Source organism: Bos taurus, chromosome 18, assembly GCF_002263795.3.
Source record: "Bos taurus isolate L1 Dominette 01449 registration number 42190680 breed Hereford chromosome 18, ARS-UCD2.0, whole genome shotgun sequence".
NCBI lineage: Eukaryota > Metazoa > Chordata > Mammalia > Artiodactyla > Bovidae > Bos > Bos taurus.
In genome coordinates, this window is record NC_037345.1 from 58,118,693 (window position 1) to 58,262,871 (window position 144,179).

The 144,179-nt window shown below is 40.6% G+C and overlaps 8 protein-coding genes and 2 pseudogenes across 8 annotated transcripts; all 10 read left to right on the forward strand.

Moving 5' to 3' along the window:
* The first annotated feature begins 5,598 nt into the window (after window positions 1-5,598).
* On the forward strand, window positions 5,599-75,860 carry BOSTAUV1R417 (vomeronasal 1 receptor bosTauV1R417). Its single transcript, XM_015458319.3, has 2 exons — window positions 5,599-8,031; window positions 72,805-75,860. Exons 1-2 carry the CDS (start codon window positions 7,947-7,949, stop codon window positions 73,956-73,958), a joined length of 1,239 nt encoding a protein of 412 aa, XP_015313805.1. The 5' UTR covers window positions 5,599-7,946; the 3' UTR covers window positions 73,959-75,860.
* Window positions 8,025-12,394, forward strand: BOSTAUV1R414 (vomeronasal 1 receptor bosTauV1R414). Its single transcript, XM_010815328.4, is given in 2 exon segments — window positions 8,025-12,270; window positions 12,272-12,394. Coding segments are annotated over 2 exon segments (816 nt in total). The 5' UTR covers window positions 8,025-11,490; the 3' UTR covers window positions 12,308-12,394.
* Window positions 17,652-33,652, forward strand: LOC104974928 (vomeronasal type-1 receptor 4-like). Its single transcript, XM_059877148.1, is given in 2 exon segments — window positions 17,652-29,224; window positions 29,227-33,652. Coding segments are annotated over 2 exon segments (927 nt in total). The 5' UTR covers window positions 17,652-28,461; the 3' UTR covers window positions 29,391-33,652.
* Window positions 37,290-38,889, forward strand: BOSTAUV1R416 (vomeronasal 1 receptor bosTauV1R416). The gene has a single exon (XM_002695271.5). It carries the CDS (start codon window positions 37,462-37,464, stop codon window positions 38,401-38,403), a length of 942 nt encoding a protein of 313 aa, XP_002695317.1. The 5' UTR covers window positions 37,290-37,461; the 3' UTR covers window positions 38,404-38,889.
* Window positions 40,423-52,450, forward strand: LOC132342721 (vomeronasal type-1 receptor 4-like; annotated as a pseudogene).
* Window positions 61,903-63,795, forward strand: LOC132342723 (vomeronasal type-1 receptor 4-like; annotated as a pseudogene).
* A 19,363-nt stretch (window positions 75,861-95,223) lies between the features above and the next one.
* BOSTAUV1R418 (vomeronasal 1 receptor bosTauV1R418) lies at window positions 95,224-96,255 on the forward strand. The gene has a single exon (XM_010815329.1). It carries the CDS (start codon window positions 95,224-95,226, stop codon window positions 96,253-96,255), a length of 1,032 nt encoding a protein of 343 aa, XP_010813631.1.
* Window positions 96,256-99,073: 2,818 nt separating this feature from the next.
* Window positions 99,074-100,136, forward strand: LOC132342722 (uncharacterized; the record flags this gene model as incomplete). Its single annotated transcript, XM_059877147.1, has 1 exon — window positions 99,074-100,136. A coding segment is annotated over exon 1 (972 nt), but the record flags the coding sequence as incomplete, so codon positions are not given.
* A 15,313-nt stretch (window positions 100,137-115,449) lies between these two features.
* BOSTAUV1R419 (vomeronasal 1 receptor bosTauV1R419) lies at window positions 115,450-116,481 on the forward strand. Its single transcript, XM_010815376.2, has one exon. The coding sequence runs from the start codon at window positions 115,450-115,452 to the stop codon at window positions 116,479-116,481; it is 1,032 nt and encodes a 343-aa protein (XP_010813678.2).
* A 16,245-nt stretch (window positions 116,482-132,726) lies between these two features.
* On the forward strand, window positions 132,727-134,523 carry LOC112442216 (vomeronasal type-1 receptor 4-like). The gene has a single exon (XM_024978795.2). It carries the CDS (start codon window positions 132,783-132,785, stop codon window positions 133,812-133,814), a length of 1,032 nt encoding a protein of 343 aa, XP_024834563.1. The 5' UTR covers window positions 132,727-132,782; the 3' UTR covers window positions 133,815-134,523.
* The last annotated feature ends 9,656 nt before the right edge of the window (window positions 134,524-144,179 follow it).

A 144,179-nucleotide genomic window follows, 5' to 3' on the forward strand; every position in this document is an offset into this window, starting at 1 on the left:
CTGGAAATCTTAGTTTTTATTGAAATATATAAGATATAAAAGTATCACAAGTAGATTATATGTTAGTTATACATTCCATATATCAGGAAGGCATATACAACACCTATAATAATTCCAGGATGACTAACAAATTTACAGATAGTCTACTGAATATAGCTCAACATTTTCTTTATGGCTCATTTTTTGGAAGAAATTTCCCACTTAATGTGACCTGAGGTTGGTCACATGGCCCTTCTCATCCACCCACTCACACTTGAGAAGTGCTTCAGCCATGGGGTGCATGGAAAAGGTCACTGGCCATGGGGGCCCATCCTCCCAGTTCTCCAGTCCTATCTTCTCCACGTGGAGAGTGACTTGGCTTCTGTGAACTTCACATTGGGAGAATAAAATGATGAATGCGTGGTGATGAATGTATTGCTATGAGCAGCACCCCAGTCCACAGGCTCTGCTTGCTGTGCAAGCCTGAGCCTTTCTTTAAAAGCTGCAGTTTGCCGCTCCAGGTCCTTGATCCCGTTAGAGTGAAGAGACCAGGGTGGAGCCGGGATGAGCTTCGTGGCCCTAATTCCTCGTTCCCTGCAGGCCCAAACCAACAGTGGTGCGTCACTCATCTCTTCCATGACACTGTTCATGAGAACCGCCACACTAACGTTGTCTCCCTATTTATGACTCCACTTTGGCTGGAATTTTTTTTTTTTTTTTTAACGCCAGCTTCTCCATTCAGCCCTCCAACTGCTTCAACCTAGATGACCTCAAAGTGGATGAGTTTGGGGAGCCATTTGGTACCTTTGGCTGCTTTAACTTAAATGGTCAGGGTAGAGGTTCTAGCAGAGCCCTAGAATCACTGTGCTCTCAGGAGGTCTGCCTGTGGTACATGAGATGCGGGTGTCTTGGGTGGCTCGGATCCCATGGAGAAGGGCATGGCAAGCCACTCCAGTATTCTTGCCTGGAGAACCCCATGGACAGAGGAGCCTGACGGGCTACACTCCATGGTATCTCAGTCGGACATGACTGAAGCCACTGAGCCCACCAGCGCTGGAGAATTACTATGGCTGCCCAAGCAGATAAGGGCCACACGAGGGCACTTTGTTCCTGATGTGCAAACTGTCCAGGTGAAGGACAAGATCTTGCTTACTATCATCAAGTATGGATGGAAGGCACCAGGTTCATCTTTCCAAATGAGTGGTGACAGGCCTGAAGACATCTTTCACATCTTTGTGCTCAAAGACAAGTTCCACACCCACTTCGGCAGGGATGCATCAGTGTGGTCTGGAGTTTATCATGGAGCCACAGGGACACGGCACCTGGATCCTTTAGTGTGTGTGAGTAGATGGTGAAGGTGAAGATGATGGGGATGTTTTCATTCATTACCACCAGGCTGGCTGTTCTTTGTCCCCCTTTATTCATTTCCTAGGCATTCTACCTCAGCCTCTTTCTCACTGTCTGCCTCATTTCCCCCTAAGGCAGCATGTGCTTCCCTCATGAACACTCCCACCACTACTGGAGGATTTCTTTACCCCACAATGAAATCATCATGACAGGCATGTAGTCTGCATAGGGAGGGTCTCCTCTTTCCCATGGTGCCACCAAGGGGGAGATGTCAGGGTCAAGTTCATATTGTTTCCAGATGGGGTAACATCAGAAGACAGATCCTGACATATATTTAGGCTTTACTTGCTCTTCCTGGGATCCACATTAAAAAAAAAAATTATATATATATATATATATATATATATATACACACACACACACATACATATACATACACATACATACACACATATATGTATCTCCGGATCATACCTCCATCTAGTACCCTTCCAGAATTACTTCTCCTTGACACTGATGACATTTTCTAAACTGCAGCAACAACAGTGCCTCTGATTCTGGGGAAAACACCCCTGAACCTGAACCTCTTAGGAGTTGCGCTGCCTTGTAGAGAGAGGGCATGGGGAGAACTTGCCCATGTCAGGGTTCAACTTCGATGTCCCTAGCTTGGAAGCCACTTCTATCCAGTGGCTGGAGAGAGACCTGGATGCTACTCAGACATAGGAAAAGATTTCTTGTCCAAGCCTGCAAATAGCACGTCTTCTTTCCCCTCCAGTTTTTAAAGGCCTGCCCTGTGCTCCTTCTGGCCGGGGTCCAGCAGTCAAATAGCCGGGGTACTACAGACTTGTTCATGCATCATTACCCTTCTCACAGAATTGTTTGCCCAGACTCTAGGTTGAGACAGGAAGGAAGGGCAGTAACCTCTCAACACTTTTCATCTGGGACAAGGAGCTGAACAAGGCCCACGGTGGGGTTCTTAATAGCTCTCCGGCTTCCCCACACTTGGAGCTGGAAGGTCTATTTTCCCTAATACTCTAGGTTATATGCACACAGGGTAAGGGAACAGCAGAATGGGAACTGCTCTTAATTTCCATTAAGGCTAAGCTCTAGGGTGGGGAGCAGATTCCAGTCTTCAGCCTCCACTGAGGCAGGGGGCAGCTACTTGCCGTGAAGAATATCAGGGCCACAGGTTTCCCTCCACCCTTCTAAAGTCATAGTCTAGGCAACTCAAACTTCTAGTTCTAATTTTGCAACACATGGAGCTACTTTTCTTTTACTCTTCTGGAGGCTGGGGTGGGGCGGGGGGAAACCCAGCTCTACAAAGCCTGTAACCCCACTCACCCACAAATACGTAATGTTTAAAATCTTGAAGGAGAAGAGGGAAGGCCTTCTGGAGCCAGGTCCTGGGGTGGGTCTTTACTGTTGTTCAGTTTCTCAGTCATTCTCTTTGCGACCCCATGGACTTCAGCACGCCAGGCTTCCCTGTCCTTCACTGTCTCCCGGAGTTTGCTCCAATTCATGTCTTAACTAGATTTTTTTTTTTTTTGACAAGACCCTGTATATTTTTTTTGAGATTTGAAAAATCATAGTAAAAATACTCATAAAATTTACTATCTTAACCATTTAAAATTGTACAGATCAGTGGTATTAAATATATCCAGAATGTTATGCAAACATCACCATATCCAGCTCCATAATTCATTTCATCTTGTAAAACTGAAACTCTATGCCCATTAAACAACAATTCATTAGCTTCTCATTTTCCCCTTCCCCCAGTCCCCGGAAACTACTGCTCTACTTTCTGTCTCATGATTTTGACTACGGTTAAGTATATCACATCCATGGAATCATACAGTATTTGTCCTTTTGTGACTGGTCTATTTCTCCTAGCATAATGCCCTTGTTAACTGAAAACAACAAAACAGCATTTTACCAGACAAGTGGGTTTATGCAGGAGCAACAGAGAATTGCAATTTGGGACAAGCAAACTCCGGCGAAACATACAGAAGTCCAGTAAAGCAAGTAAGAGGAAACTTTTATAGAAGAGAAGAGGCAGTTGGCAGGGGCTGTAATAAACAAAAAGTCCATTGGAGGAAACCGGGAGTTCAAAGTGCAGTGGCTTTTCGTTGAGTTGTAACAGTCTCTCATTGGCTGAGCTGTTGTCTGGCTTCCTGTTGCTAGTGGTAGTCGTAAAGTAGTGTCACTTCCTGCCAGAAATGCAAGGTAACATCTCTTCTTGCTGGGATCTGTATTGCGATCCAGAGGTACATGTGTGAGTGCTCCCCCTGCTGGTCACCCGACAGCATTTTAGTGAGATTTTCCTTTATTCGTTCACATTTCTCAAGTTTCATTTTTGTTGCATTATATTGCAGAATTTCCTTTCTTTTACATTTTATGTCTATACTGTCTTTTACTTATCTGTTCATCTATTGATGAACTGTTGGGTTGTTTCCATGTTTTAGCTATCAAACATCTATTTGGGACCCTGCTTCTGATTCTTTTGTATAGATACCCAGAAGTAGAATTGCTCGATCATATAGTAATTCTATGTTTAATTTTCTGAGGAGCTGCCATCCTGTTTTCCAATGGCTGTGCCATCTTACATTTCTGCCCAACAGTACATAGAATTCCTTCCAATTTCTCCACATTCTTGTCTTCACTTGTTTTCTATTGTTTTGATAGGAGCTATCTTAATGGCTGCAAGATGGCATTTCATTGTAGTTTTGATCTGCATTCCCTGATGGATAGTGATGTTGATCATCTTTTCTTGTGCTTATTTGTCATTTGTATATATCTTCTATGGAGAAACGTCCTTTCCCAAGTTCGGAATTGGGTTATTTCTGGGTTGTTTTTTTTGGTTTGTTTTTTGTTTAAGAGTTTTCTCCATATTTTGGATATTAATGTCTTATCAGGTATATGATTTGCAAATATTTTCTCTTATTCAATGAATTCTCTTTTTACTCTGATGATTCTGTCTTTGATACACAAAAGCTTCTTAAATTTCAGGAGGTTCAGTTTGTGTTACCTGTGCTTTTAGTGTCAAATCCAAAAAATAATTGCCAAGTCTAATGTTGCAAACTTTTGCCCTATATTTTCTCCTAAGAATTTTATTGTTTTAGGTCTTACATTTAGGTCTTTGATCCATTTTGAGTTAATTTCTTTGAAATTTTATTTTATTTAACTTTACAATATTGTATTGGTTTTGCCATATATCAAAATGAATCTGCCACAGGTATACATGTGTTCCCCATCCTGAACCCTCCTCCTTCCTCCCTCCCCATACCATCCCTCTGGGTCGTCCCAGTGCACCAGCCCCAAGCATCCAGTATCATGCATCGAACCTGGACTGGCAACTCGCTTCATATATGATATTATACATATTTCAACGCCATTCTCCCAAATCATCCCACCCTCTCCCTCTCCCATAGAGTCCAAAAGACTGTTCTATACATCAGTGTCTCTTTTGCTGTCTCGTATACAGGGTTATTGTTACCATCTTTCTAAATTCCATATATATGCGTTAGTATACTGTATTGGTGTTTTTCTTTCTGGCTTACTTCACTCTGTATAATAGGCTCCAGTTTCATCCACCTCATTAGAACTGATTCAAATGTATTCTTTTTAATGGCTGAGTAATACTCCATTGTGTATATGTACCACAGCTTTCTTATCCATTCATCTGCTGATGGACATCTAGGTTGCTTCCATGTCCTGGCTATTATAAACAGTGCTGCGATGAATATTGAGGTACACGTGTCTCTTTCCCTTCTGGTTTTCTTGGTGTGTATGCCCAGCAGTGGAATTGCTGGATCATAAGGCAGTTCTATTTCCAGTTTTTTAAGGAATCTCCACACTGTTCTCCATAGTGGCTGTACTAGTTTGCATTCCCACCAACAGTGTAAGAGGGTTCCCTTTTCTCCACACCCTCTCCAGCATTTATTGCTTGTAGACTTTTGGATTGAAGCCATTCTGACTGGCGTGAAATGGTACCTCATTGTGGTTTTGATTTGCATTTCTCTGATAATGAGTGATGTTGAGCATCTTTTCATGTGTTTGTTAGCCATCTGTATGTCTTCTTTGGAGAAATGTCTATTTAGTTCTTTGGCCCATTTTTTGATTGGGTCATTTATTTTTCTGGAATTGAGCTGTAGGAGTTGCTTGTGTATTTTTGAGATTAATTCTTTGTCAGTTGCTTCATTTGCAATTATTTTCTCCCATTCTGAAGGCTGTCTTTTCATCTTGCTTATAGTTTCCTTTGTTGTGCAGAAGCTTTTAAGTTTAATTAGGTCCCATTTGTTTATTTTTGCTTTTATTTCCAATATTCTGGGAGGTGGGTCATAGAGGATCCTGCTGTGATGTATGTTGGAGAGTGTTTTGCCTATGTTCTCCTCTAGGAGTTTTGAGTTAATTTTTGTATGTAGTGTTAAGTAAGGGTCCAACTTCCTTCTTTTGCATGTGGATATCCAACTTTCCCAGCCTCATTTGTTGAAAGAACTGTCATTTTCCCACATTGCCCAGAACTTGGGTAAGAAGATTTCCACTTGTTCCAGGAAGCATTCTTGTATCCCCTAATCAGGATTGTGTAAGATCTTTATAATTTTCTCTTTGAGAAAGTCATGTCTCTCTCAGCATTACATCCTTATCATTATGACTATTAAAGAATGTGAAGAAACGTCTTAGATTTTACCCTACACACAAGAAAACAAATTATCCTGTCAACTTCATGGATCTGTCAGAAGGCATGAGACTCCTGGGTCTGAGAAGAAAGATTTTATCATTCATGACACAAGAACAGCAAGAGCTTTGCGTTTTCATTTGTTCTTGTCTGTATCAGGCTTCTCAGAGGTGATAAAAAGAGGCCCCCAAAACACATAATAGGTTTACATCACAAGTGAAGATGTGAAGAAGAAATCCAAATATTTTAATGTTGGTCACGAACAAACCTGCCCAAATTTTGCCTCAGAGGAAAGCATTGTTTTTATTATGCTGATCAAGTAATTAACCTGTCCTTTTCCCTGGGGAATATACTGTAGACATTGTCTGAAGCTGGTTGTTATATGAAAAGTTCTTGAAAAGATAATTTAGGACAGAAGCTTACACAAACTGTGAAGAAACTTACAGCAAAACTTGTCTCTCAGCACGGTGCAACTTTCCCTTTAAAACATGAGCCTAATCAACCTTCTAAACAAAAAGGCCCACTGAAGCTTTCTGGTCCCAAGACTAAACTTGACTGTGTGCACACTGGGGTTGTAAATATTGGAAGAGTTACAAGAAGAGATGGGATCACCAGGAAATCTGACAGAAAGCCAGTTCCAAGGGTGAGATGATGTCAAACTGGATGAGGCAATGATAGAGGACAGCAAATAAAAAGCAAGGCAAGCACAACATTTTCAGAAGAAGTGGAAATGTGTTATCTTGAAATGTAAAGAGACAAGTTGCTACTGACATATATAACAAATTATTCTGAATAGATTGCTGATGTAAATTTTAAAGATATAAAATGATGTTTTTAGAAGAAAACAGAGAACATTTCTGAGCTCTAATAGGAAAAGACTGTTTTTAAACAGAGCAAAATATCGACTATAAAGGAGGACATGACAGATGAGCTTGTATTGAAGTTAAGTGCTTCTACTCATCAAAAGAGAAGATAGAAAACAAGATGGAGAATTCGTTTCATCTTGCAAAACTGAAACAGTAACTCCCCATCTCTTCTTCCTCAGTACCCTAACAACTGCCTTCCTGCTTTTATTGCTGTGATTTTTACTATGATAAATATCTCATAAAAGTGGAATCATACAGTGTTTGTCTTTTTGTGACTGGTTTATTTCACTTTATATAGTATCTGCAAAGTTTGTCCATGTTGTGGTATATATCATTATTTCCTCCTTTTAAGCCTAAATAATATTCCATTGTATGTAGATACCAGTTTGTTTTTGCATATGATATGAGAAACTATTCCAGTTTGATTGTTTTGCATGTAGCTGTTCAGTTTCCCAACACCATCTGTTGAAGAGACTGTCTTTGCCCTATTGTATCTGCTTGCCTCCTGTGTCATAGAGAAATTGACCATTAAGTGTAGATTCATTTCTGTTCTATTTATTCTGTTCCATTGATCTATGTGTCCCTTGATCTTGTGTCAGTACCACACTGTTTTGATGCCTGTAGTTTTACAGTGTAGTTTGAAATTGGGAGCAAGATAGCTCCAACTTTGTTTTTCCTTCTCAAGATTGTTTTGGCTATTCAGGGTCTTTTGTGTTTCCATACAGACTTTATGTCTTCACTCCAGGCTTTCCCCACCATGGTTTTATTTGGGTATGAATACATACCCATTCACTGTTATACCCTGAAACATGCTATCTTTCTTACCCCCTGACCCATGAGGAGGTAATGCTCACATAGACTATAGAGTCCATGGAATTCTCCAGGCTAGAATACTAGAGTGGGTAGCCGTTCCCTTCTCCAGGGGATCTTCCCAACCCAGGGATCAAACTCAGGTCTCCCACATTGCAGGCAGATTCTTTACCAGCTGAGCCACCAGGGAAGCCCAATTTTAAGGCAGCCTATAGCAAATATTGTCTGTGGATTGTTGCAGGGTGAAAGGATTACAAGCAGAGGAAAGGATGCCTTTTTCCTGCGTCCAGAAGTCTAGAGATATACCTGTTCTTCTGTATATGAAATCATCATCCAGAGATACACAGGGACCATGTAAGTTGATTTTATGAAGGTGAATGTGACAATGTGAGTTCATATGAATGTGTGTCATGTGTTTAGGAATATGATGTGTGTTTGGGTGTGGTGAGCATGTGCACAAATGTTTGTGAGTTTTAAACTATAATTGTGCAAGTACTATATACATAAGTATGTGAGTATTAATGCACATGGGTGTTTGCATCTGCCTGTAGGTGTTCAAATGAGTTTGTGTGCAGACTTAGTTGACCACCAAGTATGGCTCCAAATCCCTAACTTGAAAATCGGCAGTGATTGCATCATGACGCTGCATCAAATGTAGATGTATTTATACGAAAAAACCAGATTTCTTGCAAGTCCTAATTTATATTTCTTAATATCAGAGTACCAAGTGCTTATTCTTGAAAAATAGCACAATTAATTAATTAATGTAGAGCACTGTGGTAACTATTTTATCTCTTTGAATGAAGTAATTGAGTATTGGTTCATCTGATATTTACAAGAATGGTAGAATCTGTCTGTTGAGCCGTCAGAACTAAGTGCTCATTTGTGAGACACTCGTTTTGAACCTTCTCATTTTTTCCATGTATATTGTTCTGTTGTGTGTCAGTTGCTCAGTCATGTCTGACTCTTTGAGACCCCATGGACTGTAGCCCACCAGGCTCCTCTGTCCGTGGAATTCTCAAGGCAAGAGTACTGGAGTGGGTTGCCATTTCCATCTCCAGGGGGTCTTCCCAACCCAGGGATCAAACCTGTATTGCAGGCAGATGCTTTACCGTCTGAGCTACTAGGGAAGCCCCATATTGTTCTGTGTCTGATTCTAATTGCTAATGGAGGTGAATAATCATAAAGTAAATTTTTCTACAACATCTCCATGTTGATTGGCATCGATTTATGCAAAGCATCCAATTAATTGGCTCTGATTTGTGCTGACATTTTCTATAATGAGTAATGTGTCCTGTTCTTCCTTTTACTTGTTTCTCTTTGAATGTTTTTCCCAGGTATTTTGTCCCATTCCATTTCTCTAACAATACTTTAATTGATCATTCAGTTTAACGGTCTGAAGATTAGGAGAGCTCTAGTTTCAGGGTAGAGAAACATCTCAGGGAAGTAAAGAATGCAGAGGGACACACAGTTCATGCCAGTCCCTTATGTGTGTGACTTCAGAAAGTCCAGCTTTCCTCGATGTGAGACCCTGTCTGCCTCCAGGGATCATGGAAAGTAAGAAGGCTCTTGGAAACACTCCTTTAGTCTCCTAAGGGTGCTAACTAGAAACTTGTAATTGTTTCCAGTAATTAACAACCGAGAGAAAAGTTTCCAGAAATGTTCTCAGATCCCAGGCCTGCACTCCCATTGCTGCTGCAGGTGAAATGATAATTGCAGCTCTGATGGGAGGGGAGGGGAGGACACAGCATCTCAAACCCATATATCAGGATCCAGTTGCCTCCCTCCCACACAGACACTAGGTATAATGACCACCAGAAAGCCCACTCTCCTGATAGCAGGAAGGTGTCAGGTAAGTGTTTTCCATCTCATTCTAAGCAGCAGAGTCTATAAGAGAAAGTCAGATCAAGAGTCTGGAGAAGAGATCATATCAGACAAAGGCAATCTTCTGTGTAGTAACTGGATTCAGTGCCAACAGCGGGCAGGATGGTGTAAGTCTGAGGCATGAGCTGAGCTAATATTGAGAGATGGGTTTCTAGAACCCATGGCAATCTCTAAAGACCCTTCATGCAATCAAATGTAATCCTCTGACAGTTTCTGTTGTGACTCAATCCACGTTACAGCAAAACCTGATTTTTAAGGTGCTTAAAAATATTTGTGATGAAAGGATCCTAGTCCACATTGGGGAAATGTCATTTGTAAATAAGTATATGGTCTATCATTTGGTAATATTTAAGCTATTTGTTAACTATACTGAAAAAAGCTTTGCTTCTCACTGAGTTAAAGCTCTTGGGTTTAACTCATTCATGTCCATCAAAGCCATTTCTAGGCAAAGAATGAAACTGCATACATGGCATAATTCCAATAAAGATATTTTTCTCAACTTAAAAAAAATTGTATTTTAACTGGTAAAATACATTTGTAAAATCAATCTGCTGTTGAGTCTGCCTTACAGGAATTATAGACTCCATGTTCAGGATGACTAGAAGTTCACCACCAATCCATACAGGTTTGCACTAAAATGTATGATGGATCTGAAGAAATCATCTAATCCCATGCAGAAAGTGTGTCTAAATGAAAACGACTTGAATAGAAAGGGTTGTTCCAGTCCTGGATGTCTGATGCAATTAGTGTAGACAGTAGCTTTGCCTGAACTGAAAACCTCTGTAGTGTGTTCATTCTGGTGAGGTTACTGTCATTCTTAGATTTAAAGAACAGTTGACATGGTAATTGTAAGTTAGAGGCAGCAGCTGCCAGTCTCCTAGCATGTTGATTCTTTTTTTTTTTTTTTTAAATAGGCTACTATCAATCCAAAAATCCAGTCTCTGAATTTATAAAATACATAAGAATACATGCCTTGCAGATGCTATTTTACACATATGTCTGGTATGTCAGTGGCATGCACAAATATTATTTCTTTGTTGCTATTTTTGCTTAGCTCTGGAATTAACAAATAGATAAGTATATGAATTGAAAACAACAATAATTCAGTTTTTGCACTCTTTTATCATGTATTAGTGTTTTATGGCTCAAAGTTTACAATGTTACTTGTGCTTATTCAATAATTCCTGTGATAGGTACATTATACCTACATTACAGACATAAAAGCATCCTAATACCATTCCAGTACTGAGCCATTCTCATCTTCATGACATTAAGTTATCTTGGGCAGGTTCCTGCCATATGCCATATTCTGCTGCCAGCAATCCATATATATGTATTAAGATATCTAAAACCTAATACATAGTACATAGTGCCCTAAAGAATAAAGCTTTACAAAAATGGAATCTTCTTATAATAAAAATATAAAAGACCATTGGTCTAAAATCAAGTTAAGAAGTTGTGAAATCAAAACTAAATATGGGTATGGGTTATTATTTGAATACAACTAACTGGTTTTTGGCAGAGCTGGTGGGTCAGTGCACTCTCTTGACCAGCCTAATGAGTTTCTAAAGTCTTCACTCTGCCCTGTGCAGCAGATCTCAACAAATACATAACCTCTCTGTGTTACCTTTCCTTGAAAAAATTGAAGTCACAGAAATCCCAGGCTCGTGGATTTGTGAAGAATGAAGTGATAGCATGGAGTGCCTTCAACAAGTAATTTTGCATTTTAAGTGCTCTTTCAATGTTATACATTGAGCCCTTTTAAGGCTACTAGTAGCAGAAAAGCATAAAGCAAAATTTTCCAAGTGGGACCTGAGGATAAGTGGAGAATATTGGATTTCAGTGGACATGATGCATACAGCACACACCTGATGTTCCCATAGAGACAATAACTCACAAGACAAGTACCAGTGACTGTGAACTGAGAGGATGGCTGGCAGCTTTCTCATAATAGGCATGATCATCTTAACACAGACCGTGGTTGGAATCCTGGGGAATTTCTCACTCCTTTGCAGTTATATCGTCCTTCACGTCATGGGTTACAGGTTAAGGTCCACAGATTTGATCCTTAAGCACCTGATTGTGGCCAACTCCTTGGTCCTCCTCTGTAAAGGGGTCCCCGAGACAATGGCAATCTTTGGGTGGAAGCAGATCCGCAGTGATTTTGGCTGCAAACTTCTCTTCTTTCTACACAGAATGGGGAGGGGAATGTCCATTGGCAGCATCTGCCTCTTGAGTGTCTTTCAGATGATCACAATCAGTCCCTGGAACTCCAGGTGGGCAGCGCTGAAAGTAATAGCTCCCAAGTACACTGTTCCCTCTATTTTCCTGTGTTGGATCCTCCAAATGCCGGTAAATGTCATTTTCCCTATCTTTATAACTGGCAAATGGAGTCACAATAACATCACAGAGGAAAGAGATTATGGCTGCTGTTCTAGTATTCAAACTGACCAGAAGAATATAAAAACCAGAGACGCCTTGTATGCAGCATTGCTGTCATCCCCTGATGTTTTATGTTTGGGGCTCACGCTCTGGGCCGGTGGCTCCATGGTTCTCATTCTCTACCGACATAAGCAGCAGGTCCAGCACATTCGTAGGACCGATGCCTCCTCCAGGTCCTCCCCTGAGTCCAGGGCTACTAAAACCATCCTTCTCCTGGGGGGCACCTTTGTCTGCTTTTATACTCTTTCCTCCATCTTTCAAGTTCTTCTGGCTCTTTTTGTTCAGCCCAGCTGGTTGTTTGTGAACATGACTATAATCATAGCAGCATGCTTCCCAAGTGTCAGCCCCTTTCTGCTCATAAGCCGTGACTCCAGTGTACAAAGGCTCTACTTTGCCTGGGAAAGAAATGCAAAGTCCTCTACTATTATGAGAAAAGTGTGAATTTTATTTATTCTGTAATGAGCCACTGCCAGCTCATTTATTCACCCTCAGAATCCTAATTTAAAATTTGAATTTCAAGATAATATACAGGACATGCCAAATGTCTTCTTCAATATAAAGACCAATTGAAATATATTGTCATGAAATATGAATACCTCATAAAAAATCATATCATTGAAGTTTCCTTGTAGAAAAGGAGTTCAGAAATTTATGCAATAAACAAGTCTTGAAATGATATGCATATTATAAAGTGTTCAAATGTGTTACTTTCAGTCTAACAGAACGAATTTCCCACAAATGAAGTAGGTGTGGAATTATAGATAAAAGTATACATGAAAACGGATCAGTGTGTACAGTAGTCAGAAATAAAATGGAAGAAATTAATGTCCTCACAGAGTAAAGAATACCCTGGTTACTACGCGAAGGTAAAATCAGGTAAGAATTTGGGAGCCAGTTACAAGTTTATAGTTCACATTGTTAAGAGAGATGGCAGTATTTATTAGAAAGAGTCTTGCAGGGAGATTAAGGCATTTAAATATTTTCATGTAGAAATGAGCAGTTTGAAGTGAAGTACAATACAAAACACACCGAAAGAAAAATATATTTCAGCAGATTTAAAAAACTGAAATATATTTGACATATAACATTGTGTGAATTTTAAGTGTAAGATGTGATAATTGTTACACATAAATATTGTGATGTGACTGCCATTACAACCACATATCACAATGCATAACTTTTCTTTTACGTCAAATTTTTCCTTGAATTATAGTTGATTTACAGTATTATAGTAGTGGCAGAGCTACAACATTGTGGTTCAGTATATAGGTTATACTTTGTTTAAAGTTATTATGAACTATTGGCTATATTCCCTGTGCTGTAAAGTATGTCCTTGTAGTTTATTTATTTTCTACATAGTAATGTGTACTTCTAAATCTTTACTCTGTCTTGCCCCTTCCCACTTTCTCTCTCCACTGGTAAGCACTAGTTTATTCTCTATATGCGAGAGTCTTTTTCTATATCATTATTTCCATCCATTTGTACTAGCTTTAGATTCCATATGTCAAGGGATAATATACAGTATTTAACTTTGTCTGACTTAATTCACTAAACAGAATGATTTCCAGGTCCATCTATGGTAGAAGCAGCGAAATTTTATTCCTAAAGGGTGAGGAATATTCCATTGTGTGTGTGTACTGAATTCATTAGCTTTCTGGTGGAGACATTAGGGTTTTCTATAGAAAGTATCATTTCTCTATAGTAGTGACAGTTTTACTTCTCTTAGGCATTGGATGTCTCTTATTACTTTTTTGTCCAAATACTGTTAAACCAGAGTGGCAAGAGTGAGCATCCTTGTCTTGGTCCTGATTTTAGAGGAAAAAGCTTTCAGATATCCACCTCTGTGGGTTTGATTTGTTACGTGGAGATGTATTTTCTCTATGCTCAAATGGATGTTAGATTTTGTCAATGCTTTTTCTATGTCTATTGACAAAATCTTGTGTTTAATGTGGTGTATCACGTGGATTGACTTGTGGATTTTTAACCATCCTTGCATCTCTGGAACAATGCTACGTGGTAATCATTTATGATATCTTTAATAGATTGTTGAATTCTGTCTGCTAATATTTTGTTGAAAATTTTTTTCAACCATATTCATCAAGAAAATGATCTGTAATTTTCTGTAGTGTCTCTTTATAGTACTGATATCAATGTAAAGTTAGCCTGATATAATAAATTTAAGAGTGTTCTCCTCCTCTTTAATTTTTGGAATAGTTTAAGAAGGGTAGATTTTATTTTTAAAAATGCTTCATAGGATCACATGTGACACCCTCAGGCCCTGGACAGTGTTTTCTGGGAGGTTTTTGATTCAGTTCAGTTCAGTTCACTCTCTCAGTCGTGTCCGACTTTTTGCGACCCCATGAACCGCAGTACACCAGGCCTCCCTGTCCATCACCAACTCCTGGAGTTTACCCAAACTCATGTCCATTGAGTCGATGATGCCATCCAACCATCTCATCCTCTGTCGTCCCCTTCTCCTCTCACCTTCAATCTTTTCCAGCATCAGGGTCTTTTCAAATGAGTCAGCTCTTCACAGAAGGTGGCCAAAGTATTGGAGTTTCAGCTTCAACATCAGTCCTTCCAAATAATATTAAGGACCGATTTCCTTTAGGAAGGACTGGTTGGATCTCCTTGCAGTCCAAGGGACTCTCAAGAGTCTTCTCCAACACCACAGTTCAAAAGCATCAATTCTTCAGCGCTCAGCTTTCTTTATAGTCCAACGCTCACATCCATATGTGCCTACTGGAAAAACCATAGCCTTGACTAGACAGACCTTTGTGGACAAAGTCATGTCTCTGCTTTTCAATATGCTATCTAGGTTGGTCATAACTTTCCTTCTAAGGAGTAAGCGTCTTTTAATTTCGTGGCTGTAATCACCATCTGCAGTGATTTTGGAGCCCCCCCCCCCCCCACCAAAATAAAGTCAGCCACTGTTTCTACTGTTTCCCCTTCTATTTGCCATGAAGTGATGGGACTGGATGCCATGATCTTAGTTTTCTGAATGTTGAGCTGTAAGCTAACTTTTTCACTCTCCTCTTTCACTTTCATCAAGAGGCTTTTTAGTTCCTCTTCACTTTCTGCCGTAAGGGTCATTTCATCTGCATATCTGAGGTTATTGATATTTCTCCCAGAAATCTTGATTCCAGCTTGTGCTTCCTCCAGCCCCGCATTTCTCATGATGTACTCTGCATATAAGTTAAATAAGCAGAGTGACAATATACAGCCTTGACGTAGTCCTTTTCCTATTTGGAACCAGTCTGTTGTTCCATGTCCAGTTCTAACTGTTGCTTCCTGACCTGCATATAGGTTTCTCAAGAGGCAGGTCAGGTGGTCTGGTATTCCCACCTCTTTCAGAATTTTTCACAGTTTATTGTGATCCACACATCAAAGGCTTTGGCATAGTCAAGAAAGCAGAAATAGGTGTTTTTCTGGAACTCTCTTGCTTTTTTGCAGATGTTGGCAATTTGATCTCTGGTTGGTTCCTCTGCCTTTTCTAAAACCAGTTGAACATCTGGAAGTTCACAGTTCATGTATTGATGAAGCTTGACTTGGAGAATTTTGAGCATTACTTTACTAGCGTGTGAGATGTGTGCAATTGTGTAGTAGTTTGAGCATTCTTTGGCATTGCCTTTCTTTGGGATTGGAATGAAAATGGACCTTTTCCATTCCTGTGGCCCCTGCTGAATTTTCCAAATTTGCTGGCATATTGAGTGCATCGCTTTCACAGCATCATCTTTTAGGACTTGAAATAGCTCAACTGGAATTCCATCACCTCCACTAGCTTTGTTCGTAGTGATACTTCCTAAGACCCACTTGGCTTCACATTGCAGGATGTCTGGCTCTAGGTGAGTGTGAATGATCACACCATCATGATTATCTGGCTTGTGAAGGTCTTTTTTGTACAGTTCTTCTGTGTATTCTTGCCACCTTTTCTTAATATCTTCTGCTTCTGTTAGGTCCATACCATTTTTGTCCTTTATTGCGCCCAACTTTACATGAAATGTTCCCTTGGTGTCTCTAATTTTCTTGAAGAGATATCTAGTCTTTCCCATTCTGTTGTTTTCCTCTATTTCTTGGCATTGATCGCTGAAGAAGGCTTTCTTATCTCTCCTTGCTATTCTTTGGAACTCTGCATTCAAATGAGTATATCTTTCCTTTTCTCCCTTGCTTTTCACGTCTCTTCCTTTCACAGCTATTTGTAAGGCCTCCTCAGACAGCCATTTTGCTTTTTTGCTTTCTAGATTGTCTATTTCTTCCTAATTCAGTCTTATTTTTTTTTAATATAAATGTATTTATTTTAATTGGAGGCTAATTACAATATTGTATTGCTTTTGCCATACATCCACATGAATCCACCATGGGTGTACACGTGTTCCCCATCCTGAATCCCCCTCCCATGTCCCTCCCCATACCATCCCTCTGGGTCATCCCAGTGCACCAGCCCCGAGCATCAAAGACTGTTTCTAGAAATTTGGTCAGTTAAGTGGATTTGGGCTTTTTCTTTAGATTTTTTCAGACATTTGAAATAGGCCTGTACTGGTATAAAGTTTTCTCTTAGAAGTGTGTTTACTGTGTTCCCACAATTTTGGAAAGTTGTGTTGTTATTCTCATTTGTCTTCTGGTAATTTCTGATTTACTCTTGATATGTTTTTTGAACCTATTGAGAGGGTGACAGGCAGGAAGGCCAGGAGTCTCCAAGTGGAGGAAATAGCCTGCAAGTGTCAGACATTTTTGTCTCTCTTAAGTGGCAGGAGGAAACAAACTAGCAATATTTTTTTCTTCTCGATACAAATTTAAAAGGAGGTTTCTCTTAACATACTGTGTTGCCATAATGACACCTGGTTTCACCTGAAGTTAACTATTCTCAAACCTTGACATAACCAATGCATTTTTCTTATGGAAATGTTTGTCTTAAGCTATTTAATGTACTGTGCATTTACCCCAGACTCTGTCTTCAAGTCGGTTCCGCCTAATGGCTCAGAAGCTACTTGACAAAGCAGAGTATTATACTCAGATATTGTTCCCCTAACCTATGTAAACAAAATTATTTGTATGGTAATCTGCCCTTCTACAAGATTCAAGTTAATCATTTTATGGCCTGGGATGAGTCGTCTAGTGTCAAGATTATCCCAAAATGCATCTTATGGATGAGGGGCCTTGTGCCATTCTGAGTTTTAAGACATTCCTTTCTTTCATTAACAGACGGTTAGTGACTATATAACATCCAGCTGAAGACTAGCAGGGGGGTACTCTTTCTGCCCCTTTCTGATGCCTATGTCAGAAGCTTTCTGTATCTCCTTTATACTTTAATAAAACTTTATTACACAAAAGCTCTGAGTGATCAAGCCTCGTCTCTGGCCCCGTGTTGAAATCTTATCCTCCAGAGGCCAAAAATCCTGGCGTCTTTGTATTGTTCAACAACAACCTTTCACTATCATGTTTTAGTAGTGTGTTGTTTAGTCTCTGTGTGTTTGTCTCTTTGCAGATTTATATCTGAGGTAAGTCTCTTGCAGGAAACATAGTGAAAGAACTCATTTTTTTTTAAATCCAGGTAGGTGCTGGAACAGAAACCCTGTGGGTCAGGCCCAAGGTGAATCTCGTTCTTCTAAGTGTGTGTTGTTCCTCTCCACACAGTGGGTCCATTTCCCCAGAGTAAGAAGACCTCTGAATCAATTGGGAACCATGAGCAGACAGGGGTCTGATGCTCTGCCTATGTAGGTGCCAATGGCTGTGCTGTCGCAGCCTCAAGTGCAAGTTCCCATTGTCCTTCACAGTTGAAGACTGCTCCCTGTCTTTGCAACCCCCACCCTGTTATGGAGCTGCTCTTTACAGCTTGCAGGAGCTCACGGGGACCCTAAGCATTGGTTGAGAAGTGAGCTGTTGTGGAACAGCTCTGTCCCAGAACCAGGTTGTTCTGTGTCCCTTGGTGAAGTCTTCTCTCTGGTTGTAGGCTCCCTAGATCCAATGCAGCGATATGACATGGATTGAGTTGGGCAGAAGCATTTGCTATGTTCAGGCTGGGCACATGAGTAGGTGGTAGATGGTCGTGGGAAACTCTGCAGCCACTAGAGCAGACCCCTCTGTCTTGTCTGGGTGGAAAGTCCCTTGTGTCTCTAAAGTTTCCCCATCCTCTGTCACTCCTGCACTGTGTGAAACTGCTCCTCAGGGTAGGCAGTTCTCTGCATATTTACCTGCAAATTATCCCTGCGTAATGAGCTGTAGTGAAATAGCTGTCATATGATCTCTGGGCTGCTTCTGGGGGGTTGCTTGAATCAACACCAACAGTGGCTGCCACTGCTCCACCCAGGCTCTGCCCTGGCTGTGGGTTATCTCTGTGTCCCTCCGTCAACTCTTCCCTCACAGTGACTGCTCCAGATCCAGTGCCATGGAGGGAGGAGGACTGGTGTGTTCATTCCACTGGGGCTGGAGTGTGTGGTGAGTTGGTTGTGGTAAAACAGCAGCTACTTGAGTAGACCTCTGTCTTCCCTGCCTCATGGACTAGTCAATGTGTGCTCCTCATGAGCATAGTCCTATCTTCCTATAGCTCTTCTTCTCGTCCCAGCGCTTCTCCCACCAGACAGGCTTGTATCAAACACACAGGACCCTAGGACTGGGGTACCCAATCTGTGGCTCAGACTACTCACTCACCAACGCATCCATTTCTCTGAGTTGTCAGCCATGGGTACTGCTCCTGGCTCGATTGCTCAAGGATAGATCATATATTGGAACCCAAAACAAATCTCAACACATTTAAGTAGAAATCACATATATCCTATATTCCACTCACAATGGTATGAAATGAAGAAGCCATCTTTGAGAAGAGAACTAGAAAAGTGAGAGAGGAGTTTACAGCAATATGGGCCCACCTAAAGAAAGAAGGAAAATTTCAAATAACATTCTAGCCATACACCTAAAGAAACTAGAAAAGAGAAACAAACAAAGCCCAAAGTCAGGAGAATGAAGGAAATGATAAAATTAGTGTGGAAATAAATAAAACAGAGACTAAAAAGACAGTAGAAAAGATCAATCAGGGAGTTCCCTGGTGATCCAGTAGCTAAGTCCACTGGGACTCCATGCTCCCAATCAGGAGGCCTGAGTTTGATCCATGGTCCAGGATCTCGATAGTACATGCGACAACTAAGACTTTGCATGCCGCAACTAAAGATACCGAGTCCACAACTAAGGCAGAGTGCACCCAGATACAGAAATAAATATTTTTTAAAAGGTCAATCAAACTAAGTACTGGTTCTTTGGAAAGGGAAACAAAATTGAGAAACCTTTAATTAGACTCACTTTTAAAAAAGAGAGAGAGAAGGTTCTGATCAATACATTATGAAACAAGAAGAAAAAGAGCAATAATTACACAAGAATACAAATAATTGTGACAATATTGTGAACATCTATCTATGCCAACAAACTTGGACAGACCAGAAGAATAAGGTCCATTTTTAGAATCATACAACCTTCCAAGACTGAATCATGAAATAAAAAACCTGACTAGACTGATCACTCGTCCAGTGCTTGAAATAGTAATAGAAAACTTCCCCAAACAAAAATTCAGGACCAAATGGCTTCCCAAGTGAATTTTACCAAACATTCAAAGAGTTAATACCGATGCTTCCCAAGCACTTCCAAAAAAACTGAAGAGAACGCTTTTTACCTCATTTAATGAGACCAACATCACTCTGATACCAAAAGCACAAAATGGCAATATATATGAAGAAAATTACGGGCCAGAATCTCTCATAAACATAGATGCAAAAACCATCCACAAAATATTAGAAAATTGCATGCAACAATACGTTGAAAGACTCCTATGGACCCACATTCAGCTTGGTAACATCTACTTGTAAGAAGGGTGAGCTGGAAATGAAGGACGTGGCAGAGGATCCATTCATTAATTCCACAGTTTGTCATGTTATCATACCTTCCCTGGTAGCTCAGCTGGTAAAGAATCCACCTGCAATGCAGGAAACCCCAGTATAATTCCTGGGTCAGGAAGATCAGCTGGAGAAGGGAGAGGCTACCCACTCCAGTATTCTTGGGCTTCCCTGGTGACTCAGATGATAAAGAATCTGCCTGCAATGCAGGAGACCTGGATTCGATCCCTGGGTTGGGGAGATGCCCTGGAGAAGGGAACGCCTACCCAATCCAGTATTCTGGCCTGGAGAATTCCATGGAGAGAGGAGCCCGGCAGTCTACGGTCCATGGGGGTCTCAAAGAGTTGGCTACGACTGGGTGACATTCACTTCACTTCATATCTGACATATTCAGTTTTTAAAAATTTATTTTTCTGATATATGATGTTGGTTTACAGTATGGTGTTATTAATGTCTGCTGCAAAGAGTTGGCTACGACTGGGTGACTTTCACTTCACTTCATATCTGACATATTCAGGTTTTAAAAATTTATTTTTCTGATATATGATGTTGATTTACAGTATGGTGTTAATGTCTGCTGTACTGCAATGTGATTTAGTGATATTTTTTTTCATATTCTCTCCCACCATGGCTTATCACAAGATATTAACTATAGTTCCATGTGCTGTGCAGTAGGACATTGTTCTTGATACATTCTGTCTTTAATAGTTTTCATCTACTAATCTCAAACTCCCAATCCATCCTTCCCCCACCTTCCCCCTTGGGAACCACAATTCTGTTTCTATGTCTGTGAGTCTGTTGTTCTTCATAGACAAGCTCATTTGTGTCATGTTTTCGCTCGCTCAGTTGCTTCAGTCATGTTCAACCCTTCAGACTGCAGCCTAGCAGATTTCTCTGTCCATGAGGATTCTCCAGGGAAGAATACTGGAGTGGGTTGCCATGCACTACTCAGGGAATCTTCCTGACCCAAGTAGTGGATCAGACTTGGATGGAACCCACATCTCTTATGTCTCCTTCATTGGCAGGAGGGTTCTTTACCCCCAGCACCACCTGGGAGGCCCCAGTATTTTAGTTTCCATACATAAATGATATCACGTGGTATTTGTTGCTCTCTTTCTGGCTTACTCCCCTGAGTATGATCATCTCTAACTCTATCCATGTTGCTGCAAATGGCATTATTTCATTCTTTTTATGGCTGAGTTGTATTCCATTGCATACATACACCACATAGTATTTAATCAGTCATGGTTACTTTCTAATTTCAGCTCAGGGGGAAAATATCTTGCTTATTTAAAATACCCTCAAAACTGTTTTAAACGCAGATACAGTAAAAGAGGAAAGCTAAAATTTTGAGGAAACAACACTCAACAGCATTCTACCTCTTCCTTCACAATATCAGTCATAGGATGTGAACTCACAGGTTCAGGAAGGAGAGGCTGTTTACTGGTGTCCAGTGATGCAGGGGTGGGGGAGTGATGTCAGCTCATCATGTTCAAAGTCCACTGTGTTTTTCAATATTTGCTATACCTCAAAGAAATTCTATGGCTCTCTACTGATATGATGAAAACACATTTATGTGTTCTGGTATTTCTGAAACATACCATTTAAAATGCAGATATATGAGTCTTTAAACCCTTTAAGCTTTACTGTAACCAATTCAACAGTATGTGAACCATGAACTTCCAGACATTCAAGCTGGATTTAGAAAAGGCCGAGGAACCGGAGATCAAATTGCCAACATCCATTGCATCATCGAGAAAGCAAGAGAGTTCCAGAAAAACATCTACTTCTGCTTTATTGACTATGCCAAAACCTTTGACTGTGTGGATCACAACAAACTGTGGAAATTCTTAAAGAATGGGAATACCAGACCACCTGATCTGCCTCCTGAAAAATCCATAGAATGGGAATACCAGACCACCTGACCTGCCTCCTGAGAAATCTGTATGCAGGTCAAGAAGAAACAGTGAGAACTGGACATGGAACCACAGACTGGTTCAAAATCGAGAAAGGTGCATGTCAAGGTTGTTTATTGTCACCCTGCTTGTTTAACTTAAATGCAGTGTACATCATGCAGAATTACGGACTGGATGAAGCACAAGCTGGAATCAAGGTTGCAGGGAGAAATATCAATAACCTCAGATATGCAGATGACACCACCCTTATGGCAGAAAGCGCAAGAGAACTAAAGAGCCTCTTGATGAAAGTGAAAGAGGAGAGTGAAAAAGTTGGCTTAAAGCTCAACATTTAGAAAACGAAGATCATGGCCTCTGGTCTCATCACTTCAGGGCAAATAGATGGGGAAACAATGCAAACAGTGGCTGACTTTATTTTTGGGGGCTCCAAAATCACTGCAGATGGTGATTGCAGCCATGAAATTAAATGATGCTTGCTCCTTGGAAGTAAAGTTATGACCAACCTAGACAGCATATTAAAAAGCAGAGACATTATTTGCCAACAAAGGTCCGTCTAGTCAAGGCTACGTTTTTTCCAGTAGTCATGTATGGTTGTGAGAGTTGGACTGTAAAAAAAGCTGAGCACTGCAGAATTGATGCTTTTGAGCTGTGGTGTTGGAGAAGACTCTTGAGACTCCCTTAGATTTCACGGAGATCCAACCAGTCCATCCTATAGGAAATAAGTCCTGAATATTCATTGGAAGGACTGATGCTGGCTGAAACCCCAGTATTTTGGCCCATGATGAGAAGAACTGACTCACTTGAAAAGACCATTATGCTGGGAAGCATTGAAGGCAGGAGGAGAAGGGGACAACAGAGGATGAGATGGTTGGATGGCATCACCGACTCTATGGACGTGAGTTTGAGTAAGCTCCAAGAGTTGGTGATGGACAGGGAAGCTTGCCATGGTGAAATCCATGGGGTCACAAAGAGTCAGACAAAAGATAAGACCACTAAAAATTGTGAGGGCATATCCCCTTATACTAGCTTCTTCCTCGTAAGAAACCATCACAGGAGGTAAAGACTGCTCATAGTGTTGAGAACATATTGGTAATTATATAAATAATAAACAGTTCTCCTCTCATGGATGTGACATCATCTGGGTAGTCATGTTATATTACATGGCAAGTGGATTTTTCAGGTCCATTAAGTTTACTAAAGAGTTGATTCAAGATAGGGAATTTCCCCCAATTATCTGTGGGCCCAATGTAATTAGATCAGTTCAGTTGCTCAGTCACGTCCAACTCTTTGTGACCCCACGACTGCAGCATGCCGGGCTTCCCTGTCCAGCACCAACTGCCAGAGCTTGCTCAAACTCATGCCCATCAGGTCGGTGTTGCCATCCAAGCATCTCATCTTGTCCTCTCCTTCTCCTGCCTTCAATCCTTCACAGCATCAGGGTCTTTTCCAATGAGTTCAGTCTTCGCATCAGGTGGCCAAAGTATTGGTGCTTCAGGTTCAGCATCAGTCCTTCCAGTGAATATTCAGGACTGATTTCCATTAGGGCTGACTGCTCTCATCTCTGTGCAGTTCAAGGAATTCTCAAGAGTCTTCTCCAACACCACAGTTCAAAAGCATCAATTCTTCTGGGTTCTGCTTTCTTTATGGTCCAACTCTCACATCCATACATCACTACAGGAAAAACCATAGCTTTGACTAGATGGACCTTTGTCAGCAAAGTAATGTCTCTGCTTTTTAATATGCTATCTAAGTTGATCATCACTTTTCTTCAAAGGATCAAGCATCTTTTAATTTCATGGCTGCATGTCCATCTGCATTGATTTTGGAGCCCAAAGAAATAAATTCTGTCACTGTTTCCATTGTTTCCCCATCTATTAGACGTGAAGTAGTGGGACCAGATGCCATGATCTTTGTGTTTTGAATCTTGAGTTTTAAGCCAATTTTTTTCACTCTCCTCTTTCACATTCATCCAGAGGTTGAATAGTTCTAGAGTTCTTCACTTTCTGCCATAAGGATGGTGTCATCTGCATATCTGAAGTTATTGACATTTCTCCTGGCAATTGCTTCATCCAGCCTGGCATTTCGCATGATGTACTCTGCATATAAGTTAAGTAAGCAGGGTGAGAATATACAGCCTTGACGTACTCCTTTCCCAATTTGGAGCCAGTCCATGGTTCCATGTCCATTCTAACAGATGCTTCTAAACTTGCATGCAGATTTCACAGGAGGCCGGTCCAGTGGTCTGGTACTCTCATCTCTTGAAGAATTTTCCACAGTTGATTGTGATCCACACAGTCAAAGGCTTTGTTGTATCCAATAAAGCAGAAGTAGATGATTTTCTGGAACGCTCTTGCTTTTTTGATGATCCAGCGGATGTTGGTAATTTGATCTCTGGTTCCTCTGCCTTTTCTAAATCCAGCTTGTACATCTGGAAGTTTTTGGTTCACATACTGTTGAAGCGTGGCTTGGAGAATTTTGATCATTACTTTGCCAGCGTGTGAGATGAGGGCAATTGTGTGGTAGTTTGAGCATTCTTTGGCATTGCCTTTCTTTGGGATTGGAATGAAAACGGATCTCTTCCAGTTCTGTGGCCACTGCTGAGTTTTCCAAATTTGCTGGCGTATTAAGTGCAGCACGTTCACAGCATCATCTTTTAGGACTTGAAATAGCTCATCTGGAATTCCATCACCTCGACTAGCTTTGTTCGTCGTGATGCCTCCTAAGGCGTATTTGACTTCAGACTCCAGGATGTCTGGCTCTAGGTGAGTGTGAATGATCACACCATCGTGGTTATCTGGGTCATGAGACTGTTTTGAATAGTCTTCTGTGTCTTCTTGCCACCTCTTCTTAATATCTTCTGCTTCTGTTCGGTCCATACCATTTCTGTCCTTTATTGTGCCCGTCTCTGCATGAAATGGTCCCTTGATATCTCCAATTTTCTTGAAGAGATACCTCATCTTCCTCATTTCATTGGTTTCCTCTATATCTTTGCATGATCACTGAAGGAGGCTTTCTTATCTCTCCTTGCTATTCCTGGAAGTCTGTATTCAGATGGGTGTATCTTTCCTTTTCTCCTTTTCCTTTATTGTCTCTTTTTTTCTCAGCTAATTGTAAGGCGTCCTCAGACAACCATTTCGTCTTTTTGCATTTCTTTTTCTTGGGGGTGGTCTTGAACACTGCCTCCTGTACAATGTCAGCAACCTCTGTCCACAGTTCTTCAGGCACTCTGTCTATCAGATCTAATCACTTGAATCTGCTTGTCACTTTCACTGTATAGTTGTAAGGGATTTGATTGAGATCATACGTGAATGGTCTAGTGGTTTTCCCTACTTTCTTCAATTTCAGTCTGCATTTGGCAATAAGGAGTTCATGATATGAGCCACAGTCAGCTCCTGGTCTTGTTTTTGCTGACTGTATAGAGCCTCTCCATCTTTGCCTGCAAAGAATATAATCAATCTGATTTTGGTGTTGACCATCTGGTGATGTCCACCTGGTGTAGCGTTGTCTCTTGTGGCTTGAAATAGGGTGTTTGCTATGACCAGTGCGTTGTCTTGGCAAAATTCTGTTAGCCTTTGCCCCGCTTCATTTTGTACTCCAAGGCCAATGTTGCCTGTTACTCCAGGTATCTCTTGATTTCCTCCTTTTGTATTCCAGTCCCCTATGATAAAAAGGACATCTTTTTTTTGGTGTTAGTGCTAGAAGGTCTTGTAGGTCTTCATAGAACCGTTCAACTTCAGCTTCTTCAGCATTGCTGGTTGGGGCATCGACCTGGATTACTGTGATATTGAATGCTTTGCTTTGGAAATGAACAGAGATCATTGTGTCATTTGTGAGATTACAGCCAAATACTGCATTTCGGACTCTTGTTAACTATGAGGGTTACTCCATTTCTTTTAAGGGATTCTTGCACATAGTAGTACATATAATGGTCATCTGAATTAAATTCACCCATTCCAGCCCATTTTAGTTCACTGATTCCTAAGATGTCGATGATCACTCCTCCCATCTCCTATTTGACCACTTTCAATGTACCTTGATTCATGGATCTAACATTCCAGGTTCCTATGCAATACTGTTCTTTGCAGCATCGGACTTTACTTCCATCACCAGTCACGTTCACAACTGGGCTTTGTTTTTGCTTTGGCTCCTTCTCTTCATTCTTTCTAGAGTTATTTCTCCACTCCTCTCCAGTAGCTGGACAGCCTCATGTAAATCAGTGAAGTCAAATCATGCTCTCACACCATACACACACACACAATACTCAACATGGCTGCAAGAGTTAAATAGAAGACATGACACCATAAAACTGCCAGAAGAGAACATAGGCAAAACTTTCTCCAACATAAGTTCCAGGATCACCCTTGGAAGTCCCAGGATCAAAAAGACAGACTCTTACAGTTTGTATTACATTTTAGGCCTGCCTTAGTAAAATACAGCAGCCTGGGAGGTTTAAACATAGATAGTTTTCACAGTTTTTCACATAGATAGTTTTTCACAGTTCTGGAGGCTAGAAGTACATGATCAAGTTGTCAGTGTGTTTGCTTTTTGTGAAGCCTCCTACTTGTATTTCATATTGTCTTTTAATTTTGCACTGATGTATTGGTTTTTAGTGGCATACTGTTTCATCTCCAGGATGCTCCTGAATTAAGTACTTGATAAAAGCATCAAGCCATCAGATCTAGGTGCTTTTATAACTATTTTCAAATCCTCTCTTTTTTCTATTTATTTGTTCTGCACCCAATTCTTATCCCAGGGTTCAATTATAATAAAGTATATTTTCCTACAAAATTTCCATAATAATTGGCTTTGGATTATGAAAATGAGTCTAGATTGATGTAAGTTGTGCCAGTGGTTCCTATCATGAGTTCTTAATGATGTTGCTCCTTTTCCTTTTGTCTCTTTGAATATACTTCCCAGGTATTTTGTCTCATTCCATTTCTTCACCAATACATTCATTGACGGTTCCATTCAATGGTTGAAGGTGAGGAAAGTACTAGTATTAGGGCAGAGATGCATCTCAGGGAAGTGAAGAATCCAGAAGGATGCAAATGGTTTGTGTCGGTCCCTAATGTGTGTGATTTCAGCATTTCTTCCTCATGAGACCATCACCTTCAGGGATCATGGAAAAGAAAATGCCTCTCAAGTACAGCCAGTTGTCTCTGAAGGGTGCTAACTAGAAACTTGTTATTGTTTCCAGTAATTAACAACTGAGAGAAAAGTTTCCAGAAATGTTCTCAGCTCCCAGGCCTGCAGTCCCATCACTGCTGCAGGTGAAAGGATAATTGCAGTTTTGACAGGAGGGGAGGGGAGGACAGCGTCTCAAACCCATTTATCAGGATCTGGCTGCCTCCATCCCACACACATACGGGGTATAATGACCATCCCACCAAGCCCTTGTCCTGCCAGCTGGAAGGTATGTTCGTTGTACTTTCGTCTGAGCAGCAGAGTCTGTGAGAGAAAGGCATATCAAGATTCTGGGTAAGTGATCAGATCAGAAACAGACACCAACACCAATTTGTTGGCATTCTAACAAATCTAGTATGTCAGTTTATGAAAGACACAAGAATACATGCTTTACAAGTGCTAAATTTTGCCTCTGTGTCTTGTATGTAATGTCAGTTGCAAATATTAATTCATTGCTAATTTATTCACTGGGCTCAGACAATAACACACTGTTCAGTATACGATTGGACAATAATAATTTTCTTTTGTGTTAAACTGTTTTATCACATGCTAGTGTTTTATTCCCTAAGGGTTATTGCCTACATATGATTATTCAAACATTTCTATAATATATGTTATTTCAGTTGTGTTTCTGTCATAGGAACAAGAGTCTTTCTGTTGCTATCCTCACAGTGAAGCATTCTTGTCTTCATGACATTGCCTTGTCCTGAGGCAGGTTCCTGCTGTATTCTACTGCCAGCAGTGATGTTCATGTATGAATATGCTAAGACTTTATTCAGAATACGTGGTACCATAGAATAAAGCTTTACAAATAAATGGAATCATGTTATATGAAAATTACAAAATACCACAAGTCTACAATCAATAGTTGTGAAATCAAAATCAAATATAGATCTGGTTTATTATATGCTTGCAACTAACTAGCTGTTTGCATGGCTGGTGATCAGTGCACTCTTTTTTTTTTTTTGTCTTTATCCATGCATCAGAGTTCATGGAATATTAGATCCTGGACCAGGGATTGAACCTGGACCCTCTGCATTGGAAGGCAGAGTCTTAATCATTTAAGCACCTGGGAAGTTCCTTGAACCACTGTCTTGAATAGCCCAAAGGGATTCAGTCCTCACTCTGCATTAAGAAGCAGATTTGACAAATACTTAACCTGTCTAGGTATAGGTTACACTCCTCTGTATAACCAAGGTCCCTTCAGTTCCTGCCTAATAAATTTGTGAAGAAGAAGTAGTGATCACATGAGTATCTCCAGTGATTAATTTTACATATTAGTTCTCTTTAAATGTTATACATGGAACCCTTTAAAGGCTGCTGGTAACAGAAAACACAAGAAGCAAATATTTCCAAGTGGGAACTATTGTTAAGTGGAGAATATTGGATTACAGTTGACACTATGCATGTAGCCCATGCCTCATATTCCAACGCAGAACATTCTAACTCACAAGTACCAGTGACTGTGAACTGAAAGGATGGCCGGCAGCTTTTTCACAATAGGCATGATCATCTTAACACAAACCATGATTGGAATCCTGGGGAATTTCTCACTCCTTTGCAGTTATATCATCCTTCACGTCATGGGTTACAGGTTAAGGTCCACAGATTTGATCCTTAAGCACCCGATTGTGGCCAACTCCTTGGTCCTCCTCTGTAAAGGGGTCCCCCAGACAATGACAATCTTTGGGTGGAAGCAGATCCGCAGTGATTTTGGCTGCAAACTTCTCTTCTTTCTGCACAGAGTAGGTAGGGGAGTGTCCATCGGCAGCATCTGCCTCTTGAGTGTCTTTCAGGTGATCACAATCAGTCCCTGGAACTCCAGATGGGCAACGCTGAAAGTAACAGCTCCCAAGTACGTGGTTCTCTCTCTTTTCCTGTGCTGGATCCTGCAAATGTTGGTAAATGTCATTTTTCCCATCTATATAACTGGCAAATGGAGTGACAAAAACATTACAAAGGAAAGAGACTTTGGTTACTGTTCTTCTATTCTTACTGACAAAGCTAAAGATACCTCGTATGCAGCATTGCTGTCGTTCCCTGATGTTTTATGTTTGGGGCTCACGCTCTGGGCCAGCAGCTCCATGGTTCTCATCCTGTACAGACATAAGCAGCAGGTCCAACACATTCGTAGGACTGACGCCTCTTCCAGGTCCTCCCCTGAGTCCAGAGCTACTAAAACCATCGTTCTCCTGGGGAGCACCTTTGTCTACTTTTATATTGTTTCCTTCATCTTTCAAGTACTTTGGCTCTTTTTGATCAACCCAGCCGGTTCCTTGTGGACATCTCTGTAATCATTGCAGCGTGGTTCCCTACTGTCAGCCCCTTTCTGCTCATGAGCCATAACTCCAGTGTACAAAGGCTCTACTTTGCTTGGATAAGGAATGCAAAGTCCTTACTATTATGAGAAAAGTGTGAATTTTATTTATTTCTATAATGAGCCATTGCCAGTTCATTTATTCACCCTCAGAATCCTAATTTAAATTTGGAATCTCAATATTATACCGGACATGCCAAGCGTCTTCTTCAATATAAAGACCAATTGAAATATATTGTCATGAAATATAAATATATCAATGAAGTTTGCTTGTAGAAAAGGAGTTCAGATTTATGCAATAAACAACAGGTCTTAAAATAATCTGCATATTATGAAGTGTTAAAATGTGTTACTTTCAGTCTAACAAAACGAATTTCCCAGAAATGAAGTAGGTATGGAATTAGAGATAAAAGTATACATGAAGAGGGATCAGTGTGTACAGTAGTCAGAAATAAAATGGAAGAAATCAATGTCCTCACAGAGTAAAGAATACTGTTGGGGGCCAGCGTGAGGCACTCCGCCCGTGGCAAAGGTCATGAGGAAGGAGACTCGACATACGCAAAGGTGGGATCGAGCCTCAGGAGTCCCCCTGGAAATCCTCGAGCATCTACCCCCATAACCAGAGCCTGCCTACTTTACTACTTTGTGCTCTCACCTACACCTCTGACTTTACAGGGGGCTGTCCCCCACCACCTCTTTCGGAGAAGGAGTTAACTTAGAGGTCCAGTTAATAAAAACTCCTGGGCATGACAAGAGTGTTTTAACCTACAAACTCCTCTGAAGGTTCTCTAGCCTGCCTGACAGGCTTGTCCGGCCACATGTGATTGCTCACAGCCTCCCAACCATGAGAGGCACGAGATGCTTTAAACCTTCTAAAAACAGGTTCCTTAGAAAAGTTAGAAAACCATTAGTATAAGTATAGTGGGCTGATTAGAAATTGTATTTTTGAAGGGTTTTTCATTTGTTGAGCCAATGTTTATTGCTGAGTCTCCACATCCCCTGCCCTTACACACATTAATGAATATATAGAAGAAATAAGTATTAATCTTTGATATTAATCACGTTAGACCTTAGGCTAAGTAAATTCTTTCCTAAATTAAAACCCACTACACCCTCACCCTATAGGAATGTAACTTTACCTGGTACCTTCAGAAGGTGGAGTCTTTTTTAAGAATAATCACCCCTGGAGAAATAAGTGTCCTGGTTGACTGACCACTGTCACAAGGAGAGGGTCATAAATTGTCAGCAGGCCCCCTGGCCAGAAGATGATGTAACACTCCTAAGACTTCTGTATACATTTGTATGAAGCACCTGACTTTGATAAAAGTCAGGACTGCTGACCCCACGTGACTTTGGCATACATCTCAGTGTACAAAAGTAGACCATGGAAAATAAAGAATTGGGATCAGTTCCTCGAAAGACTGGTCTCCCCATGTCTCTCTCTCTCTGTCAAACTCTGGCTGAGTCTCCATCTGGACCGTGGAACCCGCCATGCTTATTAATTATGCCTGGGCTTCTAAGATCCGACCAGGGAGGCCTCAGTGTCTCCTCTCCTTTGGGAGAATGGAAGGACGCTTGAGGCCTACATAAGTGGTGCAAACTTCTTGTCTTGAAGTTTTATTGGCCTCCCGTGTAAATCAAGCTACTCAGCCTCTTTTCTCCACTGAATATTCCTACTGAGCTATCCTCATTCTATTATTCTTTATATCTCTAATTAATACCTAATTGAAGCTATTGTATCCTGATCCTCGGCGACACCGTCCCCGCTTCAAACTCCCTGGATCAGCCGGGGCTGGACCTCGGCAGAATACCCTGGTTAGCACTCGAAGGTAAAATCAGGTGAGAATTTGGGAGCCAGTTACAAGTTTATAGTTAACACTGTTAAGGGAAATGGCAGTATTTATTAGTCATGCAGGGAGATTAGCACATTAAAATGTTTTCATGTAGAAATGAGCAGTTTGAAGTGAAGGACAATAAAAAACACACCGAAAGAAAAATATATTTCAGCAGATTTAAAAAACTGAAATATATTTGACATATAACATTGTGTAAATTTAAAGTGTAAGATTTGGTAATTCGTTACACATAAATATTGTAATATGACTGCCATTCAGTTAAGTTCAGTTCAGTCGTTCAGTTGTGTCCGACTCTTTGAGACCCCATGAATTGCAGCACGCCAGGCCTCCCTGTCCATCACCAACTCCCGGAGGTCAGCACACCAGGCCTCCCTGTCCATCACCAACTCCTGGAGTTCACTCAGAGTGAACTCCATCACGTCCATCAAGTCGGTGATGCCATCCAGCCATTTCATCCTCTGTCGTCCCCTTCTCCTCCTGCCCCTAGTCCCTCCCAGCATCAGAGTCTTTTCCAATGAGTCAACTCTTCGCATGAGGTGGCCAAAGTACTGGAGTTTCACCTTCAGTATCATTCCTTCCAAAGAACGCCCAGGACTGATCTCCTTTAGAATGGACTGGTTGGATCTCCTTGCAGTCCAAGGGACTCTCAAGAGTCTTCTCCAACACCACAGTTCAAAAGCATCAATTCTTCAGCGCTCAGCTTTCTTCACAGTCCAACTCTCACATCCATACATGACTACTGGAAAAACCATAGCCTTGACTAGATGGACCTTTGTTGGCAAAGTAATGTCTCTGCTTTTGAATATGCTGTATAGGTTGGTCATAACTTTCCTTGCAAGGAGTAAGCGTCTTTTAATTTCATGGCTGCAATCACCATCTGCAGTGATTTTGGAACCCAAAATATTAAAGTCTGACACTGTTTCCACTGTTTCCCCATCTATTTCCCATGAAGTGATGGGACCGGATGCCATGATCTTCGTTTTCTGAATGTTGAGCATTAAGCCAACTTTTTCACTCTCCTCTTTCACTTTCATCAAGAGGCTTTTGAGTTCCTCTCCACTTTCTGCCATAAGGGTGGTGTCATCTGCATATCTGAGGTTATTGATATTTCTCCCAGCAATCTTGATTCCAGCTTGTGCTTCTTCCAGCCCAGCATTTCTCATGATGTACTGTGCATATAAGTTAAATAAGCAGGGTGACAATATACAGCCTTGACGTACTCCTTTTCCCATTAGTTCTCCTCAAATCTGTCACATGGTTAAATGTGAGAAATGTCTGACTAATTGTCTTGGCGAAGAGGAGCCTAGAGAGAGGTGAATACAACGTGAGATTTGGTATTTGGATCAGTTCTTTTAAAAGAAAATGGATATAAAGGAAAAATTGAGAAAATCCGAATAAAGTGTTGACTTTAGTTAACACAACTTCATCACTATTGATTTGTTAATTATGGCAACTTTATACACCGAATAGAGGATTTTAAGAGTCAATGCATTGAGCGTGGGATACATGCGAACTCTGTAGAGTCTTGTCATTCTTGTAAATCAAAAGTTGTTCTAAAATAAAATCCTTCTAAAGAACATGGCTAGAATTCCCAATACATAATTGAGATAACTGCACAGTCTTTTCTCCTGAGCCTTCCCTTGGAATAAATACCAAGAGGGTAAGAGTCCTTCCTTGATTTTCAGCAATCTCAGCTAAAGGGTGGGAGGAGGTAAGGGTCTCCTTCAGAGCACACATAGAAGCCTTGGGTTCTTTCTCTGGTGCTTGAACGGGGTATTCCAATCCCTGAGATCAACCTTGTCACTCACCTCTTAGTCTAGCAATATTAGGAGCATACAGCCAATGTTAATACATTCATTAGTTTCTCCCAAATGTTAAAAAGTGTTGTAAAGAGAGTCACCCAGATACTTACTTCTACTAACAGGCAGATGTGTTGGGAGTCTGTACTGCAGAATCAGGACATGGACATGGAGTCTGTGTTCTCTTTACTGCTGGAAATAAGCTCATTAGTGTCTTTACTTCTAATTAGATTAGAAAGCCATTTTCCAAAAACAGGAACTGATGAAAAACTCTGCCTTAAATTCCATTTCCCTAGAATTACTCCTCATAACAATGGAATCATGACATTATTTGAAATTCATAAAAGTGAAATCTTGTATATTGTATATTATATACACTTCCCAGCTGGCTCAATGGGAAAGAATCTGCCTGGCAGTGCAGGAGCTGCAGGAGATGGGGGTTCGATTCCTGGGTCAAGGAAGATCCCCAGGAGAAGGAAACGGCAATCCACTTCAGTATTCTTGCAGCGTTTCTCCCATGGACAGATTGGCATATGCAGCAATAACAATGAGTGCTATACAACTTTATGGTAATCTTAAATTCACAAAGAACATAAGGAATATAAGGGTAACACATAACTGTAAATGCACTTCTTTTTTTAAGATTTTTTTGATATGAACCATTTATGCTAAAGCTGAAACTCCCGTACTTTGGCCACCTCATGTGAAGAGTTGACTCATTGGAAAAGACTGATGCTGGGAGGGATTGGGGGCAGGAGGAGAAGGGGACGACAGAGGATGAGATGGCTGGATGGCATCACTGTGAAAGGTTGTTGTTGAATCACGCGAATACACCGGGATTCTTGGCCCCCGGAGGAGAAGAACTCAATCCGGGGCCAGAGACGAGGCTTGATCGCTCAGAGCTTTTGTGTAATAAAGTTTTATTAAAGTATAAAGGAGATAGAGAAAGCTTCTGACATAGGCATCAGAAGGGGGCAAAAAGAGGACCCGCTTGCTAGTGTTAACAATGAAGTTATATAATCCAAAGAATATCTGGAGCTTGTAAAGACCTCATCAGACCTACTCCCATAATTTGCATTTTAAGATAACACTGTCCTCAGGCAAGATACATCCTTGTAAAGACCAGGTCTACTCCCATAATTAACCTTTTAAGATAACAGAAGGTTGAATCCAAAGACTGTCCTTAGGCAGGATACATTATTGGTATATAATCCTAAGGAATGTGGAGAAAGAAAAAAAGTTTGTCCTTTCTTCCTCCTTGAGAATTCCAGACCCCTCTCTCCTTGGGGACCCCTAGACTCCCTATCAACCTGCCTAGGAACTGACTCTCTCAACTGACTGGATGGACGTGAGTCTGAGTGAACTCTGGGAGTTGGTGATGGACAGGGAGGCCTCCATGCTGCGCTTCATGCGGTCGCAAAGAGTCGGACACGACTGAGCGACTGATCTGATCTGATCTGATAGAATATGTTACAGTATGCCTTCTGTTTTATGTTTTGATTTAGGCAGCAAAATTTTAGCTCCCTTACCAGGGATCAAACCTGCACACCCTAGGTTGAAAGTCTTAACCACTGGACCACCAGGAAAGTCCTAGGTCTTCTTTTTTTTTTTCCCCGATCCCCCCAGGAGAGGCTTATCAGTTTTGTGCATCTTTAAGGAAAAAAAGCTCTTGCTTTTATTGACTTGTCCTATTGGTCTTTTGATGTCTGATTTTAAAATTTTCTCTTTCATCTATATCGCTCCCACTCTCTGCTATCTTTGACACTATGTGTAGTTCTTTTTCTAATTTCTTTAGTTGGTATGTTAGATTGTTTATTTGAGATTTTTCTTGCTTCTTGAGATAGGCTTTTATCCATATAAATTTCCCTCTAGAACTGCTTTTGCTGTGTTTTATAGATTTTGAAATTTTCTGTTTTTATTTTTATTTGCTTCAAGGTAATTCCTCATTTTCTTTTGATTTCACATAGACCTATTGGTTATTAATAGCCTGTTGTTTAGTGCCCAGGTTTGATCCTCTTGAATTAAGTAATTGTCAAAATCACTGCGCCATCCTATCTAGGTGATTTTATTTTATGACATGTTCTTTTCAACCCCTATCCCTTTTTTACTGTTTATATGTTCCACATCCAGTTCTTGTCACAGAGGTTGATGATAATAAATTATATTTTCCTACGAGATTTCCATAATAATTGGCATCGAGTTATGAAAATGAGTCTAAATTGATTTGATTTGTGCCAGTGGTCCATATAATGAGTTTCTAATCATATTCCTCTTATTCCTTTCATCTCTTTGAATGTACTTTCCAGGTATTTTGTCTCATTCCATTTCTCTACCAGTACTTTTGTTGATGGTTTGGTCCAGTGGTTGAAGGTGAGGAAAGTACTAGTTTCAGAGCAGAGACACATCACAAGGAAGTGAAGAATCCAGAGGGACATACATGGCTTATGTCAGTCCCTAACGTGTGGGATTTCAGCATTTCCTGCTTTCCTCCTGGTGAGACCCTGTCATCTTCAGGGATCATGGAAAAAAAAAAAAAAAAAAAGCCTCTCAAATATATCCAGTTGTCTCCTAAGGGTGCCAACTAGAAACTTGTAATTGCTTCCAGTAATTAACAACTAAGAGAAAAGTTTTCAAAACGTTTTTGGCTCCCAAGCCTGCACTCCCATCGCTGCTGGTGGTGAAATGATAATTGCAGCTTTGATGGGAGGGGAGGGGAGGACACAGCATCTCAAACCTACATATCAGGGACCAACTGCCTGCCTCCCCTACACGAACTGGGTATAATGACCATCAGGGAGCCCACTCTCCTGGCAGCAGGTTGGTGTCAGGTAAGGGTGTTCTATTTCAGTCTGAGAGGGCAGAGTCTGTGAAAGAGAGGCAGATCAAGATGCTGAGTGATCATATCAGAAAGGGGCAGTCTTCTGTGTAGTCACTGGATTCAGTGCCAACACTATGCATAAGGTAGTAAAATCCTGAATCATGAGCCAAGATGGCAAAGAGAGATGGGGTCCTCACCCTAAACCAATCCCTGCTGGCTCCTCCTGAAGTTTAATTTAATCCTCACTGACAGTGGCTGTTGGACTTAGTCCAAGTGATAACAAAACCTGATTTTTATGAGGTGTTTAAAAATGTAGATATAAAATCAATTTTCTCTTGAGTCTGCCTCAGGGGAATCATAGACTAAATGTTCAGGATGCCTAGAGGGGCCACAAGAATAACTCCAGGGTGGTAATAAACAGTATGATGAGTCTGCAAAAATCATGTAATCCTATACAGAAAGTGAATGCAACTGGAAATGGCTTGAAGGGAAATGTTTTCTCTGACTCTGGATATTAACGGAGACAGTAATTGTGTCCTCACTGAAAACATCCGGAGTCCATTGATTATGGTGAGGCTGTCTTCACTCTTCATGTTATGAAATAAGCAGTTAAGGAAACTTCACATAATGCTGAGTTTCAGGCCGCAGCTCTCAGTCGTATATCGTACTGTTTCTGCCCATTTAAAAGGTATTTTAATATGAATCTAAATGCCTCTTACTTTAATTTATAAAATGCATAAGAATAGATCCCTTGCAGGTGTTGATTTGTATATATCTCCGGTATGTTAATATCATTTGAAAAGTATAAATCATTGCCGTATATTCAATTAACTCTGCTATTAATGAATAGATATATGTATCACTGGAAAATAATAATAATTTACTTTTTCCTTTTGTACTACTTCATCATGTATGACTATTTTATGTCCCAAGTTAATGACTTTATATGGGATTATTTAACAATTTCTGGAGTACTTGCAGTATAACTGCTTTTCTGAAATAAAAGCAAAAGACTTCCTGTTTCCATCCTAATTCTGAGCCATCCTCATCTTCATGACACTACCTGGTCCTGGGGCAGGCTCCTCTCATATTCTCCTGGAAGGCAGCAGTGCATGTACATATACTAAGACACTTGAAGCCTAATTTATAATACAAAGTGTCTGTCTTAATAAAAATTATGAAATAGCAGCAGTCAAATATCAAAGAACAAGTTCTGAAAACAAAACTAAATATATATCTGAATTATTATATGAACAGTTAACTAACCTTTTGGCAAAGTTGGGGTTCAATGCACTATCTTTACCAGTCCAGTGGGTTTCAAGTCCTCAATCTCTCCTAAGAGCGGATTTTGACAAATATTCAACCTCTCTGTGCTTATGTCACCCTCCTCTGTATCATTAACATCACATAAGTACCTGCCTCATAGATTGTTGAAGAATGAAGAAGTGATCATGTGTAGAGCCTACAGCTTTTAATTTTACATAGTAATGCTCTTTAAATATCATATGTGCAACTGTTTAAAGCTGCTGGTAACTGAAGAACATAAAGTAAATGTTTCTTAGTGGGAACTAAGGGTAAATGGAGAATACTGGATTTCAGCTGACATGATGCATGTAACCCACACCTCATGTTCCCATGCAGGACATTCTAACTCACAAGACAAATATCAGTGACTGTGAACCGGGAGGATGGCCAGCATTGATTTGACAATAGGCGTTATCTTCTTAATGCAGACGGTGGTTGGAGTCCTGGGGAATTTCTCACTCCTTTGCCATCATTTCATCCTTCACTTCACTGGCTCCAGGTTAAGGTCCACGGATTTGATCCTTAAGCACCTGATTGTGGCCAACTCCTTGGTCCTCCTCTGTAAAGGGGTCCCCCAGACAATGGCAGTCTTTGGGTGGAAGCGTATCCACAGTGATTTTGGCTGCAAACTTCTCTTCTTTCTGCACAGAGTAGGGAGGGGAGTGTCCATCGGTAGCATCTGCCTCTTGAGTGTCTTTCAGGTGATCACGATCAGTCCGTGGAACTCCAGGTGTGCAGTGCTGAAAGTTAAAGCTCCTAAGTACATCGTTCCCTCTATTTTCCTGTGTTGGATCCTGCAAATGCTGGTAAATTTCATTTTTCCTCTACGTATAAATGGCAAATGGAACGACAAAAACAACACAAACAAGAAGGATTTTGGATACTGTTCTTCTATTCATCATGACAAAATCCAACAGTCATTGTCTGCAGCATTGCTATCACTCCCTGATGTTCTATGTTTGGGGCTCATGCTCTGGGCCAGCAGCTTCATGGTTTTCATCCTGTACAGACATAAGCATCGTGTCCAACACATTCGTAGGGCTGATACCCCCACCAAATTCTCCCCTGAGTCCAGAGCTACCAAAACCATTCTTCTCCTGGTGAGCACGTTTGTCTATTTTTATACTCTTTCCTCCATTTTTCAACTCATGATGGCTCTTTTTGATTATCCCAGCTGGTTCCTTGTGAACATCACTGTAATCTTGGCTTTGTGTGTCCCAACTGTCAGTCCCTTTCTGCTCATGAGCTGTGACTGTAATGTACACAGGCTCTATTTTGCCTGGACAAGGAATACAAAGTCCCCTACTATTATGAGAAATGTGTGAATTGGGTGTATTTCTGAAGTGTATGGTTGACCATTCATTAATTCACCTCAGTTGTTTAGACATTCAGTCATGTCTGACTCTTTGCGACCCCATGGACTGCAAAACACCAGGCTTCCCTGTCCTTCAATACCTCCTGGAGTTTGCTCAGACTCATGTCCATCAAGTCGATGATATCATCCAACCATCTCTTCCTCTGTCATCCTCTTTTCCTGCCTTAAATCTTGCCCAGCCTCAGGGTCTTTTCTAATGAGTCATTTCTTCACATCAGGTGGCCAAAGTATTGGAGCCTCAGCATCAGTCCTTCTAATGAATATTCAGGATTGATTTCCTTTAGAATTGACTGGTTGGATCTCCTTGCAGTCCAAGGGACTCTCTAGGGTTTTCCCAAAACCACAGTCCAAATTATCAGTTCTTCAGTGGTCAACCTTCTTTATGGCTTCACCTCAGAGATCTAGCTAAAATTTTGAATCTCAAGAGAATAGTAAACATGACATGCTGAACATCTTCTTGAAAATAAACAATTGTTATAGTATTGTCATGACATATAGTTATCTTGTAAAGAATTATATGGTTGAATTTTTCTAATACTTTCAGAAAATGAGTTCAGAATTCATGTGATAATAAAATCAAGTCTTGAAACAATCTGCATATTATAAGCTATTCAGGTGTGTAGTTTTCAGTCTGCTATAGTACGTTTCCTAGAAGTTATACAGGCGTGAACTTAAAGAGAAAGGTATGCATGACTGTGGGTTAGCATCTGCAATAGTCATTAATGAAAGGGAACAAGTTAATGTCCTCACAGAATAAAGAGTGACCTGGTGGGGAGTTGGAATTTAAAATACATCTCCTTCAGTAGAGACTTTGTCAGTCCATTATGAGTTTACAGATAACATGCCTAGAGAGGTGGTAGTACTTATTAGAAATATGTTGTTTGGAACTGAGATTAAAGCATTTAAATACTTTCATGCAGAAATGAACAGATTGAAGTGAAATATACTTTCCAAAAAGAAACACAAAAACAAAAGAATATTCTAATATTTTAAAAATAATAGATGAACTATGTCAGCTGATTTTTAAAATTAAAATGCATTTGATATATAGCATTATGTGAATTTAAAGTGTACAAAATATTGAAATAATTTTATTGTCTTATGTGTACATAGCTGTTGAGTTTCCCCAGCACCGCTTTTGAAGAAACTATGTTTTCTCCATTATATATTATATATACCTCCATTATATATTATTCCATCCATGTTTGCATGGTGAGATTTGGTCTGAGTCTGTTTCGTACTCATTCACAAAGGAGGTGTGTTAAGGTCTTTATAACAAGCGTGGAGAGGGAGGAGAGAAAGTCCTGGGAGGAGAACATCCTCAAGAGTGAGGCCCACCAGCTCTCAGTGGTAGGGCTTATTTGTCATAGATTAATTGACAAATAGCACGTGGGTTTATTTCTGGCCTCTCTATTCTATTCCAATTATTTATGTGTCTATTTTTGTGCCAGTTTGATACTGTTTTGGTGACTGTAGCTCTGTAGTATAGTCTGAAATCAAGGAGCTTGTTTCCTCCATTGTCTTCTTCTTCTTCTTTTTTTTTTTTGAAAGCAGATACGTAATACGCTTACCAAATTCCAATGGTGTGACCGAATAGGATGGATATTCTCTTTCCCAAAACAGGAAATCAGAAAAAAGAAGCAACTCACTTGTCCAAGGCAGGTAAAATCCAAGGAGGGTAAATTCTGTCAGACTTTTAAGTTTGAGAAATACCATGTTTGGCTGAATATTCTGTCCCCTGGGCTACCTGTGTACAACCCCACCTTTCAGACACCAGTGGCCATGACCACATGTACAGTGCAAACTGTGGTTCATCACACCATTCATTAATAAGAGCAGCTTTTGCTTGGTGAAGTAATGGCTGAAGCTGGGGCTAGGATATATATGTATGTCTGTGTGTATATATATATATATATATATTTCCTTTAGAATCCTATATTAAATAGTAGAAAACAGGAAATGCTTTAAATAAGAAGTAAGAAGAACCATAATGATGGGCTATATCAAAGACACACAGAAGTCACCTAAGAGAACAGCCAATCACCAAGTTGGACAATTTGATTTTTTAACAAAGTGGTTTGGGATTATAACTCAAAGTATAAAAATTAACGTGTACCAGTGAAAACTGAAATGAAATACAATTGAAGAAATAATGTGTTTGAGGAAACATAATTCCTTTTCAGAAAGATTCTATATAATTGTGTTAAAAGTTTATCATGAAAAAACGTGGAAAATAACATCCCATGCTTAAGTGTGGCATAGTGTCTTGCTTTCAATGAGTTCACCATGAAAAGGGACAAAAATAACATTTGATGAGTAAATCAGAGGCCCCTGCCTCATCCTGGAGACCTAGGTTAATATCAACAGTGATAAGTCATGTTGGTTGTATGGACCCTTGACATGATGAAATGAAAATGGCTCTTATACCTCTGCAGTCTTCCTCCCCAAAACACAGAACCCAAGTATAATCATGAAAGAAATGTTATATTCAGTTCAGTTCAGTTCAGTAGCTCAGTCGTGTCCAACTCTTTTCGATCCCATGAATCGCAGCACGCCAGGCCTCCCTGTCCATCACCAACCCCCAGAGTTCACTCAGACTCAAGTCCATCGAGTCAGTGATGCCATCCAGCCATCTCATCCTCTGTCGTCCCCTTCTCCTCCTGCCGCCAATCCCTTCCAGCATCAGAGTCTTTTCCAATGACTCAACTCTTTGCATGAGGTGGCCAAAGTACTGGAATTTTCAGCTTTAGCATCATTCCTTGCAAAGAACAACCAGGATTGATCTCCTTTAGAATGGACTGGTTGGATCTCCTTGCAGTCCAAAGGACTCTAAAGAGTCTTCTCCAACACCACAGTTCAAAAGCATCAATTCTTTGGCACTCAGCTTTCTTCACAGTCCAACTCTCACATCCATACATGACTACTGGAAAAACCATAGCCTTGACTAGACGAACCTTTGTTGGCAAAGTGATGTCTCTGCTTTTGAATATGCTATCTAGGTTGGTCATAACTTTCCTTCCAAGGTGTAAGCATCTTTTCATTTCGTGGCTTCAATCACCATCTGCAGTAATTTTGGAGCCCCCCAAAATAAAGTCTGACACTGTTTCCACTGTTTCCCCATCTATTTCCGATGAAGTGATGGGACCGGATGCCATTATCTTCGTTTTCTGAATGTTGAGCTTTAAGCCAACTTTTTCACTCTCCTCTTTCACTTTCATCAAGAGGCTTTTTAGTTCCTCTTCACTTTCTGCCATAAGGGTGGTGTCATCTGCATATCTGAGGTTATTGATATTTCTCCCAGAAATCTTGATTCCAGCTTGTGCTTCTTCCAGCCCAGCATTTCTCATGATGTACTGTGCATATAAGTTAAATAAGCAGGGTGAAAATATACAGCCTTGATGTACTCCTTTTCCTATTTGGAACCAGTCTGTTGTTACATGTCCAGTTCAAACTGTTGCTTCCTGACTTGCATATAGGTTTCTCAAGAGGCAGGTCAGGTGGTCTGGTATTTCCATTTCTTTCAGAATTTTCAACAGTTTATTGTGATCTACACAGTCAAAGGCTTTGACATAGTCAATAAAGCAGAAATAGATGTTTTTCTGGAACTCTCTTGCTTTTTTGATGATCCAGCAGATGTTGGCAATTTGATCTCTGGTTCCTCTGCCTTTTCTAAAACTAGCTTGGACATCTGGAAGTTCACAGTTCATGTATTGCTGAAGCCTGGCTTGGAGAATTTTGAGCATTACTTTACTAGTGTGTGAGATGAGTGCAATTGTGTAGTAGTTTGAGCATTCTTTAGCATTGCCTTCCTTTGGGATTGGAATGAAAACTGATCTTTTCCAGTCCTTTGGCCACTGCTGAGTTTTCCAAATTTGCTGGCATATCGAGTGCAGCACTTTCACAGTATCATCTTTCAGGATTTGAAATAGCTCAACTGGAATACCATCATCTCCACTAGCTTTGTTCATAGTGATGCTTTCTAAGGCCCACTGGACTTCACATTCCAGGATGTCTGGCTCTAGGTGAGTGATCACACCATCGTGATTATCTTGATCATGATAACTGTGAAAAGAAGAGAAGGGAAAAGCAAAGGAGAAAAGGAAAGATATAAGCATCTGAATGCAGAGTTCCAAAGAATAGCAAGGAGAGAAAAGAAAGCCTTCCTCAGTGATCAATGCAAAGAAATAGAGGAAGACAACAGAATGGGAAAGACTTGTGATCTCTTCAAGAAAATTAGAGATACCAAGGGAATATTTCATGCAAAGATGGGCTTGATAAAGGACAGAAATGGTATGGACCTAACAGAAGCAGAAGATATTAAGAAGAAGTGACAAGAATACACAGAAGAACTGTACAAGAAAGATCTTTCATGACCAAGACATCACCAGATGGTCAACACCGAAATCAGACTGATTATATTCTTTGCAGCCAAAGATGGAGAAGTTCTATACAGTCAGCAAAAACAAGCTTGGGAGTGGACTGTGGCTCAGATCATGAACTCCTTATTGCCAAATTCAGACTTAAATTGAAGAAAGTAGGGAAAATCACTAGACCATTCGGGTATGACCTAAATCAAATCCCTTATGATTATACAGTGGAAGTGAGAAATAGATTTAAGGGACTAGATCTGATAGATAGAGTGCCTGATGAACTATGGACGGAGGTTTGTGGCATTGTACAGGAGACAGGGATCAAGACCGTCCCCATGGAAAAGAAATGCAAAAAAAAATTCACAGCAATCTCAGTTAAAGGTCATTCCAGAAAATACCAGACTAGTGCTTCTCAAATCTGTCACCATCATTAAGTCTGAGGAATGTCTGATTAATTGTCACAGCAAAGAGGAGACTAGAGAGTGATGACTACAACGTGACAGTTGGTATCTGGATGAATTCATGGAAAAGAAAATGGATATAAAAGAGAAACTGAGAAAATATGAATAAAGTATTGACTTTAGTTAGCACAAATTAATTACTATTGGTTCATTAATTAAACAACTTGACACATACAAGATTTCAGAGTCACCAATTGAATGTGGAATATAAGGAGACTCTGTATAGTCTTCCATTTTTGAAAATCTAAAACTATTCTAAAATAAAATCTTCCTTAAAAAACCCAACTTGACTTATAATTCTTGATACATAATTGTGTGAACCCCACAATTTTTCTCCTGAGTTATCCTTTGTAATACATAACAAGAGGGCACGAGTCTGCTTGATTTTCAGCAATCTCAGCTAAGGGGTGGGAAAGGGTAAGGGTCTCCTTCAGGGCACACATAGAAGCCTTGGGCTTCTATATATGGTGCTGGAATGGGGCATTCCAATCACTGAGCTCAAACTCTTCACTCATCTCTTAGTCCAGCAACATTAGGAGCAAGCAGCCAATGTTAATACATTCATTAGTTTCTCCCAAATGTTCAAAAGTATTGTAAGCAGAGTCACTCAGATACTTACTTATCTAAGAGGTGATGGGGTGTATCCCATGCAGATGTGTTGGGAGTCTGTACTGCTGAATCAGGACATGGACTCTCCATGCTGTCTTTACTGCTGGAATTGAGCTCATTAGTGTCTTCACTTCTAATCAGATTCGAAGTGAAGTGAAGTGAAAATCGCTCAGTCGTGTCCAACTCTTTGTGACCTCATGGACTTAGTCTATGGAATTCTCCATGCCAGAATACTGGAGTGGGTACCCTTTCCCTTCTCCAGGGGATCTTCCCAACCCAGGGATTGAACCCAGGTCTCCACATTGTGGGCAGATTCTTTACCAGCTGAGTCACAATGGAAGGGCTTCAGATTCAAAAGCCATTTCCAAAAACCCAGGAACCAATGCAAAACTCTCCCTTAAATTCCATTTTTCTAGAATCACTCCTTATAATAGTGGACTCATGACATTATTCAATATTCCTAACATGAATTCTTATACAGCAATGCCAATGAGTGCTGTACAACATTATGCAAACTTTAAATTCACAAACAACATAAGAAGTGTAAAAAGTCTATACAAAACAGTATATGTACCTAATTTCTTTTTCTTAAAGATTTCTTATGTGGACCATTTTTAAAGTATTTATTGCTTCTGTTACAATATTGCTTCTGTTTCACATTTTGCTTTTTGTCCACAAGGGATGTGGGATCTTGGCTCCCTTTCCAGGGATCAAACTGCACCGCTTGCACTAGGAGGCGAAGTCTTAACCACAGCACCACCAGGGAAGTTCCAGGTTCTCTCTCTCTCTCTCTCTCTCTCTCTCTCTCTCTTTTTAAATGAACCCCAGCTAAAGGCTTATCAGTTGTATGTATCTTTTCAAAAAACCACCTCTTGGTTTCATTGACTTGTTCTGTTGGTGTTTTAATCTCTGATTTTTAAAATACTCTTTGATTTATATCATTTCCTCTGTCTCCTATCTTGGACATTTTATGTAATTCCTTTTATAATTTCTTTAGATGGTGGGTTAGGTTGTTTATTTGAAATTTTTCTTGTTTCTTCAGGTAGGCTTTTATCTTTCTCAGTTTCTCTTAGAATTGCCTTTTCTATTTCTTGATTTTTAAAGTTTCTGTTTTATTTTTATTTGCTTCAAGGTAATTTCTGATTTTCTTTTTATTTCCCATTGATCCACTGGTTTTTAGCAGTATTTTATTTAGTCTCTAGGTTTGATCCTCCTGAATTAATTGCTCAGACTATTGAGCCATCAGATCTAGATGATTTTATTTAAGAGCTACTCTTTTCGAACCCTCTCTTTGTTTCTATGCATTTGTTCTGCATCCCATTCTTATCACCAACAGAATTAAATAAGAATAAAGTGTATTTTCTGACAAGATTTCCTTCATAATTGCCATGAAATTATGAAAATGAGTCTAAATCAATTGATTTTATTTGTGCTAATGATTCATATAATGAGTTCTCCCATGTTCCTCCTTTCCCTTTTATCTCTTTGAATATACCTCCCAGGTAATTGGACTCATTCCATTTCTCCACCAATATTTTAATTGATGGTTCAGATTAGTGGAATGTAGAGAAACATCTCATGGAAGTGAAGAATCCAGAGAGACCCAAATAGTTACCTCAATCATGTGTGTATTTCAGTATTTCTTACACTCTTCCATGTGAGACCCTGTCTGCCATTAGTGGTCAGCGAAAATAAGAAGGCTCTTGGAAACATTCCTTTAGTCTCCTAAAGGTGCTAACTAGAAACTTGTAATTGTTTCCAGTAATTAACAACTGAGAGAAAGTTTTCCAGAAATGTTCTCAGATCCCAGGCCTGCACTCCCATTGCTGCTGCAGGTGAAATGATAATTGCAGCTCTGATGGGAGGAGTGGGGAAGACACAGCATCTCAAACCTATATATCAGGGTCTGGCTGCCTCCCTCCTACACACATACTGGGTATAATGACCATCAGGGAGCCCACTCTACTGGGAGCAGGAAGGTGCCAGGTAACGATGTTCTGTTTCAATCTGAGAGTCAGAGTCTGTATAAGAAAGGCAGATCAGGACGCTGAGTAAGCGATTATATCAGAAAGGCACAGTCTTCTGTGTAGTAACTGGATTCAGAGCCAACTCCAGGTGGGAACATGGGAATATTGTGAAGCATGAGCTGAACTGATAAAGAGAGATAGGGTCCTAATCCTAAACCATCTCAGGCAGTTTAACTGAATCCTCACTGACAGTGACTACTGTGGCTTGGTCCAAGTGAAAACGAAACCTGATTGTTTAAGGTGCTTAAAACTGTAGGTGTAAAATCAATTCACTCTTGAACCTACTGTAGGGGAAAAAATAGACTTAATGTGCAGGGTGAGTAGAGGTATAGCACTAATAACTCCAGGGTGGCAATAAAGAGTATGACGAGTCTGCAAAAAATGTTATCCTGTGCAGAAAGTGTATCCAAATGGAAACACCTTGAAGGAAAATGTCTTCTCTGACTCTGGATGTTAATGGAGACAGTAATTGTGTCCTCACTGAAAACATCCTGAGTCCACTGATTATGGTGAGGCTGTCTTCACTCTTAATATTATGAAATGTTAAGGAAAGTTCACATAATAATGCTGAGTTTCAGGGAGCAACTTTCAGTCATATATCATATCATTTCTGCCCATTTAAAAAGTATCTTAATATCAATCTAAATATGTGGTGTTTTCATTTATAAAATGCATAAAAATACATGCCTCGCAGGTTTTGATTTGTATATATCTCTGGTATGTTAATATCATTTGCAAATACTAATTCATTGTTATATTTTCTATTACAAGTAGATAATTGCATCACCTGAAAATAATAATTTAGTAACTCCTTACACTAATTAATCATGCATGAGTATTTTATGTACCAAAGTTTATGGCATTACATGTGACTATTTAACAATTTCTGGGATACATGCTATTATCACTGCTTTTCTGAAATAAAAGCAAAAGATCTTACTGTTTGCATCTTAATTCTGAGCCATCCTCATTTTCATGTCTTGGGCAGGTTCCTGCCAGATTCTCCCGGCAGCAGTGCATGTACATATACTAAGACAGCTAAAGCCTCAGTCACACTACATAGTGCCCTCCAGAATAAAACTTTACAAAACTGGAATCTTCTTATCATGGAAGTTATAAAATAGTACCAGTCTAAAATCAAAGAACAAGTTGTGAAAAAAAGCTAAATATAAATCTGAATTTATATGAACACAGGTAATTAACTTTTTGGCAGAAATAGGGGATCAATGCACGTTTTTTTAAACCAGTCCAGTGGGTTTCAAGTCCTCATTCTGTCCTAAAAGTAGATTTTGACAAACACTGAACCACTCTATGGTTATCTTACTCTTCTCTGTATCATTAAGGTCAAATAAGTGTCTGGCTCATAGATTTTGAAGAATGAAGAAGTAATCATGCTGCAGTGATTACTTTTATGTATTAGTGCTCTTTAAATATCATACATGCAACTGTTTATAAACTGCTAGTTTCCAAGTGGGAACTAATGTTAAGTGGAGAATATGAGATACCAGCTGACACCGTGTATGTAACCCACACCTCATGTTCCCAGGCAGGATATTCTAACTCACAAGACAAGTATTTGACTGTGAACTGAGAGAATGGGCAGCAGCAAGTTGGCAATAGGCATAATCATCTTAACTCAGATGGTGACTGGAATCCTGGGGAATTTCTCACTCCTTTGCCATCATATCATCATTCACTTCAACTGGCTCCAGGTTAAGGTCCACAGATTTGATCCTTAAGCACCTGATTGTGGTCAACTCCTTGATCCTCCCCTGTAAAGGAGTCCCCTAGACAATGGCAGTCTTTGGGTGGAAGCATATCCGCAGTGATTTTGGCTGCAAAGTTCTCTTCTTTCTGCAGAGTGGGGAGGGGAGGGTCCATCAGTAGCATCTGCCTCTTGAGTGTCTTTCAGGTGATCACAATCAGTCCCTGGAACTCCAGGTGGGCAGTGCTGAAAGTAACAGCTCCCAAGTACGTACAAATAGAGCTCCCAGCTCTATTTTCCTGTGTTGGATCCTGCAAATGGTGGTAAATGTCATTTTTTCCTTTCTATATAACTGGCAAATGGAGTGACAAAAACATCACAGAGGAAAGAGGTTTTGGATACTGTTCTGCTGTTCGTCATGACAGAACCAGAGGGGCATTGTCTGCAGTGTTGCTATTATTCCCTGATGTTTTATGTTTGGGGCTCACACTCTGGGCCAGCAGCTCCATGGTTGTCATCCTGTACAGACATAAGCAGTAAATCCAACACATTCAGGGGACCAACCCCTTTCCCAAGTCCTTCCCTGAGTCCAGAGCTACCCAAACCATCCTTCTCCTGGTGAGCACTTTTGTCTATTTTTATACTCTTTCCTCCATTTTTCAACTTGTTGTGGCTCTTTTTGATCATCTGAACTGTTTCCTTGTGAATGAGACTGTAATCATAGCAGCATGCTTCCCTACTGCCAGTCCCTTTCTGCTCATGAGCCATGACTCCAGTGTACACAGGCTCTACTTTGCTTGGATAAGAAATAAGAAAATCCCCTACTATTATGTGATATATGTGAACTGTATGTATTTCCACAGTGCACAGTTGCCAATTCATTCATTCCTTCACTTTCAGTGACCAAAGAGAATTTTTGAAGTGAAACCTAAATAAGAATTGCTTCCAGTCTGATTCATGTTGTTGGTAGAATTTGTTTCCTTTAATAGACTTACATTTGAATTCTCTCCATCAACCATGCCTGCATTGGCAAGTTGAGTTCCCTTCCTGTTTGCAATCTCTTGTCTTTCAATTATCTCTATTTGACTTCTAAAGTTCAGGTGAGTATAATCAACCCACCTTCCTTGACCAGAAAAATCTGTTTTAGTCAGCTGGGGGCTGCTATACCAAGAATACCCCAGGCAACTGCTCCAAAATGGTGGAGCAGGAAAACTGTGAGCTCTTCATTTCTCATGGACACACCAAAATTACAACTGAATACAGAGCAAATATTGATGAGGAAGACTGGAAGCTACCAGAAAAGGTCTGCTACAACTCAAGAAAGGCAGAAGTGTCCACAACAAGACAGGTAGGAGGGTTGGAATCTCTGTATAGTCAAGAACCGTAGCACTGGGTGTGTGACCTACATACAGGAGAATAATACAACTACAGAGATTCTCCTCAAGGGGTGAGGGTTCTGAGCCCTACATGGGGCTCTAACACGGAGAAGATGAGCACCCAGAATATTTAAAATCCAGTAGGGCTGTCTTTCAGGAGAGCCAGAAGGCTGTAGGAAATAGAGACTCCACTCTCTCTCTCTTTTTTTTTTTTAGAGGTATAGTTGATTTACAATAGTGTATTAGCCTCAGTGTACAGCAAAGTGACTTGGGCTTTTTCTTCAGATTATATTCCACTTTAGGTTATTACAAGATGCTGAATATATTTCCCTGTACTATAAAGTAACTCTTTAAAAATAAAGAATATCAAAAACAGCAAGAGAAAAGGAACAAGTTACCTACAAAGGAACACCTGTAAGGCTATCAACTGACTTTTTAGCAGAAACTCTGCAGGTCAATGGGTATGGAACAGTATTACTTAAAAGACGAAAGGAAAATACTAGATTGGCCAAAAAGTTCATTTGAGTTTTGCTGTAAGATCTTATGGAAAAACCCAAATGAACTTTTTGACCCAACCAATATCTGTAACCAAGAGTACTCAGCAAGGCTTTCATTTAGATTTGATGGAGAGGTAAAAAGTTTTACAGACAAGCAAAAGTTAATAATTCAGCACTGTGAAACCACCTGTAAAAGAAATGTTAGAGGGACTTTTCTAAGCAGAAAAAAGGCCACACTAGAACCATGAACATTACAAAAGGAAAAATCTCATTGGTAAAGGTAGTAAATCAACCATGTTCAAAGCTAGTAAAATGCTTTAAAAACATAGTAAAAGCATCCATTTCCTCAGAAAGTAAGAGAGGAAGTAAAAGACATGTGCTTGGAAACCTGTAAGACACTGAGGAAAGAAATTACAACACAAACAGGTGGAAAGATATACCAGATTCATGGTTTGGGGGATTAGAATTGTAAAAATGAACACACCACCTAGTATAAGCTACATATTCAGTGGAATCTCTTTTATGTTCCCATGCCTCCTGCAACCCTTATTCCCCACAGTGCAAATATGTGATGTGCCCTTAACGTTTTTGCTTAACCTCTGAGTTCCCTTAAATCCTGCAGTGGACTTGAAACCCACTGCAGCCTTCAAATCCATGTGCTGTTTACTCCTGCACCCTCTTTCCTCCTGTACTCTGCATCCCAGAACCCCTTTGTCTCACCTTACCCTCTGACCTGCCCCCCATGTCCTCTTTCTTATCTTTCTCCATTACACCCACTCCCAGTCATACCCACAGGCATTCCAACGTTTATACCATACTCCCCACCTCAAGTGGCAAAGCTCTCAGAAATTTTTAGAAGATGCATGTCTAATATATTATCCTTGAGTGCTTTGACAGGATGGACAGAGGGTAAAGTACATACATTTCCTCCCTTTTTCTGGCCTTCACTCCCCAGAAAAGATGCAGCCATACCTTATACAGACACACGATGAACATAATAACCCTCTTGATGACCAAATAAATGATTCTGTGAAAGTAAGTGGGATTGTGTCTTTTATGTTGCTGTGTGAGTGAAGAGTGTGCAATAATGTGAGTGTGGTTCCATGTGTCATGAGTGTTTGTGAGTGTGGGATGAGTGTGGAGTATGGGGTGATTAAGTATATATGTGAGTGTGCAAACACATGTGTGTCAGACTATGTCTATGTATATGTGTGTTTGGCATATGTGTGGCCAGATATGACTGCATTCACTGACTTGGAAACAGAGGGCCGTGTGGTGAAGAATGAGCAAGGGGGAAAGAAAACTTGAATTAGTAGAAATCTGTGAAAATGTATGTAATAGCTTTGTAGAATGGAGTCACTGTCTCATTAAAATCTCATTAAATCTCTATTTACCTCATACTGGCTCTTCAAATGTTAGGTACATTCAGAGATACTATTGCCGTCTGTCTTATGAAGCCTATAGTAAATGTACTAAATACAGATGCTCAGACAAAGATGTGCATTTTGCTGAGAGCTGTGGCCAGAGACCAGGAGATGCCGTCTGCAGAGAACAATGAGCGATCTGGCGTTGTCCTGGGCTGCTGTACCCCTTGCATCTCTTCCTTGTTTGGTGCTAATCTGTCTTTCCATATAATAAACCACAACTGTGAGGAGAAGAGTGCCAGTTAGTTCTGAGTCCTTCAAGAGAATTACCGAAATGGGCATGTGCCGGGGTCCAGTCCCAGCTGATCCAGGGTACTCGAAGGAGAGACGGCGTCGGCGACCTATTTATTTAAATATTCATCAAAGATATAAAGAGTAATAGAATGAGGATAGCTCAGTGAGGAAATTCAGTGGAGAAAAGCGGCTGAAATAAGGACAGTGCAGTGATGAAATTCAGTGGAGAAAAGCGGCTGAAATAAGGACAGTGCAGTGATGAAATTCAGTGGAGAAAAGAGGCTGGAATAAGGATAGCTCAGTAGGAAAATTCAGTGAAGAAAAGAGGCTGAATGAAATTCCAAAGCAGGGAATTTATGTCACCTATGAAGGCTGCAGGCGTCCTCCCGTTCTCCCGAAGGAGAGGAGACACTAAGGCCTCCCCGGTCAGATCTTAGAAGCCCAGGCAAAATTAGTAGGCTTGACGAGCTTCCCCGCCTCAGAGGAAAAATTCAGCCAGAAGGTGAAAGAAAGAACGACATGGGGAGACCAAGTTTTGGTGAACAAGGCCCGCACTTTATTTTCCAAAGTAGTTTTTATACCTTAAGTTATGCATAGAGGGGGAAGGGGTAGAGTCATGCAAGGACAGCAGTTCCTGATCCTAATCGAAGCCAGGCTTTCAAACTTATCATATGCAAAAGTTTAGGTGATTTACACCCTCTTCTGGCCAGGAGGCCTGTTAACATTTTAAGAAACTTATCTTTCTCTAAAGGTGATTATTCTAAAGTCAGGCGCCAGCCTCCAAAAAAGCATTGGACAAAGCTGCATTCCTATAGGGCAAAGGTGAGGTGGGCTCAATCAAGAAAAGAATTAACTCAAGGGTCCAAGGTTATAAACATTGAGGCCACTACTTACATTTCTATACACCCATTATATCAATCAATACACTGCCAAGGACACAGTAAGTAAGGGATATGGAGACTTAGCAGCAAACATTGGCCCAGCAAGTGAAAAACCCTTCACCAATACAATTTCTAATCAATCTTTTAACTACTCAAAGGAATATGTGTTTAGACGGTTTAGAACATCTCCTGCCTCTCACAGTTGGGAGGCTCTGAACAATCACATGTGGCCAGAAAAACCTATTCAGGCAGGCTAGAGGATTTCCAAAGGAGTTTGTAGGTTGAAACACTGTCACACCCAGGAATTATTAACTGGAGCTGTAAGCTAACTCTTTTTTCAGAGAGAGGTAGTGGGGGACAGCCCCCCATAAAGTTGGAGGTGTAGGTGAAAGCACAAAGCAGAAAGTAGGCAGACTCTGGTTTTGGGGGTAGATGCTTGAGAATTTCCAGGGGGACTTCTGAGGCTCGATCCTGCCTTTGCATATGCCAAGCCTCCTTCCTCATGACCTTTGCCATGGGCGGAGCTCGCTCCCAGCAGGCATGGGTTTGGGAAAGCCCACACTTGCAGTTGGAGTCAGAAGTGGATGTGCTTTTGTGTGAACTGTGTTTCCTTTAACTTCCCAGAAGGACCAAAAACACTCGTGGGAACTATTGAGTAGACCTTGTTCAGACTGTGGGCATGTCCGTTGGAAAATCCAAAGGTCCATCTAGTTAAAGCTATGGTTTTTCCAGTAGTCATGTATAGATGTGAGAGTTGGACTATAAAGAGAGCTGAGCACTGAAGAATTGATGCTTTTGAACTGTGGTGTTGTTATTTTAGGTGTCTTCATCAATCCCGTAACCAATGAGTGCTCCTTCATGAAATGTCAGCACAAGTGTAAAGACCTCTGGTAACAATCCAATGCTGTTGAGTTGAGAAAGTAGCACTGGCTTGTCTGATGTTTAAAAGAATCATAAAAACAATCGGTTATACCACTTGATCCTTGTGCTTTTGTTTATAAAGGATGCTTTTCAAAATGCTCTGTTTTCTGTGGTATATCCCTATTTGCACTTAATGTCATTGTTAGCATCAGTCAGTCAGCTCTGTTACTCACTCGTGTCTGATTCTTTGCGACCCCACAGACTGAAGCAAGCCAGGCTTCCCTGTCCATCACCAACTCCTGAAGCTTGCTCAAACTCATATCCATCGAGCTGGTGATGCCATCCAACCATCTCATCCTCTGTTGTCCCCTTCTCTTCCTGCCTTCAATCTTTCCCAGCATCAGGGTCTTTTCAAATGAGTCAGTTCTTCACATCAGGTGGCCAAAGTATTGGAGTTTCAGCTTCAGCATCAGTCCTTCCAATGAATATTATGACTGATTTCCTTTAGGATGGACTGGTTGGATTTCCTTGCAGTCCGAGGGACTCTCAAGAGTCTTCTCCAACACCACAGTTCAAAAGCATCAATTCTTCAGTGCTCAGCTCTCTTTATAGTCCAACTCTCACATCTATACATGACTACTGGAAAAACCATAGCTTTAACTAGATGGACCTTTGTCAGCAAAGTAATGTCTCTACTTTTTAATATGCTGTCTAGGTTGGTCATAGCTTTTCTTCCAAGGAGCAAGCATCTTTTAATTTCATGGCTGCAGTCACCATCTGCAGTGATTTTGAAGCCCAAGGAAATAAAGTGTGTCACTGTTTCCCCATCTATTTGCCATGAAGTGATTGGACCAGATGCCATGATCTTTATTTTTTGAACATTGAGTGTTAAGCCAACTTTTTCACTCTCCTCTTTCATTTTCATCAAGAGGCTCTGTAGTTCTTCTTCACTTTCTGCCTTAAAGGTGGTGTCATTGGCATATCTGAGGTTATTGATATTTCTCCCAGAAATCTTGATTCCAGCTTGTGCTTCATCCAGCCTGGCATGTCACATGATATATTCTGTATATAAGTTAAATAAGCAGGGTGACAATACACAGCCTTGAAGTACTCCTTTCCTGATTTGGAACCAGTCTGTTGTTCCATGTCCAGTTCTAACTGTTGCTTCTTAACCTGCATTCAGATTTTGCAGGAGGCAGGTCAGGCGGTCTGGTATGCCATCTCTTGAAGGATTTTCCACAGTTTGTTGTGATTCCCACAGTCGAAGGCTTTGGTGTAGTCAATAAAACAGAAGTAGATGTTTTTTTGGAACTATGTTGCTTTTTCGATGATCCAATTGATGTTGGCAATTTGATCTCTGGTTCCTTTGCCTTTTCTAAATGCAGCTTGAACATCTGGAAGTTCACAGTTCACATCATGTTGAAGCCTGGTTTGAAAATTTTTGAGCATTACTTTGCTAGCATGTGAGACGAGTGCAATTGTGCAGTACTTTGAGCATTCCTTAGCATTGCCTTTCTTTGGGATTGGAATTGAAACTGATCTTTTCCAGTCCTGTGGCCACTGCTGAGTTTTCCAAATTTGCTGGCATATTGAATGTAGCACTTTCACATCATTATCTTTCAGGATTTGAAATAGCTTAACTGGAATTCCATCACCTCCACTAGCTTTGTTTGTAGTCATGGTTCCTAAGTCCCACTTGACTTCACATTCCAGAATGTCTGGCTCTAAGTGAGTGATCACACCATTGTGGTTGTCTGGGTCATGAAGATCTTTTTTGTATAGTTCTTCTGTGTATTCTTGCCACCTCTTCTTCATATCTCCTACTTCTGTTAGATCCATACCATTTCTGTCCTTTATTGTGCCCATCTTTGCATGAAATATTCCCTTCAGTTCAGTCGTTCAGTTGTGTCCAAATATTCCCTTGGTAACTCTAATTTTCTTGAAAAGATCTCTAGTCTTTCCAATTCTACTGTTTTCCTCTATTTCTTTGCACCGATCACTGAGGAAAGCTTTCTTATCACTCCTTGCTATTCTTTGGAACTCTGAATTCAAATGGGTATATCTTTCCTTTTCTCTTTGCTGTTCACTTCTCTTCTTTTCTCAGCTATTTGTAAGGCTTCCTCAGGCAACCGTTTTGTCTTTTTCCATTTCTTTTTCTTGGGGATGGTCTTGAACATTGCCTCCTGTACAATGTCACGAACCTCTGTCCATAGTTCTTCAGGCACTCTGTCTATCAGATCTAATCCCTTGAATCTATTTGTCACTTCCACTGCATAATCATTTGGGATTTGATTTAGGTCATACCTGAATGGTCTAGTGGTTTTCCCTACTTTTTTCAATTTAAGTCTGAATTTGGCAATAAAGCGTTCATGATCTGAGCCACAGTCAGCTCCCGGTCTTGTTTTGTGCTTGAGGGCATTATGATAAAACATCTTTAAATTAACATTCACTTCTTCAGATCCAGTACAAGTAAGGAAAATGCCTTACGGACATTTCCCTTTGAACTGCTGATTTTTAAGAAGTGGTTTTAAAACAAAATCATGAAAAGTAGATTATATGGATTGCATATGACCAACTTCAACAGTAAAGTACCATATCTGTAAAGTATCATCTCTTAGAAACTTTTCCGTATTTCCATCTCCAAATTAAATTATTTAATTTGGTTGTCGTGCTGGGTCTTCATTGCAGTTCATGGCCTTCTCATCGTGGTGGCTTCTCTAGTGGCAGCTCCCGGGCTCCAGGGCACAGGCTCATAGTTGTGGCGCCCCAGCTTAGTTGCCCTACACCAAGTAGGATCTTCCCGGACCAGGGCTTGAACCTATATCCCCCTGCACTGGCAGGCAGATCCTTATCCACTGTACCACCAGGGGAGTCTCAAATTAACCTGTTTTTAATTATACAAATGAAAAAGTAACATCATGCATGTTCTTCCTGTTATTCCTATCCCAGATATTCTTCTTGTGCTACGTCTGAATCCAAGTCTAATAGCAGTGCAGCTTAGAAGTCCAAAGATGAAGGATGAACTAGATATTTAGTGGAAGAGCTTCTCAGGGAATCAGGGAATCCTGAGACACACATAACTCACTACCAGTCACTCAGACATCAGCATGACTCCTCCTTCCACAGGTGACTTTCTGTGCCATCAGGGATCGTGAAAAATTACAGGCCTCTTCCCAAACACATCAGTGGTCTCTTTGGAGATACTCACCAGAAAGTCATAATTGGTTTTGGTAATTAGCAACTCAAAAAAAGTTTTTCAGAAAGATCATTAGCTCCCCAAGCCTGCCCTGTTATTACTACTTCAAATGAAATGATAATTGCATTCTGAGGGAAGATGAGGTCACAGAACATAAACCTATATCTCAGGGTCTGACCACTTCCCTCCCACTCACGTCCTGGCTGTCATGACCTTCACCCTGAGCCCACCAGAAGGAGTCAGGTGAGCATTTTCTATTTCAGCCCAAGAGACAGAGTTTATGGAAGGAAGTCTGTAAGTGTTCATGTCTGGAAAAAGGATTTGGGGGGTAAGAACAGATTCAGTGGCAAAGCTAGACAGGGAAGCAGAATAAGACTGTAGGTATGAGCTGACCTTGTAAAGAGATATGAGGATCCTAAACCCTGCCTCATGCCTCCTGGTGTCGCTGAATGAAATCTTCACTGTGGGTGATCAATGTTGAATCATCACAGTGAGGATGAAGAATCATTTTTTAAGGTCTTAAGGCTTTTTGTTTTGAAATCATTCTGATGTTACCTTGTATGCATGCTTGCAGGCTCAGTTGTGTCCAACTCTTGGTGACCCCGTGGACTGTAGCCCACCAGGTTCCTCTGTCCATGGAATTTTCCAGGCAAGAATATTGGAGTGGGCTGCCATTTCCTTCTCCAGAGAATCTTCCTAACCCAGGGATTGAACCTGCATCTCCTGCATTACAGGTGGATTCTTTACCACTGAGCCACCTTTACATTACTTTACAGGGTTTAAAGACTAATTTTTCATTATAATTAGAGGTAGGTTTATACTGCCTTTTTGCCTATTATACAGAGTATGATAGCACTGTGCATGCATGCTCAGTCACTTCAGTCATGTCTGACTCTTTAAGACTCTATGGACCATAGTCTATCAGCCGCCTCTGTCCATGGAATTTTCCAGGCAAGAATACTAGAGTGAGTTGCCATTTCCTCCTCCAGGGGATCTTCCCAACCCAGGGACTGAACCCACATCTCTTTCATTGCAGGTGGATTCTTTACTGCTGAGCTACCAGGGAAGCCAGGATAGCACGTAACAGTTTTCTAGTCCTCTGCATACATTGAGAATATGAGTTTGTTTTTGGATAAAAATGTTGGTTTTTTTTTTTAAATCAAGCTCTAGGAATATGATGCATTTACTAGATACAGTGATTATCTCCATTGAAAACATTCGAGGTCTAACAACTATGGAGAGATGCTTTCCCTACTCAAGTTAGAGAAGTAACATTTAAGGAAAAGATAACTTTTTAATTATGAGTGTTAAAATATAGTCACTACCAAATGTATCTTGTCTTGTGTTGTATGGCTTAATAATATTTTAGCATCAATTCCAAGCTCACAACTCATTTCTTGATGATTTCAACTTAAACAATACACAGGGTTCCATATTCACTATGTTGCATTTAAGACATGCATAAAGTACATGTCTCTTGTATTTTAACATTCACAAATCTTGCTTCATTGTTAATAGTTTTACTCATTGTAAGCATTAATAAATACCTAGGCATTTAGACCAAAATTATTAATAACAGGTAAAAGAGCTACATTCTTTTTATCACATAGCAGTATTTCATGCATTGCAGTTTAGTAAAGAAGGATTTATCATCCAATAATTTATTTGATACATACCATTATGCTTTGTTCCTGGAATGATAGCAAATGAGCCTTTCTGTGGCCAACTGCTGCTGCTGCTAAGTCACTTCAGTTGTGTCCGACTCTGTGCGACCCCATAGACTGCAGCCCACCAGGCTCCCCCATGCCTGGGATTCTCCAGGCAAGAACACTGGAGTGGGTTGCCATTTCCTTCTCCAATGCATGAAAGTGAAAAGTGAAAGTGAAGTCACTCAGTCATGTCCAACCCTCAGCGACCCCATGGACTGCAGCCTTCCAGGCTCCTCCGTCCATGGGATTTTCCAGGCAGGAGTACTGGAGTGGGGTGCCAACTAACACTAAACAAATCTTGCATCATTAAATCCAATTTGGACATTTAACAGTAGTCTGTGAAACTGCATCTGTACTTTATTATGACCTCAAAAAATCATTTATATTTGATATTGACCATATGGTAAATTCTTAGACTAAAAAGAAGTTCCTAATAGCATTGAAACATGTATATTATCATATGTGAAATAGATCGCCAGTCCATGTTCAATGCATGAGACAGGGTGCTCAGGGCTGGTGCACTGGGATGACCCTGAGGGGAGAGAGTTGGGAGGGGGCTTCAGGATGGGGAACACATGTACACCCATGGCTGATTCATGTGAATGTATGGCAGAATATTGTAAAGTAATTAGCCTCCAATTAAAATAAATAAATTAATTATTTTTTTTAAGTTCCTAAAAATAGGAACTGTTCACAACCATGATTATATAATAAAATTTAAAAATGATGTGAATTAGGTGGAAAAGTACAAAAACAAAATGAAATTCAGCTCTGGATGATTTGAAAACAGAGCTAACATGATTTATTAGTGTAACACAGTGGTCAGGGCACTGTCTTGGCAACTAGCCTACCAGGTTCCTATCACTCAGCCCCATAGCAGCATGTGCATTTACACAGGTCATTCAATTCTCTGCACCTCAGGTCTCCTTACTGAAATAATGCTGAAAATAATGCCCTCAGGAAAATAATGTACCTCCGGCAGGTACAAAAATCAAAGAAAGCACCTCGTGTGATGTAGTACAATAGTGATGCATCCATCATAAGCGCTATTTAAAGGTTACATATTCAACTCTGTGAAGCCTCTTAATATTTACTTGAGACCATGAGCCTCTCAAGTAAATATTTATCAAAGCAAATATGGGGTTTCCACTTATCTGAAGACTGTAGCCCACAGCACATGTTCCAAAACAGGATCCTCTCATTCTGAAGACAAAACACCAGTCACCAGCAACTGGCAGAATGGCCTCAGGGAATTTGCAAAGAAGGGTCTGCTCATTTCAGACTACAGGAGGACTACTATTTTCTTCCTTTACCATTATCTCTTCCTAAAGGTTGAGATCCACACATTTGATCCTCAAGCACGTACATACAGTCGCTTCTTGGTCATTCTCTTTAAGACATCCCCATGACACTGGTAGTTGTTAGTTAAAGCATGTCTTCAGTGACATATCCAATTTTCTATCCTCACAGACCTGGCAGGGTATGTCCATGGGCACCTCCTGCCTCTTATGCGTCTCCAGCCATCACGATCCTCCCCAGGAACCAGAGTTGGGTAGAACTGAAAAGCTCCAAAGGAGTGGAGGTTTCATATTCCTCTGCTGGACCTTGTATAAGCTGCTGCTGCTGCTGCTAAGTCGCTTCAGTCGTGTCCGACTCTGTGCGACCCCATAGACGGCAGCCCACCAGGCTCTCCCGTGCCTGGGATTCTCCAGGCAAGAACACTGGGGTGGGTTGCCATTTCCTTCTCCAATGCATGAAAGTGAAAAGTGAAAGCCGAAGTCGCTCAGTCATCTCCGACTCTTAGCGACCCCATGGACTGTAGCCTACCAGGTATAAGCTGGTGTATATCAATTCCCAGTGCATAGACTTGCCGAATCAAGCAATAGACGAACACAAAGAGCAAAGATCTGGGATATCACTCTTCTGAATTATAAAATCAGTGACTCAATATATGCAGCCATGTTGTTATTGTCTGATGTTCATTGTTGGGCTCATGATCAGGACCTGTGGCTCTCTAAGGCTTATCCTCTACAGACACAATCAGCAGATCCAACATTCAGAGGAATAGTTTTTTCTCAGTTTCTTTAAAATCTGTTTTTTGTGATAGATTTTTTAAAATTTAAAAACATATGCACAGGTTATAAGTACACAGCTTAGTGGAGTTTCAGAAATGACCACATCTCTGTAGGCAATGACTGGATAAAAAACCAGACTGTTGAGCTTCCCTGGTGGCTCAGTGGTAAGGAGTCAGCCTGCCAATACAGGAGATGTGGGTTCAATCCCTGATCTGGGAAGATTCCACACGCTGCAGAGCAATTAAGCTCATGCACCAACTATTGAGCCTATGCTCTAGAGCCCGGGAACCACAAATACTGAGCTCACATGCTGCAATGAATGAAGCCTGAACACCCTAGAGCTTGAGCTCCACAACAAGAGAAGTCACTGCAATGAGAAGCCTGAGCACCGCAACTAGAGAGTAGACCCTGCTCTCTGCAACTAGAGAAATGCCCGTGCAACAGTGGAGACCCAACACAGCCAAAAGTCGATAAAGAAAAAAAAAAAAAAAAATATATATATATGTATATGAATGAAACCGAATATTGTGGGTCACCTAGAAACCCTCTATACTCCTAGTCTCTATTCCCAAGACTATAGTTTTCTTGAATCTATTTGTAGGTCAGGATTTTTGGTAAGAGCTTTACAACTATTCTAACATTTAAGAGATTAGATCACTTTTGCCTGCTTCATACTTAAATGGAATCATAGAGTCTGAAAACCTTCATATTGGCCTTTTCTCCCAGTTGCATATGATTTTGGGGAATCTATTTGTATGTTATTGTTCTAGCCATTAACTTGTGTCTGACTGTTTACAATCCCATGAACTGTAGCACTCTAGGCTTCCCTGCACTTCCCTATCTCCCGGAGTTTGCTCAAGCTCATGTTCATTGAGTTGGTGATGCTACCTCACCACCTCATCCTGTTCCCCCTTCTCTTCCTGCCCTCAGTCTTTCCCAGCATCAGGGTCTTTTCCAGTGAGTCATCTCTTCACATCAGGTAGCCAAAGTATTGGAGCTTCAGCATCAGTCCTTCCAATGAATATACAGGGTTGATTTCCTATAGGATTGACTGATTTGATCTCCTTTCAGTCCAAGGTACTCTCAAGAGACTTCTCTAGCACCAAAATTTGAAAGCATCTATTCTTCAGCCCTCAGCTTTCTTTGTGGTCCAACTTTCATATCTACACAAGACTACTCTTCGTATTATTGCATTTAACTATTAGTATACATTAACATTGCTATATAGGTCTTTGCTGTGTGATTATCAAAGGATTAATTCTACTGATTTATTCTACTGTTCTTGGACAACTGAGTAGTTTTGATTTTAGGGCTATTATGAGTAATGTGTGGGCTTCCCAGGCGGCTCAGTGGGTAAATATCTGCCAGCAATTCAGAAGACACAGGTTTGATTCCTGCATTGGGAAGATCCCCTGGAAGAGGGCAGGGCAACCCACTCCAATATTCTTGCCTGGAGAATCCCTGGCAGGCTACAGTCCATAGGGTCTCAAATAGTCAGACACAACTGAAGCGACTGAACATGCACACACACATGAGTAATGGGTAAGTGCTAGCACATAAATTCTACTAGTCTTGATGATACACATAGGAGAGGAATTGTTGAAACATAAATTACATCTAGTCTCCAAAATCTTTGTTCAAATTTTAATATCTGATTGAGATTCTTGGTTGACCCACATCTTTGCCAAAACGTTATATTTCTGTCATTTCCATTATAGTTTTCTGGATGGTGTTTGATGTGTAGGTAGTGGTTATATTTTCCTTTTCCTGATTCCTAAGGACATTGAATATTTTTTACATATGTATTATCCATTGAATAACTATTGAAGTTTCTGTTGAAACAGTTTGGTCATGTTGTATTCTACTATATGGTCTTTAGGAGTTCTTTGTGCTGGTGACACATCTTGTGTGTGTGTGTGTGTGTGTGTGTGTGTGTGTGTTGATGTGAGCAGTCTTAATAGAAGCTAAAGATAAGATAAAGCCATTTTGCCATATGGTTTATATGTTTTGTGGTGTTTCAGATATATTTTTAATTTAAATTTTTGAAATTGTTTTTCTAAAAATTGCATAATTTTTAAAATTAGAAATGGAATCTATTCAGAATAGATTTGTCTGATGATATGGGCAGTGACTGAAGTGTTACTTTTCTCCAATCTGGCTAGCAAATTTCAGCTAATTCTTGAAATGTTGTAATAAGCTCTCTTTCCAATTACTCTCACTTGTCATTGCTTCCTCCAGGTTAACTCTGCTTCATCCTTATTGCTGACTTTTCCCTGAAATACACCAGCTATCTCTCCATCTCTTCCTGTCTCATGAAACCTTGGCAAACCAATAGGAGCACAAAAGTAACATTACACTTGCTGTCAAAAAACATCAATGAGACATTTTACTCAGAAGAATGACTGTCACTATTTAAAGGAAAATATTTTGGGGACGTGGGTGGTGTTCCAGTAGCTAAGACTCAGCGCTCCCAATGCAGGGGCCCTGGGTTCAATCCCTGATCAGGGAACTAGATCCCACATGCCACAATGAAGGTTGAAGATCTGGTGCAGCCTAATAAATAAATAATAAAGATACAAACCCTTTAAAAGAAGGAGAACACTTTCATTTAAAAATATTGAATGAAAAAAATAACCCCCAGAGATTTGGCCCTAGGGATAATATTCTTATCACAGATTATGATTGGAATTCTGGGCAATTTGTCCGTTCTTAACCATTACCTATTTCTTTACCACACTCAATGCAGGATGAGACCCATGGTTATGATTCTCAAACACCTGACTATAGCCAACTCCTTGATCATTCTCTCAAAAGGAGCCCCTCAGACAATTACAGCTTTGGGGTGGAAACATGTTTTCACTGATTTTGCCTGAAACTTATTTTGTATGTTGAGAGAGTGGGCAGGAGTATGTCCTTTGGCACCACCTGCCCCTTGAGTGTGTTTCAGACCATCACAATCAGCCCCATGAACTCCTGTTGGAAGAATCTTAAAGTCAAAGCCCCAAAGTACATTGCCTTCTCCATTTCCTTCTGCTGGATCCAGTGCCTGTTGGTACATCTCATTTTTCTCTGTATGCATTATATGTTTCTGACAAATGGTGCAGCACAAACACGACAAATACAAGAGATTCAGGGTACTGTGCTGCCACAGATCTTGAGAACATCTCAGGCTCAATATATACAGCTTTGGTAGTGTTCCCTGAAATTTCATTTTCTGTGCTCATCTTCTGGGCCAGTGGCTCCATGATTCTCACCCTGTACAGACACAGTCAGCGAGCCCAGTATATTCCCAAAGCTAGTGTGTCTCCCAGATCCTCCGCTGAGTCCAGAGTTACCCAAAGCATCCTACTCTTGGTGAGCAGAGTGTGTTTCCACACTCTGTCCTGCATCTTTAACGTTACTCTTGCTCTTTATCATAATCCCAGTTGGTGGTTGGTGAATACAGCCAGCCTGATTTCTGTGTGTGTTCCCTTTATCAGCCCCTTTCTGCTCATGAGCCGTGACTCCACTGTATCCAGTCTCTGCATTCATTGATGAGGAACTCAATACACTATCTGCTAATCTTATCAGAAAAATGTAAATTATACGTATTTAAATATTAATGGGGTATAGTTGATCTACAACGTTGTGATAGTTTCAGGTGTAGAGCAAAGTGATTCAGTTATACATATATTCTTTCATTTTCAGATTATTTTCCCATTAATTTATTACAGGATATTGAGTAAAATTCCCTATGCTATACAGTAGGTCCTTGTTGGTTATTTATTTTATATATAGTACTGTGTATCTGTTAATCCCAAACTCCTAATTTATCTCTCCCTCCCACATTTCCCCTTTGGTAACCATAAGTTTGTTTTTGAAATCTGAGTATCTTCCTGTTTTTTAAATAAGTTCATTTATATCATTCTTTAATTAGATTCCAAAAAATAATAATAAATTAGATTCCACATATGAGTGATATCATGTATTTGTCTTTCTCTGTCTGACTTACTTCACTTAGTACGACAATCTCTAGGTCCATGGTGTTATTTTTCCACAATGGTCAGGTGTTCATTCACTCATGAGCATAAGGTCAGTGGATAGTATATAAGGAAGCCACATGTCTTTCAAAGTAATGAGTGTGGGTATTTCATCGTTGGTGAATACAGAACCTACATGGGCAGAGTGGAGAGGAATAAAGAGCTCTGTCTCTTTCTGATGCCTGGTAACCTGAGTGTCATAGCCCTTTTTAAAAAATTAATTCTATATTGGAGTATCATCAATTAACAATGTTTTGATAGTTTTAAGGAGATAGCAAAGGGACTCACCCATACATATATGTGTATCCATTCTCCCTCAAACTCCCCTCCCATCCATGTTGCCACATAACATTTAGCAGAGTTCCTAGTGCTAAATAGTAGGTCCTTGTTGTTTATCCATTTTTAATATAGCAGTGTGTACATGTCCATTCCAAATTCTCTAACTATCCTTTTCCCTCAATCTTCCCCCCTACTTAGACAACCATTTTGTTATATAAGTCTTTGAGTCTCTTTCTGTTTTGTAAATAAGTTCATTTGTATCATTCTTAAATTAGATTCTAAAAAATAATATTTCATTAGATTCCACATATGAGTGATATCATATATTTGTCTTTCTCTGTCTGACTTACTTTACTTAGTATGGAGTTGTGAGAACTTATTCCAGATTTTTGCTGGTATGTTTGTGTTAAAAAAATCCGATAAGATGGGTATAGTACCATATTTGGGACAGAGGGCACTTTTTAAATATTTTCATTTATTTATTTAGCTATTCCAGGTCGTAGTTGCAGCATGTGGGTTCACTAGTTGCTGCAGGCCAACACTTAGCTGCACTTTGTGGGGACGAGTTCCCCAACCAGGGAATTGAACCTAGAATGCTGCATTTGGAGTGAAGAACCTTAATCACTGGACCACCAGGGATGTCCACAGAGGGCTGTTTCTTTGGTATACAAGAAAATTAGCAGCTCCAGTGAGGAGTAGTTGGTTACAGAAATTTCATAGATTCAGGAAGAAAGTTAAGCCTGAGAAGTTCTCTGGTCCTCAACCAATATTAGGAGAAGTGTCCTGAGGAAAAGGCAACTGAGGGCTCCAGTAAGCATGCCATACTCTCTTCTTCCTTGCATGCTGATGCCATTCCTTAAAACCCATCTTGCTGGTGAGCAGAGTGTAAAACTGAAGGTAGAGCGCCAGAGCCAGCTTCAGAGTTGCCATCACAGCATCCCTGTATCAGAAAACTTGGCTTTTAATGACTGACTCATTTTCCCATCCCCAGTTGTCCTTGGGAGAAATATGATAGCTTCCCAGGGGTTCTTAAAGACACGTGGAGGGCAGAAGGGATAGCCAGGTGTTCTTGGATCCCTAGATCCTAAAGCCCAAAGCTTCATCTTTGAAAGAAGCAATGAGCCTAGAATATTGAAATCAGGAAAAACATTAAGGACAGAATGAAGAACTGGGATCTCCCATTCCAGTGAGTAATTTTCCTGCCCAATTCAGACAATAAAAATGTGAGTAGGATCATCCATTTCTGCCACCAAAATGGCAAGCTCCTCCAAAAGGGTCAGGCATATATTTCAGTGATTTACCCCCAGTAAAGAAATGAGTAGAAATTCCTTTGCAAAAAGGTATGACACAGTCTGCCTCTGACTAATTCCAAATCCTTTAATACCAGAGCTTTCTTCATGCACAGCAGAGACACTGAAACTCAGGACTCAAGAGCATTAGCCTCTGACTTTGTGGAACACAACAAACTGTGGGAAATTCCTCAAGAGATGGGAATACCAGAATACCTTACCTGCCTCCGGAGAAATCTGTATGCAGGCCAAGAAGCAACAGTTAGAACCAGACATGAAAAAATGGGCTGGTTCTAAATTGGGAAAGGAGTATTTCAAGGCTGTGTATTGTCACCCTGTTTATTTAACTTATATGCAGAGTACATCATCGAAACACTGGGCTGGATGAAGCACAACCTCGAATCAAGATTGCCGGGAGAAATATCAATAACCTCAGATACGCAGATGACACCACCCTTATGGCAGAAAGCAAAGAGGAACTGAAGAGTCTCTTGATGAAAGTGAAATAGGAGAATGAAAGCTGGCTTAAAACTAAACATTCAAAAAACAAAGATCATGGCATCCAGTACCACCACTTCATGGCAAATGGTATCAATAACCCTGTATGTGAGACAGCAAAAGAGACACAGATGTATAGAACAATCTTTTGGACTCTGAGGGAGGGGTGGGGAGGGGAGAGTGTGGGATGATTTGGGAGAATGGCATTGAAACATGTATAATGTCATATATGAAACAAATCACCAGTCCAGGTTCGATATAGGATGCTTGGGGCTGGTGCACTGGGATGACCCAGAGAGATGGTACAGGGAGGGAGGTGGGAGGGGGGTTCAGGATGGGGAACACATGTACACCCGTGGTGGATGCATGTTGATGTATGGCAAAACCAATACAATATTGTAAAGTAAAAAAAAAAAAAAAAAAAAAAGAAGAAGAAGAAGAAGGGGAAACAATGGAAACAGTGACAGACTTTATTTTCTTGGGCTCCAAAATCACTGCAGATGGTGACTGCAGCCATGAAATTAAAAGACACTTGATCCTTGGAAGTAAAGCTATAACCAACCAGGACAGTGTATTAAAAAGCAGAAACATTACTTTGCTGCCAAAAGTCGATTGACTCAAAGCTATGGTGTTTCCAGTAGTCGTGTATGGATGTGAGACTTGGACCATCAAGAAAGCTGAATGCCAAAGAATTGATGCTTTTGAATTGTGTTGGAGAAGACTCTTGAAAGTCCCCTGGACTGCAAGCAGATCCAACCAGTCCATCCTAAAGGAAATCGGTCCTGTATATTCATTAGAAGGACTAATGATGAAGCTAAGCTCCAATACTTTGGCCACGTGATGCTAACTGACTCACTGGAAAAGACCTTGAGGTTAGGAAAGATTGAGGGCAGGAGGAGAAGGGGATGACAGAGGATGAGATGGTTGGATGGCATCACCGACTTGATGGACATGAGTTTCAGCAAGCTCTGAAAGTTGGTAATGGACAAGGAAGCCTGGTGTGCAGAAGTCCATGGGTTGCAAAGAGTTGGACATGACTGAGTGACTGAACTGAAGGCAATAATCGGCCTATTTCCAGGGGAGAAAATGGATCTGAGGTGTGAACTGTAAATGGTGGAGAAAGGTAAACTTAAGGATTTGGCTCCAGGCCCAAAGGGAGCCATGGTGGATATGTCAGTGACTAGAAGCCTTCCGTGTACCAGAGGAAAGGCCATGAGAGTGCTGCAAAGACAGATGAGTGCTACAGCCAACATTGAAAAGCCACCTCCAAGACCCAAAGATATTCCTTTACTATCATTTCTATTACTCTACCTCTAGCGTGAACTTAAGTCCTTACCTGGGATCTAAAACTGCGTAGTCCAGTGTAGGATCAGAGATGCAGGAAAGAGAAGAGGTAGAGCTGTTTTGAGTACAAGAAAGAAGGTCCCATACAAGGATTTCCCTAGCGGGCTGGTGGCTAAGACTCCAAGCTCCCATTGCAGGGGGTGTGCAAGTTTGATCCCTGATCGGGGAACTAGAACCCACATGCTGAAACTAATAGTGTGCATGCCAACTAAGACCCAGCACAGCCAAGTAAATGAATAAATGAACACACACACAAGATTCTTATGTTCTGTTCAAGTTTAATTGGGTGTTTTTGTTTGTTTCCAGAACAAAGCCTGGAACACTCACAATTGACTTTCTTAAATGGGTTGGGGGTGGTTGTGGGGGAATCCCTAAGATCAAACAACCTGTTTATGAAGGCAACAGATTTCAGAGTTGTGTAGCAGTCCTAATCATTTCAAAATAACCTTCATCATGAAAAATCATGAGCTTCTCTCAAACACATCAGTGGTCTCTTTGGAGATACTCACAGGAGAGTAATTAGCAACTCAGAAAAAGTTTTTCAGAAAGATAATTAGATTCTCAAGTTGGCCCTGTCATTGCCACTTCAAGTGAAATGATAATTGCAGTTCTGAAGGAGGATGAGATCACAGCTCTTAAACCTCTATCTCAGGGTCTGACTGCCTCCCTCCCACTCACGTCCTGGCTGCCACAATCTTCACCCTGAGCCCAGCAACCTTCTCGTGAGAACGAATGAGAAGGAGTTGAGTACTTTATTTCAGTCTAAGAGGCAGAGTCTGTAAGGAAGGAGCTCAGAGTAAGTGTTCATGTTTGGAAAAGGGATCTTTCTGTGGGCTGGGGGTAGAGTGGGAATAGACCCAGTGGCAAAGCAGGTCAGGAAGGCAGAATAATTCCTTAGGAGAGAGTTTAGGTAAAGCGAGATCAAGATCTTTGTTGTTCAGTCGCTCAGTTGTGCCTGACTCTTTGCAACCCCAGGGACTGCAGCCTGCCAGGCTTCCCTGTCCTTCACTATCTCCCAGAGTTTGCTCAGACTCATGTCCATTTGAGTCAGTGATGCCATCCACCCATCTCTTCCTTTGTCATCCCCTTCTCCTCCTGCCTTCAATCTTTCCTGGCATCAGGCAACATCGAACTTGACAGCTCCTAAAGCTCTTTTGTGAAACTCTTACTGCGGAGGGCTCAAGGAACAATCCTAGTGATAATAATGAGGAATATTTTTAAAAGTATTTATCTTATTGCAGCATGTGAACTCTTAGTTGCAGCATGTGGTATCTATTTTCCTGACCAGGAATCAAACCCAGGCTCCCTGCATTGGGAGCACTGAGTCTTAGCCACTGGACACTGGGAAGTGCCAAAAGATCATCTTGATGCAGCTTAAGGGTTGTATTTCTAAATTCAATCTGCTGTAACATTGCCTTCCAGAAATTCTAGACTAATTTTAAATTTGTATTAGAAGTATTATCATGCCTTTATGCTTTCCATAAAGACTAGGATAGAAAAGCAATGATTTTCTAATCCTCTACAGAAAGCATGAATATGAATATGTTTGAAGAACAGAAATGATTTTTTACATATATATCTAACTCTAGGCATAAAATGTGCTTACTGGACACAGAAGTTGTGTCTTATCTGAAACATTTGAGGTCTGATGATGATGGCGAGATTGCTATCCCTCTTCAAGATAGAGAAGCAGCATTTAAGGAAAAGGCAGCTTTATAATGGTGAGGTTTGGAATATAGTTGTCAGGACCAAATGTATCTTCTCATATGTTGTCTAATCGCATATTCTAACACCAATTCCAAGCACACAATTCATTTCTTTATGCTTCCACCTTTGCAACACAACAGTCAATATTTTCTAGATTATACTTTTACATGTGCCTAGTATGTTAATATTCTTCACAAGTCAAGTTATATTGTAGTCTCATTTAACCTTGATTTAAAAAATACCTAAGGGTTTAGACAAAAATAATTCTTTCATTTCTATCCTATACTCATTTATTGTATAGTAGTAATTCATGGTTCATAGTTTTTTAAACAAAGTAATATTGTCCAAGTCTTTTTTTGATAGATACCATAGTGAATTTGTGCCTGGCATGACAGGAATGCATCTTTCTGTTGCAAAACTTACATTGAGGAAATCTTGCATTCATTATATCCAATATGGACAGGAAGTACTTTCCTATAAGTTTGTGTGTGTTTGTGTGTATACATGTTAGTGGCTCGGTTTGTGACCCCATGGACCATAGCTCACCAGGTTCCTCTGTTCTTAGGATTTCCCAGGCAAGAACATTGGAATGGGTTGCCATATCCAATCCAGGGAATCTTCTTGATATGTTATTTACCTATAGAATAAATACTTATGCAGATATGGAAACTATTTACAACCAAAATTATCATATATAAAAGGTATGGAATAAACTTCAATACTTTAGCCACTTGATGAGAAGAACTGAGCCATTGCAAAAGACCCTGAGCTGGGAAAGATTGAATGCAGGAGGAGAAGGGGATGACAGAGGATGAGATGGTTGGATGGCATCACGGACTCAATGGACATGAGTTTGAGCCTGCTCCAGGAGTTGGTGATGGACAGGGAAGCCCGGTGTGCTACCGTTCATGGGGTTGCAAATAGTTGGACACAACTGAGTGACTGCACTGAACTGATAGAATAAACTGTATGATAGAAAAACAAAACTAAATTTCACATTGGATTATTGAAAAACAGCTGATGTGTTTGGTTGGTGCATCACAGTGCTTAGGACACTGTCTTGTACTCAGCCTACCAGGTTCTTACCACCACTAGGCCTGTAATCAGCATGTGAATTTACATAGATCACCTGACCTCTCTGTACCTAGGATCTCCTTATCTTTGCAATAAATCAGTGCCAGTGCCTCCCATGCAGTTATGTACATCAAACAACTGGCAGAATGGCCTCCAGGGAGTTAGCATTAAGAACAGTGTGCTCCTTTCAGACTATAGTTGGAATCCTGGGTGCTTCTTCTCTTTACCTTAATTTCTTCCTATACTACATTGAATGTGAGTTGAGGTTCACAGTTTTGACCTTCAGGCACAGGACTATAGTCGCTTTTTGATCATTCCCTTTAAAGGCATCTCCGTGACAATGGCAGCCTTTAACTGAAGCTTGTCTTCAGGGATTTAGCCATGCAAATGTGTTCTCTATGCCCCCAGAGCTGGCAGGGTGTGTCCATTGGCCCTCCTGGCCCCTTAAGTGCCACCAGGATCAGCCCCAGGAAATCCAGGTGGGTGCAACTTGAAGCAAAAGCTTCCCTGTGGTCCAGAGGTTAAGGCTGTGCTCCCAATGCCATAACTGAGAATTTGCCTGCCATAACTAAGAGTTTACATACCATTAACTAAGACCCGGTACAGCCAAATAAATAAATGAATAAGATGAAATAAATAAAATCCTCTCAAGAAATAAAGCTTCTGAGCATATTGGGGTCTCCACTTTGCACTACTGAACAGTATGTAACTTCTTTCTCAAAGTTTCTGTATGAAGACTGTGTCTACTGTTCATTATATTTCCTGGTCCTTAGAGAAGATTGGTCACAAGTCATATCTCTGTGTAAACATTATTTTCCTCATGGACATGATGCCAAATGGAGCAACACATCAACACAAAGCATGAAGACTTAGGATACTGCTCTGCTGAATTTTATGACAAAATCAGTGATTCTCTGTATGCAGCAATGTTGCTATTCTTTGATGTTTCATTGTTGGAGTTATGATCTGGGCTTACAGCTCCCCTCCTTTGCAGACACAGGCAGCAGATGAGACACATGCACAGAAATAGGCTTTCCCAAGCTCCTTCCATATTTTTTTGATAATGCATGTTTTTTTAAAAAGTTAAAAGCATGTTCGCATGTTATACGTGTGAAGCTCAGTGAAATTTCAGAAATTATTGCACGTCTAGAGACTACAACTAGATCAAGGAACAGAATGTTCTCAGTTCCCATGAAACTCTCTTGTGCCCCTTCTAACTCACTGTTCCCAAGGCTATAGCTTTGTTAACTATATGTAGGCCTGGATTATTCAGTATATGATTACAACTATTATGACATTTAATATTGGATCACTTTGCCTCTCTTGGCCTCCACATGAAAGAAATCATACAGCATCTTTCACTTGGACTTTCTCCTCCATTCCATTACATCTTTGTGAATTTATCTTATTGTTTTATATTATTGCTGTTTTGTCATTATCATTGCTATATTGGACTTCATTCTGTGACTATCAAAGGATTAATTGATCATTCAACTGTTAATGGGTAGGTGGGTATTAAGAGTTAGGGGCTATTACAAGTAATAATTAGGGCTCTCATATAAATTCTATTAATATAACTAATCTCTGGGTGATACATGTACAAAATCCTATTGAGTATACTCATAGGAGCAGATTTCTCAGAACAGGATTACATCTGATCTGCTAAGTCGATACAACAGTTTTCCAAAATGTGTGTACCAATTTGAACACCCACCATCAGTGTATGAGATTCTTGGTTCATCCACAGCTATGCCCAAACTTGGCATTTTTGTCATTTCTGTTTCAGATTTCTTGATGGTATTTGATTACATATAGGTAGTGGTTATATTTTAATTGTCTTGATTACCAAGGATGTGGAATATTTTTTGATATGTTTTATCCACTGAATAACTTCCTTCTCAAAGTTTCTGTTTGAAGACTCTGTCCACTGTTTATTCTATTTTGTGTTTTTTAGGACATACTTGTGTGGTTCTAAGTTACATCTTTGTGTGTGTGTGTGTATTGATGAGAACCAGTCTTAATTTTCATATGTGCAAAAGTTACTTCACCATATGTTTTATATATTCTGTTCTGTTTAGCATACATATATTTTTTAAATATTTATTTATTTAGCTGCATTGGGTCTTAGTCACATCATATGGGAGCTTTGTTGTATCATGCAGGATTTTTTGTTGTGGTACACAGACTTTCTAGTTGAAGATCCCAGGCTTAGTTACCCCGTGGCATATGGGGTCTAAGTTGCCCAACCAGAAATCAAATTTGTGTTCCCTGCTTTGCAAGGCAGATTTTTAGCTACCAGACAACCAGGGAAGTACCTTTAGCATACATTTTAACTTGTAAGATCCTAGAATAACTCCTGTCTTTTTTTCTAAAATAATACATTATCTTCTTTAAAATACTAGCTGAGCTGCACAGGAAGACCAAGAATACTGGAGTGGGAAGCCTATGTATCCTCCAGCAGATCTTCCCAATTCAGAAATTGAACTGGGGTCTCCTGCATTGGAGGAAGATTTTCTTTACCAACTGAGGCATCACAGAACCCCCTACAATAATAATACATTATCTTCTTTAAAATTTAGAAGGGAATGCATTTAGAATTGACCTCTTTTTTGATGAGGGCAGTGATGCAGATATTTTTTCCTCCAGTAAGCTTCTTCTTAAAGTGTTGTTTCATGTTATGTTTCAATTTACTCTCAGTTGTCATTGCTTCCTCCAGGTCGCCACCACTTCGTCCTTCCTGCTGACTTTTTCATAAAATATACGGATCCTCTCATCATCGTTTCCTGTCACGTGAAGCCTTGGCAATTTCACAAAGCACACAAGGAAAGTTGGCTGTCAATGTCACAGATTTATATAAACCATCCTGCTCTAAGGCATCACTGTTGCCATCATTTAAAGGGGAGTATCTTGAATAACACAACAGCCTCCAGCCAACTGGCCATAGGAATAATCTTCTTATTACAGACTGTGCTTGGAATCTGGGGCAATATCTCCCTTCTGTACCGTTACCTCTTTCTTTACCACACTCAGAGCAGGATGAGGGTCACAGCTTTGATTTGCAAGCACCTGGCTATTGCCAACATTTTGGTCATTCTCTCGAAAGGAGTCCCTCAGACAATTACAACTTTGAGGTTGAAACATTTTGCCAGTGATTTTGCCTGCAAACTTATTTGGTATGTTGAGAGAGTGGGCAGGAGTATGTCCATCGGCACCACTTGCCTCTTGAGTGTGTTTCAGACCATCACGATCAGCCCCATAAACTCCTATTGGAAGAATCTTAAAGTGAAAGCCCCAAAGTACATTGCCTTCTCCATTTCCTTCTGCTGGATCCAGTGCATGTTGGTACATCTCATTTTTCCTCTGTATGCATTATATGTTTCTGACAAAAGGTGCAGCACAAACATGAGAAATACAAGAGGTTCAGCGTACTGTTCTGACACAGATCTTGAGAACATCTCAGGCTCAATATATGTAGCTTTGATAGTGTTCCCTGAAATTTCATTTTCTGTGCTCATCTTCTGGGCCAGTGGCTCCATGATTCTCACCCTGTACAGACACAGTCAGCGAGTCCAGTATATTCACAAGGCTATTGTGTCTCCCAGATCCTCTGCTGAGTCCAGAGCCACCCAAAGCATCCTACTTTTGGCGAGCACCTTCATGTGTTTCCACACCCTGTCCTGCATCTTTAACATTACTCTTGCTCTTTACCATAATCCCGATTGGTGGTTGGTGTATACAAATAGCCTGATTTCTGTGTGTTTTCCCTTTATCAGCCCCTTTCTACTCATGAGCCATGACTCCATTGTATCCAGTCTCTGCTTTCTGTACATGAAGAACTCAGTATTGCATAATCTTATCAGAAAAATGTAAACTGTATGTTTTTAAAATCCACGCACCTATGGACACCTTATCTTTGACAAAAGAGGCAAGAATACACAATGGAGAAAATACAATCTCTTTAAAAAGTAGTTCTGGGAAAACTGGTCAACCACTTGTAAAAGAATGAAACTAGAACACTTTCTAACACCATACACAAAAATAAACTCAAAATGGATTAAAGATCTAAACATAAGACCAAAACTATAAAACTCTTAGAGGAGAACCTAGACAAAACACTCTCTGACATAAATCACAGCAGGATCCTCTATGACCCACCTCCCAGAATATAGGAAATGAAAGGAAAAATAAATGGGACCTAGTTAAAATTAAAAGCTTCTGCACAACAAAGGAAACTATAAGCAAGGTGAAAAGACAGCCTTCAGAATGGGAGAAAATAATAGCAAATGAAGCAACTGACAAACAACTAATCTCAAAAATATGCAAGCAACTCCTGCAGCTCAATTCCAGAAAAATAAACGACCTAATAAAAAAAAAATGGGCCAAAGAACTAAACAGACATTTCTCCAAAAGATGTACAGACGGCAAACAAACACTTGAAAAGATGCTCAACATCACTCATTATCAGAGAAATGCAAATCAAAACCACAATGAGGTACTACTTCACACCAGTCAGAATGGCTGCGATCCAAAACAATAAATGCTGGAGAGGGTGTGGAGAAAAGGGAACCCTCTTACACTGTTGGTGGGAATGCAAACTAGTACAGCCACTATGGAGAACAGTGTGGAGATTCCTTAAAAAACTGGAAATAGAACTGTCATGACCCAGCAATCCCACTGCTGGGCATACACACTGAGGAAACCAGAAGGGAAAGAGACATATGTACCCCAATGTTCATCGCAGCCCTGTTTACAATAGCCAGGACATGGAAGCAACCTAGATGTCCATCAGCAGATGAATGGATAAGACAGCTGTGGTACATATACACAATGGAGTATTACTCAGCCATAAAAACGAATACATTTGAATCAGTTCTAATGAGGTGGATGAAACTGGAGCCTATTATACAGAGTGAAGTAAGCCAGAAAGAAAAACACCAATACAGTATACTAATGCATATATATGGAATTTAGAAAGATGGTAACAATAACCCTGTATGTGAGACAGCAAAAGAGACACAGATGTATAGAATAGTCTTTTGGACTCTGTGGGAGAGAGAGGGGGTGGGACGATTTGGGGGAATGGCACTGAAACATGTATAATATCATATAAGAAACAAAGTGCCAGTCCAGGTTCGATACAGGATGCTTGGGGCTGGTGCACTGGGATGACCCAGAGGGATGGTACTGGGAGGGAGGTGGGAGGGGGGTTCAGGATGGGGAATACGTGTACACCCGTGGCAGATTCATGTTGATGTGTGGCAGAACCAATACAATATTGTAAAGTAATTAGCCTCCAATTAAAATAAATAAATTTAAATTAAAAAAAGAGACTGTATGCCAAAAAATAAAAATAAAATAAAAAAATAAAATTGAATTGCAAGTAACATTTAAAAAAATAATAATAAATAAATAAAATTTTATCAAGGTATAGTTGATCTATAGTGTTGTGTTACTTCCGGGTGTATAAAAAAAGTGAATCAGTTATACATTTATCTACTCTTTTTAGATTGTTTTCCCATATAGGCCATTACAGTGTATTGAGTAGAGTTCCTGTGCTATACAGTAGGTCCCTTCATTTTTGTTGTAAACCAGGCCTCAGGGCATGTGGGACTTGGTTCCCTGACCAGGGACTGAACCCCTTCTCCCTGCCTAGAAAGGACTTAGTCTTAACCATTGGACCATCTGGGAATTCCCCCTGGGCCCTTATTAGTTACCTATTTTATATATAGTGGTGTATATTTAGGGCTTCCCTGGTGACTTGATGGTAAAGAATCCGGCTGCCAATGCAGGAGACTCCAGTTCGATTCCTGGGTCAGGAAGATCCCACATTCCACAGGGCAACAAAGCCCATGCACTACAATTTCTGCACCTGTGTGCCTAGAGCCTGTGCTCTGCAAGAGAAGCCACTGCAGTGAGGAGCCCATGCTCACCACAACTAGAGAAAGCCCACACACAAGAACCAAGACCCAGCACAGTCTAAATAAATAAATAAAATTCCACTTCTGGTCCTTTAGTGTATAAAGGGTAAAGGTTTTTCCAGGCATGCTTTATATGCCTATGATATTTTCACCATGGGCTCAAATGTAGAAACAATCCATGAGCAAGTTCGTAGTCCAGTTTAAATGAGGGTTTTTTTGTTTGTCTTTTATTTTGCTTTTTAAATTATATGTTATGTTAGTTTCAGGTGTACACAGAAAAGCGCTTCAGTTATATATATTTTTCTTTTTCAGATTCTTTTCCCTTATATGTTATTTCAAAATATTGAGTGCAGTTCCCTGTTCTGTACACTAGTTCCTTGTTGTTTAGCTGTTTTATATATGGTAGTGTGTATATGTTATTTCGAACTTCCTAATTTATCCCTCCTCCCCCTTTTCCCTTTTGATAATCATAAATTTATTTTCTATGTCTGTGACTCTCTTTCTGGTTTGTAAATAAGTTTATTTGGATCTTTAAAAAAAAAATATTCCACATATAAACGATATTGTACTCTGTTTGCTTTTCTCTGTCCAGCTTACTTCATTTAGTATGATAATACCTAGGTCAGTCCATGGTGCTGCAAATGGCATTATTTCATTCATTTTAATGGCTGAGTAATAAGTGGTCATGTATGGATGTGAGAGTTGGACTGTGAAGAAAGCTGAGCGCCGAAGAATTGATGCTTTTAAACTGTGGTGTTGGAGAAGACTCTTGAGAGTCCCTTGGACTGCAAGGAGATCCAACCAGTCCATTCTAAAGGAGATCGGCCCTGGGATTTCTTTGGAAGGAATGATGCTAAAGCTGAAAGTCCAGTACTTTGGCCACCTCATGCGAAGAGTTGACTCATTGGAAAAGACTCTGATGCTGGGAGGGATTGGGGACAGGAGGAAAAGGGGACGACAGAGGATGAGACAGCTGAATGGCATCACCAACTCAATGGATGTGAGTTTGAGTGAACTCCGGGAGTTGGTGATGGACAGGGAGGCTTGGCGTGCTGCAATTCATGGGGTTGCAAAGAGTCGGACACGACTGAGCGACTGAACTGAACTGAATATTGCATTGTGTTTAATTACCATTTCTGGGGGCAGTCCTAAGATGGCAGAGGAATAGCATGGGGAGACCACATTCTCCCCATCAAATTCATGGAAAGAACATTTAAACGCTGAGCAAATTCTACAAAACAACTTCTGAATGCTGGCAGAGGACATCAGGCACCCAGAAGGGCAGCCCATTGTCTTCGAAAGGAGGTAGGACAAAATATAAAGATAAAGAGAGAGACAAGATGGAGGTCCATCCCAGGAAGGGAGTCTTAAAAGAGGAGAAGTTTCCAAACACCAGGAAACACTCTCTGTGGGGAGTTTTGGAATCTCAGAGGGCAACATAACCAGGAGGAAAAATAAATAAATAAATAATACCCATAGATTATGTGCCTAATGGCAATTCCCAGTGCTCCCATCCACCACCAGCACGTGGCTGAACAGGGAGGCGTGGGCTACATTGCTTAGGGTAAGGACCGGGCCTGAATGCCCTGAGGGCAATCTGAGGGAACTAACGTGAGATAGCAACCCAAACTGTGGGATAGCCAGAGGGAGAGAGGAAAAAAAGGAACTATCCTATGAAAGCCCTAACCTAAGGCACTGCCCAGAGAAGGCAATGGCACCCCACTCCAGTACTCTTGCCTGGAAAATCCCATGGACAGAGGAGTCTGGTAGGCTGCAGTCCATGGGGTCGCTGAGGGTTGGACACAACTGAGCGACTTCACTTTCACTTTTCACTTTCATGCATTGGAGAAGGAAATGGCAACCCACTCCAGTGTTCTTGCCTGGAGAATCCCAGGGACAGGGGAGCCTGGTGGGCTGCCGTCTATGGGGTCGCACAGAGTCAGACACGACTGAAGCGACTTAGCAGCAGCACCAGCAGCAAGGCACTGCCAAGCTGCTCACAGAACAAAGGACTGAGGAGAGCTAGCCGGCTGCAGACCAGCCCATCCCCCGCCAGAGGCAGGGAGGCAGGCGGGGTCAGCCAGAGCCGGACAGGGACAATCTTGGCCCCAGAGAGGCATCTTCTACTAAACTGCAAGCAGGTTCCCAGTTGTTAACCACGACTTCTTGGGATTCTGGACAGTTGACATCCACTGGGAAGGTTGCAGCCAGAGATCAGCTCCCCAGAAGAGAAACAGGTAACACCTGAGACGGGCGTGCCTGCTGCTACCTAGGAAACTAGGCGGCTGGCACCAGGGAGGTGATAAGATGCACTCCCCACCTGGGGAGACTGTGCTAACCAAGCACCTGGTCACCTGAGCTGCTCGGATCTGGGAAGGGCACAAAATGCAGGCCCAACTGAGTCTTCGCCTTTGTGGAGTACCTGAGAACCTGAACCTGAGTGGCTTATATCTGGGAAGTGCACGCAACTCAGGGTCCAGCTCAGACAGTTCCTGGGCAGAGCAACCTAGAGCCTGAGAAATGTAGACTGGGAAAGCGCACACGCCCTGAGTAGGGGCAAACTCAGTGTGGCCAAGACACTGTGAGCAGTCCCCACACATGCCAGTGATATTTATTTGCAGTGTTCCTCCCTCCCCACAGCACGACTGAACAAGTGAGCCTAAATAGGTGACCACCTTCGTCCCCTTGTGTCAGAGCGGAAATTAGACACCGAAGAGACCAGAAAGTAGAAGAAACTAAAATAAACAGAGGGAACTGCTTTGGAAGTGATAGGTGCAACAGATTGAAACCCTGTACTTAGCACCATAACCCTGTAGTTACATTGGAAGGGGCCTATAGATCTTGAGAAGTATAAACCGGATCAAGGAACTATCTGAAACTGAACTGACCCCACACTGCCCACAATGGCTCCAGAGAAATTCCTAGATATATTTTTACTCTTATCATTTAAAAAATTTTTTAAATTTTAAGTCCTCTATTACTCCTTTAATTTGCATTTTTATAACCTACTTATTACCTTGCAAAAAAAAAAGACCCTATTTTTAAAGCAAACTTCATATATATATATTTTATAATTTTTGTGACTTTGTTTTGTTTTTTTTTTTATATTGTATTTTTGAGAATCTAACTTCTACTCTAAATTTTTAATCTTTGCTTTTTGGTATTTGTTATCAATTTTGTACCTTTAAGAACCCAATCTTCAGCGACCATTTTTACTTGGGAGTGTGATTACTGGCTTAATTGCTCTCTCCCCCTTTTGACTCTCCTTTTTCTCCACTGGGTCGCCTCTATCTTCTACCTCCCCCTTCTCTTCTCTACACAACTCTGTGAATCTCTTTGTGTGTTCTGGGCTGTGGAGAACACTTAGGGAACTGACTACTGGCTGTATCTGTCTCTCTCCTTTTGATTCCCCCTTTTCTCCTCCTGATCACCTCTGTCTACTTCCTTCCTCTTCTCTTCTCTGTATAACTCCATGAACCTCTCTGAGGGGTCCAGACTGTGGAGAGCACATAGGGAACTGATTACTGGCTAGCTTGCTTTCTCCCCTTTTGATTCCCCCTCTTCTCCTCCTGGTCACCTCTATCTCCCTCCTCCCTCTTCTCTTCTCCCTGTAACTCTGTGAATCTCTTTGGTTGTCCCTCACTGTGGAGAAGCTTTTCTCATTAACCTAGATGGTTTATCACTGATGCTGTATAGATGGAGAAGTCTTGAGGCTATTGTAAGAATAAGACTTAAATTAAAGGCAGGAGGCTTAAGTCTAAAACCTGAGAACACCAGAGAACTCCTGATTCCAGGGAACATTAATCAATAAGAGCTCATCCAAAAGCCTCCATACCTATACTGAAACCAAGCACCACCCAAGAGCCAACAAGTTCCAGAGCAAGACATACCACACAAATTCTCCAGCAACGCAGGAACGTAGCCCTGAGCTTCAATATACAGGCTGCCCAAAGTCACACCAAACCCATAGACATCTCAAAACTCACTACTGGACGCTTCATTGCACTCCAGAGAGAAGAAATCCAGCTCCACCTACCAGAACACTGACACAAGCTTCCCTAACCAGGAAACCTTGACAAGCCACCTGTCCAACCCCACCCACAGCAAGGAAACTCTACAATAAAGAGAACTCCACAAACTGCCAGAATACAGAAAGGCCACCCCAAACACAGCAATCTAAACATGATGAAAAGGCAGATAAATACTCAGAAGGTAAAGGAACATGATAAAGGCCCACCAAACCAAACAAAAGAGGAGGAGAAAGGAAGTCTACCTGAAAAAGAATTCAGAATAATGATAGTAAAAATGATCCAAAATCTTGAAAACAAAATGGAGATACAGATAAATAGCCTGGAGACAAGCATTGAGGGGATGCACGAATTGTTTAACAAGGACCTAGAAGAAATAAAGAGTCAATCAATAATGAATAATACAATAAATGAGGTCAAAAACACTCTAGAGGGAACCAACAGTAGAAAAACAAAGGCAGAAGATAGGATAAGTGAGGTAGAAAATAGAATGGTAGAAATAAATGAAGCAGAGAGGAAAAAAGAATTAAAAGAAAAGAGGACAACCTCAGAGAACTCTGGGACAATGTTAAATGCCCCAACATTCGAATCATAGGAGTCCCAGAAGAAGAAGACAAAAAGAAAGGCCATGAGAAAATACTTAAGGAGATAATAGTTGAAAACTTCCCTAAAATGGGGAAGGAAATAGTCACCCAAGTCCAAGAAACCGAGAGAGTCCCAAACAGGATAAACCCAAGGTGAAACACCCCAAGACACATATTAATCAAATTAACAAAGATCAAGCACAAAGAACAAATATTAAAAGCAGCAAGGAAAAAACAACAAATAACACACAAGGGGATTCCCATAAGGATAACAGCTGATCTTTCAATAGAAACTCTTCAGGCCAAAAGGAAATGGCAGGACATACTTAATGTGATGAAAGAGAAAAACCTGCACCCCAGATTACTGTACCAAGCAGGGATCTCATTCAAATATGAAGGACAAATCAAAGGCTTTACAGACAAGCAAAAGCTGAGAGAATTCAGCACCACCAAACCAGCTTTTCAACAAATGCTAAAGGATCATCTCTAGACAGGAAACACAGAAAGGGTGTATAAATTCGAACCCAAAACAACAAAGTAAATGGCAATGGGATCATACTTATCAATAATTACCTTAAATATAAATGGGTTGAATGCCCCAATCAAAAGACAGAGACTGGCTGAATAGATACAAAAACAAGACCCCTATATATGTTGTCTACAAGAGACCCACCTCAAAACCAGGGACATATACAGACTGAAAGTGAAGGGCTGGAAAGATATTCTAATCAAATAGAGACCAAAAGAAAGCAGGAGTAGCAATACTCATATCAGATAAAATAGATTTTAAAATAAAGGCTATGAAAAGAGACAAAGAAGAACACTACATAATGATCAAAGGATCAATCCAAGAAGATATAACAATTATAAATATATATGCACCCTACATAGAAGCACCTCATTATGTAAAGCAAATGCTAACAAGTATGAAAGGGGAAATTAACAATAACACAATAATAGTGGGAGACTTTAAACCCCACTCACACCTATGGATAGATCAACTAAACAGAAAATTAACAAGGAAACACAAACTTTAAATGATACAGTGGACCAGTTAGACCTAATTGATATCTATAGGACATTTCTCCACAAAACAGTGAATTTCACCTTTTTCTCAAGTGCACATGGAACCTTTTCTGGGATAGATCTCATCCTGGGCCATAAATCTAGCCTTGGTAAATTCAAAAAAATTGAAATCATTCCAAGCATCTTTTTTGACCACAATGCAGTAAGATTAGGTGTCAATTACAGGAGAAAAACTATTAAAAATTCCAACATATGGAAGCTGAACAACATGCTGTGTTTGAATAATCAAGAAACACAGAAGAAATTTAAAAAAATCAAAATATGCATAGAAACGAATGAAAATAAAAACACAACAACCCAAAACCTATGGGACACTGTAAAAGCAGTGCTAAGGGGAAGGTGCATAGCAATACAGGCTTACCTCAAGAACAAGAAAAAAGTCAAATAAATAACCTAATTCTACACCTAAAGCAACTAGAAAAGGAAGAAATGAAGAACCCCAGGGTTAGTAGAAGGAAGAAATCTTAAAAATTAGGGCAGAAAAAAGTGCAAAAGAAACAAAAGAGACTATAGCAAAAATCAACAAAGAGAAAAGCTGGTTCTTTAAGAAGATAAATAAAATTGACAAAGCATTAGCCAGACTCATCAAGAAAGAAAGGGAGAAGAATCAAATCAACAAAATTAGAAATGAAAATGGAGAAATCACAACAGACAACACAGAAATACAAAGGATCATAAGAGACTACTATCAGCAACTATATGACAATAAAATGGACAACTTGGAAGAAATGAACAAATTCTTAGAAAGTATAACTTTCCAAAACTGGACCAGGAAGAAATGGAATATCTTAACAGACCTATCACAAGCATGGAAATCGAAACTGTAATCAGAAATCTTCCAGCAGACAAAAGCCCAGGACCAGATGGCTTTACAGCTGAATTCTACCAAAAATTTAGAGAATAGCTATCACCTATCCTATTCAAACTCTCCCAGAAAATTGAAGAGGAAGGCAAACTTCCAAACTCATTCTATGAGGCCACCATTACCCTAATACCAAAACCAGACAAAGATGCCACCAAAATAAATAAATAAATAAATAAAAGAAAGAAAGAAAGAAAAGAAAACTACAGGCCATTATCACTGATGAACATAGATGCAAAAATCCTTAACAAATTCTAGTAAACAGAATCCAACAACATATTAAAAAGATCATACATCATGACCAAGTGGGCTTTATCCCAGGGATGAAAGGATTCTTCAATACAGCAAATCAATTAGTGTAATACACCACATTAACAAATTGAAAGATTAAAAACCATATGATTATCTCAATGGATGCAGAAAAAGCCTTTGACAAAACTCAACATTCATTTATGATAAAAACCCTCCAGAAAGCAGGAATAAAAGGAACGTACCTCAACAATAAAAGCTATATATGACAAACCCACAGCAAACATTATCCTCAATGGTGAAAAATTGAAAGTACTTCCCCTAAAGCCAGGAACAAGAAAAGTGTGCCCACTCTCACCACTACTATTCAACATAGTTTTGGAAGTTTTGGCCACAGCAATCAGAAAAGAAAAAGAAATAAAAGGAATCCAGATTGGAAAAGAAGAAGTAGAACTCTCACTGTTTGCAGATGACATGATCCTCTACATAGAAAACCCTAAAGGCTCCACCAGAAAATTACTAGAGCTAATCAATGAATATAGTAAAGTTTCAGGATATATAATTAACACAGAGAAATCCCTTGCATTCCTATACACTAACAATGAGAAAACCAAAAGAGAGATTAAGGAAACAATTCCATTCACCATTGCAACGAAAAGAATAAAATACTTAGGAGTAAATCTACTTAAAGAAACAAAAAACCTATATATATAAAACTATAAAACACTGGTGAAAGAAATCAAAGATGACACAGACAGATGGAGAAATATACCATGTTCATGACTCAGAAGAATCAATATAGTGAAAATGAGTATACCACCCAAAGCAACCTATAGATTCAATGCAATCCCTATCAAGTTACCAATGGTATTTTTCACAGAACTAGAACAAAAAATTTCACACTTTGTATGGAAATATCAAAAAAAAAAAAAGAAAAAGAAAAAAAAGGAAACTCGAATAGCCAAAGCAATCTTGAGAAAGGAGGATGGAACTGGAGGAATCAACCTATTGGACTTCAGACTATACTACAAAGCTACAGTCATTAAGACAGTATGGTACTGACACAAAGACAGAAATATAGATCAATGGAACAAAATAGAAAGCCCAGAGATAAATCCACACACCTATGGACACCTTATCTTTGACGAAGGAGGCAAGAATATACAATGGAGAAAAGACAAATTTCTCTAACAGGTGGTGCTGGCAAAACTGGTCAACCACTTGTAAAAGAATGAAATTAGAACATTTTCTAACACCATACGCAGAAATAAACTCAAAATGGATTAAAGATCTAAATGTAAGATAAACTAATAATATGCCTAGAGGAAAACATAGGCAAAACACTCTCTAACATAAATCACAGGAGGATGCTCTATGACCCACCTCCCAGAGTAATGGAAATAAAAGTAAAAATAAACAAATGGGACATAATTAAATTAAAAACTTTTCCACAACGAAGTAAACCATAAGCAAGGTGAGAGGACAGCCATCAGAATGGGAGAAAATACTACCAAATGAAACAACTGACAAAGAATTAATCTCAAAAGCATACAAGCAGCTCATGCAGTTCAATTCTAGAAAAATAAATGACTCAATCAATAAATGGGCCAAAGAACTAAACAGACATTTCTCCAGATGGCTACAAACACATAAAAAGATGCTCAACATCACTCATTATCAGTTCAGTTCAGTCGCTCAGTCGTGTCCGACTCATTGCAACCCAATGAATCTCAGCACTCCAGGCCTCCCTGTCCATCACCAACTCCCAGAGTTCCCTTAGACTCACATCCATAGAGTCAGTGATGCCATCCAGCCATCTCACCCTCTGTCGTCCCCTTCTCCTCCTGCCCCCAATCCCTCCCAGCATCAGAGTCTTTTCCAATGAGTCAACTCTTCACATGAGGTGGGCAAAGTACTGCAGTTTCAGCTTTAGCATCATTCCTTCCAAAGAAATCCCAGGGCTGATCTCCTTCAGAATGGAGTGGTTGGATCTCCTTGCAGTCCAAGGGACTCTCAAGAGTCTTCTCCAACACCACAGTTCAAAAGCATCAATTCTTCGGCACTCAGCCTTCTTCACAGTCCAACTCTCACACCCATACATGACCACTGGAAAAACCATAGCCTTGATTAGACGGACCTTTGTTGGCAAAGTAATGTCTCTGCTTTTGAATATGCTATCTAGGTTGGTCACAACTTTCCTTCCAAGGAGTAAGCGTCTTTTAATTTCATGGCTGCAGTCACCATCTGCAATGATTTTGGAGCCCCCAAAAATGAAGTCTAACACTGTTTCCACTGTTTCTCCATCTATTTTCCATGAAGTGATGGGACCGGATGCCATGATCTTCATTTTCTGAATGTTGAGCTTTAAGCCAACTTTTTCAGTCTCCACTTTTACTTTCATCAAGAGGCTTTTTAGTTCCTCTTCACTTTCTGCCATAAGGGTGGTGTCATCTGCATATCTGAGGTTATTGATATTTCTCCCAGCAATCTTGATTCCAGCTTGTGTTTCTTCCAGTCCAGCGTTTCTCATGATGGACTCTGCATAGAAGTTAAATAAGCAGGGTGACAATATACAGCCTTGACGTACTCCTTTTCCTATTTGGAACCAGTCTGTTGTTCCATGTCCATTTCTAACTGTTGCTTCCTGACCTGCATATAGATTTCTCAAGCGGCAGGTCAGGTGGTCTGGTATTCCCATCTCTTTCAGAATTTTCAGCAGTTTTTTGTGATCCACACAGTCAAAGGCTTTGGCATAGTCGATAAAGCAGAAATAGATGTTTTTCTGGAACTCTCTTGCTTTTTCCATGATCCAGTGGATGTTGGCAATTTCATCTCTGGTTCCTCTGCCTTTTCCAAAACCAGCTTGAACATCAGGAAGTTCACGGTTCACATATTGCTGAAGCCTGGCTTGGAGAATTTTGAGCATTACTTTACTAGCATGTGAGATGAGTGCAATTGTGCAGTAGTTTGAGCATTCTTTGGCATTGCCTTTCTTTGGGATTGGAATGAAAACTGACCTTTTCCAGTCCTGTGGCCACTGCTGAGTTTTCCAAATTTGCTGGCATATTGAGGGCAGCACTTTCACAGCATCATCTTTCAGGATTTGAAATAGCTCAACTGGAATTCCACGATCTCCACTAGCTTTGTTCATAGTGATGCTTTCTAAGGTCCACTTGACTTCACATCCCAGGATGTCTGGCTCTAGGTCAGTGATCACACCATTGTGATTATCTGGGTCGTGAAGATCTTTTTTGTACAGTTCTTCTGTGTATTCTTGCCACCTCTTCTTAATATCTTCTGCTTCTGTTAGGTCCATGCCATTTCTGTCCTTTATTGAGCCCATCTTTGCATGAAATGTTCCCTTGGTTCTCTAATTTTCTTGAAGAGACCTCTAGTCTTTCCCATTCTGTTGTTTTCCTCTATTTCTTTGCATTGATCGCTGAGGAAGGCTTTCTTATCTCTTCTTGCTATTCTTTGAAACTCTGCATTCAGATGCTTATATCTTTCCTTTTCTCCTTTGCTTTTCACTTCTCTTCTTTTCACAGCTATTTGTAAGGCCTCCCGAGACAGCCATTTTGCTTTTTTGCATTTTTTTTCCCATGGGGATGGTCTTGATCCCTGTCTCCTGTACAATGTCACGAACCTCAGTCCATAGTTCATCAGGCACTCTACCAGATCTAGGCCCTTAAATCTATTTCTCACTTCCACTGTATAATCATAAAGGATTTGATTTAGGTCATACTTGAATGGTCTAGTGTTTTTCTCTACTTTCTTCATTTTAAGTCTGAATTTGGCAATAAGGAGTTCATAATCTGAGCCACAGTCAGCTCCTGGTCTTTTTTTTTGTTGACTGTATCATTATCAGAGACATGCAAATCAAAACCACAATGAGGTACCATCTCACACCAGTCAGAATGGCTGTCATCAAAAAGTCTACAAAATATAAATGCTGGAGAGAGTGTGGAGAAAAGGGAACCCTCTTAGACTGTTGGTAGGAATGCAAACGAGTACAGCCACTATGGAGAACAGTGTGGAGATTCCTTAAAAAACTGGAAATAGAACTGCCATATGACCCAGCAATCCCACTGCTGGGCATACACACTGAGGAAACCAGAATCGAAAGAGACATGTATACCCGAATGTTCATCACAGCACTGTTTATAATAGACAGGACATGGAAGCAACAAATGTCCATCAGCAGACGAATGGATAAGAAAGCTGTGGTAGATATACACATTGGAATATTACTCAGCTATTAAAATGCATTTGAATCAGTTTAATGAGGTGGATCAAACTGGAGCCTATTATACAGAGTGAAGTAAGTGAGAAAGAAAAACACCAATACAGTATATTAACTCACACATATGGAATTTAGAAAGATGGCAACAATGGCCCTATATGCAAGACAGCAAAAGAGACACAAATGTAAATAACAAACTTTAGGACTCTGTGGGAAAAGGCGAGAGTGGGATGATTTGAGGCTATAGTACTGAAATATGTATACTACCATATTTGAATAGATCACCAGTCCAGGTTCAATGCATGAGACAGGGCCCTCAGGGCTAGTGCACTGGGATGACCCTGAGGGATAGGGTGGGGAGGGAGGTGGGAGGGGGGTTCAGGATGGGGAAAACATGTAAACCCATGGCTGATTCACGTGAATGAATGGCAAGAAACATTCCAATATTGTAAATTAATTAGCCTCCAATTAAATTAATTAAAATTTTATAAAATGGGAATTTTCCAGGAAAAAACAAAACAAACCCATCTTGCTGATGAGTGGAATATGAAACTAGAGGTAGAGCTCCAGAGTCAGCTTCAGAGTTGCCATCACAGCATCCTTGTATCAGAAAACTTGGCTTTTAATTACTGACTCATTGTCCCATCCCCAGACTGTCATTGGGAGAAATATGGTAGCTTCCCAGGGGTTCTTAAAGCCATGTAGAAGGCAGAAGGGACAGCAAGGTGTCCTTGGATCACTAGAGCCCAAAGACCAAAGCTTCATCTCTGAAAGAAACAATGACCCTAGAAGACTGAAATCAGGAAAATATTAAGGAGAGAATGCAGAACTGGGATCTCCCATCCCAGAGGGTAGTTTTCCTGCCCTATATAGACAATAAAAATGTAAGCAGGATCATCCATTTCTGCCACCAAAATGGCAAGCTCCTCCAAAAGGGTCAGGCATATATTTCAATGATTTAACCCCAGTAAAGAAATAAGTGGAAATTCCTTTGCAAAAAGGTATGACACAGTCTGCCTCTGACTAATTCCAAATCCTTTCAGGTAGAGCTTTCTTCATGCACAGTAGACACACTGAAATTCAGAACTTAGGAGCATAAGCCTTTGACTGTGTGGATCACAACAAACTACGGGAAATTCATCAACACATGGGAATACCAGACCACTTTACCTGCCTCCTAAGAAATCTGTATCCAGGTCAGGAGGCAACAGTTAAAACCAGACATGGAACAACAGACTGGTTCCAAATTGGGAAAGGAGTATGTCAAGGCTGTATATTGTCACCCTGTTTATATAACTTCTATGCAGAGTACGTCAAGCGAAATGCCAGGCTGGATGAAGCACTAGCTGAAATCAAGGTTGCCAGGAGAAATATGAATAACCTCAGATATGCAGATGACACCACCCTTCTGGCAGAAAGCAAAGAGGAACTGAAAAGCCTCTTGATGAAAGTGAAAGAGAACAGTGAAAAAGCTGGTTTAAAACTCAATATTCAAAAAATGAAGATTGTGGCATCTGGACCCATGACTTCATGGCAATAGAAGGGGAAAAAATGGAAACAGTGACAGAATTTTTTTTTCTTAGGCTCCAAAATCACTGTACATGGTGACTCACCCATGACATTGAAAAAACACTTGCTCCTTGGAAGTAAAACTATAACACACCAGGACAGCATATTAAAAAGCAGAGACATTACTTTGCCAACAAGCTCCATCTAGTCAAAGCTATGGTTTTTCTAGTAGTCATGTATGGATGTGAGAGTTGGACCATCAAGAAAGCTTAGCGCCAAAGATTTGATGCTTTTGAACCATGGTGTGGGAGAAGACCTTGAAAGTCCCTGGGACTGGAAGGAGATCAATCCAGTCAATTCTAAAGGAAATCAGTCCTGAATGTTCACTGGAAGGACTGATGCTGAAGCTGAAGTTCCAGTACTTTGGCCACCTGACACTAAGAACCGACTCATCGGAGAAGACCCAGATGCTCAGAAATACTGAAGGCAGAAAGAGAAGGGGACGACAGAGGATGACATGGTTGGATGGCATCAAAGACTTGATGGACATGAGTTTCACCAAGGTTCATGAGTTGCTGATGCACAGGGAAGCCTGGTGTGCAGAAGTCCATGGGTTGCAAAGAGTTGACCGAGTGACTGAACTGAAGGCAATCATTGGCCTATTTCCAAGGGAGAAAATGGAGTTGAGGTGCAAACCATAAATGGTGGAGAAAGGTCAACTCAAGGATTTGGCTCCAGGCCCAAAGGGAGCCACGGTGGATATGTCAGTGACCAGAAACCTTCCATATATCAAGAGCAAATGCCAGGAGAGTACTGCAAGGACAGACGAGTGCTCCAGTCAACATTAAAAAGCCACCTCCAAGACCCAAATATATTCCTTTACTATCGTTTCTGTTCGTCTAGCTCTAACGACAACCTAAGTCTTCACCCAGGATCTAAAACTGTGTAGTCCAGTGTAGGATCAGGAATGCAGGAAAGAGAAGAAGAGGTAGAGATGTTTTGAGTACAAGAAAGAAGGTCCTGTACAGGGACTTCCCTGGTGGTCTGGTGGCTAAGACTCCAAGCCCCTATTGCAGGAGGTGTGCAAGTTTGATCCCTGATCATGGAACTAGATCCCACATGCTCCAACTGATAGTGTCCATGCCACAACTAAGACTCAGCACAGCCAAGTAAATGAATAAATGAACACACACACACACAAAATTCTTATGTCATGCTCAAGTTTAATTGGGTGTTTTTTGTTTTGTTTTTTTTTTCCAGAACAAAGCCTGGTAGACTCACAATTGACTTTGTAAGTGGATTGGGTGTGGTTGTGGAGAAATCCCTAAGATCAAACAACCTGTTTACAAAGGCAACAGATTTCAGAGTTGTGTAGAAATCCTAATCATTTCAAAATAACCTTCATCATGAAAAATTATGAGCTTCTCTCAAACACATCAGTGGTCTCTTTGGAGATACTCACAGGAGAGTAATTAGCAACTCAAAAAAAGTTTTTCAGAAAGATCATTAGCTCCTCAAGCTGGCCCTGTCATTGCCACTTCAAGTGAAACGATAATTGCAGATCTGAAGGAGGGTGAGATCACAGCTTCTAAACCTATATCTCAGGGTCTGACTGCCTCCCTCCCACTCACGTCCTGGCTGCCATGACCTTCACCCTGAGCCCAGCATCCTTCTCATGAGAAGGAATGAGAAGGTGTCGAGTACTTTGTATTTCAGTCTAAAAGGCAGAGTCTGTGAAGAAGGAGGTATGAGTAAGTGTTCATGTGTGGAAAAGGGATCTCTCTATGGGCTGGGGCTACAGTGGGAACAGATCCAGTGGCAAAGCAAGTCAGGAAAGCAGAATAATTCATTAGGAGAGAGTTTAGGTAAGGCAAGATCAAAATCTTTGTTGTTCAGTTGCTCAGTTGTGTCCAACTCTTTGCAACCCCATGGACTGGAGCACACCAGGCTTTGCTTTCCTTCACTATCTCCTAGAGTTTGCTCAGACTCATGTCCATCAAGTCGGTGATGCCATCCACCCATTTCATCCTCTGTTTTCCCCTTTTTCTCCTGCCTTCAGTTTTTCCCAGCATCAGGTAACACCGAACTTGATAGCTCCTAAAGCTAATTTGTGAAACTCTTACTGTGGAGGGCTCACAGGAACAATCCTAGTGATAATAATGTGGAATCATTTTTAAAAGTATGTATCTTAGTTGCAGCATGTGGGATCTATTTTCCTAACCAGAAATCAAACCCAGGCTCCCTGCATTGGGAGGGCAGAGTCTTAGCCAATGGACCACCAGGGAAGTGCCAAAAGATCATCTTCAAGGAGCTTAAGGGTTGTATTTTTAACATGAATCTGTTGTAATGTTACCTTTCAGAAATTCTAGATTAATTTTAAATTTGTATTAGAAGTGTTATCATGCTGCCTCTATGCTTTCCATAAAGACTAGGATAGAAAAGTAACAATTTTCTAATCCTCTACAGAAAGAATGAATATGAATTTGTTTGAAGAACAGAAATGATTATATATATATATATATATATATATATATATATATATATATCATGCTGCCTCTATGCTTTCCATAAAGACTAGGATAGAAAAGTAACAATTTTCTAATCCTCTACAGAAAGAATGAATATGAATTTGTTTGAAGACTGTTCTTCAAACAAATTCATATTCATTCTTTCTGTAGAGGATTAGAAAATTGTTACTTTTCTATCCTAGTCTTTATGGAAAGCATAGAGGCAGCATGATATATATATATATATATATATATATATATATATATATATATATATTGATCGCTAGGCATATAATATGCTTACTGCACATAGCAATCGTGTCTTTTCTGAAATATTTGGGGTCTGATGACAATGGCGAGATTGCTATCCCTCTTCAAGATGGAGAAGCAGCTTTTAAGGAAAAGGCAGCTTTATAATGGTGAGTTTTGTAATACACTTGTCAGGACCAAATGTATCTTCTCATATGTTGTCTAATCTCATACTATTCTAACACCAATTCCAAGCACACATTCATTTCTTTATGGTTTCACTTTTGCAACACACAAGAGTCAATATTCTCCAGATTGTACTTTACATGTGTCTAGTATGTTAATATTCTTCACAAATCTTGTTATATTGTAGTCTCACTTAACCTCAATTTAAAAAAGACCTAAGGATTTAGATCAAAAAATTATTTCATTTCTATCTTACATTCATGTATCATATAGTAGTATTTCATGGTTCATAGTTTATTAAACAAAGTAATATTGTCCAAGACTTTTTTTGATAGATACCATAGCTAATTTGTGCCTGGTATGGTAGGAATGCATCTTTCTATTGCAAAACTTATATTGAGGAAATCTTGCATTCATTAAATCCATTATGGACAGGAGGTACTTTCCTATAGGATTGTGTGTGTGTGTGTGTGTGTGTGTGTGTGTGTGTACGTTTTAGTGGTTCAGTTTGTGACCCCTGGACTATAGCTCACCAGGCTCCTCTGTTCATAGGATTTCCCAGGCAAGAATATTGGAGGGGGGTTCCATTTCTGAATCCAGGGAATCTTTTTGATATGTTATTGACCTACAGAATAAATACTTATGCAGATATGGAAACTTTCTACAACAAAAATTTTAATATATAAACACAATGGAATAAACTCCAATACTCTGGCCACCTGATGTGAACAACTGACTCATTGGAAAAGACCCTGATGCTGGGAAAGATTGAAGGCAGGAGTAGAAGGGGACGACAGAGGATGAGATGATTGGATGGCATCACCGACTCAATGGACATGAGTTTGAGGAAGATCCAGGAGCTGGTGATGGACAGGGAGGATTTAGCCATGCAAATGTGTTCTCTATGCCCTCAAAGCTGGTACGGTGGCCCTCCTGACCCCTTAAGTGTCTCCAGCCATCAAGTTCAGCCCCAGGAAATCCAGGTGGGTGGAACTTAAAGCAAAAGCTCCCAAGGAGGGGACTTCCCTGTGGTCCAGAGGTTAAGACTGTGCTCTCAATGCAGGGGGTCCAGGTTCAATCCCTGGTCAGGGAACTAGAAGCCACATGCCATATCTGAGAGTTTATGTGCCATAACTAAGAGTTTGCATGCCATTAACTAAGACCTGGTGCAGGCAAATAAATAAATAATAAGATGAAATATATAAAATCATTTAACAACAACAACAAAAAAACACTCCCGAGCATATCAGCGTCTCCACTTTGCACTACTGGAGAGTATATAACTTCTTTCTCAAGCTTTCTGTATGAAAACTGTGTCTACTGTTCATCATTCTTCCTGGTCTTTAGGAGAAGATTGTATGGTCACAAGTCGTATCTCTCTGTACACAATATTTTCCCCATGGATATGATGCCAAATGGAGCAAAAATCAACACAAAGCAAGAAAACTTAGGATACTGCTCTGTTGAATTTTAAGACAAAATCAGCGATTCACTGTATGCAGCAGTGTTACTATTCTCTGATGTTTCATTGTTGGAGTTATGATCTGGGCTTACAGCTCCCCTCCTTCACAGACACAGGCAGCAGATGAGACACATTCACAGAAACAGCCTTTCACAAGCTCGTTCCACATTTTTTGATAATACATGTTTTTTTTTTTTTTTTTAATTAAACACATGTTCCCAGGTTATAAGTGCATAATATCTCAGTGAAATTTCAGGAATTATTGCACGTCTGGAGACCACAACTAGATCAAGAAACACAATGTTTTCAATTCCCATGAAACTCTTGTGCCCCTTCTAACTCACTGTTTCCAAGACTATAGCTTTGTTGGGTATATTTGTAGGCCTGGATTATTAGGTACACATTTACAACTATTATGACATTTAATATTAGATCACTTTGCCTGTCTTGGCCTTCACATGAAAGATATCATACAGCATCTTTCATTTGGACTTTTGTCCTTCCTTTCCTTTACATCTTTGTGAATTTTTCTTTATTGTTTTATATTATTGTTGATTTTTCATTATCATTGCTATATAGGACCTCATTGTGTGACTACCAAAGGATTAACTGATCATTCAGCTGTTAATGGGCAGGTGGGTATTAAGAGTTAGGTACTATTACAAGTAATGATTAGGGCTCTCATATAAATTCTATTAATATAACTAAACTTTGGGTAATACATGTATAAAATGTTGAATATATTCATAGAAGTGGATTTCTTGGAACAGGACTACATCTGATCTGCTAAGTAGATACCACAGTTTTCCAAAATGTGTGTACCAATTTGAACACCCACCATCAGTGTATGAGATTCTTGGTTCATCCACAGCTATGCCCAAACTTGGCATTTTTGTAATTTCTGTTTCAGATTTCTTGATGGTATTTGATGACATATAGGTAGTGGTTACATTTTAATTGACCGGATTGCCAAGGATGTGGAATATTTTTCCACATGTCTTATCCATTGAATAAATTCTTTCTTGAGGATTCTCTTTGAAGACTCTGTCCACTGTTTATTCTATCTTCAGGTTTTTAGGACATGCTTGTGTGATTTTAAGTTGTATCTGTGTCTGTGTGTGTGTCTTGATGAGATCCAGTCTTAATTTTAATGTGTGCAAAAGTTATTTCACCATATGGTTTACATATACTGTGTTCTTTAGTGTATGGAAATATTTATTTATTTAGTTGCATTGGGTCTTGATTGCATCATGTGGTAACTATGTTGTATCACGCAGGATCTTTTGTTGTGGTGCACAGACCCTCCAGTTGCAGATCCCATACTTAGAAACCCCATGGCATATAGGGTCTTAGTTGCCCAACCAGGTATCAAACCTGTGTCTCCTACATTGCAAGGCAGTTTCTTAACTACCGGACAACCAGGGAAGTACCGTTAGCATATATTTTAAATAGTTAGACCCTAGAATAACTCCTGTCTTTTTTTCTTAAATAATACATTATCTTCTTTAAATACCAGCTGAGCCACATGAGAAGCCCAAGAATTCTGAAGTGGGTATTCTTGGAGTGGGTAAAACTATCCCTTCTCTAGCAGATCTTCCTGACCCACGAATCGAACTGGAGTCTCCTGCATTGCATGCAGATTCTTTACCAACTGAGCCATCAGGGAAATCCCTACAATAATATATTATCTTCTTAAAATTTAGAAGAGAATGCATTTAGAGTTGACCTCTTTTATGATGAGGGCGGAGAAGGCAATGGCACCCCACTCCAGTACTCTTGCCTGGAAAATCCCATGGATGGAGGAGCCTGGTAGGCTCCAGTCCATGGGGTTGCTAAGAGTCGGGCACGACTGAGCGACTTCACTTTCACTTTTCACTTTCATGCATTGGAGAAGGAAATGGCAACCCACTACAGTATTCTTGCCTGGAGAATCCCAGGGACGGAGGAGCCTAGTGGGCTGTCCTCTCTGGGGTCCCACAGAGTCAGACACAACTGAGGCGACTTAGCAGCAGCAGCAGCAGCAGCAGCATGATGAGGGCAGTGATGGAGACTTTTTTCTCCAGTAAGCTTCTCCTTAAAAGTTGGTTTTATACTATCTTTCAATTTACTCTCACTTGTCATTGCTTCCTCCAGGTTGCCATCACTTCATCCTTCCTGCTGACTTTTTCGTAAAATAGACTGATTTCTCTCATCATCATTTCCCTTCATGAAGCCTTGGCAATTTCACAAAAGCACACAAAGAAAGTTGTCTCTCGATGTCACAAATTTATATGAGCCACTCTGCTCTGAGGAATCACTGTTGCCATCATATAAAGGGGAGTATCTTGAATAACACAACAGCCTCCAGCCAACTGGCCTTTGGAATAACCTTCTTGTTACAGACTGTGGTTGGAATCTGGGGCAATTTCTCCCTTCTGTACCATTACCTTTTTCTTTACCACACTCAGTATAGGTTGAGGGTCACAGATTTGATTTGCAAGCACCTGACTATAGCCAACATTTTGGTCATTCTCTCGAAAGGAGTCCCTCAGACAATTACAACTTTGAGGTTGAAATATTTTGCCAGTGATTTTGCATGCAAACTTATTTTGTATTTTGAGAAAGTGGGCAGGAGTATGTCCATTGGCACCACCTGCCTCTTGAGTGTGTTTCAGACCATCATAATCAGCCCAAAGAACTCCTGTTGGAAGAATCTTAAAGTCAAAGCCCCAAAGTACATTGCCTTCTCCATTTCCTTCTGCTGGATCCAGTGCATGTTGGTACATCTCATTTTTCCTCTGTATGCATTGTATGTTTCTGAAAAATGGCGCAGCACAAACATGACAAATATAAGAGATTCAGGGTACTGTGCTGCCACAGATCTTGAGAACATCTCAGGCTCAATATATACAGCTTTGGTAGTGTTCCCTGAAGTTTCATGTTCTGTGCTCATCTTCTGGGCCAGTGGCTCCATGATTCTCACCCTGTACAGACACAGTCAGCGAGTCCAGTATATTCACAAGGCTAGGGTATCTTCCAGACCCCCCGCTGAGTCCAGAGCCACCCAAAGCATCCTACTCTTGGCGAGCACCTTCATGTGTTTCCACACCCTGTCCTGCATCTTTAACATTACTCTTGCTCTTTTTCATAATCCCAGTTGGTGGTTGGTGTATACAACTGGCCTGATTAATGTATGTTTTCCCTTTATCAGCCCCTTTCTGCTTATGAGCCGTGACTCCATCATATCCAGTCTCTGCTTTCTGTACATGAAGAACTCAGTATCCCCTGATCTTATCAGAAAAATGTAAATTGTATATTTTTAAAATTTTATCAAGGTATAGTTGATTTATAGTGTTGTGTTTGTTCCAGGTATATGAAAAAGTGAATCAGTAATACATATGTGTGTATATCTACTCTTTTTAGATGCTTCCTCATGTAGGCCATTACAGAGTATTGAATAGAGTTCGCCGTGCTATACAATAGGTCACTTCTTTTTTGTTGTTAACCAGGCCTCGGGGCATGTGGGACTTGGTTCCCAGTGATTGAACCCCTTCTCCCTGCCTAGAAAGGGTTTAGTCTTAAGCACAGGACCATCTGAGAAGTCTCCACTAGGTCCTTATTAGGTACCTATTTTATACATAGTAGTGTATATTTGGGGCTTCCCTGGTGCCTGGGTGTGAAAGAATCCGGCTGGCAATGCAGGAGACTCCAGTTCAATTCCTGGGTTGGGAAGATCCCACATGCCACAGGGCAACTAAGCCCAAGCACGACAATACTGAGCCTGTGTGCCTAGAGCCTGTGCTCTGCAAGGGAAGCCACCACAGTGATGAGCCCACACTCACTGCAGCTAGAAAAAGCCCTCATGCAACAGCCAAGACCCAGCACAGCCTAAATAAGTAAATAAAATTCCACTTGTGATCCTTTAGTGTATAAAGGGTAAAGGTTTTCCAGGCATATTTTATATGCCTAAGATATTTGCACCATGAAATATTTAGAAATATTTATTTCTAAATATTTAGAAATAAAATGTTTCTACATTTCTAAAATGTAGAAACAATCCATGAGCAAGACTTAGCCCAGTTTAAATGAGGGCTTTTTTTTGGTTTGTTTTTTGTTTTGCTTTTTTAATTTAGATACTATAAAAAAAATGAAGTATATGTTATGTTAGTTTCAGGTGTAGACAGCAAAGTGACTCACTATATATATATATATGTTTTTTTTTCTTTTTCAGATTCTTTCCCTTATAGATTATTACAAAATATTGAGTGCAGTCCCTGTGTTGTACACTAGGTCTTTGTTGCTTATCTATTTTATATATGGTAGTGTGTATATGTTAATTCCAACTTCCTAAATTGTCCTTCCTCCCACTTTTCCCTTTTGATAATCACAAGTTTCTCTTCTATGTTTGAGTATCTTTCTATTTTGTAAATAAGTTTATTTGTATCTTCTTTTGAAAAAAAGATTCCACATATAAGTGATATAGTGCGGCAAGAGGAGCTACCCCACCTACGAGGTCAGGGGCAGCGGCCAAGAATGCCAGGCTGCGACGGCGCAGGAACGGCTGAGGGGAGCTACCGAAGTCTGAGGTCGGGGGTGGGGGGGGCGGGTGGCGGCCGAGAGGAGTTAGCCCGCATCTGAGGCCAGGGGCAGCGGCCTGGAGGAGCTACCCCATGCCCTCACGCCCGAGGCCAGGGGCGGTGGCCAGGAGGACCAAACTCACGTCCAAGGAGCAGTGGCTGCGCAGGTGCAGGAGGGCCTAGAGGAGCTATCCCACGTTGAAGGTCAGGAAGGGCGGTGGTGAGGAGATACCCCTTGTTCAAGGTAAGGAGCAGCCGTGAAAAGATACCCCACGCCCAAGGTAAGAGAAACCCAAGTAAGATGGCAGGTGTTGCAAGAGGGCATCAGAGGGCAGACACACTGAAAACATACTCGTAGGAAACTAGTCAATCTAATCACACTAGGACCACAGCCTTGTCTAACTCAATGAAACTAAGCCATGCCTGTGAGGCAACCCAAGACGGGCGGGTCATGGTGGAGAGATCTGACAGAATGTGGTCCACTGGAGAAGGGAATGGCAAACCACTTCAGTATTCTTGCCTTGAGAACCCCATGAACAGTATGAAAAGGCAAAATGATAGGATACTGAAAGAGGAACTCCCCAGGTCAGTAGGTGGCCAATATGCTACGGGAGATCAGTGGAGAAATAACTCCAGAAAGAAGGAAGGGATGGAGCCAAAGCAAAAACAATACCCAGCTGTGGATGTGACTGGTGATAGAAGCAAGGTCCGATGCTGTAAAGAGCAATAGTGCATAGGAACCTGGAATGTCAGGTCCATGAATCAAGGCAAATTGGAAGTGGTCAAACAAGAGATGGCAAGAGTGAATGTCGACATTCTAGGAATCAGTGAACTCAAATGGACTGGAATGGGTGAATTTAACTCAGATGACCATTATATCTACTACTGCAGGCAGGAATCCCTCAGAAGAAATGGAGTAGCCATCATCTTTCGGACAAAAGAGTCCGAAATGCAGTACTTGGATGCAATCTCAAAAACGACAGAATGATCTCTGTTCGTTTACAAGACAAACCATTCAATATCACAGTAATCCAAGTCTATGCCCCAACCAGTAACGCTGAACAAGCTGAAGCTGAACGGTTCTATGAAGACCTATATGACCTTTTAGAACTAACACCCAAAAAAGATGTCCTTTTCATTATAGGGGACTGGAATGCAAAAGTAGGAAGTCAAGAAACACCTGGGGTAACAGGCAAATTTGGCCTTGGAATACGGAATGAAGCAGGGCAAAGACTAATAGAGTTTTGCCAAGAAAATGCACTGGTTATAACAAACACCGTCTTCCAAAACACAAGAGAAGACTCTACACATGGACATCACCAGGTGGCCAACACCGAAATCAGATTGATTATATTCTTTGCAGCCAAAGATGGAAAAATTCTATACAGTCAGCAAAAACAAAACCAGGAGCTGACTGTGGCTCAGATTATGAACTCCTTATTGCCAAATTCAGACTTAAATTGAAAAAAGTAGGGAAAACCACTAGACCATTCAGGTATGACCTAAATCAAATCCCTTAAGATTATACAGTGGAAGTGAGAAATAGATTTAAGGGCTTAGATCTGATAGATAGAGTGCCTGATGAACTATGGAATGAGGTTCGTGACATTGTACAGGAGACAGGGATTAAGACCATCCCCATGGAAAAGAAATGCAAAAAAACAAAATGGCTGTCTGGGGAGGCCTTACAAATAGCTGTGAAAAGGAGAGAAGCAAAAAGCACAGGAGAAAAGGAAAGATACAAGCATCTGAATGCAGAGTTCCAAAGAATAGCAAGGAGAGATAAGAAAGCCCTCTTTGGCGATCAATGCAAAGAAATAGAGGCAAACAACAGAATGGGAAAGACTAGAGATCTCTTCAAGAAAATTAGAGATACCAAGGGAACATTTCATGCAAAGATGGGCTCGATAAAGGACAGAAATGGCATGGACCTAACAGAAGCAGAAGATATTAAGAATAGATGGCAAGAATACACAGAAGAACTGTACAAAAAAGATCTTCACGACCCAGATAATCACGATGGTGTGATCACTCACCTAGAGCCAGACATCCTGGAATGTGAAGTCAAGTGGGCCTTAGAAAGCATCACTGTGAACAAAGCTAGTGGAGGTGATGGAATTCCAGTTGAGCTATTCCAAATCCTGAAAGATGATGCTGTGAAAGTGCTGCACTCAATATGCCAGCAAACTTGGAAAACTCAGCAGTGGCCACAGGACTGGAAAAGGTCAGTTTTCATTCCGATCCCAAAGAAAGGCAATGCCAAAGAATGCTCCAACTACCACACAATTGCACTCATCTCACACGCTAGTAAAGTAATGCTCAAAATTCTCCAAGCCAGGCTTCAGCAATATGTGAACCATGAACTTCCTGATGTTCAAGCTGGTTTTAGAAAAGGCAGAGGAACCAGAGATCAAATTGCCAACATCCACTGGATCATGGAAAAAGCAAGAGAGTTCCAGAAAAGCATCTATTTCTGCTTTATTGACTATGCCAAAGCCTTTGACTGTGTGGATCACAATAAACTGTGGAAAATTCTGAAAGAGATGGGAATACCAGACCACCTGATCTGCCTCTTGAGAAATTTGTGTGCAGGTCAGGAAGCAACAGTTAGAACTGGACATAGAACAACAGACTGGTTCCAAATAGGAAAAGGAGTACATCAAGGCTGTATATTGTTACCCTGCTTATTTAACTTCTATGCAGAGTCCATCATGAGAAACGCTGGGCTAGAAGAAACACAAGCTGGAATCAAGATTGCTGGGAGAAATATCAATAACCTCAGATATGCAGATGACACCACCCTTATGGCAGAAAATGAAGAGGAACTAAAAAGCCTCTTGATGAAAGTAAAAGTGGAGAGTGAAAAAGTTGGCTTAAAGCTCAACATTCAGAAAACAAAGATCATGGCATCTGGTCCCATCACTTCATGGGAAATAGATGGGGAAACAGTGGAAACAGTGTCAGACTTCATTTTTCTGGGCTCCAAAATCACTACAGATGGTGACTGCAGCCATGAAATTAAAAGACGCTTACTCCTTGGAAGGAAAGTTGTGACCAACCTAGATAGCATATTCAAAAGCAGAGATATTACTTTGCCAACAAAGGTCCATCTAATCAAGGCTATGGTTTTTCCTATGGTCATGTATGGATGTGAGAGTTGGACTGTGAAGAAAGCTGAGCCAAAGAACTGATGCTTTTGAACTGTGGTGTTGGAGAAGACTCTTGAGAGTCCCTTAAACTGCAAGGAGATCCAACCAGTCCATTCTGAAGGAGATCAGCCCTGGGTGTTCTTTGGAAGGAATGATGCTAAAGCTGAAACTCCAGTACTTTGGCCACCCCATGAGAAGAGTTGACTCATTGGAAAAGACTCTGATGCTGGGCGGGACTGGGGGCAAGAGGAGAAGGGGACGACAGAGGATGAGATGGCTGGATGGCATCACTGACTCGATGGACGTGAGTCTGAGTGAACTCTGGGAGTTGGTGATGGACTGGGAGGCCTGGCGTGCTGCAATTCATGGGGTCGCAAGGAGTCGGACACGATTGAGTGACTGAACTCAACTGATGTGCTATTTGTTTTTCTTTATACAGGTTACTTCATTTAGTATGATAATCCCTAAGTCCATCCATGGTGCTGCGAATGGCATTATTTCATTTTTTTTAATGGCTGAGTAATATTCTATTGTGCTTATATACCATATCTTCTTTATCCATTAATCAGGTGATGGTCATTTAGGTTGTTACCATGTCTTAGCTAGTGTAAACAGTGCTCCTGTGAACATTGGGATGCATGTATCTTTCCAAATTATAGTTTTCTCTGGATATATACCCAGGGGTGGGATTGCTGGATCATATGTTATTAATTGCTCTATTTTAAGATTTTTCAAGAAAACTGCAGCCTGTTCTTGATAGTGGCTGAACCAATGTACATTCCCACCAACAATGAAGGAGGATTCCCTTTTCTCCATACCCTCTCCAGCATTTATAATCTGTAGACATTTTGATGACCAGTGTAAGGTGTTATCTCACTAGCTTTGATTTGCATTTCTCTAATAATTAGTGATGTTGAGCATTTTTTCATGAGCCTGTTGGCCACATGTATACTTTGAAGAAATACCTATTTGGATCTTTCCCCAGTTTTTGATTGGGTTGTTTGAATTTTTGATATTGAGTTGTATGAGCTGTTTGTATATTTTGCAGATTAATCAATTGTCAGTTGCATAATCTGCAAATATTTTTTCCCATTCTGTAGGTTGCCTTTCTGATAGCAGGAGTATTTTTGTTTGTTTCATGGGGTGGGCACCAGCCTCTCTCACATTATAAGTTGGCTGGGGCTTTAGGCTGTGTAGTATCAGGCTGGCTTCTGGAGGAACTGGAGATAACAGGATTAGCCTGACTCTCAGAAGAACTGAAGTCTAAAGCTTAGCCACACATACAGATCCTGATAGAGCTCAAGTAAAACACTCTGGGCATCTGGGCTTGGGTGAAGCTCCCCGGTGGCTGTACTCCCTGTGTCGTCAGGTATCAATGCCAGGAAAATGACATAGCATCACTTCATGGGGAGAGGAAAACTGGAGCTCTAATTTGACTATTTTTTCTCAACTCTGACCCATGCATCTCTTCCATTGACAGGTGTCCTTTTTTTAGTCGCTCTGTTGTGTCCAGCTCTTTATGACCCCAAGGACTATAGCTCACCAGGCTCCTCTGTCCATGGAATTCTCCAGGCAAGAATACTGGAGTGGGTTGCCATTCCCTTCTCAAGGAGATCTTCCCAACCCAGGGATCGAACCCATGTATCCTGCATTGTAGGTGAATTCCTGACCGTCTGATCCACCAGGGAATGTATCTTTACCCTGTAATCAACCATTACAGTGAGTGGACCAGCTCTCAGTGAGTGCTGAGTCCTTCTAGAGAATGAATAAAACTGAGTGTGGGTTTGGGAACACCCACACTTGCAGTTAGTGTCAAAAACAGGTGTGGCCTGACTGATGATATTTCACTCTTAAACTTCTCAGTTGGGCTGAAAACTCTCACAGGGGAAATGGATAGTGGGCTTTGTTCAGACTGTGTGTTTTCCTGCTGGAAAGTGAAAGAGTGATTTTGCCCCTTAAAGTTTTTGTCTCATCATTTATTGCATAACCAATGAGTGCTCCTTAATGAAATTGCACAAAGACCTCTGGTAACCATTCAGTACTGCTGAATGCAGAGAACAGCCCTAGCTATAGTTAAAAGAACAGCAGAGGACTTTCCTGGTGTCCAGTGGTTTAGAATCCACCTGTCAATGCAGAGGACATGGGCTCAATCCCTGGTCCAGGAAGATACCACCGGCCATGGGACAACTAAGCCTGTGCACCACAACTACTCAAGACCATGGGTCTAGAGCCCATGCTCTGGAAGAGTAGAAGCCATCACAATGAGAAGTCCACACACCACAATTAGAGAGAATCCCCTATTCACCACAACTAGAGAAAGGCTATGTGCATCAGTGAAGACCCAGCACAACCAAACATACATTAAAAAAAAAAAAGAAGAACAGTTGATACTGCCTGCTAAACCATCTGATCCTGGTGTTTTCATTTCTGATGGACACTTTTATAAATACCCCTCTGTCTTCTGTGGATATTTTTCTATTTGTACTTCATATCAGTGTTGGGATCTGTATTGGTCAAGTAAAATATCCTAGAAAATGTCTATTATCACCATATCCATTTTAATTTTCATTAATACAAATTGTACTGCTGCTGCTGCTGCTGCTAAATAGCTTCACTTGTGTCCGACTCTGTGCGACCCCATAGACAGCGGCCCACCAGGCTCCCCCGTCCCTGGGATTCTCCAGGCAAGAACACTGGAGTGGGTTGCCATTTCCTTCTCCAATGCATGAAAGTGAAAAGTGAAAGTGAAGTCGCTCAGTCGTGTCTGACTCTTCGTGACCCCATGGTCTGCAGCCTACCAGGCTCCTCTGTCCATGGGATTTTCCAGGCAAGAGTACTGGAGTAGGGTGCCATTTAGGTCAATGATTTCTTTTTTCTTAACTTTTAATTTTATATTGGAGTATAGCCAATTAATGGGACTTCCTAGGTGGGACTAGTGGTAAAGAACCTGCCTGCCAATGCAGGAGACTTGGTTCAATCCCTGAGTCAGGAAGATTCCCTGGAGGAGGGCATGGCAACCCATTCCAGTATTCTTGCCTGGAGAATCCCATGGACAGAAGAGCCTGGCAGGCTATAGTCCGTAGGGTTGCAAAGAGTCGGACACAACTGAAGCGACTTAGCACACACATAACCAGTTAACAGGGTTGTGATACTTTCAGATGAACAGGGAAGGGACTCAGCCATACATATACATGTCTCCATTCTCCCAAGACAGTGATTTCTAATGTAAACTATTGACATATTTTACACTTAAGTCACTCAGTCGTGTTCGACTCTTTGCAAGCCCATGGCCCACAGCACGCCAGGCCTCCCTATCCATCACCAACTCCCTAAGTTTACTCAAACTCATGTCCATTGAGTTGGTGATGCCATCCAACCATCTCATTCTCTGTTGTCTCCTTCTCCTCCCGCCTTCAATCTTTCCCAGTATCAGGGTTTTTTTCAGTGAGTCAGTTCTTTGCATCAGGTGGCCAAAATATTGGAGTTTCAGCTTCAGCATCAGTTCTTCCAATGAATATTTGGGACTGATTTCCTTTAGGATGGACTGGTAAGACTCTCAAGAGTCTTCTCCAACACACAGTTCAAAAGCATCAATTCTTTGGCACTCAGCTTTCTTTATACTCCATAGCCGCAGGCCAACACTTAGTTGTGTCTTGTGGGGTCTAGTTCCCCAACCAGCTGATTGATCCTAGACCCCGTGGATTGGGAGTGCAGAGTCTTAGCCACTAGACCACCAGGGAAGTCCCCAGAGGGCTGCTTCTTTGGTATACAGGGAATTAGCAGCTCCAGCAAAGAGTAGCAAGTGACAGAAATTTCATAGATTAAGGAAGAAAGTTAAGCCTGAGAAGTTCCCTGGTCCTCAACCAATATCAGGAGAAGTGTTTTGAGACATAGCTGAAAACAGTCCAAAATTTACATGAGGAAAAGTCAACTGAGGGCTCCAGTGAACATGCCATGCTCTCCTCTACCCTGCATGCTGACGTCATTCCTTAAAACCCATCTTGCTAGTGAGCAGAGTGTAAAACTGAAGGTAGAGCTCCAGAGCAAGCTTCAGAGTTGCCATCACAGCATCCTTGTATCAGAAAACTTGGCTTTTAATGACTGACTCATTGTCCCATCCCCAGACTGTCCTTGGGATAAATATGGTAGCTTCCCAGGGGTACTCAAAGCCGTGTGGAGGGCAGAAGGGACATCCAGGTGTCCTTGGATCCCTAGAGCCCAAGGCCCAAAGCTTCATCTCTGAAAGAAACAATGACCCTAGAAGACTGAAATCAGGAAAACATTAAGGAGAGAATGCAGAACTGGGATCTCCCATTCCAGAGGGTAGTTTTCCTGCCCTATTCAGACAATAAAAAATGTGAGCAGGATCATCCATTTCTGCCACCAAAATGGCAAGCTCCTTCAGCAGGGTCAGGCATATATTTCAGTGCTTTAACTCTAGTAAAGAAATGAGTGGAAATTCCTTTGCAAAAAGGTATAACACAGTTTGTCTCTGACTAATTCCAAATCCTTTAAAACCAGAGATTTCTTCATGAGCAGTAGAGACACTAAAACCCCAGACTCAGAAGAATAAGCCTTTGACTGTGTGGATCACAATAAACTGTGGGAAATTCCTCAAGAGATGGGAATACCATACCACCTTACCTGCCTCCTGAGAAATCTGTATGCAGGTCAAGAAGCAACAGTTAGAACCAGACATTTAACAATGGACTGGTTCCAAATTGGGAAAGGAGTATGTCAAGGCTGTACATTGTCACCCTGCTTATTTAACTTATATGCAGAGTACATCTTGCAAAATGCCAGGCTGGATGAAGTACAAGCTGTAATCAAGATTGCCGGGAGAAATATAAATAACCTCAGATATGCAGATGACACAACCCCTATGGCAGAAGCAAAGAGGAACTGAAGAGACTCTTGATGAAAGTGAAAGAGGAGAGTGAAAAAGCTGGCTTAAAGCTCAACATTCAAAATACGAAGATCATGGCATCAGGTCCCATCACTTCATGGCAAATTAAAGAGGAAATGATGGAAACAGTGACAGACTTTATTTCCTTAGGCTCCAAAATCACTGTACATGGTGACTGCAGCCATGAAATTAAAACACACTTGATCCTTGGAAGAAAAGCTATAACCAACCAGGACAGCATATTAAAAAGCAGAGACATTACTTGCTGACAAACTTCCACCTAGTCAAAGCTGTGGTTTTTCCACTAGTCACGTATCGATGTGAGAGTTGGACCATACAGAAAGCTGAGTGCTGAGGAATTGATGCTTTTGAACCATGGTGTTGGAGGAGACTCTTGAGAGTCCCTTGAACTGCAAGGAGATCAAACCAGTCAATTCTAAAGTCCTGAATATTCATTGGAAAGACTGATGCTGAAGCTAAAGCTCCAACACTTTGGCCACCTGATGCTAAGAACTGACCCACTGGAAAAGACCCAGATGCTGGAAAAGATTGAAGGTGGGAGGAGAAGGGGACAACAGAGGATGAGATGTTTAGACGCCATCAACAACTTGATAAACATGACTTTCAGCAAGCGTGGGGAATTGCTGATGTACAGGAAAACCTGGTGTGCAGAAGTCCATGGGTCACAAAGACTCAACTGAGCGACTGAACTGAAGGAAATCATCGGGTTATGTCTGGAGGAGAAAATGGGGTTGAGGTGTGAACCCTAAATTATGGAGAAAAGTCAACTCAAGGATTTGGCTCAGGCCCAAAGGGAGCCATGGTGGATGTGTCAGTGACTAGAAGCCTTCCATGTACCAAGAGCAAAGGCCATGAGAGTGCTGCAAAGACAGATGAGTGCTCCGGCCAACACTGAAAAGCAACCTCCAAGACCCAAAGATATTCCTTCACTATCATTTCTGTTCCTCTAGCTCCAACATCAACCTAAGGCTTCATCTGGGATCTAAAACAGTATAGTCCAGTGTAGGATCAGAGATGCAGGACAAAGAAGAAGAGGTAGAGCTGTTTTAAGTACAAGAAGAAGGTCCCATACAGGGACTTCCCTTGTGGTCTGGTGGCTAAGACTCCAAGCTCCCAATGCAGGGGGTGTGCAAGCTTGATCTTTGATCAGGGAAATAGGTCCCACATGCTGAAAATTTTTTTAAATTTAATTTTATTTTATTTTTAAACTTCACAATATTGTATTGGTTTCGCCAAATATCAAAATGAATCCTCCACAGGTATACATGTGTTCCCCATCCTGAACCCTCCTCCCACCTCCCTCCCCATACCATCCTTCTGGGTCGTCCCAGTGCACCAGCCCCAAGCATCCAGTATCGTGCATCGATCCTGGACTGGCGACTCATTTCATATATGATATTATACATGTTTCATTGCCATTCTCCCAAATCATCCCGCCCTCTCCCTCTCCCACAGAGTCCAAAAGACTGTTCTATACATCAGTGTCTCTTTTGCTGTCTCGTATACAGGGTTATTGTCACCATCTTTCTAAATTCCATATATATGTGTTAGTATACTATATTGGTATTTTTCTTTCTGGCTTACTTCACTCTGTATAATAGGCTCCAGTTTCATCCACCTTATTAGAACTGACTCAGATGCATTCTTTTTAATGGCTGAGTAATACTCCATTGTGTATATGTACCAAAGCTTTCTTATCCATTCATCTGCCGATGGACATCTAGGTTGCTTCCATGTCCTGGCTATTACAAACAATGTTGCGATGAACATTGGGGTACACGTGTCTCTTTCAATTCTGGTTTCCTTGGTGTGTATGCCCAGCAGTGGGATTCCTGGGTCATAAAGCAGTTCTATTTCCAGTTTTTTAAGGAATCTCCACACTGTTCTCCATAGTGGCTGTACTAGTTTGCATTCCCACCAACAGTGTAAGAGGGTTCCCTTTTCTCCACACCCTCTCCAGCATTTATTGCTTGTAGACTTTTGGATCGCAGCCATTCTGACTGGCGTGAAATGGTACCTCATAGTGGTTTTGATTTGCATTTCTCTGATAATGAGTGATGTTGAGCATCTTTTCATGTGTTTGTTAGCCATCTGTATGTCTTCTTTGGAGAAATGTCTATTTAGTTCTTTGGCCCTTTTTTTGATTGGGTCATTTATTTTTCTGGAATTGAGCTGTAGGAGTTGCTTGTATATTTTTGAGATTAGTTGTTTGTCAGTTGCTTCATTTGCTATTATTTTCTCCCATTCTGAAGACTGTCTTTTCACCTTGTTTATCGTTTCCTTTGTTGTGCAGAAGCTTTTAAGTTTAATTAGGTCCCATTTGTTTATTTTTGCTTTTATTTCCAATATTCTGGGAGGTGGGTCATAGAGGATCCTGCTGTGATGTATGTCGGAGAGTGTTTTGCCTATGTTCTCCTCTAGGAGTTTTATAGTTTCTGGTCTTAAGTTTAGATCTTTAATCCATTTTGAGTTTATTTTTGTGTTTGGTGTTAGAAAGTGTTCTAGTTTGATTCTTTTACAAGTGGTTGACCAGTTTTCCCAGCACCACTTGTTAAAGAGATTGTCTTTAATCCATTGTATATTCCTGCCTCCTTTGTCAAAGATAAGGTGTCCGTATGTGCATGGATTTATCTCTGGGCTTTCTATACTGGCACATGCTAAAATTAAAAGTTTGCCTGCCACAATTAACACCCAGCACAGCCAAGTAAATAAATAAATGAACATACACATACACAAATTCTTATGTCATTCTCAAGTTTAATTGGGTGTTTTTTGTTTGTTTCCAGAACAAAGCCTGGTGACTCACAGTTGACTTTGTTAAGTGCATTGGTTGTGTTGGTGGGGGAATCCCTAAGATCAAACAACCGGTTTATGAAGGCAACAGATTTCAGAGTTGTGTAAAAATCCTAATCATTTCAAAATAACCTTCATCATGAAAAATTATGAGCTTCTCTCAAACACATCAGTGGTCTCTTTGGAGATACTCACAGGAGACTCACAATTGGTTTTGGTAATTACCAACTCAAAAAAAGTTTTTCAGAAAGATCATTAGCTCCTCAAGCTGGCCCTGTCATTGCCACTTCAAGTGAAATGATAATTGCAGTTCTGAAGGAGGATGAGATCACAGCTCCTAAACCTTTATCTCAGGGTCTGACTGCCTCTCTCCCACTCACGTCCTGGCTGCATGACCTTCACCCTGAGCCCAGCATCCTTCTCATGAGAAGGAGTGAGAAGGGGTCGAGTAATTTGTATTTCAGTCTAAGAGGCAGAGTCTGTAAGGAAGGAGGTCGGAGTAAGTGTTCATGTTTGGGAAAGGGATCTTGCTGGGGGGCCAGGGGTAGAGTGGGAATAGATCCGGTGGCAAAGCAGGTCAGGAAAGCAGAATAATTCCTTAGCAGAGAGTTTAGGTAAAGCAAGATCAAGATCTTTGTTTTTGCTCAGTTGCTCAGTTGGGTCGGACTCTTTGCAACCCCATGGACTGCAGCCCGCCAGGCTTCCCTGTCCTTCACTATCTCCCAGAGTTTGCTCAGACTCGTATCCATCGAGTCGGTGATATCATCCGCCCATCTCTCCCTTTGTCGCCCGCTTCTCCTCCTGCCTTCAATCTTTGCTGGCATCAGGCAACACCGAACTTGACAGCTTCTAAAATTATTTTCTGAAACTCTTACCATAGAGGACACACAGGAACAATCCTAGTGGTAATGATGAGGAATCATATTTTAAAAGTATTTATCTTAGTTGCAGCATGTGAACTCTTAGTTGCAACACGTGAGATCTATTTTCCTGACCAGGAATCAAACCCAGGCTCCCTGCATTGGGAGCGCTGAGTCTTAGCCACTGGACGCCCAGGAAATGCCATAAGCTCATCTTCAAGGAGTTTAAGGGTTGTATTTTTAAGATCAATCTGCTGTAATGTTACCTTTCAGAAATTCTAGACTAATTTTAAATTTGTATTAGAAGTGTTATCATAATGCCTTTATGCTTTCAATAAAGACTATGATAGAAAAGTAATGATTTTCTAATCCTCTACAGAAGGCATGAATATGAATTTGTTTGAAGAACAGAAATGATTTTTTTCATATATATCTAACTCTAGGCTATAACATGCTTACTGGACATAGCAGTTGTGTCTTTTCTGAAACATTTGAGGTCTGATGACAATGGCAAGATTGCTATCCCTCTTCAAGATAGAGAAGCAGCATTTCAGGAAAAGGCAGCTTTATAATGGTGAGGTTTGGAATATAGTTGTCAGGACCAAATGTATCTTCTCATATGTTGTCTAATCTCATAATATTCTAATGCCAACTCCAAGCACACATTCATTTCTTTATGGTTTCACTTTTGCAACACACAAGAGTCAATATTCTCCAGATTGTACTTTACATGTATCTAGTATGTTAATATTCTTCATAAATCTTATTATATTGTAGTCTCACTTAACCTTGATTTTAAAAAGACCTAAGGATTTAGACAAAAATAATTCTTTCATTTCTAGCCTATACTCATTTATCATATAGTAGTATTTCATGGTTCATAGTTTAAGATACCATAGTGAATTTGTACCTGGCATGATAGGAATGCACCTTTATGTTGCAAAACTTATACTGAGAAAATCTTGCATTCATTATATCCAGTATGGACAGGAAGTACTTTCCTATAAGTTTGTGTGTGTTTGTGTGTATGTGTGTGTATACATGTTAGTGGCTCAGTTTGTGACCCCGTGGACCATAGCTCACCAGATTCCTCTGTTCTTAGGATTTCCCAGGCAAGAATACTGGAGTGGGTTGCCATTTCCAACCCAGGGAGTCTTCTTGTAATGTTATTTACCTACGGAATAAATACTTATGCAGATATGGAAACTTTTTATAACCAAAATTATAATATATAAAAGGTAAGGAATAAACTCTAATACTTTGGCCACTTGAGAAGAACTGAGCCATTGCAAAAGACCCCGAGCTGGGAAAGATTGAAGGCAGGAGGAGAAGGGGATGACAGAATATGAGATGGTTGGATGACATCACAGACTCAATGGACATGAGTTTGAGCACACTCCGGGAGTTGGTGATGGACAGGGAAGCCTGGTGTGCTACCGTCCATGGGGTTGCAAATAGTCAGACACAACTGAGTGACTAGACTGAACTGATAGAATAAACCATATGATATAAAATAAAACAACTAAATTTCAGAGTGGGTTATTAAAAAACAGCTGATGTGTTTGGTTGGTCATCACAGTGGTTAGGACACTGTCTTGGACTCAGCCTACCAGGTTCATACCACTACTAAGCCTGTAATCAGCATGTGAATTTAGACAGATCCCTTGACCTCTCTGTACACTGGATCTCTTATTTTATAAACTGCATAACCCCATGCAGTTATGACCATCAAACACCAGGCAGAATGGCCTCCAGGGAGTTGGCAATAAGAATGGTGTGTTCCTCTCAGACTATATTTGGAATCCTGGGTGTTTTTTCTCTTTCTCTTAATCTTTTCCTTTACTACCATGAATGTGAGTTGAGGTTCACAGACTTGACCTTCAGGCACAGGACTGTAGTTGCTTTTTGGTCATTCCCCTTAAAGGCATCTCCATGACAATGGCAGCCTTTAACTGAAGCTTGTCTTCAGGGATTTAGCCATGGAAGTGTGTTCTCTATGCCCCCAGAGCTGGCAGGGTATGTCCATTGGCACCCCTTGCCCCTTAAGTGTCTCCAGCCATCAAGATCAGCCTCAGGAAATCCAGGTGGGTGGAACTTAAAGCAAAAGCTCCCAAGGAGGGGACTTCCCCGTGGTCCAGAAGTTAAAACTCTGCTCCCAATGCAAGGGATCCAGGTTCAATTCCTGGTCAGGGAATTAGAAGCCGCATGCCATAACTGAGAGTTTACATACCATTAACTAAGATCTGGTGTAGCCAAATAAATAAATGAATAAGATGAAATAAATAAAATCCTCTTTTAAAAAAAGCTCCTGAGCATATTGGGGTCTCCATTTTGCACTACTGAACAGTATGTAACTTCTTTCTCAAAGTTTCTGTATGAAGACTATGTCTACTGTTCATTATATTTCCTGGTCTTTAGGAGAAGATTGTGTGGTCAGAAGTCAAATCTCTGTGTAAACATTATTTTCTCCATGGATATGATGCCAAATGGAGCAACACATCAACACAAAGCAGGAAGACTTAGGATACTGATCTGCTGAATTTTATGACAAAATCAGCGATTCACTGTATGCAGCAGTGTTACTATTCTCTGATGTTTCATTGTTGGAGTTATGATCTGGGCTTACAGCTCCCCTCCTTCACAGACACAGGCAGCAGATGAGACAAATTCACAGAAACAGGCTTTCACAAGCTCCTTCCACATTTTTTGATAATACATGATTTTAAAAAATTAAAGACATGTTTGCAGGTTATAAGTGCATAGCTCAGTGAAATTTCAGGAATGATTGCACCTCTGGAGACCACAACTAGATCAAGAAACAGAATGTTCTCAGTGCCCATAAAACTCTCTTGTGCCCCTTAAACTCACTATTTCCAAGGCTGTAGCTTTGTTGGGTATATTTGCAGGCCTGGATTATTCGGTTTACGTTTACAAATATTATTGCATTTAATATTAGATCACTTTGCCACTCTTGGCCTTCACATGAAAGAAATCATACAGCATCTTTCATTTTTTTTAATAATCCTTAGTACAGAGTTTATTTTTTTATTTTTATTATTTTTAATTTTTTTAAATTAATTTTATTTTATTTTTAAACTTTACATAATTGTATTAGTTTTGCCAAATATCAAAATGAATCCACCACAGGTATACATGTGCTCCCCATCCTGAACCCTCCTCCCTCCTCCCTCCCCATACCATCCCTCTGGGTCGTCCCAGTGCACTAGCCCCAAGCATCCAGTATCGTGCATTGAACCTGGACTGGCATCTCATTTCATACATGATATTTTACATGTTTCAATGCCATTCTCCCAAATCTTCCCACCCTCTCCCTCTCCCACAGAGTCCATAAGACTGTTCTATACATCAGTGTCTCTTTTGCTGTCTCGTATACAGGGTTATCGTTACCATCTTTCTAAATTCCATATATATGCGTTAGTATACTGTATTGGTGTTTTTCTTTCTGGCTTACTTCACTCTGTATAATAGGCTCCAGTTTCATCCACCTCATTAGAACTGATTCCAATGTATTCTTTTTAATGGCTGAGTAATACTCCATTGTGTATATGTACCAAAGCTTTCTTATCCATTCATCTGCTGATGGACATCTAGGTTGCTTCCATGTCCTGGCTATTATAAACAGTGCTGCGATGAACATTGGGGTACACGTGTCTCTTTCCCTTCAGGTTTCCTCAGTGTGTATGCCCAGCAGTGGGATTGCTGGATCATAAGGCAGTTCTATTTCCAGTTTTTTAAGGAATCTCCACACTGTTCTCCATAGTGGCTGTACTAGTTTGCATTCCCACCAACAGTGTAAGAGGGTTCCCTTTTCTCCACACCCTCTCCAGCATTTATTATTTGTAGACTTTTGGATTGCAGCCATTCTGACTGGTGTGAAGTGGTACCTCATAGTGGTTTTGATTTGCATTTCTCTGATAATGAGTGATGTTGAGCATCTTTTCATGTGTTTATTAGCCATCTGTATGTCTTCTTTGGAGAAATGTCTATTTAGATCTTTGGCCCATTTTTTGATTGGGTCATTTATTTTTCTCGAGTTGAGCTGTAGGAGTTGCTTGTATATTTTTGAAATTAGTTGTTTGTCAGTTGCTTCATTTGCTATTATTTTCTCCCATTCTGAAGGCTGTCTTTTCACCTTGCTAATAGTTTCCTTTGTTGTGCAGAAGCTTTTAAGTTTAATTAGGTCCCATTTGTCTATTTTTGCTTTTATTTCCAATATTCTGGGAGGTGGGTCATAGAGGATCCTGCTGTGATGTATGTCAGAGAGTGTTTTGCCTATGTTCTCCTCTAGGAGTTTTATAGTTTCTGGTCTTACGTTGAGATCTTTAATCCATTTTGAGTTTATTTTTGTATATGGTGTTAGAAAGTGTTCTAGTTTCATTCTTTTACAAGTGGTTGACCAGATTTCCCAGCACCACTTGTTAAAGAGATTGTCTTTAATCCATTGTTTTTAAGCATCTTTCATTTTGACTTTTTCCTCCATTCCATTACATCTTTGTGACTTTTTCTGTATTGTTTTCTATTATTGTTGTTTTTTCATTATCATTGCTATATAGGACTTCATTGCGTGACTATCAAATCTTTAATTGATCATTCAGCTGTTAATGGGTAGGTGGGTATTAAGAGTTAGGGGCTATTACAAGTAATGATTAGGGCTCTCATATAAATCCTATTAATATAACTACTCTTTGGGTGATATATGTACGAAATCCTGTTGAGTATATTCATAGGAGTGGATTTCTTAGAACTGGATTACATCGGATCTGCTAAGTAGATACCACAGTTTTCCAAAATGTTTGTATCAATTTGAACACCCACCATCAGTGTATGAGATTCTTGGTTGATCCACAGCTATGCTAAAAGTTGGCATTTTTGTCATTTCATTTCTGTTTTATATTTCTTAATGGTATTTGATGACATATAGGTAATGGTTATATTTTAATTGTCCTGATTACCAAGGATGTGGAATAGTTTTCCACATGTCTTATCCACTGAATAAGTTCCTTCTTCAAGTTTTTGTTTGAAGACTCTGTCCACTCTTTATTCTATTTTGTGGTTTTTAGGACATACTTGTGTGGTTCTAAGTTGCATCTTTGTGTGTGTTGATGAGAACCAGTCTTAATTTTCATGTGTACAAAAGTTACTTCACCATATGGTTTTTATATACTATTCTCTTTAGCATATATATATATATGTATGTATTTTTAATATTTATTTATTTAGCTGCATTGGGTCTTAGTTGCATCATATGGGAGCTTTGTTGTATCAACCAGGATGTTTGGTTGTGGTGCACAGACTCTCTAGTTGCAGATCCCAGGCTTGGTTACCCTGTGGCATATAGGGTCTTAGTTGCCCAACCAGGGCAATTTCTCCCTTCTGTACCATTACTTCTTTCTTTACCACACTCAGTGCAAGATGAGGGTCACAGCTTTGATTTGCAAGCACCTGGCTATTGCCAACTTTTTGGTCATTCTCTCAAAAGGGCTCCCTCAGACAATTACAGCTTTGAGGTTGAAACATTTTGCCAGTGATTTTGCTTGCAAACTTATTTTGTATGTTGAGAGAGTGGGCAGGAGTATGTCCATTGGCACAACCTACCTCTTGAGTGTGTTTCAAATCTGTGTCCCCTGCTTTGCGAGGCAGATTCTTAGCTACTGGATAACCAGAGAAGTACCTGTAGCATATATTTGAAATTGTAAGACCCTAGAATAACTCCTGTCTTTTTTCTAAAATACTACATTATCTTCTTTAAAATACCAGCTGAGCCACATGGAAAGCCCAAGAATACTGGAGTGGGTAGCATATCTCTTCTCCAGTAGATCTTTCCCAATCCAGGTTTTGAACTGGGGTTTCCTGCATTACAGGCAGATTTTCTCTACCAATTGAGCCATCAGGGAAGTCCCTACAATAATACATTATCTTCTTTAAAATTTAGAAGGGAAATGCATTTAGAATTGACCTCTTTTATGATGAAGGCAGTGATGGAGATATTTTTTTCTTCCAGTAAGCTTCTTAAAAGTGTTGTTTTATGCTTTCTTTCAATTTACTCTCATTTGTCATTGCTTCCTCCAGGTCACTACCACTAACATTTTCGTAAAATATACTGATTCTCTCATCGTTTCCCATCACATGAAGCCTTGGCAATTTCACAAAAGCACACAAGGAAAGTTGGCTCTTGATGTCACAGATTTATATGAGCCATTCTGCTCTGAGGAGTCACTGTTGCCATCATGTAAAGGGGAGTATCTTGAATGACACAACAGCCGCCAGCCAACTGGCCTTTGGAATAATATTCTTGCTACAGACTGTGCTTGGAATCTGGGGCAATTTCTCCCTTCTGTACCATTACCTCTTTCTTTACCACACTCAGTGCAGGATGAGGGTCACAGCTTTGATTTGCAAGCACCTGGCTATTGCCAACTTTTTGGTCATTCTCTCAAAAGGGCTCCCTCAGACAATTACAGCTTTGAGGTTGAAACATTTTTCCAGTGATTTTGCATGCAAACTTATTTTGTATTTTGAGAAAGTGGGCAGGAGTATGTCCATTGGCACCACCTGCCTCTTGAGTGTGTTTCAGACCATCACGATCAGCCCCATGAACTCCTGTTGGAAGAATCTTAAAGTCAAAGCCCCAAAGTACATTGCCTTCTCCATTTCCTTCTGCTGGATCCAGTGCCTGTTTGTACATCTCGTTTTTCCTCTGTATGCATTTTATGTTTCTGACAAATGGCGCAGCACAAACATGACAAATATAAGAGATTCAGGGTACTGTGCTGCCACAGATCTTGAGAACATCTCAGGCTCAATATATGCAGCTTTGATAGCGTTCCCTGAAGTTTCATTTTCTGTGCTCATCTTCTGGTCCAGTGGCTCCATGATTCTCACTCTGTACAGACACAGTAGGCAAGTCCAGTATATTCACAAGGCTAGTGTGTCTCCCAGACCCTCTGCTGAGTCCAGAGCCACGCAAAGCATCCTACTCTTGGCGAGCACCTTCATGTGTTTCCACACCCTGTCCTGCATCTTTAACATTACTCTTGCTCTTGTTCATAATCCCAGTTGGTGGTTGGTGTATACAACTGGCCTGATTTCTGTGTGTTTTCCCTTTATCAGCCCCTTTCTGCTCATGAGCCATGAATCCATTGTATCTAGTCTCTGCTTTCTGTACACGAAGAACTCAGTATCCCCTAATCTTATCAGAAAAGCTTAAATTGTATGTTTTTAAAATTTTATCAAGGTATAGTTGATTTATAGTGTTGTGTTACTTCCGGGTATATATAAAAGTGAGTCAGCTATACATATATATGTATATCTACTCTTTTTAAATTCTTTTCCCATATAGGCCATTACAGAGGATTGAGTAGAGTTCCCCGTGCTATACAGCAGGTCACTTCTTTTTTTGTTGTAAACCAGGCCTGGAGACATGTGGGACTTGGTTCCCTGACCAGGGTTTGAACCCCTGCCTAAAAAGGACTTCATCTTAACCATGGGACCATCTGGGAATTCCCCCTAGGTCCTTATTAGTTATCTATTTCATATATAGTAGTGTATGTTTGGGGCTTCCTTGGTGACTCGGTGATAAAGAATCCAGCTGGCAATGCAGGAGACTCTAGTTCGATTCCCAGGTTGGGAAGATCCCACATGCCACAGGGCAACTAAGCCCAAGCACGACAATACTGAGCCTGTGTGCCTAGAGCCTGTGCTCTGCAAGAAAAGCCACTGCAGCAAGGAGCCCACACTCACCACAACTAGAGAAAGCCCACATGCAACCATGAAGACCCAACACAGCCTAAATAAATAAATAAATAAATAAAATTCCACTTCTGATCCTATCAGAGAAGGAAATGGCAACCCACTCCAGTATTCTTGCCTGAAGAATCCTCTGGACAGAGGAGTCTGGTGGGCTGCTGTCCATGGGGTCACACAGGTCAGACATGACTGAATGACTGAACTGAACTGAACTGAATTTTTCCTTCCTCCCCCATTTCACCTTTAGTAATCATAAGTTTGTTTTCTATGTCTGTGAGTCTCATTCTATTTTGTAAATAAGTTTATTTGTATGTCTTTTTACAAAAAGATTCCATATATAAATGATATTATCTGCTATTTGTTTTTCTCTGTCCTGCTTCATTTAGTATGATAATCCCTAGGTCCATCCATGGTGCCACATATCGCATTATTTCATTCTTTTTAATGGCTGAGTAATATTCTGTTGTGTTTTTATACCATCTCTTCTTTATCCATTTTTCAGGTGATGCACATTTAGGATGTTTCCATGGCTTAGCCATTGTAAATAGTGCTGCTGTGAACACTGGGATGTGTGTATATTTTCAAATTATAATTTTCTCTGGGTATATGGCCAGGAGTGTAATTGCGGGATCATATGGTATTAATTGCTATATTTTTAGTTTTTTTTTAAGGAAGCTACATTGTGTTCTTGATAGTAGCTAAACCAATTTACATTCCCACCAACAATGAAGGACGATTCCCTTTTCTCTACACCCTCTCCAGCATTTATTTTTTGTAGACTTTTTGATGATGGCCATTCTGACCAGTGTAAGGTGATGTCTCACTAGGTTTGATTTGCATTTCTCTGATAATTACCAATATTGGGAATTTTTTCATGAGCCTGTTGGCCACCTGTATACTTTCTTTGAAGAAATGTCTATTTGGATCTTCTGCCCACTTTTTGATTGGGTTGCTTGAATTTCTTTTTCTTTTTTTTTTTAATTTTATTTTATTTTTAAATTTTACATAATTGTATTAGTTTTGCCAAATATCAAAATGAATCCGCTGATATTGAGTTGTATGAGCTGTTTGTATATTTTGGAGATTAAGCCTTTGTCAGTTGCATCATTTGCAAATATTTTCTCCCATTCTGTAGGTTGTTTTTCTGATATAAAAAGTATTTTTTGTTTGACAGCATGGCCACAAGACTCTCTCACAGTGTAAGATTTTTGGGGCTTTAGGCTATGTAGTATCAGGTTGGATTCTGGAGGAATTGGTGATAACAGGATTAGCCTGACTCTCAGAAGAACTGGAGACTAAAGCTCAGCCACACAGACAGATACTGATGAGCTCAAGTAAAACACTGGGCACTTGGGCTTGGGTGAAGCTCCCTGGTGGCAGTACTCCATGAGTTGTCAGGTATCAATGCCAGGAAAATCACATACCATCACTTCATGGGGAGAGGAAAACTGGGGCTCCAATTTAACTATTTTTTCTGAACTCTGACCCATGCATCTCTTCCATTGACTGATGTCATTTTTTTAAGTCACTCTGTCATGTCAAACTCTTTGTGACCCCAAGGACTATAGCCCACCAGGCACTTCTGACCATGGAATTCTTCACACAAGAATACTGGAGTGGGTTGCCATTCCCTTCTCAAGGAGATCTTCCCAAACCAGGGATCAAACCCAGGTCTCCTGCATTGCATTACAGTGAGTGGACCAGCTCTCAGTGAGTGCTGAGTCCTTCTATAGAATTACTAAGTTGAAACTAAGTTGGTTTTAGAAACCGCACACTTGCAGTTAGTTTTAAAACAGGCATGGCCTGACTGATTATGTTTCACTCTTAAACTTCTCACTTGCACCAAAAACTCAGGGGAAATGGATAGTGGGCTTTGTTCAGATTGTGTGTTTGCCTGGTGGAAAATGAAAAGGAGTGATTTTGCCCAGTAAACTTCATGTCTCATCATTCATTGCATAAGCAATGAGTGCTCCTTAATGAAATTCAGCTAAAGTATGTACAAAGACCTCTGGTAACCATTCAGTACTGCTGAATGGAGAAAGCAGCCCAGGCTATAGTTAAAAGAATAGCAGAGGACTTCCCTGGTGTCCAGTGGTTTAGAATCCACCTGTTAATACAGAGACATGGGCTCAATCCCTGGTCCAGGAAGATTCCACATGCCATGGGACAATTAAGCCTGTGCACCACAACTACTCAAGACCATGGGTCTAGAGCCTGGGCTCTGAGAGAATAGAAGTCACCACAATGAGAAGCCCATGCATCACAATTAGAGAGAAACTCCCACTCACTGTGACTAGAGAAAGGATATGTGCATTAGTGAACACCCAGCGCAACAAAAAATACATTTAAAAAATTGTTGATAGTGCCTGTTAAACCATCTGATCCTGGTGTTTTCATTTGTGATGGGCACTTTTATAAACACCATTCTGTTTTCTGTGGATATTTCTCTGTTTGAACTTCATATCAGTGTTGGGATCTGTATTGATAAAGTAAAATAACTTAGAAAATGTCTATTATCACCATATCCATTTTAATTTTCATTAATACAAATTTGTACAAATTAGATCAATGATTTCTTTTCTTTTAACTTTTAATTTTATATTGGAGTATAGCCAGTAAATGGAGCTTCCCAGGTGGCACTAGTGGTAAAGAACCTGCCTGCCAATGTAGGAGACTTGGTTCAATCCCTGAGTCAGGAAGATTCCCTGGAGGAGTGCATGGCAACCCACTCCAGTATTCTTGCCTGGAGAATCCCATGGACAGAGGAGCCTGGCAGGCTATAGTCCATAGGGTTGAAAAGAGTTGGACACAACTGAAGCGACTTAGCACACACATAACCAGTTAACTGTTGTGATACTTTCAGATGAACAGGGAAGGGACTCAGTCATACACATACATGTCTCCGTTCTCCCAGAACAGTGATTTCTAATGTAAACTACTGACACATTCTTCCTTTTACATTTCAGTTCAGCTCAGTTCAGTTGCTCAGTTGTGTCTGACTCTTTGTGACCGCATGGACTGCAGCACGCCAGGCCTCCCTGTCCATCACCAACTCCCAGAGTTTTCTCACATTCATGTCTATTGAGTCGGTGATGCCATCCAACAATCTCATCCTGTGTTGTCCCCTTCTCCTCCCATCTTCAATCTTTCCCAGCATCAGGGTCTTCTCAAATGAGTCAGTTCTTCCAATCAGGTGGCCAAGGTATTGGAGTTTCAGCTTCAGCATCAGCCCTTCCAATGAATATTCAGGACTGATCTCCTTTAGGATGAACTGGTTGGATCTCCTTTCAGTACAAGGGATTCTCAAGAGTCTTCTCCAACACCACAGTTCAAAAGCATCAATTCTTTGGCTCACAGCTTTCCTTATAGTTCAACTCTGCAGGCCAACTCTTAGTTGCATCTTGTTGGTCTAGTTCCCCAACCAGTGGATGGGACCTAGAGCCCCTGCATTGGGAGTGCAGAGTCATAACCTCTGGACCACCAGGGAAGTCAGCAGAGGACTGTTTCTTTGGTATACAAGAAATTAGGGGCTCCAGCAAAGAGTAGCTGGTGACAGAAATTTCAGGAAGAAAGATTCAGGAAGAAAGTTAAGCCTGAGAAGTTCTCTGGTCCTCAACAATATTAGGAGAAGTGTCCTAAGACATACTGGAACACAGTCCAAAATTTACATATGGAAAAGTCAACTGAGGGCTCCAGTAAACATTCCATGCTCTCTACTCTGCATGTTCATGCCATTCCTTAAAACCCATCTTGCTGCTGAGTGGAATGTTAAATTTGAGGGAGAGCTCCACAGCCAGCTTCAGACTTGCCATCACACCATCCTTGTATCAAAAAACTTGTCTTTTCATGTCTGACTCATTGTCCTATATCCAGACTGTCCTTCAGAGAAATATGGTAGCTTCCCAGGGGTTCTTAAAGCCATTTGGAGGGCAGAAGGGACAGCCAGGTGTCCTTGGATCACTAGAGCCCAAAGCCCAAAGCTTTGTCTCTGAAAGAAGTGATGATCCTACAAGATTTAAATCAGGAAAACATTAAGGAGAGAATGCAGAACTGGGATCTCCCATTCCAGAGGGTAGTTTTCCTGCCCTATTCAGACAATAAAAAATGTGAGCAGGATCATCCATTTCTGCCATCAAAATGCAAGCTCCTCCAAAATGGTCAGGCATATATTTCAGTGATTTAACTTCCAGTAAAGAAATGGAACAAATAATAAAGCCCAGAGATAAATCCACACACCTATGGACACTTTATCTTTGACAAAAGAGGCAAGAATATACAATGGAGAAAAGACAATCTCTTTAACAAGTGGTGCTTGGAAAACCGGTCAACCACTTGTAAAATGAAACTAGAACACTTTCTAACACTGTACACAAAAATAAACTCAAAATGGATTAAAGATCTAAATGAAAGACCAGAAACTATAAAACTCCTAGAGGAAAACATAAGCAAAACACTCTCTGACATAAATTACAGGAGGATCCTCTATGACCCACCTCCCACAGTAATGGAAATAAAATAAAAAATAAACAAAAGGGACCTAATTAAACTTAAAAGCTTTTGCACAACGAAGGAAACCATAAGCAAGGTGAAAATACCACCTTCAGAATGGGAGAAAATAATAGCAAATGAAGCAACTGACAAAGAATTACTTTCACAAACATACAAGTAGCCCATGCAGCTCAATTCTAGTAAAATAACCACCCAGTCAAAAAATGGGCCATAGAACTAAACAGACATTTCTCCAAAGAAGACACACAGATGGCTAACAAACACATGAAAAGATGCACAACATCACTCATTATCAGAGAAATGCAAATCAACACCACAATGAGGTACCATCCATTAGAAGAAAGGGAGTAGCCATCATAGTCAACAAAAGAGTCCAAAATGCAGTACTTGGATGAAATCTCAAAAATGACAGAATGGTCTCTGTTTGTTTCCAAGGCAAACCATTCAATACCACAGTGTTCCAAGTCTATGCCCTGACCAGTAATGCTGAAGAAGCTAAAATTGAATGGTTCTATGAAGACCTACAAGACCTTTTAGAAACAACACCCCAAAAAAGATGTCCTTTTCATTATAGGGGACTGGAATGCAAAAGTAGGAAGTCAGGAAACAACTGGAGTAACAGGCAAATTTGGCCTTGGAGTACAGAATGAAGCAGGGCAAAGCTAACAGAGTTTTGCTAAGAGAACACACTAGTCATAGCAAACACCCTTTTCCAACAACACAAGAGAAGACTCTACACATGGACATCACCAGATGGTCAACACCAAAATCAAAGATGGACAAGCTCTATACAGTCAGCAAAAACAAGACTGGGAGCTGATTGTGGCCCAGATCATGAACTCCGTATTGCAAAATTGAAACTTAAATTGAAGAAAGTAAGGAAAACCACTAGACCATTCAGGTATGACCTAAATCAAATCCCTTACAATTATACAGTGGAAGTGAGAAATAGATTTAAGGGACTATATCTGATAGAGCACCTGATGAACTATGAACAGAGGTTCATGACATTGTACAGGAGACAGGGAACAAGACCATCCTCAAGAGAAAGAAATGCAAAAAAGCAAAATGGCTGTCTGAGGAGGCCTCTCATATAGCTGTGAAAAGAAGAGAAGGGAAAAGCAAAGGAGAAAAGGAAAGATATACCTATTTGAATGCAGAGTTCCAAAGAATAGCAAGGAGAGATAAGAAAGCCTTCCTTAGTGATCAGTGCAAAGAAATAGAGGAAAATAATACAATGGGAAAGTCTAGAGATCTCTTCAAGAAAATTAGAGATACCAAGGGAACATTAAAGGCAAACCTGGGCCCAATAAAGGACAGAAATGGTATACACCTAATGTAATGGAAGCAGAAGATATTAAGAAGAGGTGGCAAGAACACACAGAAAAACTGTACAAAAAAGATCTTCACAACCGAGATAATCACAATGGTGTGATCACTCACTTAGAGCCAGACATCCTGGAATGTGAAGTCAAGTGGGCCTTAGGAAGTATCACTATGAACAAAGCTAGTGGAGGTGATGGAATTCTAGTTGAGCTATTTCAATCCTAAAAGATGATGCTGTGAAAATGCTGCACTTAGTATGCCAGCAAATGGAAAACTCAGCAGTGGCCACAGGACTGGAAAAGGTCAGTTTTCATTCCAATCCCAAAGAAAGGCAATGCCAAAGAATGCTCAAACTACCACACAAATGCACCCATCTCACACACTAGTAAAGTAATGCTCAAAATTTTCCAAGCCAGACTTCAGCAAGATGTGAACCGTGAACTTCCAGATTTTCAAGCTGGTTTTAGAAAAGGCAGAGGAGCCAGATCAAATTGCTAACATCCGCTGGATCATGGAAAAAGCAAGACAGTTTCAGAAAAACATCTATTTCTGCTTTATTGACTATGCCAGAGCCTTTGACTGTGTGTATCACAATAAACTATGGAAAATTCTGAAAGAGATGGGAATACCAAACCACCTGACCTGCCTCCTGAGAAACCTGTATGCAGGTCAGGAAGCAACAGTTAGAACTGGACATGGAACAACAGACTGGTTCCATTAGGAAAAGGAGAGCATCAAGGCTGTATATCGTCACCCTCCTTATTTAATTTATATGCAGAGTACATCATGAGAAACGCGGGGCTGGATGAAGCACAAGCTAGAATCAAGATTTCTGGAAGAAATATCAATAACCTTAGATATGCAGATGACACCACCCTTATGGCAAAAGGAAAGAAGAACTAAAGAGCTTCTTGATGAAGGTGAAAGAGGAGAGTGAAAAAGTTGGCTTAAAACTCAACAATCAAAAACTAAGATCATGGCATCCAGTCACATCACTTCATGGCAAATGATGGGAAAACAGTGGAAACAGTGGCTGAATTTATTTTGGGGGGAGCTCCAAAATCACTGCAGATGGTGACTGCAGCCATGAAATTAAAAGACACTTACTCCTTGGAAGGAAACTTATGACCAAACTAGACAGCATATTAAAAAGCAGAGACATTACTTTGCCAACAAAGGTCCGTCTAGTGAAGGCTGTGGTTTTTCCAGTAGTCGTATATGGATGTGAGAGTTGGACTATAAAGAAAGCTGAGCACCGAAGAAATGATGCTTTTAAAGGTATTGGAGAAGTTTCTTGAAAGTCCCTTGAACTGCAAGGATATCCAACCAGTTCATCCTTAGGAGATCAGTCCTGAGTGTTTATTTGAAGCACTGATGTAGAAGCTGAAACTTCAATACTTTGGCCACCTTATGTGAAGAGCTGACTCATTTGAAAAGATCCTGATGCTGGGAAAGATTGAAGCCAGGAGAAGGGGACGACAGAGGATGAGATGTTTGGATGGCATCATCGCCTCAATAGACATGAGTTTGAGTGAACTCCGGGAGTTAGTGATGGACAGGGAGGCTTGGCATGCTGCAGTCCATGTGGTCGCAAAGAGTTGGACACGACTGAACTGAACTGAACTGAACTGAAGTCTTCACCCAGGATCTAAAACTGTGTAGTCCAGTGTAGGATCAGAGATGCAGGAAAGAGAAGAAAAAGTAGAGCTGTTTTTAATACAAGAAAGAAGGTCCCATACAGGGACTTCCCTGGTGGCTTGGTGGCTAAGACTCCAAGCCTCTATTGCAGTGGGTGTGCAAGTTTGATCCCTGATCATGGAACTAGATCCCACGTGCTGCAAATAATAGTTTGTGTGCCACAACTAAGACCCAGCACAGCCAAGTAAATAAATAAATGAACACACACAAGAAAAATTCTTTTATCATACTCAAGTTTAATTCGGTGTTTTTTGTTTGTTTCCAGAATAAAGCCTGGTAGACTCACAATTGACTTTATTTGGTGGGTGGTGGCTGAGGGTAAAACCTAAGATCAAACAACCTGTTTACAAAAGCAAAAGTTTTCAGAGTTGTATAAAAATCCTAATCATTTCAAAATAACCTTCATCATGAAAAATTATGAGCTTCTCTCAAACACATCAGTGGTCTCTTTGGAGATACTCACAGGAGACTCACAATTGGTTTTGGTAATTACCAACTCAAAAAAAGTTTTTCAGAAAGATCATTAGCTCCTCAAGCTGGCCCTGTCATTGCCACTTCAAGTGAAATGATAATTGCAGTTCTGAAGGAGGATGAGATCACAGCTCCTAAACCTTTATCTCAGGGTCTGACTGCCTCCCTCCCACTCACGTCCTGGCTGCATGACCTTCACCCTGAGCCCAGCATGCTTCTTATGAGAAGGAATGAGAAGGAGTTGAGTACTTTGTATTTCAGTCTAAGAGGAGATAGAGTCTGTAAGGAAGGAGGTCTGAGTAAGTGTTCATGTTTGGAAAAGGGACCGTTCTGGGGAGTGGGGGGTAGAGTGGGAACAGAGCCAGTGGCAAAGCAGGTAAGGAAGGCAGAATAATTCCTTAGGAGAGAGCTTAGTTAAAGTGAGATCAACATCTTTCTTGTTGTTCACTCACTCAGTTGTGTCTGACTCTTTGCAACCCCATGGACTGCAGCACACCAGGGTTCCCTTTCCTTCACTGTCTCCCAGAGTTTGTTCAGACTCATGTCCATCAACTCAGTGATGCCATCCACCTATCTCATCCACTGCCGTCCCCTTCTCTTCCAGCCTTCAATCTTTCCCACCATCAGGTAACACCAAACTTGATAGCTCCTAAAGATATTTTGTGAAACTCTTACTTTGGAGGACTCAAGAAACAATCCTAGTGATAATAATGAGGAATCATTTTTCAAAGTATTTACCTTAGTTGCAGCATGTGAACTCTTAGTTGCAGCACGTGGGATCTAAACTCTCCAGAAATCAAACCCAGGCTCCCTGCATTGGGAGGGCAGAGTCTTAGCCACTGGACCACCAGGGAAGTGCCAAAGGTCATCTTCAAGGAACTTAAGGGTTGTATTTCTAAGATCAATCTGCTGTAACATAACCTTTCGGAAATTCTAATTTTAAATTTGTATTAGAAGTGTTATCATAATGCCTTTATGCTTTCCATGAAGACTAGAATAGAAAAGTAACTATTTTCTTATCCTCTACAGAAACTGTGAATATGATTTTAAAGAATAGAAATGATTTCATATATATATCTAACCCTAAGCATATAATGTGCTTACTGGACATAGCAATGGTGTCTTTTCTGAAACATTTGAGGTCTGATGCTGATAGCGAGTGGAGAAGGCAATGGCAACCCACTCCAGTACTCTTGCCTGGAAAATCCCGTGGACAGAGAAGCCTGGTAGGCTGCAGTCCATGGGGTCGCTAAGAGTTGGGCACGACTTCACTTTCACTTTCACTTTCATGCATTGGAGAAGGAAATGGCAACCCACTCCAATATTCTTGCCTGGAGAATCCCAGGGACAGAGGAGCCTAATGGGCTGCTGTCTATGGGGTCGCACAGAGTCGCACATGACTGAAATGATTTAGCAGCAGCAGCAGCAGCTGATGGCGAGATTGCTATCCCTCTTCAAGATAGAGAAGCAGCATTTCAGGAAAAGGCAGCTTTATAGTGGTGAGGTTTGGAATATAGCTGCCAGGACCAAATGCATCTTTTCATATGTTGTCTAATCTCATAATATTCTAACACCAATTCCAAGCACACATTCATTTCTTTATGGTTTCACTTTTGCAACACACAGGAGTCAATATTCTCCAGATTATACTTTTACATGTGTCTACTCTTGCCTGGAAAATCCCATGGATGGAGGACCCTGGTAGGCTGCAGTCCATGGGATCACTAAGAGTCGGACATGACTGAGCAATTTCACTTTAACTTTTCACTTTCATGCATTAGAGAAGGAAATGGCAACCCACTCCAATGTTCTTGCCTGGAGAATCCCAGGGACGGGGGAGCCTGGTGGGCTGCAGTCTATGGGGTTGCAGAGTCAGATACGACTGAAGTGACTTAGCAGCAGCAGCAGCAGCAGCAGTATGTTAATATTCTTCACAAATCTTGTTATATTGTAGTCTCACTTAACCTTGATTTTAAAAATACCTAAGGATCTATCAAAATAATTATTTCATTTCTATCCTATACTCATTTATTGTATAGTAGTATTTCATGGTTCATAGTTTATTAAACAAAGTAATATTGTCCAAGTCTTTTTTGATAGATACTGTACTCATTGGAAAAGACTCTGATGCTGGGAGGGATTGGGGGCAGAAGGAGAAGGGGACGACAGAGGATGAGATGGCTGGATGGCATCACTGACTCGATGGACATGAGTCTGAGTGAACTCTGGGAGTTGGTGATGGACAGGGAGGTCTGGCGTGCTGTGATTCATGGGGTCGCAAAGAGTCGGACATGACTGAGTGACTGAACTGAACAGTAGTGAATTTGTGCCTGGCATGATTGGAATGCATCGTTCTGTTGCAAAACTTATATTGAGGAAAACTTGCATTCATTAAATCCAATATGGACAGAAGGTACTTTCCTATAGGATTCTGTGTGTGTGTCTACGTGTTAGTGGCTCAGTTTGTGACCCAATCGACTGTAGTTCTCCAGGCTCCTCTGTTCCTAAGATTTCCTGGGCAAGAATACTGGGGTCAGTGCCATTTCCTAATCTAGGGAATTTTCTTTATATGTTATTGACTTACAGAATAAATACTAATGCAGATATGGAAACTTTTTATAACCAAAATTGTAATATGTAAACATTTTGGAATAAACTCCAATATGTTGGCCACCTGATGTGAAGAACTGACTCATTGGAAAAGACCCTGATGCTGGGAAAGACTGAGGGCAGGAGGAGAAGGGGATGACAGAAGATGAGATGGTAGGATGGCATCACTGACTCAATGGACATGAGTTTGAGCAAGCTATGGGAGTTGGTGTTGGACAGGGAGGCCAGGTGTGCTGACATCCATGGGGTTGCAAAGAGTCAGACAGGACTGAGTGACTGAACTGAACTGATAGAATAAGCTATATGATATAAAAACAAAACTAAATTTCAGACTGAATTATTCAAAAACACAGCTGATGTGTTTGGCTGGTGCATTACAGTGGTTAGGACACTGTCTTGGACTCAGCCTACCAGGTTCATAACAGCACTAAGCCTGTAATCAGCATGTGAATTTAGACAGATCACTTGACCTCTCTGTACCTAGGATCTCCTTATCTTTGCAATAAAATCAGCGCCAGTGCCTACCCCATGCAGTTATGAACATCAAACAACTGGCAGAATGGCCTCCAGGGAGTTGGCAATAAGAATAGTGTGCTCCTCTCAGACTGTAGTTGGAATCCTGGGCATTTTCTCTCTTTAAATTAATCTCTTCCTATACTACAATGAATGAGGGTTGAGGTTCACAGATTTGACCTTCAGGCCCAGGACTGTAGTTGCTTTTTGATCATTCCCTTTAAAGGCATCTCCATGACAATGGCATCCTTTAACTGAAGCTTGTCTTGAGTGATTTAGCCATACAAATGTGTTTTCTATACCCCCAGAACTAACAATGTGGGTCCACTGGCACCCTTTGCCCATTAAGTGTCTCCAGCCATCATGATCAGCCACAGGAAATCCAGCTGGGTGGAACTTAAAGCAAAAGCTCCCAAGGACTTCCCTGTGGTCCAGATGTTAAGGCTCTGCTCCCAATGCTGGGGATCCAGGTTCAATCCCTGGTCAGGGAACTAGAAGCCACATGCCATAACTGAGAGTTTATGTGCCATAACTAACCATTTACATGTTATTAACTAAGACCTGGGACACCCAAATAAAAAAAATGATAAAATCTTTTTTGAAACAAAAATCTCCCAAGCATATCGGGGTCTCCACTTTGCACTACTGGAGAGTATGTAACTTCTTTCTCAAAGTTCCTATATGAAGACTATGTCTACTGTTCATTATATTTCCTGGTATTTAGGAGAAGATTTGTGTGTCACAAGTTGTATCTCTCTGTACACATTATTTTCCTCATGGACATGATGCCAAATGGAGCAACGAATCAACACAAAGCAGGAAGACTTAGGATACTGATCTGCTGAATTTTATGACAAAATCAACAATTCACTGTATGTAGCAGTGTTACTATTCTCTGATGTTTCATTGTTGAAGTTATGATCTAGGCTTAGCTCCCCTCCTTCACAGACACTGACAGCAGATAAGACACATACACAGAAACAGCCATCACAAGCTCCTTCCACATTTTTTGATAATACATGTATTTTTAAACCTACAAAAGTAAAAAAAAAATTAAAAAAAATGAAAGACATGTTCGCAGGTAATAAGTGCGCAGCTCAGTGAACTTTAGGGAATGATTGTACCTCTGGAGACCACAACTAGATCAAGAAACAGAATGTTCTCAGTTCCCATGAAACACTTCTGTGCTCCTTATAACTCACTGTTTCCAAGGCTATAGCTTTGTTGGTTATATTTGTAAGCCTGGATTATTGGGCACACATTTACAAGCATTATGACATTTAATATTAGATCACTTTGCCTGTCTTGGCCTTCACATGAAAGAAATCATACAGCATCTTTCATTTGGACTTTTGTCCACCATTCCATCTTTGTTAATTTATCTGTATTGTTTTATATTATTGCTGTTTTTCATTATCATTGCTATATAGGACTTCACTGTGTGACTATCAAAGGATTAATTGATCATTCAACTCTTAATGGGTGGGTGGTTATTAAGAGTTAGGGGCTATTCAGTACAGTTCAGTCGCTCAGTTGTGTCCGACTCTTTGCAACCCCATGAACCATGCACGCCAGGCCTCCCTGTCCATCACCAACTCCCAGAGTCCATCCAAATCCATGTCCATCGAGTCGGTGATGCCATCCAACCATCTTATCCTCTGTCGTCCCCTTCTCCTGCCCTCAGTCTTTCCCCACATCAGGGTCTTTTCCAATGAGTCAGCTTTTTGCATCAGGTGGCCAAAGTATTGGAGTTTCAGCTTCAACATCACTTCTTCCAATGAACACTCAGGACTGATCTGCTTTAGGATGTACTGGTTGGATCTCCTTGCAGTCCAAGGGACTCTCAAGAGTCTTCTCCAATACCACAGTTCAAAAGCATCAATTCTTTGGCGCTTGGCTTTCTTTATAGTCCAACTCTCACATCCAGACATGACCACTGGAAAAACCATAGCTTTGACTAGACAGACCTTTGTTGACAAAATAATGTCCCTGCTTTTTAATATGCTGTCTAGGTTGGTCATAAGCTTCCTTCCAAGGAGTGTCTTTTAACTTTATGGCTGCAATCACCATCTGTAGTGATTTTAGAGCCAAGAAAAATAGTCAGCCACTGCTTCCCCATCTATTTGCCATGAAGTGATGGGACTGGATAGCATGATCTTAGTTTTCTGAATGTTGAGCTTTAAGCTAACTTTTCCACTCTCCTCTTTCACTTTCATCAAGAGGCTCTTCAGTACTTCTTCACTTTCTGCCATAAGGGTGGTGTCATCTGCATGTCTGAGGTTATTGATATTTCTCCCAGCAATCTTGAGTCAAGCTTGTGCTTCCTCTAGCCCAGTGTTTCTCAAGATGTACTCTGGATATAAGTTAAATAAGTAGGGTGACAGTATACAGCCTTGACGTTCTCCTTTCCCGATTTGGAACCAGTCTGTTGTTCCATGTCCAGTTCTAATTATTGCTTCCTGACCTGCATACAGGTTTCTCAGGAGGCAGGTCAGGTGGTCTGGTATTCCCATCTCTTTCAGAATTTTCAGCAGTTTATTGTGATCCACACAGTCAAAGGCTCTGGCATAGTCAATAAAGAAGAAATAGATCTTTTTCTGGAACGTCTTGCTTTTTTCGATGATCCAGTGGATATTGGCAATTTGATCTCTGGTTCCTTTGCCTTTTCTAAAACCAGCTTGAACATCTGGAAGTTCATGGTTCATGTATTGCTGAAGCCTGGCTTGGAGAATTTTAAGCATCACTTTACTAGCGTGTGAGATGAGTGCAACTGTACGGTAGTCTGAGCATTCCTTGGCATTGTCTTTCTTTGGGATTGGAATGAAAACTGACCTTTTCCAGTCCTGTGGCCACTGCTGAGTTTTTCAAATTTGCTGGCATATTGAGTGCAGCATTTTCACAGCATCATCTTTCAGGATTTGAAATAGCTCAACTGGAATTCCATTACCTCTGCTAGCTTTGCTCATAGTGATGCTTTCTAAGGCCCACTTGACTTCACATTCCAAGATATCTGGCTGTAGGTGAGTGATCACACCATTGTGATTATCTGGGTCGTGAAGATCTTTTTTGTACAGTTCTTCTGTGTATTCTTGCCATCTCTTCTTAATATCTTCTGCTTCTGTTAGGTCCCTACCATTTCTGTCCTTTATCGAGCCCATCTTTGCATGAAATGTTTCCTTGGTATCTCTAATTTTCTTGAAGAGATCTCTAGTCTGTCCCATTCTATTGTTTTCCTCTATTTCTTTACATTGATTGCTGAGGAAGGCTTTCTTATCTCTCCTTGCTATTCTTTGGAACTCTGCATTCAAATGGGTATATCTTTCCTTTTCTCCTTTGCTAATAATTATTAGGGTTCTCATATAAATTTTATTAATATAACTAATCTTTGGGTGTTACATGTACAAAATCCTGTTGAGTATATTTATAGGAATGGATTTCCTAGAACAGTATTACATCGGATCTGCAAAGTTGATACCACAGTTTTCCAAAATGTTTGTACCAATTTGAACACCCACCATCAGTGTATGAGATTCTGGTTGATCCACAGATATGCCAAAACTTGGCATTTTTGTCATTTCTGTTTCAGATTTCTTGATGGTATTTAATGACATATAAGTAGTTGTTATATTTTAATTGTCCTGATTACCACGGATGTGGAATATTTTTCCACATGTCTTATCCACTGAATAACTTCTTTATCGAAGTTTCTGTCTGAAGACTCTGTCCACTGTTTATTTTATTTTGTGGTTATCAGGAGATGCTTGTGTGGTTCTAAGTTGTATCTTTGTGTGTGTGTATGTGTGTGTACTGATGAGAACCAGTCTTAATTTTAATCTGTCCAAAGTTATTTCAACATATGGTATATATATTCTGTGCTCTTTATCATATATATAGATTTAAAATATTTATCTATTTAGCTGCACTGGGTTTTAGTTGCATCATCCGGGAGCTTTGTTGTATCAACCAGGATCTATGGTTGTAGTGCACAGACTCCTTAGTTGCAGATCCCAGGCTTAGTTACCCCATGACATATAGGGTCTTAGTTCCCCAACCGGGGATCAAACCTGCATCCCCTGCATTGCGAGACAGATTCTTAACTACTGGACAACCAGGGAATACATTTAGCATATATTTTAAATTGTAAGACACTAGAATAACTCCTGTATTTTCTTCTAAAATAATACATTTTCATCTTTAAAATACCAACTGAGCCACCTGCGAAGCCCAAGAATACTGAAGAGCCTGTCCCTTCTCCAGAAGATCTGCCCAACTCAGGAATTGAACTGGGATCTCCTGCACTGCAGGCAGATTGTTTCCAAACTGAGACATCAGGGAAGTCCCTACAATAAAACAATATATTCTTTAAAATTTAGAAGGGAATGCATTTAGAATTGACCTGTTTTAAGATAAGGGCACTGATGGAGATATTTTTTTTCCTCCAGTAAGCTTCTTATTAAAATGTTGTTTTATGCTTTCTTTCAATTTACTTTCATTTGTCATTGCTTCCTCCAGGTTACCACCACTTCATCCTTCCTGATGAATTTTTCATAAAATATACTGATTCTCTCATCATCGTTTCCTGTCTCGAGAAGCCTTGGCAACTTCACAAAAGCATACAAGGAAAGTTGGCTCTCGATGTCACAAATTTATATGAGCCATTCTGCTCTGAGGAATCACTGTTGCCATCATTTAAAGGGAAGTACCTTGAATGACACCACAGCTCCCAGCCAACTGGCCATAGGAATAATCTTCTTCTTACAGACTGTGGTTGGAATCTGGGGCAATTTCTCCCTTCTGTACCATTACCTCTTTCTTTACCACACTCAGTGTAGGTTGAGGGTCACAGACTTGATTGGCAAGCACCTGATTATAGCCAACATATTGCTCATTCTCTCAAAAGGAGTCCCTCAGACAATTACAACTTTGAGGTTGAAACATTTTGCCAGTGATTTTGCCTGCAAACTTATTCTGTATGTTGAGAGAGTGGGCAGGAGTATGTCCATTGGCACAACCTGCCTCTTGAGTGTGTTTCAGACCATCATGATCAGCCCCATGAACTCCTGTTGGAAGAATCTTAAAGTCAAAGCCCCGAAGTACATTGCCTTCTCCATTTCCTTCTGCTGGATCCAGTGCATGTTTGTAAATCTCATTTTTCCTCTGTATGCATTATATGTTTCTGAAAAATGGCACAGCACAAACATGACAAATACAAGAGATTCAGGGTACTGTGTTGCCACAGATCTTGAGAACATCTCAGGCTCAATATATACAGCTTTGATAGTGTTCCCTGAAGTTTCATTTTCTGTGCTCATCTTCTGGGCCAGTGGCTCCATGATTCTCACCCTGTACAGACACAGTCGGCAAGTCCAGTATATTCACAAGGCTAGTGTGTCTCCCAGACCCTCCGCTGAGTCCAGAGCCACCCAAAGCATCCTACTCTTGGCGAGCACCTTCATGTGTTTCCATACCCTGTCCTGCATCTTTAACATTACTCTTGCTCTTTTTCATAATCCCAGTTGGTGGTTAGTGGATACAGCTGCCCTGATTTCTATGTTTTTTCCCTTTATCAGCCCCTTTCTACTCATGAGCCGTGACTCCATTGTATCCAGTCTCTGTTTTCTGTACATGAAGAACTCAGTATCACCTAATCTTATCAGAAAAATGTAAATTGTATGTTTTTAAAATTTTATCAAGGTATAGTTGATTTATCATGCTGTATTAGTTCCAGGTGTATATCAAAGTGAGTCAGTTGTAGATATTTATGTATATCTACTCTTTTTAGATTCTTTTCCCATATAGGCCACTTAGAGGATTGAGTAGAGTTCCCTGTGCTATACAGTAGGTCCCTTCTTTTTTGTTGTAAACCAGGCCTGGAGACATGTGGGACTTGGTTCCCTGACCAGGGATTGAACCCCTACTCCCTTCCTAGAAAGGACTTAGTCTTAACCACTGGACGATCTAAGAAGTCCCCACTAGGTCCTTACTAAAGTGAAGTTACTCAGTCGTGTCTGACTCTTTGCAACCCCGTGGACTGTAGCCTACCAGGCTACTCCGTCCATGCAATTTTCCAGGCAAGAGTACTGGAGTGGGTTGCCATTTCCTTTTCCAGGGGATCATCCTCACCCAGGGATTGAACCCAGTCTCCCACATTGCAGGCAGACACTTTACCATCTGAGCCACCTAGGAAGCCCTTCAGTTCAGTTCAGTTCAGTTCAGTTGTGTCCGACTCTTTGCGACCCCATGAATTGCAGAACGCCAGGCCTCCCTGTCCATCACCAACTCCCGGAGTTCACTCAAACTCACATCCATTGAGTCAGTGATGCCATCCAGCCATATCATCCTCTGTCATCATCCCCTTCTCCTACTGCCCCCAATCCCTCCCAGCATCAGAGTCTTTTTCAATAAGTCAACTCTTCGCATGAGGTGGCCAAAGTATTGGAGTTTCAGCTTTAACATCATTCCTTCCAAAGAACACCCTTGCTGCTGCTAAGTCGCTTCAGTCGTGTCCGACTTTGTGCGACCCCATAGACAGCAGCCCACCAGGCTCCCCCATCCCTGGGATTCTCCAGGCAAGAACACTTGAGTTGGTTGCCATTTCCTTCTCCAATGCATGAAAGTGAAAAGTGAAAGGGAAGTCGCTCAGTCGTGTCTGACTCTAGCGACCCCATGGACTGCAGCCAACCAGGCTCCTCCATCCATGGGATTTTCCAGGCAAGAGTACTGGAGTGGGGTGCCATTGCCTTCTCCGAAGAACACCCTTATTAGTTACCTATTTTATATTTAGTAGTGTATGTTGGGGCTTCCTTGGTGACTCGGTGATAAAGAATACAGCTGGCAATGCAGGAGACTCCAGTTCGATTCCTGGGTCGGGAAGATCCCACATGCCACTGAGCAACTGAGCCCATGCACCACAGGTACTGAGCCTGTGTGCCTAAAGCCTGTGCTCTGCAAGGGAAGCCACTGCAGTGAGGAGCCCACGCTCACCACAACTAGAGAAGCCTACACGCAACAAAGAAGACCCAGCACAGACTAAATAAATAAAATTCCACTTCTGATCCTTTAGTGTATAAAGGATAAAGGTTTGCTAGGCATATTTTATATGCCTAAGATATTTGCACCATGGGCTCAAATGTAGAAACAATCCATGAGCAAGTTCTTAGTCCAGTTTAAATGAGGGCTTTTTTTTTTTTTTTAATTGGAGGCTAATTACTTTACAATATTGTGGTGGTTTTTGCCATACACTCACATGAATCAGCCATGGGTGTACATATGTTCCCCATCCTGACCCTTCCTTCCACCTCCCTCCCCATCTCATCTCTCAGGATCATCCCAGTACACCAGCCTTGAGCACCCTGTCTCATGCATCGAACTTGGACTGGCGACCTGTTTCACATATTTTATTATTCATGTTTCAATACTATTCTCTCAAATCATCCCACCCTCGCCTTCTCCCACAGAGTCCAAAAGTCTGTTCTTTACATCTGTGTCTCTTTTGCTGTCTTGCATATAGGGTCATCATTACCATCTTTCTAAATTCTATATATGTGCATTAATATACTGTATTGGTGTTTTTGTTTCTGACTTACTTCAGTCTGTATAATAGGCTCCAGTTTCATCCACCTCATTAGAAGTGATTCAGGAGGGAGGAGCTAAGATGGCGGAGGAGTAGGACAGGGAGAACACTTTCTCGCCCACAAATTCATCAAAAGAACATTTAAACACCGAGTAAATTCCACAAAACAACTTCTGAATGCTGGCAGAGGACATCAGGCACCCAGAAAAGCAACCCATTGTCTTTGAAAGGAGGTAGGAAAAAATATATAAGACAAAAAAAGAGACAAAAGAGGGAGGGACTGAGCTCCTTCCTGGGAAGGGAGTCTTAAAAAGAGAGAAGTTTCCAAACACCAGGAAACCTTCTCACTGCCGAATCTATGCCGAGCCTTGGAAGCACAGAGGCCAACATAACAGGGAGGAAAAATAAATAAACAATTAAAACCCACAGATTACGAGCCCTACGGTAACTCCCCCAGCGGAGAAGCAGCGCAGACGCCTGCACACACCACTAGCAAGCGGGGGCTGGGCAGGGAGGCGCGGCGCCGGCTGCATCGATTAGAGTAAGGATCTGGCCTGAATACCCTGAGCGCTATCTGAGCGAAATAATTTGGGCTAGCAAACCAGACTGTGGGATATCTACCACGCGAAAAGCCAGCCCTAACCTAAGACACCGCCAGGCCCGCGCACGGAACAAAGGACTGTACAGAGATAGCCAGCTGCAGACCATCCCCCTCTGGTGACAGGCAGCCAGAGCCAGAAGGGGGCAATCACAGCCCCAGAGAGACATTATCTACAAAACTGAAAGCAGGTTTCTTTGCTAACTAAGACTTCTTGGGGTTCTGGACGGTCAACATCCGCCTGAGAAGGTGCGCTGGTTGTACACCTAGATAACCGAGCGGCGGGGAGGCGATAAGTCGCAGCAATCATGCTCGCCAAACACCTCATCACCTGAGCTGCTTGGACCTGGGAAGGGCACAAAACGCAGGCCTAACCAAGTCTGCGCCTCTGAGGACTACCCGAGTGCCCAAACCTGAGCGGCTTAGACCTGGGAGGTGCAAGCAGCCCAGAGCCAGCTGTGGATGGTTCCCGGTGGAGCAACCTAGAGCTTGAGCCGTGTGGGCAGGGAGGCTACACAGGCATGAGTGGGGGCAGACCCAGTGTGGCTGAGGCACTGCGAGCGCACGCCAGTGTTATTTGTTTGCAGCGTCCCTCCCTCCCCTCAGCGTGACTGAACAAGTGAGCCTAAAAAAAAAAAAAAAGTGTCCACCACTGTCCCCTTTGTGTCAGGGCAGAAACCAGACACTGAAGAGACCAGCAAACAGAAGAAGCTATAACAGAGGGAACCGCCTTGGAAGCTACAGGCAATAGATTAAAACCCTGTGGTTAGTACTGAATACATAGGAAGGGGCCTATAGATCTTGAGAAATATAAGTTGGACCAAGGAACTAGCCGAAAATGAACTGACCCCACAATACCCACAACAAAACCAGAGAAAGTCCTAGATGTATTTTTACTATTTTTACAATCATTCTTTCTTTCTTTTTTTTTTAATTAAAAAAAAATTTAAGTCCTCTATTATTCCTTTAATTTTCACTTTTATAACCTACTATTAATTTGCAAAAAAAAAGACCCTATTTTTTTTAAAGCAAACTTTATATATATATTTTCTAAAATTTTTGTGACCTTGTTTTTTTTTTATTTTTTTCTTTAACATTGTATTTTTGAAATTCCAATCTCTACTCTAGATTTTTAATTTTAGCTTTTTGGTATTTGTTATCAATTTTGTACCTATATATATTTTTTTTTATAATTTTTGTGACTTTTTTTTCTCTCTCTTTCTTTCTCTTCTTCTTTTATACAACATTGTATATCTGAAATTCCAAACTCTACTCTAGGTTTTTAATTTATGCTTTTTAGTATTTGTTATCAGTTTTGTACCTATATTTTCTTTATAATTTTTGTGACTTGGTTTGTTTTTGTTTGTTTGTTTGTTTGTTTCTTTCTCTCTTTCTTTTTCTTCTTTTTTTTTTAACAATGTATTTTTGAAATTCCAGACTCTACTCTAGATTTTTAACTTTTGCATTTTGGTATTTGTTATCAATTTTGTACTCGTATTTTCTTTATAATTTTTACGACTTTGTTTTTTTTTTTTCCTCTCTTTCTTTTCCTTCTTCTTTTCTTTAACATTGTATTTGTGAAATTCCAAACTCTACTCTAGATTTTTAATTTTTGCTTTTATGTATTTGTTACCAATTTTGTACCTTTAAGAACCCAATCTTCAGTACCCATTTTTCACTAGGGAGCAAGATTACTGGCTTGACTGCTCTCTCTCCCTTTGGACTCTCCTTTTTCTCCACCAGGTCACCTGTGTCTCCTCCTTAACCCCTCTCTACTCTACCCAACTTTGGGAATTTCTGTGTGTTCCAGACAGCGGAGAACACTTAGGGAACTAATTACTGGCTGGATCTGTCTCCCTCATTTTCATTCCCCCTTTTATCCTCCTGGCCACCTCTGTCTCCTTCCTCCTTCTTCTCTTCTCTGTATAACTCTGTGAACTGGACCACAACTGAGTGGTCCAGTTGTGGAGTGCACATAAGGAAGTGATTACTGGCTAGCCCGCTCTCTCCTCTATTGATTCCACCTCATCTCATTCAGGTAACCTCTAATTCCCTCCTCCCTCTTCTCTTCTCCATGTAACGCTGTGCACCTCTCTGGGTGACCCTCATGGTGGAGAAACTTTTCATCTTTAATGTAGATGTTTTATCAATGGTGCTGTATAGAAGGAGAAGTTTTGAAACTACTGTAAAATAAGACTGATAACTGGAAGCAGGAGGCTCAAGTCCAAACCCTAACTCCAGGAAACTCCTGACTCCAGGGAACATTAATTGACAGAAGCTCATCAAACGCCTCCATACCTACACTGAAACCAAGCACCACACAAGGGCCAACAAGTTCCAGGGCAAGACATACCAAGCAAATTCTCCAGCAACACAGGAACACAGCCCTGAGCTCCAAGATACAGGCTGCCCAAAGTCACCCCAAAACCATAGACATCTCATAACTCATTACTGGACACTTCATTGCACTCCAGAGAGAAGAAATCCAGCTCCACCCACCAGAACACCGACACAAGCTTCCCTAACCAAGAAACCTTGACAAGCCACCTGTACAAACCCACACACAGTGAGGAAACGCCACAATAAAGAGAACTCCACAAATCGCCAGAATACAGAAAAGACACCCCAAACTCAGCAATTTAAACAAGCTGAAGAGACAAAGGAATACCCAGCAGTAAAGAAACAGGATAAATGCCCACCAAACCAAACAAAAGAGGAAGAGATAGGGAATCTACCTGATAAAGAATTCCGAATAATGATAGTGAAATTGATCCAAAATCTTGAAATCAAAATGGAATCACAAATTAATAGCCTGGAGAAAAGGATTGAGAAGATGCAAGAAAGGTTTAACAAAGACCTAGAAGAAATAAAAAAGAGTCAATATATAATGAATAATGCAATAAATGAAATAAAAAACACTCTGGAGGCAACAAATAGAATAACAGAGGCAGAAGATAGGATTAGTGAATTAGAAGATAGAATGGTAGAAATGAATGAATCAGAGAGTAAAAAAGAAAAACAAATTAAAAGAAATGAGGACAATCTCAGAGACCTCCAGGACAATATTAGATGCTACAACATTCGAATCATAGGGGTCCCAGAAGAAGAAGACAAAAAGAAAGACCATGAGAAAATACTTGAGGAGATAATAGTTGAAAACTTCCCTAAGATGGGGAATGAAATAATCACTCAAGTCCAAGAAACGCAGAGAGTCCCAAACAGGATAAACCCAAGGAAAAACACCCCAAGACACATATTAATCAAATTAACAAAGATCAAACACAAAGAACAAATTAAAAGCAGCAAGGGAAAAACAACAAATAACACACAAGGGAATTCCCATAAGGATAACAGCTGACCTTTCAATAGAAACTCTTCAAGCCAGGAGGGAATGGCAAGACATACTTAAAGTGATGAAAGAAAATAACCTACAGCCCAGATTATTGTACCCAGCAAGGATCTCATTCAAATATGAAGGAGAAATCAAAAGCTTTACAGACAAGCAAAAGCTGAGAGAATTCAGCACCACCAAACCAACTCTCCAACAAATACTAAAGGATATTCCCTAGACAGGAAACACAAAAACGGTGTATAAATTCGAACCCAAAACAATAAAGTAAATGGCAACCACTTTCTCACACCATACACAAAAATAAACTCAAAATGGATTAAAGATCTAAACTTAAGACCAGAAACTATAAAACTCCTAGAGGAGAACATAGGCAAAAGACTCTCCGACATACATCACAGCAGGATCCTCTATGACCCACCTCCCAGAATACTGGAAATAAAAGCAAAAATAAACAAATGGGACCTAATTAAACTTAAAAGCTTCTGCACAACAAAGGAAACGATAAGCAAGGTGAAAAGACAGCCTTCAGAATGGGAGAAAATAATAGCAAATGAAGCAACTGACAAACAACTAATCTCAAAAATATACAAGCAACTCCTACAGCTCAATTCCAGAAAAATAAATGACCCAATCAAAAAATGGGCCAAAGAACTAAACAGACATTTCTCCAAAGAAGACATACAGATGGCTAACAAACACATGAAAAGATGCTCAACATCACTCATTATCAGAGAAATGCAAATCAAAACCACTATGAGGTACCATTTTATGCCAGTCAGAATGGCTGTGATCCAAAAGTCTACAAGTAATAAATGCTGAAAAGGGTGTGGAGAAAAGGGAACCCTCTTACACTGTTGGTGGGAATGCAAACTAGTACAGCCACTATGGAGAACAGTGTGGAGATTCCTTAAAAAACTGGAAATAGAACTGCCTTATGATCCAGCAATCCCACTGCTGGGCATATACACTGAGGAAACCAGAATTGAAAGAGACATGTGTACCCCAATGTTCATCGCAGCACTGTTTATAATAGCCAGGACATGGAAGCAACCTAGATGTGCATCAGCAGATGAATGGATAAGAAAGCTTTGGTACATATACACAATGGAGTATTACTCAGCCATTAAAAAGAATACATTGGAATCAGTTCTAATGAGGTGGATGAAACTGGAGCCTATTATACAGAGTGAAGTAAGCCAGAAAGAAAAACATCAATACAGTATACTAATGCATATATATGGAATTTAGAAAGATGGTAACAATAACCCTGTATACGAGACAGCCAAAGAGACACTGATGTATAGAACAGTCTTTTGGACTCTGTGGGAGAGGGAGAGGGTGGGATGATTTGGGAGAATGGCATTGAAATATGTATAATATCATATATGAAACGAATTGCCAGTCCAGGTTCGAGGCACGATACTGGATGCTTGGGGCTGGTGCACAGGGACGACCCAGAGGGATCATATGGGGAGGGAGGAGGGAGGAGGGTTCAGGATGGGGAACACATGTATGCCTGTGGTGGATTCATTTCAATATATGGCAGAACCAATACAATATTGTAAAGTTTAAAATAAAATTAAAAAAAATAGAACTAATTCAAACGCATTCTTTTTAATAGTTGAGTAATATTCCATTGTGTATATGTACCACAGCTTTCTTATCCATTCATCTGCCAATGGACATCTAGGTTGCTTCCATGTTCTGGCTATTGTAAACAGTGCTGTGATGAACATTGAGACACGTGTGTCTCTTTCACTTCTGGTTTCCTTGGTGTGTATGCCCAGCAGTGGGATTGCTGTGTAAATGAGGGCTTTTGTTTGTTTTTTAAGATATTTTAAAAAATTGATTTTTTTTTTCAATTGTTATGTTAGTTTCAGGTGTAGAGAGCAAAGTGATTCAGTGATATATGTATTTTTCTTTTTCAGATTCTTTTCCCTTATAGATTATTATAAAATACTGAGTGCAATTCCCTGTGCTATACACTAGGTCCTTGTTGTTTATCTATTTTATATTTGGTAATATGTATAAGTTGATTCCAACTTCCTAATTTATCCCTCCTCCCTCTTTTCCTTTTTGATAATCATAAATTTGTTTTCTATGTCTTTGAGTCTCTTTCTCTTTGTAAACAAGTTTATTTGCATCTTAAAAAAAAATTCCACATATAAGCGATATTATATGCTATTTGTTTTTCTCTGTCTGGCTTACTTCATTTAGTATGATAATCCCTATGTCCATCCATGGTGTTTCAAATGGCATTATTTCATTCTTTTTAATGGCTGAGTGATATTCCTTTGTGTTTATACACCCTATTTTCTTTATCCACTCATCAGGTAACGCACGTTTAGGTTGTTTCCATATCTTAGCTACTGTAAATAGTGCTGCTGTGAACACTGGGATGCATGTATCTTTCCAAATTGTAGTTTTCTCTGGATATGTGCCCCGGAGTGGCATTGTAGGATCATATGGTATTAATTGCTCTGTTTTTAGTTTTCTTAAGGGAACTGCATCCTGTTCTGAATAGCGGCTGAACCAGTTTACATTCCCATAAACAATGAAGGAGGATTCCCTTTTCTCCACACCCTCTCTACCATTGATTATTTGTAGAATTTTTGATAATGGCCACTCTGACCAGGGTAAGGTGATATCTCACTAGTCTTGATTTGCATTTCTCTGATAATTAGTGATGTTGAGCAGTTTTTCCTGAGCCTGTTGGCCACCTGTATACTTTCTTTGAAGAAATGTCTATTTGAATCTTCTGCATAATTTTTGATTGGGTTGCTTGAACTTCTGGTATTGAGTTGTATGAGCTGTTTGTATATTTTGGAGATTAATTCTTTGTTAGTTGCATCACTTGCCAAATATTTTCTCCCATTCTGTAGGTTGTCCTTCGTATAGAAGAAATATTTTTGTTTAATGGCATGGCCACAAGCCCCTCTCACAGTGTAAGTTTGTTGGGGCTTTAGGCTATGTAGTATCAGGCTGGCTTCTGGAGGAAATGGAGATGACAGGATTAGCCTGACTCTCAGAAGAACTGGAGACTAAAGCTCAGCCACACAGACAGATCCTAAAGGACCTCAAGTAAAACACTCTGGGCACTAGGGCTTGGGTGAACCTCCTTGATGGCAGTACTCCTAGAGTTGTCAGGTATCAATGTCAAGAAAATGACATACCATCATTTTATGGGGAAAGGAAAACTGGAGCTCCAATTTGACTATTTTTTTTCTGAACTCTGACCCATGCAACTTCCATTGACTGATGTTATTTTTTTTAGTCACTTTGTCATGTCCAACTCTTTGTGACCCCAAGGACTACACCCCAGCAGGCTCCTCTGTCCTTGTTCTCTAGGCAAGAATACTGGAGTGGGTTGCCATTCCCTTCTCCAGGACATCTTCCAAAAACAGGGATCAAACCCAGGTCTCCTGCATTGCAGGCAAATCCCTTACCACCTGATCCACCAGGGAATGGTGTAATCAAGCATTACATTGAGTGGACCAGATCTCAGTGAGTGCTGAGTCCTTCTAGAGAATTACTGAAACTGAGTGTGATTTTGGGAACCCCCACACTTGCAGTTAGTGTCAAAAACAGGCGTGGCCTGACTGATGTTTCACTGTTAAACTTCTCAGTTGCACTGAAAACTCTTACAGGGGAAATGGATAGTGGGCTTTGTTAAGATTGTGTGTTTGCCTGTTGGAAAATGAAAAGCAGTGATTTTGCCCCCTAAAGTTCATGTCTCATCATTCACTGTATAACCAATGAGTGCTCCTTAATGAAATTCAGCGAAAGTATGTACAAAGACCTCTGGTAACCATTCATTACTGCTGAATGGAGAAAGCAGCCTTGGCTATAGTTAAAAGAATAGCAGAGGACTTTCCTGGTGTCCAGTGGTTTAGACTCCATCTGTCAATGCAGGGTTTGATCCCTGGTCCAGAAAGATTCCACATGCCATGGAACAAGTAAGCCTGTGTGCCACCCCACTCAAGACCATGGGCCTAGAGCCTATGCTCTGGAAGAATAGAAACTACCACAAGGAGAAGCACACACACCAGAACTAGAGAGTAGCCTCCATTCACCACAACTAGAGAAAGGCCATGTGCATCAATGAAGACCCAGTGCAACCAAAAATACATTAAAAAAAAATGAATAGTTGATACTGTCTGCTAAACTATCTGATCCTGCTGATTTCATTTGTGATGGGCACTTTTATAAATATCACTCTGTCTTCTGTGGATAATTCTCTGTTTGCACTTCATATCAGTGTTGGGAATCTGTATGGATAAATACAATATCCTAGAAAATGTCTATTATCACCATTTCCAAATTAATATTCATTTACACAAATTTGTACAAATTAGTTCAATAATTTCTTTTTTTAACTTTTTATTTTATATTGGAGTATAGCCAATTAATGGGGCTTCCCAGGTGGCACTGGTGGTAAAGAACCTGCCTGCCAATGCAGGAGATTTGGGTTCAATCCCTAAGTCAGGAAGATTCCATGGAGGAGGACAT

What these genes read in the sequence shown, in the direction of transcription:
- BOSTAUV1R417 (XM_015458319.3), top strand. Translation starts at nt 7,947, where the DNA reads ATGCCTTTTTCCTGCGTCCAGAAGTCTAGAGATATACCTGTTCTTCTG. An exon ending in CAGAGATACACAGGGACCAT is followed by an intron (nt 8,032 to 72,804) that starts GTAAGTTGATTT and finishes TGCTTCCTCCAG; the next exon opens with GTCGCCACCACTTCGTCCTT.
- BOSTAUV1R416 (XM_002695271.5), top strand. Translation starts at nt 37,462, where the DNA reads ATGGCCAGCATTGATTTGACAATAGGCGTTATCTTCTTAATGCAGACG.
- BOSTAUV1R418 (XM_010815329.1), top strand. Translation starts at nt 95,224, where the DNA reads ATGTCACAAATTTATATGAGCCACTCTGCTCTGAGGAATCACTGTTGC.
- BOSTAUV1R419 (XM_010815376.2), top strand. Translation starts at nt 115,450, where the DNA reads ATGTCACAGATTTATATGAGCCATTCTGCTCTGAGGAGTCACTGTTGC.
- LOC112442216 (XM_024978795.2), top strand. Translation starts at nt 132,783, where the DNA reads ATGTCACAAATTTATATGAGCCATTCTGCTCTGAGGAATCACTGTTGC.